A 126,412-nucleotide genomic window follows, 5' to 3' on the forward strand; every position below is an offset into this window, starting at 1 on the left:
ATTCACCTTTAGATGTGTGGTTGGGGTGTGGGGCACAAATAACTGCCCCTGTTCCCCTTCCACAGAGTATTGCTCAGTCTAAGGAAATTACAAACTAAGCCTGTGAATTAACTCTCACACACATTTCCCTGCAGGTACTGTATAGTTGTGCATTTAACAAAGTGGCCCTAGTTCAATATATGTCTTCGACTCCAGTCACAAAACCATGTTCTGGGGTATTTTTTTACATGTCTGATATCATTAAAAAGAAATGCCACTCACTGGGGTTTGCATACAGACCACACACAGACTTTTACAGAGTGAGAGGATCTTTCCTCCAGTAGTTCATTTTATTGGAGAGATGCATCACAGTCAAATACCCCTCCATAAAAGGGCAATATTAAGAACTAATATTGTTAATAATACAAAGCCACAGTGTGCCATTCCATGCAACTCTATTGTTAAACCTGACCTATTATGAAAAATAGATTTTATATTTGAATTAGCAGTGGAACTCTATGCATGTCTAGTCAGAAGTCAACCCAGGGAGTTGGAATCAGACTAGACACCAAGTAAATATGGAGAATCGGTGAAATTAGAGAAACAAAGTTGATGAATGGACCATTTCACCAAACCATTTCTCTGAACATTACTGGGTCATTTGTACAGTTCTTGGGTTGAATCACTGTTTCCCCCAAGCCTTATGTCGGGGCTGTTGAATATGTGCTGGTTCTATAGTAGCCAACATTGTACATTTGTGGGTGTATTGATTCATACTTTACTAATTAATGTGGATTTGGAGTCAAGTGAAGAAAAACAATATGTACTATTACAAAATAATGCCAGATGCAAATTTGAAGAAGAATCCAGAGTTGGGAACCCAGATGTTTGTAAGGATGTCTGTAGAGCTTCCAATGCTTTATGCTTATTGTGTTTCACTTTCTCTTTCACCCAAGCTCCATCACTTTATAAGGAAAATCTCATTCAACAACAGTGTCAGAGAGAGTGTACATTTTGATAAAAATGGAGAATTAATTGCAGATTTCGATGTTACAAACTGGGCCACTTTCCCCAATGCATCTTTTATGAGAGTTAAAGTTGGAAGACTGGCTCCTCTGGCTCCTCTGGGCAAAGAGTTAACTATTCATGATGACCAAATAGTGTGGCATAGAAGCTTTAACCAGGTGACATAATGCTGCAGATGCTTGAACATATGTAATAACTGGAAATAGTTCCATTTTTGTGAGTTCAGATTCCTGTCTCCCAACAGGTGCTGTACAGACCTGAATAGCATGCATTTTCAAACTACAATTTCTTTCTTGGTAAAGTAGCTAGGGAAAAATGATGATAATCATCTTTTTATGTTTTTCAACAGGTACTGCCCATTTCAATGTGCAATGACCATTGTTATCCTGGCAACAGCAGGAAAAAGAAAGAGGGCGAGAAATTTTGCTGCTATGACTGTGCTCCATGTCCGGAAGGGTTAATCTCTGGCGACAAGGGTATGAGAAATAATATATACTAAATTTGTGTGTGTGGGGGGGAAGGCTCTGCCCTTGTTGAGAATCTGGATTTTAGAGTTGCTTGATATGCAGAATGAACAACTGAAGCTTCTTGCAGAATGGCAATGAGGAGGTGGTAGTCATTAACCCAACCCCCAAACACCACAACGAGGCTTTTCTTTCAAGTAACAGGGAGAGGTTTATTCAGGAAAGTGTAGTATGTTTTCAGCAAGGGTCTGAGGATACTAGGGGTCATAACCAAGAGTATGAGATTTGGATGGTAGCAACAAAGATGTCCCAACAAGTCTCCACAGCATTCCTGTCTAGATTTAAAAGAGTGAAATGTGGCAAGCTCACTTGCATGACTCTCACTACAAGCAAGAAGACTGTGCTTGGAGGTGGGTGCTTCAGGGAGAAGACTGTAGCTGCTTGTGCAGATGGAGGTGGCACTGAGTCTTGGGTGACAGCACAGTGACCTACCCCCTGGGACAACTGCTCCTCCTCTGTTGATCCACTTACTGAGCTGGTGGCTCCCTCTGTCTCCAGCTGTGGGCCATACTCCAGGAGCAGGGTGGGGATGAAAGCTGGCACCTCTGGTGCCCCATCTCTAACACCCTGATGCCAAGGTCCTCATCCTCCCCCTCAGCTGGCTCCTGCTTACTCATTCCCTCTGTCTCTTCCTCTTCCTCATCTGTCAAACACTGCCACTGCAGCCTGGACTGTAGGCTCACAACACCTACCAGTTCCTGTAGAATGAAATGTATTTAGCAGCATAGCTAAATAGAACACCGGATAACTTTATTTTCTACAGTGAATGGATGGAATCCTCAATCACATCACATACTCCAAGAGACAGGGCTATGCAATTTGAACTTGTAACTGCCAGCCTGCGTGGGACAGAGCCTTCCTCCGTTTAAGGATGTAACATAGGGCCAAACAGCAAAAAACTTCATAAATGCTGGAACTCGTATTGTTAACAAAGAGACTTGTACAATACTCAGACTATGAGAACTGAAAACCACCTTCTTCTTGGCCCCTAAGGAGCTGCCAGATGTAATCCTGATAGTTTTGTGATGGAGCATTTGCTTTTCATGCAGAACGCCCATGATTCAATTTACAGCGTCTTCAAGTACAGCTAAGATAGACTCTCTTTCTGAAACTCTGGAGAACTACCACCACTCAATGGAGACAATAATGAACTAGATCAGCAATGTCCTACAGCTTCTTTTTTTATACTTGCCAAAATGGTGGGAAATGTGATAACATTTTCACCACATGACCAAAAAATATGTTTTTGAGTATAGAATAATACACAACAATGTTCTGAATTATTTATTGATAGAATTAGTGAGAAATCTGACATAACTTTTAATTAAGTAGTGATTAGGTATAAAATCAGTTAGACTACATCTCAACTCCACCTATATTTCGATTTCACCATTTTTACCACAGAAAAGGTTTGCAGAGCCACAATGAACTAAAAATTGTAAACAGTTTTGGAGTAAGAAACCCTATACAGGAATACCCCACATTAACATACGCAATGGGTCCAGAGCGAGTACGTAAACCGAAAATGTACTTAAAATGAAACACTACCTTTTTTCACTGATCGATGCATGTACTGCACTACAATCGTCATATACGGGCATAACTGATGTAAATAACGCATTTATAACTAAAATAAACACAGTAGGCCTTATTTTAACAGTACGTACTGTACACAAGTTTGTAGTTGGAAACTGATCAGGCGGTGGCGTCATGCTGTTAAGTGTCCGTTCTTGCGAAGCGAGCATACATAAACAGAGGAATGGTGCTACTGTAAATATGTCCATACTCGAGAGTGTCCATAAAGTGAAGGTCCGTATAGCGCAGTATTCCTGTATTTAGAACCATAAATTCATTTCATTTAATATGAATCCTCAATGTAACAACTGAATTAGCTTTCAAATCTTGAATGTTTTGAAAGAAGTCTCACAAGCTCTTGAGATAGTTGAGAACTGTAGAAATTAAAGCACATTTTGCAGTGTATAGGACAAAAGGATGAATCTGTGATTGTTAAGGATGGAGGTGGACACTTTTATTACACAAAATAGAATTTTGAAATTTAGTGTGACATGGTGGTATTGGTCAAAAAGCCACAGTTCCAAAATGCAAAAGGGACTGCAGTGTGGATGGGATGTTAGAAATAAGAATAAAAGTGCTGAAATTATAATCAGTAAAATTATCATAATAAACCTCAATTCTGAATGCGGCCCTAGTCTGGAAGCTATGCCCCTCTTAGCAGCAAGAGCAGTTTTCTTTACCATGCTGGAGAAATGGCCTCACAGAAAGTGAGAGAAGAAGGAAATTCACCACTCATTTCCTGTCAGCCATGGTGGCTAAATGTGCTCCCTTCAATGAGGATTTTGTTGCTATTTGAGACAAGGTATTCTCCAGCAATGTGCTCAGATGTATGCCTAAGACCTTTTTTTTTAACCCCAGCATTTTCTGAATGAATATTTAATTATTGCCCACTGATCTTCTTCTGGAGTTGAACACATATTTTAATGATATTATTTCTAGCTTACATTGTATACATATTACTGGTTCTAGAGTATATTCCGTACTAACTTTTAGTTTTCTATACACTGCTCTGATATTTTATAATGCAGTGGTTTATAAATATTTTAAAATAAAATACATACATAAAATATGTGCCTAGCAATGGGACTCCCTATAATTTGATCCTAACCTGATGAATCCAGTAGCAAGAAGTTTGCACATACACCTGTACCATCATAACTGAGGGCGGAGGGATCTAGTGGAGCAATGCCACTCAGGATTCCTTTTACACTTGCCTCTGCCATCTTGGCCTTGCGTGAACCACAATAAACATTTGGGGTGGATATCTGCCTGTCCACAATGACTGCTCAGTACTGATCAGGTTCATTGTCATTTAAATGTTTCATTTTGGGCTTGGTCATAACTCTGGGCTAAGAGGAGACACTAACAATGCTAAGGGTGCACTTTGTTCCCTGGACTCTGATTTCCATGTGCAGCTCTGGTCTGTGTCTTCGCAACCCCTTTTGGAGTCCAATAATAATTTAGGGCTGTACTCCCTTGCCTGGATGGGAAACGTTGCAGCTACAGTGTTCATGGCCTACACAAACTGCCTCTAATTTTAATATCTCTTATTCTATACAGATTGCCCAAATTCGTCCTTAAGGGGAAAGAAGAGGAAATAGGATGTAAATAGCCAAAATGAAATGCTTGCCAGAGCTCTGTCACAGTCCTGATTACCTGGAGCCAGGAAAAAATGAAAGTGGGGGAAGATCCCACCCACATAGGATGGCAATTGCAGGCCTCATTTGATAAGCCCTGCCTACAGGAGTTATTGTAAGGACTAGATGATTTGAGATACCCTTCTCCCAGAGCTTGGAAAAGTTACTTTTTTGAACTACAACTCCCATCAGCCCCAGCCAGCATGGCCAGTGGATTGGGCTTATGGGAGTTGTAGTTCAAAAAAAGTAACTTTTCCAAGCTCTGCCTCCTCCACTGTAGGAAAGGAGGTAAATTCAAAAGTTGCCCAATCAAATGTATGGAGGTATCAAATATATACCCTACCCTACCTGAACAAAACTAATATAATAATAGCTCACACAATCTGTAATCAAAGAATGGACACACCTGCCATTCCTTGGTGAATGAAATATCACTTGAGAATTCGCACTTAACATGATTAGAACTCCCCCCCCCAATGGAGTTGCTGATGTTTACAAACCCATTAATGAAGCTATTTCTGCTGATCACCATACTACTGTTGTTATACCAGAAAGGGGAAGTCTGAGAAAATGGCTTGCCAAAGACCATCTGAAACATTAATGGATGTAATCAGGTCTGAATCAATTTCTTTCTTGCTTACGCGTGACCTTTTTAGGTACTGCTTATCTCAAATCCAGTTAATGTGCATGCCAAAGTCTTGAAATATTTAAATAGCTCTTCCTTATTTTTAGACATGGATGCCTGTGTCAAATGTCCAGAAAATGAATACCCAAACAAAGACCAGAATCAATGCAATCCCAAGATTTTAACTTTCCTATCTTATGAAGAACCTTTAGGAATCATCCTTACTATATTGGCTGTTTCATTAACTTTTATTACAATTTTAGTGCTTGGGACTTTTTTGAAGCACAAGGACACTCCCATAGTCAAAGCTAACAACCGGACACTCACCTACATCCTCCTTATCTCCCTCAGTCTTTGCTTTCTCTCCTCGTTTCTCTTCATTGGATATCCTGGGAAGCCAACCTGTTTTCTCCGACAAACAGCTTTTGGCATTGTTTTTTCTCTGTCCCTTTCCTCTGTATTGGCAAAAACCATCACCGTTGTTCTGGCATTCATGGCCACCAAACCAGGATCCAGGATAAGGAAATGGATGGGGAAAAGATTGACAAATTCTATTATACTTTCTGGCACATTTATTCAAGCTGGCATTTGCATCGTTTGGCTGATTACTTCTCCTCCATTCCCAGATCTGGATGTGCATGCACTGAAAACGGAAATAATAGTGCAATGTAATGAGGGCTCAGTGTTAATGTTCTATTGCGTCTTGAGCTACATGGGCTTTCTGGCCATTGCCAGTTTCACTGTGGCTTTCTTCTCCAGGAAGTTACCTAACAATTTCAATGAAGCCAAATTCATCACTTTCAGCATGTTAGTTTTTTGCAGTGTTTGGGTGACCTTTGTTCCAACCTACCTGAGCACGAAAGGGAAATACATGGTGGCTGTGGAGATCTTCTCTATCTTGTCTTCCAGTGCTGGATTACTGGGTTGCATTTTTTCTCCTAAATGCTACATCATTATTTTGAGGCCTAAGCTGAACAACAAGGAACATTTAATAAGGAGAGAAAAGTAAAGAATGTTTATTTTTATTTATTTATTTAATTAAGCTTATATACCGCCCGACTAGCAACAGCTCTGTGGGCAGTGAACATTAAAAATACAATAAAAATAACACAATACAGTATATCACAATACAAAACTGTACAAAAAACTGTACAGTCTAAAATCAAAATATAATAATTTAGAATTAACAGTAATTAAAATGCCTCAGAGAAGAGAAAGGTTTTAACCTGGCGCCAAAAAGATGATAGTGTTGGCGCCAGGCGCACCTCCTCGGGGAGACCATTCCATAGTTCGGGGGCCACCACTGAGAAGGCCCTAGATCTTGTCACCACTCTCCGGGCTTCCCTATGAGTTGGAACCCGGAGGAGGGCCTTCGTAATAGACCGTAGTGTGCGGGCCGGTTCATATCGGGAGAGGCGTTCCGACAGATATCGTGGTCCCGCGCCGTATAAGGCTTTATAGGTAAGTACCAACACTTTGAATCTGGCCCGGAAGCATATTGGAAGCCAGTGCAAACGGGCTAGCACAGGTGTTATATGCTCAGACTGCTTAGTTCTTGTTATCAGTCTGGCCGCCACATTTTGCACTAGCTGTAGCTTCCGAATCATCTTCAAAGGTAGCCCTACGTAAAGCACATTGCAGTAGTCCAGACGCGAGGTTACCATAGCATGTACCACTGATGTGAGGTCCTCCTTACTCAGATAGGGACGTAGCTGGGCTACCAACCGAAGTTGGTAGAATGCATTCTGGGCCACCGAGGCTACATGAGCCTCAAGTGTGAGGGAAGAGTCTAAGATGACTCCCAGACTACGCACCTGTTCCTTTAGGGGGAGTGTAACCCCATCCAGGACAGGGTATATATCCACCATCCGATCAGAGAAACCATCCACCAACAGCATCTCAGTCTTGTCAGGATTGAGTCTCAGTTTGTTAGTTCTCATCCAATCCATTGTCGCAGCTAGGCAACGATTCAGCACGTCGACTGCCTCACCTGAAGAAGATGTAAAGGAGAAGTAGAGCTGCGTGTCATCAGCATACTGATAACAACGCACTCCAAAACTCCTGATGACCGCCCCCAGCGGCTTCATATAAATGTTGAAAAGCATGGGAGACAGAACCGAACCCTGCAGGACCCCACATTGGAGAACCCACGGTGTCGAGCAATGTTCCCCAAGCACTATCTTCTGGAGACGACCCGCTAAGTAGGAGCGGAACCACTGCCAAGCAGTGCCTCCAACTCCCAACTCTGCAAGCCTCTCCAGAAGGATACCATGATCGATGGTATCAAAAGCCGCTGAGAGGTCAAGGAGAATCAACAGAGTTACACTCCCTCTGTCTCTCTCCCGACATAGGTCATCAAACAGGGCGACCAAGGCAATCTCAGTGCCAAAACCATGCCTGAACCCCGATTGAAATGGATCTAGATAATCGGTTTCATTCAATAGCGCCTGGAGCTGGTCAGCAACCACACGTTCCAGGATCTTGCCCAGGAATGGAACATTGGCTACTGGTCTGTAGCTGCTGAAATCCTCTGGGTCCAAGGAAGGTTTTTTCAGGAGTGGTCTCACTGCCGCCTCTTTCAGACAACCAGGGACCACTCCCTCTCGTAAAGAGGCATTAATCACTTCCTTGGCCCAGCCAACTGTTCCTTCCTTGCTAGTTTTAATTAGCCAAGAGGGGCAAGGATCCAGTACCAAAGTGGTCGCACAAACCTGTCCAAGCACCTTATCCACGTCCTCGAACTGAACCAACTGAAAATCATCCAACAAAACATGACAAGACTGTGCTCTGGACACCTCAGTAGGATTAACTGCTATTAAATAGGAGTCTAAGTCCCGGCGAATGCATGAGATCTTATTCTGGAAGTGTTCAGCAAATTTATTACATCGAGCTACCGATGTATCTGCCGTATCTTGTAGGCCTGGATGGAGTAGGCCACGAACCACTTTAAAAAGCTCCCATGGGCGTGAGAGAGATGACTGAATAGTGGCGGCAAAATGTTGTTTTTTTGCCGCCCTCACCGCTCCTACATAGAGCTTAGTAGAAGCACGAACCAGCTCATAATTGCATTCGTCGGGAGTTCGTCTCCATCTCCGCTCAAGCCGCCTCCTGTCTTGTTTCATCGCTCTCAGCTCCGGAGTATACCAAGGAGCTGTATGAGCTCTACATAGGAGAGGGCGCGCAGGAGCGATCGTGTCAACAGCCCGGGTCATCTCTGTATTCCACAGATCGGCCAGGGCTTCGACAGGAGCGCCAGTCTTATCAGCCGGAAAACCCCCCAGAGCCTTTTGAAAACCTTCAGAATTCATTAATCTCTGGGGGCGGACCAATTTAATAGGTCCCCCACCCTTGCAGAGGGAAAAGGCTACTGAAAGTCTAAACTTCAGCAAGCAATGATCTGTCCATGACAACGGGAGAGATGTAAAACTCCCCACATCCAGATCACTATCCCCATCTCCGGTAGCAAAGACCAGGTCAAGAGTATGCCCCGATGTATGTGTTGGGCCACTAACATATTGAGACAGCCCCATGGTTTTTCGTTTTTGTAAACTTGTTTCTGTATTCTGCTCTAAACAATGCCAATTGGGCAAGAACACAATGAGATCCATAGATACCTCCACTTCCCACATGTCTGTCTTTGGGGGCATTTTGGTTTAAATGTAATTTATGTTTCTTAAATTTGTAAAATAAATCTTTTAACACTTTAATCTTCTTGGTTTTGTATATTTTTATTTCCATACATTTATATCCTGCCTTTCCTTCCAAAGAGATACCAAGCACTTAACAAATATATAATTATAACAACACACAATATAATAATTACAAAAACCAAAAAAAACCACTTAAAATATGAGTAATATAACAGTGCTTGGTTTGGTTTTCCAGCCAAAATAACAAAGCCCACAAAACACACCTAAACTGAATTTATCTCAGTTCAACAGCCCTCTCATACACTCTTCCAACTCCAGTGTTGAATTGCATGTAGAGGGCTCATGCTGCATCATGTCACCCTGTCCATAAGACTGCTTTTTAAAGATTTTGGGGTGACTGGAAGAGGCAGTGGAGGGCACAACTTTTTTTGGCAGAGAAGCAAAATGACAGCACTTGGGTATAAAGTTCAGTTAGTTGCTATATGCTAAAGAACTGCAAAGGAGGAGGATGGCAACAAACCCCAAACTAGTTGTCTTTGCATATTGTTGGCTGAGGTGCCACCTGTCATTTTCCAACCTATCCTCAGCCCTACCAATCCCCAGTGGACATTTCCTACCACAGCCTAATGACCTATGACCCTTGGAAATTCCTATTCTCATCACCTCTGGTATGGTGTCATTCCTATTCAACCATTCCATGGCAAATGAGGAACACTGCCCAGCTGCTAGTTGCAATTCAACCATCTCTTGTAACAGAAGCAGCAAAGCTTTTGTGGTTAAGGAAAGGAGTGATGAGAACCCTCTGACCTCTTAATTGTACCCCATCCTCACCTAAATTTAACAGATTTTGCCAATATAATCCTAATGTTCCTCAAATTGTTCTTCCTTCCATGGGAGAAATATTGCTCCACAAAATACTTAAAACTTTAAAAGTGATTAGATGCCAGTGAAACTAGGACCAAATAATTCCAGTATCCAATCAATATTCTAGCAGCTCTGTTTACTACTAGATGACATTTTTATGGTAGCCACATGGAGTGTTTTTGCAGAAGTAGTTAATGAAACTAAGGTGTGTGCCACTGTAGCTATATTTGTTATCTGTTATGTGAAATTGATTGGTGAACCTGTGTAAGGAACACTTTTTTTCCCTTTCAGCAATTTGTTCATGTTATCATTATATCCCTTCATTGACTGACAGGATGCTTCTGTAACAAGATATACTTCTCATTATGAGGAAAGTAATGTACCAGCAGTTACTGGAAGTTGACCACTTAGTCTCCTTTATGATGGTGCTGGTTGGACACGATCTACTGAAAGGTTGTTCTCCTGTGCAAGACTCAGAATGTATGGAGCTTTTACAAAACAATTTCAGAGTGGTTTGTGCCCTTACTAGAGCTAGGGGAGAAATTTGATTCAGTTTTCATTTAAAGATAAACCTAACAAATGTGTAATGTATCAAATATGAGATGAAATACAACCTTCTTTTACAATTCTTCTCTGAATCTTTGCATTGTCGTTCCCCAGCCAAGTAAAGTGTACAAAAGTTCATAAATTAAAGTGTCAATATAAAAGCATATTTTAGTGAACATAATGTAGAAAAATGTGTTATATCAGGGAAAACTGCTTTGTAAGAATGTTATATTAGGCAAAATTGCATGCAAACATGTATATACTGGAAGAATTGCACTAAAGCTGAGGAAAATGCAAACTTATCTAGCAATGTGGAGAAATGAAGATTGGAAAAATGAGACCGTGAGGGAAAAACCATTCACAGATTTGCCCATCTTTATCTTTTAGTGAGTCTTTGATGCACAATTCATTCCCACTGAAGATTTCATTTTCTCTCTCATCTTTTGCATCAGTTCTCTGTTCCACTTACTGTACATCTGCCCTTATAATTTATAAAAATATTTCATTTCATATTATTATATTGTGGTATACTGTCATGTTTTATTCTTATAGATTTAATGCCTGTAATGACCCCAGACTGAATGTGAGTCTCTTCACAGAAAACAAGTAGAAACTCTGGTCTGATGTGCAAAGCACATGATACTTGGAAGATAAAATTGTGTGAGAGGGGGACAGGCAACAGCCTGAAGCTTGCATGGTTAGATCTTGCCAACAAGGTGCAGGTTAGGCACCAATGCTCTAGATCTTCTCCTTCCCCATAATGTAGCATGCAATGGTTTGTTAATCAGAGCATTTCATCCAAATTTCCTTTTTTTCCAAAGCAAGCTGCTAATCAGTTATGTCCTGCACTAACTCTACTCTATTTTTGCCCATGTTTTTAAGTGATTAAAGTTTCATCTGAGTCATGAAAGCAGGCAAATATGAAAATATGAAAGAAAGAAAGGTTCTTTTTTTCTTCTTCATTAAATACCTAATAACTCTCATTACAGTTCTGTGCCAAAGAACTATCAGCATATAATCACACTTGTGTTTGCTGTGAAAGAAATAAATGAGAATTACCAAATCCTACCAAATATCTCATTGGGTTTCTACATCCTCAACTGCTACTATGTTGCAAGGATGACCTATAAGGCTACCCTGAGCCTGATTTCCACACCACATAGGTTTATTCCCAACTTCAAGTGTGATACTCAGAGCAATCTGATAGCTGTCATTGCAGCACTTGCCTCTGAAATCTCTGCCAATGTGGCTAGTATTTCTGCCACTTACAAGATTCCTCAGGTAAGATGTACAGTTAGTATTGAGAAATACCTATTTTACCACATCCCTGCAGTCCACCTAATAAACTTTTGTATATTTCCTTTCAGCTCACATATGGATCATTTTCTCCAGTGCAAGGTGACAAAACTCTGTTTTCATCCTTGTATCAGATGGTCCCAAATGAATCCCACCAGTACAGAGGGGTTGTCAGATTATTTCACCATTTCAAATGGACATGGATTGGGCTCTTTGCTGTGGATGATGACAACGGGGACAGATTTTTGCAATCGGTGACACCAATGCTTGATCAGAATGGCATCTGTTATGCCTTCATACTAAGAACAGCAAAGTGTACATTTATGGAAGAATTTATGGACATAATATTTAGGCAACTGAAAAAATATTCACTTCTCGAGGACACAAAAGTCAGTACATGTTTTGTATATGGAGAAGATCCATCAATGCCAGTTATGAGAACAATGCTATTTTTTGCAGGATTGTCTGGATTGCCACCTGTGGGTAAAGTGTGGATTGTTACATCCCAATGGGATTTCTGTGCCGTATCAATTCAAAGACTTTGGGATATAGAAAGCTTCCATGGTACCCTGTCCTTCACGGTTCATTCAAAGCAGCCACCTGGATTCCAAGCATTTGTTAAAAGTATAAAACCTTCCTGGGCAAAAAGAGATGGTTTCATTCAGAATTTCTGGGAGCAGGCATTTAGCTGTTGGTTAAAAATTTCCAGTGAGAATGTGGGAAGCAAAACAGCCTGCACTGGTGGAGAGAAGCTGGAGATTCTTCGCAGCCCTGTTTTTGAAATGAGCATGACTGGACACAGCTACAACATCTACAATGCTGTTTATGCTGTTGCACATGCTTTGCATGCCATATGTGAATCCAAATCCAAGAGTAGAAGATTAGTAGAAGGGGGAACTATGGCATTTTGTAATGTGCAGCCATGGCAGGTAATTACACCAGAAAGACAAAAGTGTGTGTTTTTATTATTTTTTTTACAAAGTGATTAATACACAATGGTGAAATGCAGCAACAGGGAAAAAATCATACTGACTACAAAAAAAGGAGAGCAGTAAAGAAAAAGAAAGATCATAATAAAGAAGAATAAAGAAGTAAGAGAGATACAACATAGAATGAGAAATTGGTTGAAATGAAAAATAAGCACTGGTCCTGGTAAAAGCTGTATCACTAATATTTTCCAATTATGCCATAAAGCATACTTAAGTATATCCTTAAACTTTTCTTCAATAGCAGGTGATTAGAACAACATCTAAACAAGTATTTGAACATGCTTATTTTCTTCTACCTATTGATCAGAACTTGGAAGTAATTCGTTACAAGTAACAAATTCCTTGTAATTCATTACTTTTTGAGGAATGAGTGGGTAATTCCTATACATTTTGATTATAATAGAATTAGGAGTAATTTTAATACTTTTGTGGAGTAATTGTAATGTTTCCAGGATTACCTTTGGGCATTACGTGTGTGGGGGGGGGAAGCAGGGGAAGTCTTCTGCTCCTCTGATTTGTGGATGAAAATCACGTGCCTTGAACTGGGCTTCTGTGTAGTGTCGCTCTTCCATTGTTCTATGTGGGTGTTTAGGAGGCGACAAGGGAGGAGGTGGAGAGTGAGATGGGGGTGGAGTGGAGAAAACAATTGTTTTAAAAAATGGACTCTGGTGAAGAAGAATGAAGTCGAGGGAGAAAGGAGCCAGAGGGCAAGAACATGGATAAAGGAGGAGGCAGCAGCAGAATGGAGATAAAGGACTGTGGAGATGAAAGATGACAACATGTGTGTGTATGTGTTTGTGTGTGTGTGTGTGTGTGAATACTGTGTTTGCTCTTGGCATACAAAGTGGCCTCCACCACCCTCTCTGACTACTGTGCTGCATTTGCAGTATTTAAACTTTTTTGCATCTCAGGGGAAAATGTTTGCTTTGGTGAGTGTCCCTTAGTTGGTGGCAGGGCAGGGTCTGGGAGGTGGTTAAGTGAGAGAGATTATGCTTGCTGGCTGAGTAGGAGGGGTTGCACTTGGTTTGACATGCTGAGATCTGAGCTGGGGTCTCTGCCTTTCTCCTCACCTCCCTTATCATCGGAGAGATGACCATTGCTATCTTATGGATAAAAAGAACTATTCTACTACTTCTGTATGTCTGTGTTTATTTTTAATGTTGTTTTAGGCTACTTAGATGTGCAGCAACCAAGGCCAGCACCTTGAAGGCGTTTCTTTTTTTTTAAAGTAACTGAAATGTAATTGTAGTGATTGCTTTTGAGAAAAAGTAATCAGTTACTTTCAGATCAACTGTAATTGTAACTGTAATTTATTACTTTTTAAAAGTAATCTTCCAAGCTCTGCTCTTGATCCACATTCTTTTTGTGTTATGCCCTTTATAAATTGTAGGCCTGAAGTCAAGGACCACACACTCTGTCTGCTGTATTTGGCTGACAAGCAGGATCGTCCCGTCTAAATAAATAATAGTACAAGCAGACCCATCAATATTGGGATAGGGCTGTAAGCCTGCACTGTCCTTTCCCCTCCTCTTAGCATTAGGTTATTGTGGAAAGAAGGAGCACCAGACTTTGAAAGGCCTTGACGCTGGGAGGTTTTCCCAGTCCCTACAGCTGTCAGTAAGCCATGATTTCATCCTTCTTGGATCTTCTTGGAAAGGGAATTTAACATAAATCAGTGGCTTGCCATTATGGTGTTTGCATAGCTTCCTGACACTGTTGCAGTGAAGTGGCCTTGTCAGCATTTTTGGCTTCAGCCTGTTTAGCCTGGGAACTTGAGAGCCATTCCATCTGCTGTCTGGATAGACCTAACACCATAATTTTGGAAACCAAGACATTGGTGCAGCCATTTTCCTTCAGGACCTTGTCCCTCACTGTTACTGCTGCAATCGTGGCTTGAGGACTTCCTCTTGTAGTGCATTTCTTTCCACTAGATTTAGGGCTGAGCCCTAAGAAGGTAACATGTCTCTAATGGGAAAGAGAAGGTATACAACATGCCTTCTTGCAAGTGTGGGAACACACACACCCAGGGCTTGTCTTCTAATGAGAAAGAGGGTCTTCATATGACAGCCATACTAGCCAGACTTGCTGATCTGGAAAATACCATTTTAACCCTGCTGCTAAGAAGCAGAGTGAAGGAGGGAAGTTTTAGATACAGTCTGTATCTAAAAATGCCTGACATGATGCTTTGGCGGTGTTAGAAGCAAGTTCATTTAAACGCCTTCTGGCCATGCTGGCCACTAAGGGAAGGTTAGTCCCCTGAGCCCAGAGCTCAACCTGTGGAGGATATAATGGCACAGCCAGTTCCTTTTGAGTCTCCCACTTCTGTTCAGCACTGGGGGGAGGGTGGAAATGCCATGGAGCACGCATGGGACTTTTGGGTTTGGAGATTAGAACTAGCTCCCCTGACATCTGAAAGGATTTGGGATTAGCAACAACCATCTCTATTGGCAGCCTATAACCACTATCTCATTCGAGGAGGCATTGGCTCCTTAGGATTATCGGAGAAAGAGAAAAAAAGGGGGGAACCCCAAGATGCTGAGAAATGTAGCTGGTAAAAGTATTCCAAATCCGTTTATTACAAGGAAATGAGCCCAACGTGTTTCGGCCACGTCAAGTTGGCCTTTGTCAGGGGCTAAAAGTTAAAACACACAAATATGTATTCAATGATGCCTTCTTATAAATTTTCATCATACAATTCAATAGCCATGGTATGGGGAAATTATAACAACCACAATACTCACATACCGATTACAAGGTATAGCTTTGAAGTTATCTTATAGTTGAATGCTCCAGTTAGTCTTCTTAGCAGTTCTTTGTAATGAGAAATTACCCATGTAACAATTTTGACCGCAAGCATAACTTTATGCCTGCCAAGTTAAACATTAATCCCAACACAGATAAGATTTCCCTGCAGATTTATTTATTTATTTCATTTATATCGCACCCTTCCACCCAGTAGGAGCACAGGGTGGCAAACAAAAGCACTAAAATACTTTAAAACATAATAAAAACAGACTTGCCATCCTTTTTTATATGCTGTCTTCCACCTGCACTCCCCAAGATACTTTAAATACTGTTACATTCCATTTGGAGTGGGGGTATCAGAAATTGGGAGTGCAATCCTATGCATGTCGAACCAGATGTCACTCCGAAGGAGTTGAATCAGATATAATTCTAAGTAAATATGCTGAATTGGTGAAATAAGTCAGAGAGACAAAGCTGATGTTTCAACCATATCACCAAACCATTCTCCTCGAATTGCTGACACCATTTCACAATTCTTTGGTTGAATCTCAGTTTCCTCTCAGCCCTACATTGCGGTCGCTCACCATGGCTGTGGTTATACAGTACAAATTATTGATAAATGTTTGGAGTTTGTGGATGTATTGATTCATACTTCACTCATTACTGTCCATTTGGAGGAAGACAGTAGCTACCATCAGTAGATTGCATCAAATACAATCTTGACAAGAACTACCCAGATCTGGGAACCCAGAACTTTCTAAGGATGGCTGCAGAGTGTTCATTATTTTTATTTGTGTTTTGTCTCATTTTATCTTGAGTCTTGCTTGAGTCACTATTTCTTCCCAGCTTTACACTGTGGTCCCACAAAATGGTTGTGGTTATATAGTACCAATTAAAAACAAATATTTGACCTTTGAGGGTGTGTTGAAAGTTACTGTTCACATCAGGTACTAATCTTGAACAAGAACAATCCACAGTTGGGAACCCAGAGGTTTCTAAGGGTGACTGCAGAGCTTTCAATGCTTCATTCATATTATGTTTCATTTTCTCTTTCACTCAAGCTCCATCACTTTATAAAGAACATCATGTTCAACAACAGTGTCGGAGAGAGTGTACATTTTGATAAAAATGGAGAACTAATTGCACACTTTGATGTTACAAACTGGGTCACTTTCCCCAATGGCTCTTTTATGAGAGTTAAAGTCGGAAGACTGGATCCTCTGGGCAAAGAGTTAACTATTCATGATGACCAAATAGTGTGGCATAGAAGCTTTAACCAGGTGAAATGATGCTATAGATGTTTGAATACATGAAGTAATTTGAAATAGTGACCTTTTTGTGAGTTCAGGTTTCTTTCTGCCTTTAAGTGCTGAATTGTTTTAAGAAGCATTTAATTTGCAAACCACATTTTTTTATTTCTTGGTAAGAAAAAAATGTCGTCTAGTTTCACTTGAAAAATGTCACATTTCCTGGGGACATCTCAGTAAATGACCTCATAAACACATCTAACCCCCACACACACACACCATCTCTGCAACAATTCAGTATATTGCATTCTTTTTGTATGATCAAATCTGATGAGCTATTTCAGGAACTGGTTTTCGAAAACAAAGTGTTTTGGGGCCTCTTTATGAATCATCTTTGTCATCTAACAAAATATTTATGAGTGTTGGTCATGAGGACAAATAAAGAAAAGTGCTTTTGATCTCCCTTTATGCATCTGGACAGGTTCTTCCCCTTTCTGTGTGCAATGACAACTGCCATCCTGGCTACAGCAGGAAAAAGAAAGAGGGAGAGAAATTTTGCTGCTATGATTGTGCCCCATGTCCAGAAGGGATGATCGCCAATCAGAAGGGTAGGAGAAATAACACATACTAAGCTGACCAAGGGTGGGAAGGAGAATCTGGTCTTTTTGAGCACCTGGCACATGGAGTTGGTTGGATGTGCAGAATGAGCCAAGTGAAGCTTTTCACAGCATTGGGAGACAGTAGCCATTGCCTACCAATTTCTGCAGAACAAACTCCAGGTAGCAGCATAACTAAATAGGACAATGTATTTCCTATTATACATTCCTTTCCTACACTGAACTGAAAGCTACCATCTTCTTGGCCACTGTGGAGCTATCACAAATGTAACTGCTTTCTCTTCCCCAATTTTTCTCATATGGCAATATGTGGTGGGTAGAAAAATGTGTTATTGTTGGGTTGTAGTCAACCAAGTTCTATTTAGATTAGACCTATTGAAATTAATGGACTTGGTTGTGTCTATTAACTTCATTGTGCCTGCATTCAACAGGACTAGCATTGAATACCTCCAGTTGTGCTTAATGCATTTAAGGCATATATTTTCTATCATAGGCAGAAGCCTTAGGTACCTTACCTACAGTAAATAATGCATAGAACTAAGCTCTATTGAAGTGCACATTGCAGGAGTTCTGCAGGGCAGTGAACGGAAACTGAGATCAAAAGACAGAGTGACTGTGCTATCTTGATGGTGAATGCTAAATCCTCATGAAACTTGAATAGGGCAAGCTCATATTTTACAATCACAACAATAGGAACTACAGTAGCTGCAGTAGTTCAGTTGATGGACTGTGTGTTGACGCTTTAAAGCATTTCACTAGACCCTGTGTGGAATGTGTGATGGCAAGAGATTGACAGGTGGTTGCCCCTGCCCAGTTGTCAGACTTGGCCCGCAAACCATTGGGGAGGTAAGGATATTGCCCACTGAAGCAATAATTCCTTACCCCTGCTGTAATTTGATGAGGTTTGAAGGGGTTCTTCTTGTAACTCCCCAACTTAATGGAGACATTCTGGAGGTCCAGATAACCACAATCTAACACATTTATTTATTTATTTATTTATTTATTTTGATTTCTATACCGCCCACAGCCAAAAGGCTCTCAGGGCGGTGCACAACATAGAGTAAAATACAATAAAATTACAAAGGTCAGTAAAAAGCATATATATTAAACAGTAAAACAGCCTGGTATAAATTGAAAGCTAAGAATAAATTAAGTTAAAAAATTAACACATACAATCTAACCTGTGGTTTTTGCCTATTCTGCAGCATTTACATAACACAAAACTCAATAGACCCCCTCTTTGTCTTTAAATGTACAACTGCTTACAGCCAAAGAGAGGAAACACTCAATCCTGAATTCCCCACTTCCTTGAACTAGCCTAGAAGCTATGTTCCTCCTAGTAGCTAGCTACCATGTCAGGGGACTGGCATCTTAAAAATGAGACATGAGAACACACTATCTTTTAAAGACAGAGCTGAGGAGTGGGATGGTGGGGATATAATTGCCTTACAATTGTGATGACTTTACTGAAGATTTTATTACTACTTGTGATAAGGTAAGACTCAACAATCTACTTTTTTCTCATGCATTCCTAAGAACTTTTTATTTAGCCAAGTATTTTCTGAATGCTTTTATTGTCTGCTGATTATCTTCTAGTGTTGTGCTGTTATTTTGGATGGATACGTGCCCATCCAGTGCTGCTCAGGCTCATTGTCACCCTGTAGTTTCTACTGGGCCTCAGCCTAGTCCCTGTGCTCTGAGGAGACAGTCACAACACTATGGTGTGATTTCCCTCCTAGGGCTCTGGATTCCATTTGGGTCCCCCACCTGTGTTTGCACAGCCCCTTTTGGAGTTTGATTTGCATGGCTGTACCTATTGGAATATGTGGAAGGGCCAACTAATTTGAGGATACTGTTCTCCACTATAGAAACAGATGGAAACTCAAGAGTTGGCCAACCTAATGATTAGAGATATCAAAAAAATCCCATGCCAGAACAAGCTCACCAAAACCATTATAATATAAGAATGACTCATTCAGTCTTTGAGAATGGATTAGAATGGAAACACCTGTAAATGAGTATTTCTTTTCTTTGGTTCATGAAATTTTAATTCTTTTATTTCTCAATGTGAATAAAAGCTGCCCCTACTGATTTTTACAAATCTTCTACTGGAGCTATTTCTGTTTATAGCAGTATCATTGTCCCCTTATCAGAAGGGCTGACATAATGGCTTGCCAAAGACCACTTAGAGAATTTATGGTTGTATACAGATCTGAACCATTTTACTCACTATGCCTTTCAAATTCAGTTAATACACAAATCAAAGTCTTGAAATATTGAAACAGTTCTTCATTTTCAGACATGGATGCCTGTGTCAAATGTCAAGAAGGTCAGTATCCCAACAAGGACCAAAATCAGTGCATTCCCAAGGTTCTGACCTACCTCTCTTACAAAGAACCTTTAGGAATCATCCTTACCATACTATCTGTTTCCTTCTCTTTGATTGCAACTTTAGTTCTTAGAATCTTTAAGAAGCAGAAGAATACTCCCATAGTCAAAGCCAACAACCAGACCCTTACCTATATCCTCCTTGTCTCCCTCATGTTTTGCTTCCTTTGTTCATTGTTTTTCATTGGACATCCTGGGAAGGTGACCTGCCTCATCTGACAAATGGCTTTTGGTATTGTCTTCTCACTCTCCCTTTCCACGGTGTTGGCAAAAACCATCACAGTGGTTCTAGCATTCATGGCCACCAAACCAGGATCTGGGATGAGGAAATGGGTGGGGAAAAGACTGACAAATTCTCTTGTCCTTTCCGGCTCTTTTATTCAAGTTGGCATTTGTATGGTTTGGCTGATTACTTCTCCCCCATTCCCAGATAAGGACATGAACTCACTGAAAGAGGAAATCATAGTGGAATGCAATGAGGGCTCAGCTTCCATGTTTTATTGTGTCCTGGGCTACATGGGCTTCCTGGCCACTGTCAGTTTCACAGTAGCTTTCTTAGCCAGGAAGTTGCCTGACAGTTTCAATGAAGCCAAATTTATCACTTTCAGCATGTTGGTTTTTTGTAGTGTTTGGTTGACCTTTGTTCCAACATACTTAAGCACCAAAGGAAAATACATGGTGGCTGTGGAGATCTTCTCTATCTTGTCCTCCAGTGCTGGGTTACTTGTTTGCATTTTTTCCCCAAAATGCTACATCATTATTCTGAGGCCTGAGCTGAACACCAAGGAAAATGTAATAAAGAGATTAAAGGTAGAGCATGTCGTCTCCTCTAATAAATGCCAATGCAGGGACACAATGACACCCTTAGACAACTCTAACTTCTAAAGTTCTTTATTTGAAACCATTATGGTTAAAGTGATTTAGAATTGGTTCAAATGTTGTCATGACTGTTGCCTTCATCTGTGAAATAAAGCTCGTGACACTATAATCTTTGCTGAAAAATCTTTCTCAAAAGCCAAAGCATTCTTTGCCATGTAATAGTCATGAAAAGCATCTGAAGGCTGAAATAAAGAGTGAGACCTAAAGGCTGGATTGAGCTATGAGCCACTTTATTCTTTAAACACTAGCACTTGCAGAGAGAAGACTATTAGCATATGAACTGACTATAAACATATTAAGCAAGGCCTGCATCAGATAATGAGGCAACCTCTTCCTGCAGGAAATGTGTTTCACATATAATTATCCTCAGACCACACCCTGACTGGCCATAAAAACTACAGGTGGATAAGTCTCATTGGCCTCAAAACAGTCCCTGTCCTGCTCCTGAGACCCATCGCTCCCAGCAGCAAGCCTGCCCGTCACCCTGAAAGATGCTTAGCTGAATCTCACTGTTCCCCTTCCACCACAGTACTACCCTCATTCTTCAAGAGCAGAATTTTGAGTTCCTACACATAATCACACTCTTTATCAGACCAAGGATCACTAGGATTTCCCCAGAATGTGGCTTTAGGGACTGAATCTTGTCGAACCATAAACACAGCTACAGAAAAGCTTGGTATTGAAACAGAGCCTCCCATTCAAAAAATAAATTACGGGCTCTCCCTTTCCAGGGCTAATATTCATGTCTTTGGGGGGAAACACCTAAACATTATCTGCTTTCTCTCCTATCTCCAGGGTCGCTCTCAGAGAATAGCATTGGGTGATTGTCTTTCAGCCCCCTGGCAGTTGTGATATGGGGTAGCCATCCAGTGGACCTTTTCTGTATTGTTAGTGGTATTTTGACATCAGCTCCAGAAAATGGAGTTTTACACCCTTTGGAGGCCCACTGTGAATTGTTTGCAATACACTTTCAGGGTAAAGTTGCTCACCTCTGTAGCAATCTTGATACCTCATCCACATCTACTGTAATCCCCATGAGGGGTCCAGTGCAATGTCTGCTGCAACTTCTTGGAATTAGTTTCAGTTGATGTGGCCTGATGACGTGGACAAGTTGCTTGCAACAATGCGGCCAGGAACGTGTCCTCTTGACCCTTGCCGTTCTTGATTTATTAAAGCTTACCGAGGGAGTTTGACCAAGTGGATCCAGGGTGTGGTCAACATGTTGTTGTAGGAGGGAGTGGTTACAGCCTCCCTGAAAGAGGCGGTGATCTGACCGCTCCTGAAAAAGCTCACCCTGGACCCATTGGTTTGCGACAACTATCGCCCGGTCACAAATACCCCCCTTTTTAGGGAAGTTGATTGAAACGGTTGTGGCGCAGCAATTGCAAGTACTTTTGGATGAAACAGATTATCTTGACCCATTCCAATCTGGGTTCAGACGTGGTTATGGGACTGAATCAGCCTTGGTCACACTAATGGATGACCTTTATCAGGAGAAGGACAGGGGGAGTGTGACCCTGTTATTCTTATTAGATCTCTCAGTGGCTTTTGATACCATTGACCATGGTATCCTTCTGGGACGACTTGGTGAGATGGGTATTGGAGGAATTGTTTTACAGTGGTTCTGATCCTATCTCCAGGGTCGCTCTCAGAGAATAGCGTTGGGTGATTGTCTTTCAGCCCCCTGGCAGTTGTGATATGGGGTGCCACAGGGTACCATCTTGTCCCCATGCTATTTAACATCTTCATGATGCCCTTGGGAGTGGTCATCTGGAGATTTGGTGCAAGGTGTCAGCAGTATGCTAACAATACCCAGCTCTATTTCTTGTTAACATCTGAATCGGGAGAGGCCGTGCAAGCCCTGGACCGCTGCCTGGACTCAGTGGTGAGCTGGATGAGGGCCAATAAACTGAGTCTGAATCGTAGCAAGACAGAGATGCTGTGGGTTGGTGGTTCCTGAGTTTGGATAATTGGTCAGTTGCCTGCTTTGGATCAGGTCATAATCCCTCTGAAAGAGCGGGTTTGGGGTACTCCTGGATTCATCTTTGTTGCTAGAGGCCCAGGTGACCTCAGTGGCTAGGAGTGCCTTTCCCCAGCTTCGGCTGGTAAGACAGCTGCAGCCGTTTCTGGACTGGGATAGCCTGACCACTGTTGTCCACACACTGGTAACCTCCAGTCTAGATTACTGTAATGCACTCTATGTGGGGCTGCCCTTGAGGTTGGTCTGGAAAGTGCAGCTGGTTCAAAATGTGGCAGCAAGACTGCTCACTGGGGCAGGGTATTGCCAACATGTCACCCCGCTGCTGAAAGAATTGCACTGGCTACCTATTAGCTACCAGGCTAAGTTAAGGGTTCTAGTTTTGGTGTACAAAACCCTACATATCTTTGGACTAGGATACCTGAAAGACTGTCTTACCCCATATAAACTCAGTAGATCATTATGCGCTGCAGGTAAGGGCTTGCTGCAGACATCATCTTATCAGGAGGTCTGTTTTGTAAAACACAGGAGGCAGACTTTTAGTGTAGTGGCACCTACCCTTTGGAATTCCCTCCACTTAAATATTAGACAGGCGCCATCTCTGTTATCTTTTTGGCGCCTGCTGAAGACCTTCCTCTTTCAATAAACCTTTTAAGCAGAGACCTTATTCTAATCTACATCTGTGTTGGAATTGCTTTTTAAGGTTTTTTTAAACCTTTTTTTTAAAGATGTTTTTAAAGATGTTTTGTTTGAATATGTTTTTAGAGATGTTTTTGTTCTATTATATTTTAAAGTCTGTTTTTATGATGTTTTAAAGTGTTTTTAGTGCTTTTGTTTCCCACCCTGGGCTCCTACTGGGAGGAAGGGTGAGATATAAATTTAATATAATAAATAAATAAACAAAACAATTTAAACAGTTAACCAAAACAACGGTGAAAATTTTGTAATTCTAATTCGTAAAGAAGTAAGGTAAGAAAATTCAACCAAGGAAGGTTTTTGTGTGTGTAAATAGTGTTTTGTTGAGATTTCTAGTAAATACAACAACAAACAAGTAAAACAATAATCAAAGTACATTAAACATGTTACTCTACATAAAATAGAAAGAAAGTACATTCAGCAACAGAAGCTTTATATAAAAAATAGAAAGCATATGAGAAAGCAGAATAATAGAATTAAACAGCAGGGTACACATCTCACCAAAAGGAAGTTAATGATGAGGGTGGTCTCCCTTTTGCCCCCTCTTCGATAGTATAACATAAAAAGGGATATCATATTGGAATAGATTTATAGGAGGATGTCTCCCCCCAAGCTTTTTTTTGCTCTTGAATTAATTTTTCATCTAGTGCAAATTGCCAAAGTCTGGTAAACCATTTTTGTATTGATAGACATTCTGCCCCCTTCCAATTTGTGTCTATTTCAAGCCTCGCTGCAAGCAGGAATCTGGATAGGAGAGACATCTGAGTTTTAGAAACAATGGGACCTCTTTTAAGGAAAAGAAGTGTCAAAGCTGGATCCGGGATAATTTTAGCTTTAAGAACTTTACTAGCAATCTGAAAAACATCACTGCAGAATTGTCTGGCTTTATTACAGTCCCACCATAACTGTAGGAAAGAGCCACCCATCGGACATTCCCTCCAGCACAGAGGGGAGAGGAAGGAATTCATATAGTTCAGTTTGACTGGAGTGAGGTGCCACCAATGTATAACTTTCAAAGCATTTTCTTTGATGAGGGCTGAGGTGGCTCTTGAATGTGGGCCTACCCATATATCACTCCATAAAGGCTTCGGGATGACCACTATGTGAGAGTGTCTCCAAGGAACCACCAGTTTGTGAAAGAGTGTTTTAAAATGCTGCAGTTGACATTACAGTGTGACCACTATTCTAGCTCATCTGGTCACTTTATACTTGGGTTTTTCAACCAAAATAACAGCCCACAAAACACACCTTGGATGACAGCAATTGAGCTGATTTAGTTCAATTGCCCCTCTCAGGCACACCCCCAAATCAAGTGCTCAATTGCATGACTCCATGGTGTCACTTTGTCAATACTTTTGCAATTAATCATTGTGGATTGAGGGGTATAACTAAAGAATTGGGGGTGGCTGGAAGGATTGGTGGATACTACAACTTTTTTTTCTGACCATGTAGCAGGTATGACAGCAGCACACAAACATAATGAACAAATCTTAGCAATTATTCTCAACTTCAGTTCAGCTACATAGTGAATGTTAAAGCTATTATTTGATGTGTAAGAATTCTTCATATCAAGGAGGAGGGTGGAGTCAAAACCATAGCTGGTGGATTTGCCTACTATTTACCAAGCCTGTACCAGCCAATTGTCACCCTGTCCTCAACTCTACCAGTCCCAATGGACAAAAGAAAATCATGTTCTGAGGACCAAATATCCCTGGAAACGCCAGTTTCCAGCAACCCTAAGGTAGCATCAGTCTTATTGGCAACTAAGGAATAGTACTGAGTTGCTCACTGGAATTCTGGCATTGCTTGAAGCAGGAGCAGTGAAGCTTTTGCAGTTAAAGTAAACAGTGATGCAGACTTTCTGCCACTCTCCTTAATGGTACCCTTCTCAAGCTAAAATTAATAGATTTTGTCAACACATCCCCCAAAGTTGCTGGATATTTTTTCATAAGAGATATATGGCCGCATAAAATAGTAAGCATCCTAATGTAATCTGATCCTAAGCCATTTAAGACTTAGAAGGTGATCAGAAACTAGTGAAGCTGCTGCAAAGATCAGGTCACATAATTCAATATCTTGCAATATTCAACAGTCTAGCAGCTAGTTTTCCATCAGCTGACTTTCCAAATGCTCTTCCATGGCATGACAATGCTACACAGAATGTGTTGCAGGAGTCTGTTCATGCTGAAACTAAGGTATGTGTCACTGTGGACATATCTGTCTGATGAAATAGAAATTATTTTGACAGAGATATCCTGTGGTCAGAAGTTGCCTACAGCAACTAATTCTTTCCAGGATTTCAGAAGGGGGGGGAGAGAGAGCGCCAAGCTGTTTCATCATGTTATGGCAACACCTCAAAGGCGAACAATGCACTGCAGAGATTATTATCTCCCTAATCATTGTCCAAATTACTGGTTTACTTCCTGAATCCCAATAGATTTCAAGAGCCCACTAGCCAGATCAGCAGTAACAGCTTCTGAAATATGTTATATAACTGCACATGTTCAAAACTGGATCTACAGTTAGGAAGGTGTAGTTCTGATCTTTTCCCCTTTATATTTTAGAGTGTTTCAATACTTGATACTTTCATGATTTTTTTTTAGGGGGCTTAATGATTCTTCCACGATTTAAAACAAAAGGCTCACATGGTGATAATTGATTAATGTCGCCCATAGACCAGCACATGTGTAAATTCTGTACCTCCTCCATTCCTCTATGCTAATTTAACTTTCTACTGCCTAGTTTCTGAGTATAAAAAGCTGCATCTCAGAAAAGAAATAACTCTTTACATTAATGTCTCCCATGCACTTTGGGATGAGTGTTTTGTAATGTTTTTCATATTGACCATTATTCTGCCTCTTCCATTTTTGGCAGAGGTTAAAAAGGGAGGAAATAAGTTATTAAAAAGGGATACTTTTGTGGAGATACCCTAACAGGCTAAGCTTTAAATCTGTGTACCAATAAAGTCATCTGCCATTCAGAAAAGACTGAAATAAAGCTGTTGCTGCCAAATCATTAGAAACATGGGGGTCTCCAACTTGAGGGAAAGTTTTGTCAAGAAGATCATCGTGTCAGTGGTACTGCTGCTTGTAATGCTACCTTATTCAGGATGCAAGATGCATTCTATTAATTGCAGCATATATGATGATCCTATTCCTATACCACACAATTTTTATCAGCCAGGTAACTTCATCATTGGAGAGATCGTTTCTCAGGCATTTGTCTTTCATGACCATCCCTCTTTCATGGAACAGCCCACACAGATTGGTGAACCTATGTAAGGAACACTTTGGGGTTTTTTTCCTTTCTGTAATATTCTGAGTTATAATTATATCCCCTCATGAAGTGACAGGATACTGCAGTAACACTATGTAATTTTCAGTATGAGCAAAGTAGTATACCAGTAGTCGGTGGAGGTTGATAATTATTTTGTCTTCTTTGTGTACTAGTTGGATACAACATGCAGAGAAGTTGTTCTGCTGCACAAGACTCGGTGTAAAGTGCTTTTACAAATCGGTGTTACATTGATTTATACTCTGAGTAGAGCTGGGTGAGATTAGTTTGCAATTAAAGGTAAACTTGTAGTTTATGAAACAGTGAGAATTGAAAAAACCCATCTTTTGCAAGCCACACATTTCTGCATCTTTGCAGTATAGCTCCCCAGCCAAGTAGTGTGTAGAAAAACCATAAACAAGACCAAAATATCAATATAAAAGCATATTTTAATGAAAATAATGTAGACAAATCATTGTATTTGGAGAAACAGTTTTACAAAAAATATATATTATGCAAAATTGCATACAAACATGTATATACTAGAAGAAATTTGCACTAAACTGCTGAGGAAAATGCAAACATCTGAAAATGTGGAGAAATGAATACTGGAAAAATGAAACCTAGAGGGGGAAAAAACCCACAGAGTTGCCCATCTTTATTCCTTAGTGAGTCTTTGATGCACATGTGCTACCCATTAAATATTTTATTCTTCCTCACACTTCTGCTTCAGCTCTTTATTCCATTTAGTTCCATCATTATAATTTATTGAGAATGTTTCACTTCATATTATGTTATACTGTACTGTCATGTTTTATCGTTTTAATCCCAATAAAGTCCCCTGACTGAGTGCATGTCTCTTCACAGAAAACACAGGTAGAAACTTTGGTCTGATGTGGAAAGCACATAATACTTGGTAGATAAACGTGTAGGGGGCAACAGGTAACACCCTGAGGCTTTGCAGGGTTAAATCTTGTCAACAGGATGCAGGTTAGCCACCCATGCTCTAGATCTTTTATTTCTCCATAATGTAGCATGCAATGGTTCCTTAATCAGAGCCTTTTCATACAGGAGGATATATATATTTAGAAATCTTTCAAATTTACTTTTTCCCCCTAAGGTAGCTATTCATACATTATTTTCTGCAGTAAACCTATTCCATTTTTGTACATATGTTTAGTGTTTAAAATTTCACCAAAGTTATGAAAGTATGCAGATGTGGAAGAATGAAAGAAAGAAACGTTCTTTTTTTCTTTCTTCATTAAATAGCTAGTAACTCTCATTACAGTTCTGTGCCAAAGAACTATCAGCATATCCTTGCACCTGTGTTTGCTGTAAAAGAGATCAATGAGAATTCCCAAATCCTTCCAAACATCTCATTGGGTTTCTACATCCTCAACTGCTACTATGTTGCAAGAATGACCTATAAGGCTACCCTGAGCCTGATTTCCACACCACATAGGTTTATTCCCAACTTCAAGTGTGATACCCAGAGCAATTTGATGGCTGTCATTGGAGCACTTGCTTCTGAAATCTCTGCCAATATGGCTAGTATTTTTGCCACGTACAAGATTCCTCAGGTAAGACGTAAGTATTGAGAAATACCTATTTTATAACATTCCTGCAGTCCACAATGAATTTGTATGTATTTCCTTTCAGATCACATATGGATCTTTTTCTCCAGTGCAAGGTGACAAAACTCTGTTTTCATCCTTGTATCAGATGGTCCCAAACGAAGCCCACCAGTACAGAGGGGTTGTCAGATTATTTCACCATTTCAAATGGACATGGATTGGACTCTTTGCTGTGGATGATGACAATGGGGACAGATTTTTGCAATCAGTGATACCAATGCTTGATCAGAATGGCATCTGTTATGCCTTCATACTAAGAACAGCAAAGCGTACATTTATGGAAGAGTTGATGGTGATGGTGTTTAGGCAATTGGAAAAATATTCACTTCTCGAGGACACAAAAGTCAGTACATGTTTCGTATATGGAGAAGATCCATCAATGGCAACTTTGAGAATGTTGTGTTTTTTTGCAGGATTGTCTGGATTGCCACCTGTGGGTAAGGTGTGGATTGTTACATCCCAATGGGATTTCTGTGCCACAACAATTCAAAGGTTTTGGGATATAGAAAGCTTCCATGGTACCCTGTCCTTCACAGTTCATTCAAAGCAGCCACCTGGATTCCAAGCATTTGTTAAAAGTATAAAACCTTCCTGGGCAAAAAGAGATGGTTTCATTCAGAATTTCTGGGAGCAGGCATTCAGCTGTTGGTTAAAAAAATCCAGTGGGGATCTGGGGAGCAAAACAGCCTGCACTGGTGGTGAGAAGCTGGAGATCCTTCGCAGCCCTATTTTTGAAATGAGCATGACTGGACACAGCTACAACATCTACAATGCTGTTTATGCTGTTGCACATGCTTTGCATGCCATATGTGAATCCAAATCCAAAAGTAGAAGATTAGTAGAAGGGGGAAGTATGGCATTTTGTAATGTGCAGCCATGGCAGGTAATTACACCACAAAGGCAAAAGTATATTTTTCGTATCAGACAAATATGACATAAAACATAATTAAGTATGTCCTTAAACGTTTCTTCCACAGACAGTCATCAGAACAACTTGTAACCAAGTAGTTCAACCTAGGTTTGCTTTTTTCCATTGCCCTCCCAATCCAGTTTCCTTTTGTGTTATGTCTTTTATAAATTCTAGGCCTGAAGGCAGGAAATTTCTGCACTGGAGCTGTTTTTGGCTGAACAGCAGGATTTTCCCCTCCTTCTAAATAAATAACAACACAAACCTATCAACATTGTGATAGGGCTGTACCAATTTGACAGTTATTGTTTCTCAGCTTTTTCACCCACCTTGAAATTGAGTGCTGGGTTAAATTAACATTCTGGTGGGAAGAGAATAGGCATATAGGGGACTTTTTTTTCTGATGAAGCACAGCTGCATTACCTTAGCCCAAATGGTATTGAGTGGTGGGGCACATTTGAGGCTAATGAAGAGGGGTGGTAGGACACTCTATGTGTTGGTTGCTGCCACATGCAGTATGGACATATAGGAGGGGAGGAATAGCTGAAGTTATATAACCCTCCACTGCCCTTTCCCCTCCTTTTAGCCTTGTGTTATTGTGGAAAGAAGGAGCACCAGACTTTGAAAGGCCTTGAAGCTGGGAGTTTTTCCCAGTCCCTACAGCTGTCAGTGGACCTTGATTTCATCCTTCCTAATTTTGAGTCATTGTTGGAAATGGACTTTCACATTAATCAGTGGTTTTCCATTGTGGTGTTTGTGTAGCAGTTAGGTGGTCTAGTCAGTATTTTTGGATTCAACCTATTCGGCCTGAGCAACTGAGAGGCTTTCCATCTGCTATCTGGGTAGAAGTAACACCATGATTTTGGAAGCCAAGACATTGGTGCAGCAATGGTACAGGTGACTCTACGGGTGTTGTAGGAACTTTGAGGCTTTTTTAATGCATTATTAAATTTATATTGCACCCTTCTTCCCAAAGGGAGCCCATGCTGGCAAAGAGCCCAGACTTGAAGAGGGAAGGCTTTAAGTCTCTACCTGGCACCCAGTACTTGTTCAATCTCCAGCAGAGTACATAAGGAATTCCATGAATTCAGAGAAGTCATGGGCATCAACAACATTGTGCTACACTGGTGGAGCAACAGATAGAATTTTGTGTGGTTTTAAGGAAATGTGGACTGTCTATCATGACTCTTAAAAGACAAACTGTCTATCATGACTCTTAAAAGGCAAGCTGATAGATCTGGCTTTTTTGGCAGTTTAGGTAGAGTCACCCCTGCTACTGTATATGTTTTGTCATTGGCATGGCTAAATATCAATTCTGGGCTATCATAGCAAAGGCCTTTCAGAGTTTGGCACTTGAGCCTTACCCATTTGGAATGTTTTCATTCCAGATCAAGGCTGAGTCCACAGCTTCTGCCTTGGCACTCCAAGATAAGCATATATGATTGATCAGCGACTGGACATCTGTGCATATTGCCATCACTTTTATGCAGTTATGTTTTTTGAAGGGATATGGAAAGTGTGTGAATACAGCAACGTCTTCCAGGCCAGTTGCTGACTGGTACAAACATGTTCTGAGATGAAGCTGGGGCTCAGCCAATGGATAACTGGGTAGTGCCTCAGCTACTGTGGAATCAAACAGAGGCAACTCCTGACTACCCTATTTCAGACCAGTTTGGTGCAGTAGAAAGTTCATGAGTTGACCATTCACTTGGGAGGGGATGGTGTGGTTTAGTTGAAGGGTAAAATGCTTATTTTAGAGGCCTGTAAAGACATTGAGTTGTTCAGGAACCAATAGCCAGGGGTCACCTTCATGTTGCCATGAACAGTGTGGCATTGTGAAGGGGATCTAATGAGTATCAGGAGGTCCCATAAAAAGTTAATCAGGATCTTGTTTTTCAATATAGGTTTGGGGTTGGATTGATCATACAGACATTAGATACACCAAGGTTGAACTGTACTAGGCACCAGGAGAAGTGCAGTGTCAGATGTTGTTAACAATATGTTTATGACTGTCTTCCATTGGGATCTGGGGGACAGTGGGGGAGGGGGTAAACAGAGGTTTGCCCCTCTCTTGTGGCAATAGGTCCATGGAATTGTGGACAGGTAAGACCATTAAGGTGATCATGAAGACTGACACTCTGGGCTGTGAAATTTATTAACAGGATATGGGTAATCTTTGAGACTAATCTGTTTATTGGCAAGTTATGGGTCGACTTTGGGACTAATTTGTCTCTTGCCTTGAGTGTTGGGACCCTGGGGAGGGGGATGGTAACATGGGGAGCCCTCTCTACTTACCTTTAGAGTTGTGGCTGGGGGAGGGGCATGGAGAATTGCTGCTCCTCTTCAATGGGGTATGATTTCTTCTATGGAAATCACAACTTAGGCCTGCCGAATTAAACATTTTAATCCCCCTCCCCAATTTCCCTGCAAATACAGCTGTGCATTAAATAAAGTAGCCCTAGTTCAACTCAGCCATGTTGTCTTTGACTCCTTATTCTTTCTTTGAGTCACAAAAACCTGCCCTAAGGTGCTTTTTAATTTTGAGAAAATTTTAAATGCCTGACACAATGAAAAACAATAAAACTTCTTTTGCCGCTTACTGGAGTCCACCATCTGTCTACACAGGTATATGCACTTTTAAAGAGCAGGAGGTGCTGTCTTTCAGTAACTATTTTTATAGGACAGATGTGACACAATTAAATACACATCCAAAAAGGGGTATTATTCACAACAAGGATACTTAATAATATAATGCTACAGTGCACCATTCCCTGCAACTCTATTGTTAAATTTGAATATGTACAGTATATATACACACACTGTCTTCCACCACTCCATGCTTTAAATAGTGCAACATGCCATCTGGAGTGTGGGGTGTAAAGGATTGGCAATGTAATCCTGTGTATGTCTAACTAAATGTCACCCCAAAGTGGTGAATCAGACTTAATCCTAAGTAAATATGCTGAATCAGTGAAATAAGTCAGAGAAACAAAGTTGATATGTAACCATTGCACAAAATCGTTTATCATATTACTCACTTAATTTCACAATACTTTGGTTGAATCACAATTCTTTCTCAGCCCTATATTGTGGTCCCTCACCATGGTTGTGGTTATGCAGTACCAATTATTGATAAAAGTTTGAAGGTTGTTGTTGCATTGATTCATACTTCACTCCTACTGTTCATTTGGAGTCAAATAGAGCAACACAATAACTGGCATCAGCAGATCATGTCAGATAGAATCTTGAACAAGAACAGCCCATATTTGGGAACCAAGAAGTTTTAAGGAGAGCTTTCAATGCTTTATTCTTATTGTGGTTAATTTTCTCTTTCACTCAAGCTCCATCACTTTATAAAGAACATAATGTTCAACAACAGTGTCGGAGAGAGTGTACATTTTGATAAAAATGGAGAACTAATTGCAGACTTTGATGTTACAAACTGGGTCACTTTCCCCAATGGCTCTTTTATGAGAGTTAAAGTTGGAAGACTGGCTCCTCTGGCTCCTCTGGGCAAAGAGTTAACTGTTCATGATGACCAAATAGTGTGGCATAGAAGCTTTAACCAGGTGAGATAATGCTGCAGATGCTTGAATAAATGAAATAATTTGAAATAGAAACACTTTTTGTGAGTTCAGGTTTCTTCCTGCCTTTAAGTGCTGAATTGTTTTAAGAAGCATCACATTTCCAAACCACAGTTGCCTTCTTTCTTGATAAAGCAGCTAGGGGAAAAATGATGTTACCTATTTTCATTAAAAAAGTGCCCTGAGTAGATCTCAGTGAACGACCTCAAAAATGCATCTAAAAAAAAAAAGTGATCTCTGCAACAATTCAGTATCTTTCTGAATTAATTTTATCATCTCACAAAATGTTTATAAGTTTTGGTCATGAGAACAAATAAAGAGAAATGATTTTGATCTCCCTTTATGTCTCTGGACAGGTGCTGCCCCTCTCTTTGTGCAATGAATACTGTTACCCTGGCTACAGCAGGAAAAAGAAGGAGGGAGAGAAATTTTGCTGCTATGATTGTGCTCCATGTCCAGAAGGGATGATCTCCAACCAGAAGGGTAGGAGAAATAATATATACTAAGCTGGCCAATGGGCAGGGGATCTGGCCTTCTTAAGCATCTTGTAGTGCTATTTGATGTGCAGAATGAACAAAGTGAAGCATTTTACAGCATGGGGAGACAGTAGTCATTGCCTACCAATTTCTGTGACCAAACTGTACTTAGCAGCATAGCTAAATGGGCATCTGGGCTTCCCATGATAGGTTCTTTTCCTACACTGAACCACCATCTTCTTGACCACTAAGGAGCTACCACAAATGCACCTGCTTCTTCTACCCTAACTTTTTTTAAATATGGCAATGTGTGGTAGGTAGAAAAATCTGGTATTTCTATTTAGAATAGACCCATTGAAAGTAATGAACTCAGCCGTCTATTATTGGGTCTATTTTGAGTAGGACTAGCATTGAATACCACCAGTTGTGCTTAGTGCATTTAAGGCATGTAATCTATGTAAGCCTTAGGCAGCTTACATAGATTGTGCATAGAACTAAACTCTATTGAGGTGCATACTGGAGGAGCCTTAGGGCAGTGGATTGAAAACATGATCAAGAGAGAGAATGACAGTGCTGTCTTAATGGCTAATGCTGAAGTCCCATGAGATTTGAATAGAGCAAGCTCATATTTTAGAAACACAATACCAGGAACGACAGTAGCTACACTGGTTTAGCTGATGGGCTGTGAATTGAAGATTAAAAGCACTGCACAAGGCCCTGTGTGGGATTTTGAAGTCCTGATCATTATCACCTGACACCATTGTGATGTCAGATTATTTGCATGTGGTTGCCTGTGCCAACATGTCAAATATAGCCTGTGAAGAGTTGGGAAGGTATGGATCTTGTCCATTGAACCAATCATTCTCTACCCCTGCTCCAATTTGACAAGGTTTGAGGGGATCTCCTTATAACTCTCCAACTTAATGGAAACATTCTGGATGTCCAGATAATCACAATCTAACACACCATGTAACTTGTGGTTTTTGCCCATTCTGTGGCATTTACACAACACAAAACTCAATAGACCCTCTCTTTGACTTTAATCCCTGAGATGTAAGGACTGGATAACAAAGAGAAAGAATATTTCTTGTTATCTGTGATGGGTCTCTGCATTGTTGATCACTCCTGAGTACTCATTCAATTTCCCAAATCATTGATTAGCACCCATATTATCCAGCTGAAAAACTCTGAAGTGGCTTAACATCTGCCATCAATTTAGGGGAAAAGGAAACCAAGCTTGTTCTAAAAAGATGTATTCCTGCTTAACTTAGCAATATAGTATCTGAACTGATAGTGCCCCAAATTGTTTGCCCTTCTAAGCATGCCTTTTCTGTGAAGCTTCTAAGAAAGAGTCATCCTGCTCACAGTCAAAGAAAGGAAACGCCCAATCCTGAATTTCCCTCTTCCTTGAACTAGCCTGGAATCTATATCCCTCTTAGCAGCTAGAGTGTGTGTCTCTACCATGATGGAGAACTGGCCTCATAAAAACTGGGAGATGGGAGCACACCATCTCTGAAAGACAGAGCTGAGGAGGAGGAGGGAGGGGATATAGGAAATTACCTGCTCTTTTACCTGACAGTTATATCTCTGAAATAAGGCAAGCCTCAACAGTCTTTTTTTTTCAGATGCATGCTTAAGACCTTTTTATTTTTCCAAGTATTTTCTGAATGAATAGTTAAATTATTGCCTGCTGATCATCTTCTAGTATTGTGCTGTTGTTTGGGATATATATGTGATCATCCAATACTGCTCAGGTTATTGTCATCCAGTAGTTTCAGCTGGGCCTCAGCCTGGTCCCTGGGCTCTGAGGAGACAGTCACAACACTATGGATGCACTTCCTTCCCTGGGCTGTAGTTTCCATTCAGATCTGTCTGCATGACCCCTTTTGGAGTTTGATTTGCATGGCCCTTCCTAGTGGAGTATATGGAAGGGCCAGCTAACTCAAGGGATAATGGCTTGCCACCTAAAACATTTATGGTTGTAATCAGATCTGAAACAGTGATTTCCAGGCTTACAATTAACCATTTTACTCACTATGCCGTTAAAATTCAGTTAATACACAGTTCAAAGTTTTGAAATATTGAAACAGTTCTTCTTCATTTTCAGACATGGATACCTGTCTCAAATGTGAACATGATCAGTTTCCCAGCAAGAACCAAAACCAGTGCATTCCTAAGGTGCTGACCTACCTCTCTTACAAAGAACCTTTAGGAATCATCCTTAGCATATTATCTGTTTCCTTGTCTTTGATTGCAACTTTAGTTCTTAGAATCTTTAAGAAGCACAAGAATACTCCCATAGTCAAAGCCAACAACCGGACCCTTACCTATATCCTCCTTGTCTCCCTCATATTTTGCTTCCTTTGTCCATTGTTTTTCATTGGACATCCTGGGAAGGTGACCTGCCTCATCCGACAAATGGCTTTTGGTATTGTCTTCTCACTCTCCCTTTCCACGGTGTTGGCAAAAACCATCACAGTGGTTCTAGCATTCATGGCCACCAAACCAGGATCTGGGATGAGGAAATGGATGGGGAAAAGACTGACAAATTCTCTTGTCCTTTCTGGCTCTTTTATTCAAGTTGGCATTTGTATGGTTTGGCTGATTACTTCTCCCCCGTTCCCAGATAAGGACATGAACTCACTGAAAGAGGAAATCATAGTGGAATGCAATGAGGGCTCAGCTTCCATGTTTTATTGTGTCCTGGGCTACATGGGCTTCCTGGCCACTGTCAGTTTCACAGTAGCTTTCTTAGCCAGGAAGTTGCCTGACAGTTTCAATGAAGCCAAATTTATCACTTTCAGCATGTTGGTTTTTTGTAGTGTTTGGTTGACCTTTGTTCCAACATACTTGAGCACCAAAGGAAAATACGTGGTGGCTGTGGAGATCTTCTCTATCTTGTCCTCCAGTGCTGGGTTACTTGTTTGCATTTTTTCTCCAAAATGCTACATCATTATTCTGAGACCTGAGCTGAACACCAAGGAGCATTTAATAAGGAGACAAAAGTAAATAATGTGTTTGTCTGAGTATTCTGCTCTAATAAATGTCAATTGAGCAGGGACACAATAGTACCCATAGACAACTCTAATTTCTAAAGCTCTTTCTTTGAAACCATTTTAGTTAAAGTGATTTAGAAATGGTTCAAATGTTGTCATGTATATTTCCTTCATCTCTGAAATAAATCTTTTAACTCTTTAAACTTGGCTAAAAACTCTTTCTCAAAAGCAATAGCTTCCTTTGTCATATAATATTCACCAGAATATCTGCATTTTTGACATGAAGGCTGAAATGAATAGTTAGACACAAAGGCTAGTTTGAGCTATGTGACACTTTATTTTTTAAATGCCAGCTCTTGCAGAGAGAAAGCCATCAGTGTGGGAACTGACTATAAACATGTCAGGTAAATCCTTCAGCCAGTAGGGTGTCAACCCCATATTGCAATAAATGGGTACAGGTATACCACCCATCCATTTCCTCTGCCCACACCCTGAGTATAATGGCCTTTCTGCATCTCCCTCCCCCAGGCCACATAATTTTGATACAGGTTAGCCTTAAAGGTGGTCCCTATCCTGTCCCCTGGTCCCATAGCCCTTAGCAGCAAGACCCAGGGCCTGCCCATACCCTAAAGCATGTTTAAAGGTATCACCTTGCTTAACATAACTGCTCCCCTTCCCCCATATGACTGCCAAAGTGACCTAATTAACATTTTAAAAATCGTGAACCTAGACTAACATACTGCCAAACCCAGCAGACACTGTGGGATAGGTGAACAAACTTACCCTTGTACCATTCACTGGAAAAAAAAAGATTACTACTCAGCACAAAAGTGACCAAATTTTCACAGTATGAGCTAGGGAGGGTTGGCAAATGCTGCTGAGAAAAGAGGTGGAAGGAAGGTGGCAGGGTGACATTTAAAAAGGGGAGTAAGCTGACCCATTACTTATGCTGTGTATATAATATGTGCATGTGTTTATGTGGTGCATCAGCACAGAGACTCATCGCTCCCCAGCCACAAAAATACACTACAGCCCACTACCAGATAGATCAGGGCTGCAGAACGGGGCCTGCAGCTGTGTCCACAGGAACTTCCACTTGTGATCCTCCCTTACTGGATTGGAAGAGAAATTGGCTTTGCTAGTGTTAGTACTTAATTTATACTAGGTGTAGTGACAACAAAGTGGAGAGGACCTTTCGGGTAAGTATCCTAAGGCTTCTGGTGAGGGAAATCCAAATGCTTGCCAAAGTAGAAAAATACTTTGTTGGGGGGGGAGTGGGGAACAACACCCCTCCCCCCAATCCAATTCAATGTAATCTATGACCCAGAATACTGAGTGTCTTATTCAGGGGGAGAAGGGGAAAGAGTGGGTAGAAGAAATGGAATGGAGCATTTTCAGTGAAGGCATGGCTGGCTGGAACATTTTGTTTCCAGTTTCACTAATTTTTTATACAGCCACAAGAGTGGCTGTATACTATAGCCAGCGTGCATTTTTCATATTCCGCAATGTTAAATTGAAAATACCCCCATGCCATTCTGATGCTTCCCATAAGCTCATTTCAAAACAAAACCTTACAAACCTTATAGTCCTGAACTCAGAAACACTTGCTTAACAACCTTCTCAATTTTCATGGTGATACACAAAACAGTCAGAGAGAATAGAGAGTTCAAAGTCTAAAGAGAGAGAGAGAAAACCCAGAGCCCTTTTGGACTTTTTTCTTTGAGTTCTCATCATCTGTTGAGATATTGTACTGCCCTACACATTTGTCAAAATGCAAACACAATTTGGGTTGGTCTTTCACAGTCCAATCCACTTGCTGTATAGCTTGGAAGAATTTTGCCTATTAGTGAATATATAACTGAATGTCTTGGGCATCCATGTTGACCAAAAGGCATTGTAAGAAATAATGCAAATAAATAAACTATTGAAAGACTTTCTAGTATATCACTGAATAAACACATTGGGCAGGGCCTCTTCAATGTGGAATTGAAAACATCATCTTGGAATGACAATTAAAAAGAATTTGTGTGTTTTTAGCGGGGAATCTCCCTGATATCTTGTTCCAGCTTCATATGCATAGTATGTTTTGTATGGAAGATGAGCATTCACCAATTTAAAACTCCTAATGATTGCTTCCATATAGCTGTTGAATAGCATTGGGGATAAATTAGTGTCCTGTGGTACCCCATAATATACTGTAACTTCCAGGGCCCAAAAAGAACTCTCACACTGATACTCTCTGGACTCTTTCCCATAGGTAAGAATGAAACCATTGCCCCAAATTCCCATTCTAGAGAGCCAGTCCAGGAGGATACCATTGTCAATGGGACCTTCTTGGTGGTTCTACTGCCCTCACAAGCTTGGGGGTGGCCTGGGAGAAGGGCATTCTCTGTGGGACCCCTCAGTTGTGGAATTCCCTTCCCACAGAGGGGTGCCTGGCATCTTCATTGTACAGTTTTCAGTGAATGCTAATGATGCACCTGTTTATCCTGGCTTTTGACACCTGAAATGTATGTTTTCAGGATCCACCCTATTATTGTGATTCTAATTTGTTTTAATTATTATAATATGAAAATTTAAAATTATTGTAACAGGCCATGGAACCTGCTGGTGAAGGGTAGGTAATTTATTATTATTATTATTATTATTATTAAGATCAAGAAGCAGAGTTAAGGTCACACTCCCCTTGCTCATCCCTATAGACATATAAAGCTGTCTTGATCAGCAACCTTTTGCATTGTGGGGGAGGGGGAATCAAGTTTTAATATTTGGGAGGTCTTGTGTGTATGATGTTTTCTGGGGGAAGATGGTAAAAGAGATTCTTCCTAGTGTCATTTTGTTCCTAAACCTGCCATATCTCAGTTTGGAATGAGGGCTTAGCTGGAGTATAGGGATGTCTGGAAGGGGTGGGAGAGGCAACATGATTTTTTCCATCAGAGAATCAACTATGTCAGCAGTGCTTAAGTATTCTTAGTATAATTTTAAGGAGGAAGATGAATGCTTCACCTACCATTAGCCACCAATAGATAAACTTGTCAATTTTGGTTTCTCCCAGTTTCTCACTTTCCCTCCATTCTTATATTCAGTTCACCAGAGGGGTTTGGCCAATGCAAGATGGAAAGGTTGTGTGAAACTTTTGCTCTAGTCCAAGCCTCCAGGAAAACCGCTAATGTTGCTGACCTAATTATGACTTTCAGCTAAAAGAATAACCATGGGAGCAATAAATGTCTGTGAGTTTGCCAAGACTGAATTAGCAGATTAGGGGCCTTTCAAAGTCCTCAGTCAAGGGACAAAATGGCACCTGCACCACTGAAATCCTTTGAGGCTCAGTCAGAGTTTTCATTAAATTTGAAAACTGATATTGCAGTGCAACTTGAATCTCTCAGGGCAATGCTTAAGGAACATGGAAATAGCATATGGTTCCATTAGAGGGAAGATGACAAACAAATGGAAAGGACGGGAAAGGATGTTGTGGCTGCGATAGCTTCAGCAGCAACAGATCTAAGCATTCCAGATCTAAACTGCTGAAGTAGGTACATAAGGACAATTTAATAATGAAAGACCACATCAAGGAATTTGGAAATTCACTGGGGCAACAGAATCTTCAGCTGAAGGATTTTAGGGAGGGAGCAATACTGATGATCTCAGTATCTGGTTCCCATTTTCCCCCCCACAGACCCCAAGAAAATTGCTGATGGTGTTGGTGGACCACTTAATGACTGTTCTGCCTGTTGTAGCAATTGTAATGGACTGTTCTTGATGCTGATTGATCTTTAATTGTGTTTGTATTGTTTTTTAATTCAAATTGTAATACAATAAAATACAAAATGAGAAATAAAAGAAGCAATAGAAATATAATTAAAATCAATGCAAATATTTAATGTAGACAGGCCATGGACCACCTGAAAGAAGCTCAGAGACCACTGGTGGTCAATGGACCAGAGTCTGGGAACCTCTGATCTAACTGGATTTATAGTTGACTGGTTTAAATAGTTGCTGCCTACCCAGGATCTCTCTGACCATGTTTTGAGTTTGTTCATTAGGCTATCACCATCAGAGCCCATGAAAATGCTCCCCTTAGAGACATTATCATAAATACTAAGAAGACACAACTACTGTGCTTTATTCTTGATTTATAGGACAGTGTTTTGTGCACAAACATCCAAATCACGGGCTATGAAAAGCAGAATTGATTGACCAACTATTCCTGGTTATTCCATGTCTGCCTTCTGCCTTTCTGTGTGAGGCTTTCTTGTTAATATTATTAAATGACTTGTGGAAGACATAGCAACTGTCACCATGCTCTGGAAGAGTTGCTCCCTGTGCCTGCAATGCCATTGTACCTGATAATCAGCTGCTTGATAAAATTTGTTTCAAAGGTAGCTAGAATGATGGATGTCATCTCTAATACCAGGGTCTTGGATTAGTTTGTGCTTCGAGAAGATGTCCCTTTGGGAGTTGGCATTAGGTGGCCAGAACAGTGTTCTGGTGAACACCGATTATAGCTAATACCATTCACAAATACAGGCTAGAGATGTACTGTACATTGTTGACAATACAGAAGAGAAAGTTGACAAGGTTTTGCAAAACAGAGCATTGGTCCTCTGAGACCACACAGCTATGGTGACATATATTTGCTGCTCCAAATATACAAATCCTGTCCTGTATTTGAATATGTTTCCCAGCTTTTTGTACTGTCAATGTGTGGTGTGCTTTTGAGAAATATTCTATAGTAAAGGCTAAACAGCTGAAAGCTATACTTTATGGATGAAGGGAATAGTTATGACATATCTGAACCATTCCTAAACCAGTTTAACAGTAATAGCTTTTAAAAGAAGGTTTAGGAACTTGTGTTGCTGAAAGATGTACTTATGCCCATGCTCAATTGACATACCTGGAGAACTCTGTATTAACCCATTATATGTGGGCAATTGTACATTCCTTATTTTATCTCCTTATTAAATGCTCCTTGCTGTTCAGCTCAGGCCTCAGAATAAGGATGTAGCATTTGGGGAGGAAAATAGAACCCAGTAACCCACCACCGGAAGATAAGATGGAGAAGATCTCCACAGCCACTACATATTTTCCCTTGGAGCTCAGATATGTTGGAACAAAGGACAACCAAACACTACAAAAGATCAGCATGCTGAAAGTGATAAATTTGGCTTCATTGAAACTGTCAGGTAACTTCCGGGCAAAGAAAGCCACAGTGAAGCTCACAATGGCCAGGAAGCCCATGTAGCCCAGGACACAATAAAACATGGAAGCTGAGCCCTCATTGCATTCCACTATGATTTCCTCTTTCAGTGAGTTCATGTCCTTATCTGGGAACGGGGGAGAAGTAATCAGCCAAACCATACAAATGCCAACTTGAATAAAAGAGCCGGAAAGGACAAGAGAATTTGTCAGTCTTTTCCCCACCCATTTCCTCATCCCAGATCCTGGTTTGGTGGCCATGAATGCTAGAACCACTGTGATGGTTTTTGCCAACACCGTGGAAAGGACCACAGAAAACACAATGCCAAAAGTCATTTGTTGAAGAATGCAGGTCACTTTCCCAGGCTGTCCAATGAAAAGCAAGGAGCAGAGAAAGCAAAGAAGGAGGAAGATGAGGAGGACGTAGGTGAGGGTCTGATTGTTGGCTTTGACTATAGGAGTCTCCTTGTGGTTCTTAAATATTCCAAGTACTAAAGTTGCAATGAAAGACAAAGAAATAGTCAATATGGTAAGGATTATTCCTAAAGGTTCTTTGTAAGAGAGGTAGCTTAGAAGTCGGGGAATGCATTGATTTTGGTCCCTGTTGGCATAGTGGTCTTCTGGACATTTCATACAGGCATCCATGTCTGAAAAAAAGTATGTCTGCTTAAGTATTTCAAAATTTCAAACATCATGCAATACAGAGAATCTCAAAAGGGTAGCATGGGGCAGCAATATTGTTGGCTCTACCTCAGGTAGCAGAATGTGTTTTACTGACTCTGAAAAACAGTAATAAAAGTCTGGCTAAACAGGATTTTTCCTTCAGGTGTCAACCTACAGTCCTTTACCTATCCTACCTTTCTGATCAGATATCATCCCTTCTGGACATGGATCACAATCATAGCAACAAAATCTCTCCCCCTCCTTCTTTTTCCTGCTATAGCCAGGATAGCAATAGTCATTGCACACAGAAAGGGGCAGCACCTGTCCAGAAATATGAAAAGGAGATTCACATTAAGAAAATGGCTGTAGGGGAGTGGCTGTTGACATGGAATGGTGACATCCTTGAGCTTAACATGTACTCCATGTATGGAGCAGGCTTCTAGCCTTTCCTTGAATGGTTATTTGGTAGCGAGGCATTGCAAGTGTGATGAATTACTGGTACACATATCATAAATGTTGAACAGCAAGATGCTTTGTTTCTCTCCTGCCCAGAACATGAAACATTTCAACTTAATTTATTTGGTTTTCCAGCCTTACACATCAAATCTAGAGCTTAGAAAATTTACTTGTTTGAACTACAACTCCCATCAGCCCCAGCCAGCATGGCCACTGGATTGGGCTGATGGGAGTTGTAGTTCAAAAAAGTAACTTTTCCAAGCTCTGATAATCCATACAGGGTTCTCAAGACAATGTAAATATTTAGAAGACAGTGTTCCTCCTGAGAGGAGACTGAGTCCTCTTTGTTTGCAGAAATCTAAAACCTCATAAGATAATAGAGACATGACACTCCTTTACCAGACTTATAGTTAAAAACTCAGATTGTTTCAAAAGCTATAAATTGATTCATAGAAGCAAACTGTGTGATAACAAAGACTGTTTGTTTAGGTTTTGGATTGTAGGGATGTTAATGTGAAGATTACCTCTTGGATCTCAACTTTATATTCCTGTATAGTGAAGGAACTATGGTTATTGTTACTGTTTAATACCATGCTACCCAGCACAATTCAGTGTCTGAAGGGCTTCAAAACACAGAACTCCACAAAACGGAACATTCCTCAATAATAATTTCATGTATTTCAGAACTTGCAGCTGTGTGTCACCTGGTTAAAACTTCTGTGCCACTCAATTTGGTCATCATTAAGGGCCAACTCTTTGCCTGGAGGAGCCTGAGGGTCCAGCCTTCCAACTTTTACTCTAACAAAAGAGTTGTTTGGGAAAGTCACCCAGTTTGTAACATCAAACCCTGCTAATAATTCTTGATTTTTATCAAACCTCACAGTGTCTCCAACACTGTTGTTGAAGAAGATCTTCCTTAGAAAGTGATGGAACTAGGATGAAGAAAAAAAATGATACAAAGAGAGAACAAGGGCTAAAATTTCTATAGTGATTTAAGAAAGCACTGGCTAATCTAAAACTGAATTATTCTTGTTCTACAGTGTATATAGCCTTGATGAAAGGGAAGCCAATACTTCCATTTCACTCCAAGTGCAGATGTTTATTATTATTATTATTATTATTATTATTTATTAAATTTATATACCGCCCGACTAGCAATAGCTCTCTGGGCGGTGAACATAAAACAGCATAAAAATACAATAAATAACAAAACAATACTAAAATACAAGCAATAATCCAACACAATAAACATTTTTAAAATTAAATCAATGTAACTTAAAATGCTTCAGAGAATAGGAAGGTTTTAACCTGGCGCCGGAAGGAGAGCAGAGTCGGCGCCAGGCGTACTTCCTCAGGGAGACTGTTCCATAGTTCGGGGGCCACCACTGAGAAGGCCCTAGATCTTGTCATCACCCTCCGGGCCTCCCTGTGAGTTGGAACCCGGAGGAGGGCCTTCGTAGCAGAACGTAGTGCATGGGCCGGTTCATATCGGAAGAGGCGTTCCGCAAGGTATCGTGGTCCCACACCGTATAAGGCTTTATAGGTTAATACCAACACTTTGAATCTAGCCCGGAAACATATTGGCAACCAGTGCAAGCTGGCCAGAACAGGTGTTATATGCTCGGACCGCTTGGTCCTTGTCAGCAATCTGGCCGCCGCATTTTGCACTAGTTGTAGCTTCCGAACTGTCTTCAAAGGTAGCCCTATGTAAAGCGCATTACAGTAATCCAAACATGAGGTTACCAGAGCATGTACCACTGATGTAAGGTCCTCTTTACTCAAATAGGGACGTAGCTGGGCTACCAACCGAAGTTGGTAAAACACATTCCTAACCACCGAGGCTACTTGAGCCTCAAGTGAGAGGGAAGAGTCTAAAAAGACTCCCAGACTACGAACCCGGTCCTTTAGGGGGAGTGTAACCCCGTCCAGGACAGGGTATATATCCACCATCCGATCAGAGAACCCGTCCACCAACAGCATCTCAGTCTTGTCTGGATTGAGCTTCAGTTTGTTAACTCTCATCCAGTCCATTGTCGAGGCCAGGCAACGGTTCAGCAAATCGACAGCCTCACCTGAAGAAGATGAAAAGGAGAAGTAGAGCTGCGTGTCATCAGCATACTGATGACAACGCACTCCAAAACTCCTGATGACCTCTCCCAACGGCTTCATGTAGATATTAAAAAGCTGGGGGGACAAAACTGACCCCTGTGGGACCCCATATTGGAGAGCCCGCGGTGTTGAGCAATGTTCCCCAAGCACTACCTTCTGGAGACGACCCGCCAAGTAGGAGCGGAACCACTGCCAAGCAGTACCTCCAACTCCCAACTCCGCGAGCCTCTCCAGAAGGATACCATGGTCGATGGTATCAAAAGCCGCTGAGAGATCAAGGAGAATCAACAGAGTTACACTCCCTCTGTCTCTTTCCCGACATAGGTCATCGTACAGGGCGACCAAGGCTGTCTCAGTGCCAAAACCGGGCCTAAAACCCGATTGAAATGGATCTAGATAATCAGTTTCATCCAATAGCGCCTGGAGCTGGCCAGCAACCACCCGTTCCAAGACCTTGCCCAGGAATGGAACATTCGCCACTGGCCTGTAGCTGTTAAAATTGTCTGGGTCCAAGGAAGGCTTTTTCAGGAGTGGTCTCACCACTGCCTCTTTCAGACAGCCCGGGACCACTCCCTCTCGTAAAGAGGCATTTATCACTTCCTTGGCCCAGCTACCTGTTCCATTCCTACTAGTTTTTATCAGCCAGGAGGGGCAAGGATCCAGTACCGAAGTGGTTGCACGTACCTGTCCAAGCACCTTGTCCACGTCCTCGAGTTGAACCAACTGAAGCTCATCCAACAAAACAGGACAAGACTGTGCTCCGGACATCTCACTAGGATCTACTGCTATAACTTGAGAGCCTAGGTCCCGGCGGATACATGAGATCTTATTCTGGAAGTGATCGGCAAACTGATTACAGCGGGCCTCCGATGATTCCACCGTGTCCGGAGGGTTTGAATGGAGAAGCCCCCGGACAACTCGAAAGAGCTCCGCTGGGCGGCAAAGAGATGATTTAATAGTGGCAGCAAAATGATGTTTTTTAGCTGCCTTCACTGCTCCTACATAGAGCTTAGTCGAAGCACTAACCAGCGCATAATTGTATCCGTCGGGAGTTCATCTCCATTTCCGCTCAAGCCTCCTCCTCTCTTGCTTCATCGCTCTCAGCTCCGGAGTATACCATGGAGCTGTATGAGCTCTACACAGGAGAGGGCGTGCAGGAGCGATCGTGTTTACAGCCCGGGTCATCTCCGTATTCCACAGAGCGACCAGGGCTTCAGCAGGAGCGCCAGTCCTATCAGCCGGAAAATCCCCCAGAGCCCTTTGAAAACCTTCAGGATCCATTAGTCTCCGGGGGCGGACCATTTTAATAAGTCCCCCACCCTTGCAGAGGGAACAGGTTACTGAAAGTCTAAACTTCAGCAAGCAGTGGTCTGTCCATGACAAAGGGAGTGTTGTAAAACTCCCCACATCCAGATCACTTTCCCCATGCTCAGTAGCAAAAACAAGGTCTAGAGTGTGCCCCGATACATGTGTTGGACCACTAACATATTGAGACAGCCCCATGGCTGTCATGGAAGCCATGAAGTCCTGAGCCGCGCCAGACAAAGTGGTCTCGGCATGAATGTTGAAATCCCCCAGTACTATCAGTCTGGGGACCTCAACAATATATCCGAGACCACTTCCGCCAGGTCAGTTAGGGAAGCCATTGGGCAGCAAGGTGGGCGGTACACCAAAAGGATTCCCAGCCTGTCCCTCTGGCCCAACACAAGGTGCAAACACTCCAGGCCAGTAACTGAATGAACATGGTGCTTGGTGAGTGAGATGGAACTCTTATAGACGACAGCAACCCCACGTCCCCGACCCTCAGATCTACCATGATGCTGAACCAAGTACCCCGGTGGGCAGAGCTGAGAGAGACCAACTCCTCCCTGCTCACCCACCCAGGTCTCGGTTATACATGCCAGATCGGCTGCCTCATCCACAATCAAATCGTGGACAAGGGAGGTTTTATTATATACCGATCTGGCATTTAATAACAGCAACTGGAGATCTGAGAGTTGGCTGATAGGACTACCAACGACCTTGCAGGTGTGGGAAGGACCGGAACAAGGCACAGCCACAACATGTCTGGACCGCGTTCCCCTTACCTGGCACGTCCTCCTCACAGCGCCATACCTTCCTTTGCCCGTCACTACGGCAATTGGGGCCCCCTCAAGTCTCCCCACCTGATGGATAAAACTCTCTCCGAAGCACATAATACAACTAAAATATACAACAATTAAACGTATAAAAACAGCTATATATACAGCCATATATACAGCATATAAACATACACACTCACTCAGACATACATTCATATAATCAGGCACCCATTCATCTCAAATTGCATCAACACACCAACAAAAAAAGTAAAAAAAAGAAAAGAAAAAGAAAGCAGCAGCGCAGCAGCAGCAGCAGCAGCAGCGCAGCAGCAGCAGCCTCTCCTTCCCTTGGGGCGATGCTTTCCTTCTCCTGCAGGGCCTGAGTCTCCCAGGCCACCTCAGCCAGCCGGCTTATGTATCCCTCCAAAGAGGGACAGGTGGTAAGAATCAGTCCTGGCTGGCTGGGTACCTGGGGCCTGGTCCTCCCAGGCAGAAGTCCCTCAGGGAAGGGTGGTGGAGATGGTGGTCCCACAGTAGCAGCAGCAGCACAGCAGCAGCAGCACAGCAGCAGCAGGCGATGTTTTGATGGAATAGGCTTCTCCACTGCACCTGAAGGCAGCAGATTCGTTTCAATGCCCAACAAAGGCAAATAGCCAGGTGAGCTCAATTGAAAGAACTCCCCTGCCCCCATCTCCTTGCATGGGATCTCTTTGTCAGCCCCCTCACTCTGAATAATGCTTGGATGAGCCCTGCCTCTGATTTGGTTACTTTATTTTGCTCACTTATAATTCTCCTTTTCAGTTCCATATGGGTGAGAAATTATGTTAAAATAAAACCTTCCCTATTTTATTCATTAGGATGACACTTTGTAATCAAAATGTTCACAAAACCTAAATGAGGACTATATTTTGGGAAAATGAATGATATGCTTCTCTGTTTTACAAAATAGAATTGTGTCATCTAGGTGTATATATTTTTCATGGCTGCATATTCCAATATGCCAGCCTCCCTCCTAGCATGAATACTTTCCCAACTGAATTGGTGACTACTATTTTGGGAGAAATACATTTTTACAGATGTAGGGAGCAAGAATTATTCTACCTGTACATCATATGCTAGCCCACTTTTAAAAAAAGAAAAAAGTTTTGAAATGTAATACCGTCCATGGCTGTACAATCTGAAATTTCAGTCTCTCTCCTAGCAGTCTGTGTTTGGAGCTGGATATGTGCATGGCATGCAATGCATGTGCCACAGCATAAACTGCATTGTAGACATTGTAGCTATGACCAATCATGTTTATTTCAAAAAAAGTACGAGGAAGGCTTTCCAGCTTCTCCTCTCTAGTGCAGAATTTCTTGCTGTCCACATTCAGACTAGAAAATTTCAAGGAACAGCTGAATGCCTGCTCCCAAAAAAGTTGAATGAATCCATCTCTGTTTGCCCAGGAAGGTTTTACGGTGTCTATAAAATTTTGGAATCCAAGTGGCTGATTCGAGTGTACTGTGAAAGATATCGCACCATGGAAATTCTGGATGTCCCACAGTCTTTGAACAGAGAGTGATTCAAACTCCCATTGGGATGTTGCAATCCACACTTTACCAACAGGTGGTAATGAGAATAATGGTGCATAAAACAGCAACATTCTCAAATTCTGCCAGGATGGAGGTTCACCATTTACAAAACATGCATTGACTTTTCTGTCCATAAGAACTGGATAATCTTCTAAGTGCCTTAAAAGGAAGTTCAAATACTCATCCACATATGTCCGTTTGGGTGTTCTAAGTATGAATGCATAGCAGATGTTATTCTGGGTAAGCAATGGCACCATGACCTGCAAAAACCTGTCCCCATAGTCATCATCCACGGCCAAGAGCCCAATCCATGTCCACCCAAAATGATGTAGTAACTGGACAACCCCTCTGTATTGATAATCTTCATTGGGGACCATCTGGTACAAAAATGGAAATACAGTTCTGTCACCATGTGCTGGGGAAAATGATCCATAAGTGAGCTGAAATAAAATGTAGTACTATTAGTCAAATAGAATAATATCAAATGTTAAATTATGTTCCATTAAGTTCCAATAACTTAAAGAAAATAGCCTACCTGTGGAATGTTGTAGATTGAAACAATGTTGGCTATAATGGAAGAAGTTTCAGTAACATATCCTCCAATGAGAGCAATTAATTTCTTATGAGAGTCACAGGTGAAGTTGGGGACAAACCTATACTGTGTGCAAAGCAAGTTCAAGGTGGCTTTATAAGTCATCATTGCAATGTAATAGCCATTGAGAATGTGGAAGCCCAGTGTAATGTTTGGCAAGAGTTTAGGAATCTCGTTGATCTCTTTTACAGCAAATGCCAAGGCCAGGACATGCTGGTACATCTTTGGCACGGAACTGCAATGAGAAATGCCAGTTTTACAAATAAATAAGAACATTAATTGTACTTGTTGTCATCTTACCTCTGTCTACTCTTAAGGTTGAGGTACAGCATAAAACCACACATACTTAAATTAGGATTAATATATATTATTAGCTCCTCCTGGACCAAATGCAAGAGAAAATTTATATTTTAAAAAATAGAAAACATCTAAGATACATGCATGCACAAACCAAGGCAGAGCTCTGTATGGTCAACGTCTTTGCAATCTGTGCTCAGTAAACTGTGTTTTGCACCCATTAAATCATTATTTATGAAAACAGAGATTATACAGTCCAAAACAGAGAGGGCATTTGTATAGGATATGCCACTTGCCTTTTTAAAATTCTAAACTATAAAGCAGCTGTTTGACTAAAGCATCCATCATCCCTAGGAATTAGCTGTGCTGACTGTTGTTAATGAGTGCTATGACAACAATACCTGGGAATTCAGGAAATGTGCAGTGATACTCTCTTTCTGTTTGGAAGTGTGGCTATTTGTTGTGATATTGTCTCTCACTGAAAATGTTTGCACCAATATATAATACAATGAAGCAATAACAAGCAAGTGTGGACTGGCTTTGTCTACTGAACTTGCAGCTCGACAAATATGATGGAAAATGACTTTCCATGGGTGAATGTGACAATCATGATAATTAGATCTGTCTGTCTGTCTGTCTGTCATGCTTTGGATCTGATATGCAGATTTTAGGGAGTCAGGATCCAGGTGGGCCTACCTCTTTGGTATGCTTTCAGTATTGTGTGCTTGTGTAAAATGTGGTAAGTGTAAAATGTGGTAATCAAAAAAGGTATACTCCGAGGATAAAAATGTAAATAGTATAAAACTGATAGTACTCATATAATATTAAATGCAATAATTTTCCAGCCTGAAACAGATGTGAATGGATGGCAGAGATAAGCCAAAAGTGAGAGGGTATGAAATTTTGGAAGAAAACAAAGTTATGTTACCATTGAGTCCACCATATATTTGTTGTGTATTGTGATCAACATCATTTAAAGGAAGGACAAATAAAAATAACTGACAACCCCCATATCTCCTGGAATGCTTCTCTTCTCATACTGAAAATGAAATATTGGTATTTTAAGAAGCTGTTGCTTTAATATTCCGCACCCGATTTTTACATTTCTATCAGAGAGAGAGAAAAAAGCAAGAGTTCCTCACACAGATTCATAAATCACTGACTGTGTGGGTTCTTCTAAGAAAGTGGGGGTGTTGTGAAAGAAGAAGACTTGAGAGGCAATTGCACCGATGATAAAGTTGCCTGGCTGATAAAACTGATGCGGTAAAGGAAGTGGATCATTGTAAATAGTGCAGTTAATAGAATGGCTCTTGCATGCAACACCGAGCAATAGTATAAGCAGCAATATTGCTGCGATCCCCATTCTATTGTCAAATTTTGCTTCCAGCTTCAGATTCTCCTGTGTATTTCCTCTGGGTCCTCACTTCTTACATACAGTTTAAATATGGTACTTTCTGATCCCAGCCTGCATTTTTAGATTGGGGAAAAAATGTTTGACAGTTACGTAGTTGCAGATATAAATGACTTTACACATGCTACCATCACTGTTAGAATGCCAAAGACTGCCACCCCGATTAGCTTGTTGCCATCTACAGCAGCTGTTCTTCACCTTTCTTGGGTCACAAACCCCTTTGAGAATCTGATGAATGAATGAATAAATGAATAAATGCAATTGCTTCTATTGCATTGCAGATTGATTTTCTTTTGTGCCCGGTTCAAGGACCCCCTGAAGCCCATGGACCACAGGATAAGAGCCTCTGATCTACAGCATTATCTGACTAGCATCAGATGCGTTTCAGCATTATATGAATTATATGTGGTGCTGTTGTCACACTGACATAATGCTTGCTCCATAAAGATTTGTCTGTATCAGTGTCCCTGTCTTAGTTACAGCTAATAATGTTTAATTTTGTGGCAACGTCTCAGCTGGTATCTCTGAATAACGTAAACACTCTGGGTCCTTACTTTCTCCGCTAATTTTTTTAAGGCATTTTCTCATCAAATCTTATGAAGCTTTCATGCAGTCTAAGTCCAGTGTTTCTCATCTCAGGGTAGATCAGGTGTTTACTTATCCTTAATAACAGTTGTGGATATTAATAACTTTACTCTCACATGCAACCCCACCCCAACTTTGAGAATTCTGCCTGTCTCTGTTTCTCTGTCTGGGGGTGGGAGGCTACACCGAAGGAAGCAATGTACTGGCAGCTATGAATTACACTGCAAAATATTTATCCAAAAAGAAATGTTATATTAGCAGTTCCTCCTTGCCCCCTCTCCCTCCCACTGTCCTCTCTGTGCATAAGTCAATGCCCCTTTTATTAGGAATGTTTTTCCACTTCTCAGACTAAGAAACCAAAAGGCAACAGTGACCAGGAGCTGGGGGGAGAGAGAAATATTTCTAAATACAGAGATTGTATAGCACTTAACTGGAGAAAAGATACTAAAATATAATGGAGGAATGATGTATGAAAAGCTGACAAACACTTGCCTATTGCTGGGTATTGTTTGTGGAGTTTATATGACGTTTTACAAACATGGTTATTATTGATATTGTTGCACGCCTTGGAAATGCTTTGAGGAGCAGCAAGAAAGAAAACAAGTAATTTTGAGAGTGACAGGGGAGATAATCACATCCCCCAGTGCCTTAGTCTTGGCAGCCTTCAGCCATAGGGCATTGACTGCATTTGAAAAAATATGTATATGTTTGTGTGATGTACTGCAGTATAATGATAGATTGTAGGAAGGGGCCCATAAGACAATTGCATTCAACCCCCTGCTCAATGCAGGAATCCAAATTAAAGCATACCCGACAGGTGGCTGTCTAGCTGCCTCTTGAGTGTCTCCAGTTTTGGAGAGCCCACCATCTCCCTCAGTATTTGATTCCATTGTTGTAGTGCTCTAACAGTTAGGAAGTTTTTCCTGATGTTCAGTCAAATTCTGGCTTCCTGTAACCTGAGTACATTATTCCATGTCCCACACTCTGGAATGATCAGGAAGAAATCCTGGCCCTCCTCTTCCTCTATATGGCAACCTTTCAAGTACTTGAAGAGTGCTATCATATCTCCTCTCAGTCTTCTCTTCTCAATGCCCATTTCTTTCAGTCTCTCCTCATAGAGTTTTGTTTCCAGTCCCCTGATTATCCTTGTTGCCCTCTCTGAACCTGTTTCAATTTGTTTGCATCCTTCTTAAAGTGTGGTTTCCAGAACTGGAAGCAATACTGAAGACAAGGCCTAACCAGTGCCTAATAGAGGGAAAGTAGCATGTTATGCAACTTTGAAAATATTTGTTAATGCAGCCTAAAATAGCATTGGCCTTTTTTGCAGCCACATTGCACTGCTAGCTCATATTCAGCTTGTGATCAGCAACAATTCCAAGATCCTTCTCACATGTAGTATTGCTAAGCCAAGTATCCCCCATCTTATAACTGTCCATTTGATTTATTTTTCCTAGGTGTAGAACTTTGCGCTTATCCCTGTTAAATTCCATTCTGTTGTTTCCAGCCCAATGCTCCAGCCTATCAGGATCCCTTTGAATATTGTTTCTGTCTTCCACGGTATTAGCTGTCCCTCCCAATTTTGTATCATTTGCAGATTTGATAAGCATTCCATGCACCTTCTTATCCAAGTCATTAATAAAAATGTTGAAGAGCACTGGGCCAAGGACCGAGCCCTGCAGTACCCCACTTTTACATCCCCCCCGTTTGAGAAGGAACCGTTGATAAGCACTCTTTGAGTATGATTATGTAGCCAACTGTGGATCCACCTGATAGTTGTTCTATCCAGCTCACATTTAGCTAGCTTGCTAATCAGAATATCATTGGACACTTTGTCAAAAGCTTTGCTGAAGTCCAGATATGTTATGTCCACATCATTCCCACAGTCCACCAGAGAGGTTACCCAATCAAAAAAAGGCAGGATTTGTTCTTGACAAATCCATGTTGGCTTCTAGTAATCACTGCATTGTTTTTAAGGTGCTTAGAGATTGAATGCTTGGAGATAATCTGCTCCATAATTTTCCCAGGGATTGATGTCAGACTGTCTGGTCTGTAGTACCCAGGTTCCTCCTGTTTGCCTTTTTTTGAAGATAGGGATAACATTAGTCCTCCCCCTGTCATCCAGCACTTCACCCATCCTCCATGATTTCACATAGATAATAGACAGTGTCTCCAAGAGTTCTGCAGCCAGTTCCTTCATTACTCTAGGAGCTCTGAAGATTTAAAGTCATTCAAACTTGCAATCTGTAATCCTGCCTCTTCAATTTGTACTTCACGTTTGCCAGGAGATCATAGACCCTCTTTTGGGAGAAGACTGAGTCAAAGTAGGAATTAAACACCTCTGCCTTTTCCTTTTTATCTGTTATCATTTTGTTATCCTCACTGAGTAGCTGAATTACCATAATTTATTTACAAGGATTCTAAGAGGAAAACATCAAATCTAGAGATCAGTTCATTGAAAAGGTTATTCAGGGTGACCTTGAAGATGCAGGAAATAGATGAGATGAGACTATCCTGGGTATTTTGTTGGTATTAAGGTGATTACAGGTCCTCTACACAAGTCCTCTACACTGACACCACATTTGAAGTTATGACAAAATAGTGGTTGGGAACTCTGCTCCCTTGCTTATCCCATTTACAGTTGAGGAACTTGCCGGGCAGCATGGACAGATGGCAGCCAGCCTTTGCAAAGATCTCTGTGAGATCAAAAAAAAAAAAAATTGGACGGGTGAGCCACCCCATGCTCAGGGAAATAGCAGTTTCTAAGAAACTGACAGAATAATTATTAGCAAACTAATGAGAGAACCCATTACATGTCTTAAACTGAGTCCCTCTGTGTATGAAATAGAGCTTTCTGAAGACACAGAGGGACACCCATTGTGAAAGTACCTCCACCAATCCAGTCCAGTAGGGAAGGAGACAGTCTTTCAAATATTTGGAGCCTAAATCTTTTAGGGCTTTGAACACTTGTGTGCCCTCCTTGAATTGGGCCCAGAAATAAGCTGGCAACCAATGCAGCTGATTAACAAGGGTTATATAACAAGGGTTATATGAGATCTAAATGAAACCCCAGCCAATAATCTGGCTGCTGCATTTTGGACCAGTTGAAATTTCCAAGTCATCTACAGTGGCAGCCGCATATATCTATTGCAATAATCCCGTTTGCAGGTCACCAGAGTTAGAGTACTGTGACAAAGCTATCTCTGTCTAAAGGTCAACTTTCACAGATGGGAAGGGCCTCCCACCAAGTGCTTTTTTTCTGATGGCACTCACTGGTACTGAGTACCATCACCTCTTTTTTTTCTTGCCCATGACAGCAATGGGCTGCCACCCATGACATTTTTAGCAAGACATGAGTACCAGTACCTTATTTTTTTTTTGCCAAAAAAGACACTGTTTTCACCTATCAGTCACCTGCTATCTCCACGATCTCAAGTGACCTGTTTGAAATTAAACTATTGCAGGCAAAGGAACAACACTTTGCAGGTACTGACAATCAGCTGATGGTAAATGCTTGCAAAGCTCTGTACCTTTTACAGCCTTACCAGGAGACACCAGGGGTTGAAACTGGGACATTCTGCATGCGAAGTACATACTCCAATACTACTGTGCTCTACCACTGAGTCATGGGCCTTAATATCACCTAAGAAGGAGAATTAAATAATTGTCTAGGCATCTGGAAACTGTAATACTTTCGTTTGGTAATAATATTTATCCAGAAGCAATTTTGAGAAGGTATATGGAAAATGTTTCTGACTGAAAGAATGGTTCAGTTTTTTGCTGAAAGAAATCATGACATATTTACTATATAAGAAACTTAAATAGCAGAGATTCAACAGCTACCAGATTTTTAAAAACATTTACAACTAATGTTCACATTGATGTAAACTTGAGCACAACAAAATTATAAATCATAGCCCATAGACTGTAGGCAAACCCCTAAAATACCATCTATGGATTCCTTCAAGTCACTCAAACTGTGGAACAGTGGATCAGGGAATCCAGCACCAGATAGTAAACCAAAAATTACCAAAGATTAAGTAACTGTGAGTTAGCATTCCCTTTTTGATGAGTAACTTGAAGTTAGTATTTGTTCTACAACTTTAGAACATAATAAACACAGGTAATACTAGAAGCAAGTTGTTACTGTTTCCCCCCCCCCCCCAAAAGCAAGCTACAGGCAAAAGGCTCAGTGGTAGTGCATTTGATTTGCATGCAGAAGGTCCCACGTTCAATCCCTGGCATATCTGAAACTTGTAGAGATGCTCCTAGTCAGTGTAGACAGGTCTGGGCTAGATGGACCCTTGTTCTGTCTATATTCCCTATGTTCCTAAGCTGCCACACATTCACAAAATCTCCTATGTCTCCACATGGTTCAACATGATTCCCCTTCTTTATGGCAATGGCAATGGCCACAGATATCATCACTACCGCACTACTGCACGGCTACTGCGCATATACAAAAGAGAAAGTCATCATTTGACTTTTTAACTCAATTTATTACAAGGTGAAGGAGTGTAGGTCCCAGGTTATGGTCTGAACCAGCACCCTGCTGAAGCTAAGCAGGGTGAGGTCTGGTCAGTGCCTGGGTGGGAGACTGCCTGGGAACAATATGTAAACTGCCTGGGTTTCTATCATGAAAAGAAAGGTGAGGTGTAAATGTAATAAATAAATAAATAAAAATAGTTATAAGAAGTTTGTAGATTTATGTCAAAGACTGGTCATTATCTCCTGCTGATGGAAAAACTAGCACTGGGCATGGATATTTCCTCTTGGCAACTCAACTATTTCAGACATAGCTGTTGTGAAGCTGATGCGATAACATGGAATTGGAGAGGAAAGTGAAATGAATCTGCTGTTAAATATGGGCAAGCTTCCTGCTTGCTAGGTTTCCGACAATTCCTCACTGCTGCTTTCATCAAATGGCCGAAGGCCTTCCTCCCCACTCACAGGCCATCAGCTCCAACTGCCCTGTAAAGAAGAGAAGAAACAGCAGAGTGGAACTTCCATCTCCACTCACTGCAGCTTTCAAGAAGGTGAAGGCCCCACCCTGTAAGGTTAATAGCATATGGATGTATTAGTCACTTCCAGGAATGTTGGGGCACTAGATTATTTTTCAGGGACCACAAAGGCCTTTTTTTTTAGTCTTTCGCTTTTTAGAGCTTCCTTCTAACTGCTTTCCTTAGCAGCAATCAACACCCCCCTCCCATGCAAGTACTGTGTTCTCTTTTTAAGTTGCTTTGGGGTATGTGGTGTTAGAGGTGTGTGGAATGTGAGGAGGACTGTCAGATCTAACATGTGCGTAACTGCATGCCAATTTTTCCTTTCTCCATATAATGTAATCATTTAAGGCTTCTCTATATAATTGTTTGAAATGGAAATAGACTGCCTTCAAGTCGATCCTGACTTATGGCTACCCAATGAATAGGGTTTTCATGGTAAGCGATATTCAGAGAGGGTTTACCATTGCCTCCCAGTCAGAGCTTGGAAAAGTTACTTTTATAAACTACAACTCCCATCAGCCCCAGCCAACATGGCCACTGGATTGGGCTGATGGGAGTTGTAGTTCAAAAAAGTAACTTTTCCAAGCTCTGCCTCTGAGGCTAGTCCTCCCCAGCTGGCTAGGGCTTGCTCAGCTTGCCACAGCTGCACAAGCCAGCCCCTTTCTTGTCTACAACTGGCAACTGGACCCCTTGGGACTATGCAGCTTGCCCACGGCTGCACAGGTGGTAGGGCACGTAACCCCTGAGCCACTCACTATGGGGTGATCTTTAGCTGGCCCTTCACACCAGGAGACACAAGTGGGGATTTGAATTCACAGACTCTGGACTCCCAGCCAGGCTCTCCTCCCCACTGTGCTATACCAGCTATATTAATTGTATATTTTTGGGGGGGTAGGCAAATGGAGACTCCTAAGCTAAATGTGGCCCACTGGAATGTGATATTTGGCTCCTCACTTGATAATCTATAAGGAATATAGGTATGAATAAAGTAGCATTTTTTGTAACAGACCCTGAAAGTGTGTCATATGAAGGCTTACTTCCCATGGAATGATAAAACTCTGTCTAGGTTTTTGGCAAATTAGTTCTCACACTGAAACTCAAATAGCTAAGCTTACTGGTCAATCTAGCCCAGCATCCTGTTCTCACAGTGGCCAAGCAGATGCCCATGGGAAGCCTGCAAGCAGGACTTTTACCTGTTTTAGTCCCTTCCCTTCCATCTATGTTCTCCTTTTAGTTTTAGTTAGATTGTATGTTTTTGTGGTAGGACACTTTTTTATTTTTAAAAACATTTTCTGTATTGATGGCGCTATATAAATAAACATCACCATCATCATCATCAGCAACAACAACAGGCCTTCCCCCTCCTGTCCAACAACTGGTGTCTAGAAGCATACTGCCTCCAATCATGGAGACACTTTGGAACAATTGCTTTTTGTACATGTTTGGAGTGGGCCCATGGTTAGATTCTGTCCTTGACTCCTTTACTAAATGAGCAATGACTTTTTGGAAATATTCTGTAGCAAACATTAACCAGTTGAAAGCTTCATTTTACAGATGAAAGGGATACTCAAGACAAGTTCAAATCAGTTTAACAATAATAACTTTAAAAGGGAACTTTGGAAGCTGGTGTTGTTGAAAGATGTAATTGTGTCCAGGGAATTATGTATTAATACAGAATATAGACACAGTTTCTTATTCTTAGTTTTATCTTCTTATTAAATGGTCCTTATTGTTCAAGTCTGGCCTCAGAATAATTATGTAGCATTTCGGGAAGAAAATAGAACACAATAATCCAGCACCAGAGCATAGGATGGAAAAGATCTCAACAGCTACCATGTATTTTCCTTTAGTGCTCAGGTATGTTGGAACAAAGGACAACCAGACACTACAAAATATCAACATGCTGAAAGTGATAAATTTGGCTTCATTGAAACTGTCAGGTAGCTTCCGGGCAAAGAACGCCACAGTGAAGCTCACAATGGCCAGGAAGCCCATGTAGCCCAGGACACAATAAAACATGGAAGCTGAGCCCTCATTGCATTCCACTATGATTTCCTCTTTCAGTGAGTTCATGTCCTTATCTGGGAACGGGGGAGAAGTAATCAGCCAAACCATACAAATGCCAACTTGAATAAAAGAGCCGGAAAGGACAAGAGAATTTGTCAGTCTTTTCCCCACCCATTTCCTCATCCCAGATCCTGGTTTGGTGGCCATGAATGCTAGAACCACTGTGATGGTTTTTGCCAACACCGTGGAAAGGGAGAGTGAGAAGACAATACCAAAAGCCATTTGTCGGATGAGGCAGGTCACCTTCCCAGGATGTCCAATGAAAAACAATGGACAAAGGAAGCAATACATGAGGGAGACAAGGAGGATATAGGTAAGGGTCCGGTTGTTGGCTTTGACTATGGGAGTGTCCTGGTACTTCCTAAAGGTTCCAAGTATTAAAACTGTGGTCACAGAGAAGAAGATTGTCAACACAGTTAAGATTATTCCCAAAGGTTCTTTGTAAGAGAGATAGCTTAGAATTTGGGGAATGCATTGATTATTGTCCTTGTTGGGATACTGGTCTTCTGGACATTTCATACAGAAATCCATGTCTGGGGGGAAAAAGAATGACTTGGTTAAATATTTGAAGACTTCAAATACCATATAATAGAAAGGGATCTCAAAATCTGAAACTGTTGAAGAAAAAGCTAGTCCAGTATAGGGTTTGGTGAACACAATCCTGATTTCCAACAACATTTAGTAGAGATGATCTTTCCCTAATTGTTTTCCTATTTTCCAATGACGTTTCTGCTTATTTTGAGATACTACTACTGCGGTGGCGGCTGTGGCTGCTTCTACTACTCCCAGTACTACTACTACTACTACTACTACTACTACTACTACTAAATATCTATGGTTTTCAAAAACTGATCTCTACTCTGTTAGCTTTTTTAATCTAATAGTTCAATGGTGAATAGTGAGGAATAGAGGAAGAAGGATGAAGGTAAAGTTAAACTGGGAAGCATGTTTATTCAGTTAATTTACACTTAGAAACTTGTGACTAAAGATTGTACCAAAGGCCTTACATGAAATATTTACTTTACAGGGAGATCTGGAGGAAAAGAGAGAGGTGGCATTACTTTGGTAGTTGGATATTGTGAGAGAACAAATGTGGCATTGAACAAAATGATGCAGTCAATTCTTTCTCCTAAAGGAATGTTCTTGTTCAGTATCCCATCCAGAAACTACCTCCTGGCAGGGGACTGCAATCTCTGTTTTGTTTTCTAAGTGCCACTGATTTTGCTTAGTCCTCATTGGGACAGACATTTTGGATATCTTTATTGCTATCTATATCTATACATAACTTCTGTTAACATTAGTGTCCCCACAGGTGATTTGATACCTCACTTGATTCTTACTATCCCCTTTTTGGCTCACCAGATGAGTTCAGTATTATAATGTTATGAGCATGGGGGTTGGAATGGATGATCCCTGTGAGTCCTCTTCCAACCTCTGATTTGGAGACTTGCACCTGGGGGTAAAGAAACTGGCTCTGAATCTCCTTTGTTAATCAAATAGAGTGGCCAGGTAAAATGATGGGACTATTGGTTGCCCAGCAACTGGTAAATGGGCCAGGAAGACCCTTTTGTCATTGAAACTCTTCTGGAGAGCCTCCCCCTCCCCCACTCCTGGCAGCTAGCAGAAGTTGTGCTTGGAGTTTTGAGTTGTGTCTAGAGAATGGCTGGGGCTGGAGGCAGGCAGAAAGACTAGCTCTCTGCACCATGGCATTTGGGGTGCCTCCTGCAACCCAGATGGAAAAGCTGGGTATTAGACTGCTGATGCATTGAACCCCTCCATCCTTGAGCTCAGGTTGGAATGTGTGTAAATAAATAAACCATATTTCATAAAGACACTGCAGTCTCCACTGACCTTCTTCCCCAAAGGAAACCAAACCCTGGAGGAGCGCAGGGACCCCAGAAATCTCAATGCTCAGAGATTGGGGGAGGCACGCAACAATAATGATTTATGCCACTTCTTTGTTGTAATTATTCCACAAAAAGTCAAGTAGAGGAGGGTTTCAGGAGTTTTGGGGCAAGATAAATGAGAGATTTGTGATTGGACAAATTTAGTTAGGGCTGTCAGAAGCTTATCTAAACTAATTTCCATCTGGCTTCATGTCCTTGTTTGGCACTGAAATGGCCTCACCCCCAGTTGAGATCTTTTATTAGGAAAGAGACAGGCGTGTGTGATCCTGCTGATTCTCCTTGATCTCTCATAGCAGCTGTTGATACCATTGGCCATTGTATTCTCCTGGAGTAGATTTGTGGCTTATGAGTTGGAAGCATGGTCTTACAGTGGTTCCACTCCTACCTGTAGTGTTGATACCAAACAGTAGCACTGGGAGAGTGCTGCTCAGCTCTATGACTCTTGAGATATGGTTCTGCAGGGTTCCAAACTATTTCCCAAGCTATTTAATAACCATATGAAGCCATTGGGAGTGACCAACTGAGAACTTTGGATCAGGGTGTAATCAATATGCAGTTGATCCTGAGCTCTGTCTCATCGTGCCATCTGAACCAGGTGCTGTGTGGTACTGGACTGATGTCTGAAGGAAGTAATTGGATGGATGAGGGCCATTAAATTCTTACAAGATGGAGCTACTGCTGTCTGGTTGTTCTTGTGTTTGGGAATTGGGAAATCAGCCTGTTCTGGATGGAGTCCTCCCCCTAAAGGAGCAGGTGCAGGAGCAGGTACATACTGTAACTTGGAGATACTCTTGGATCCAGCAGTGCCATTGAGGGTCAAGTAGCTTCAGAGGGCACAATTTCTTATATCCAACTACACATTGCCTCAGGTGGCATGTTGGATAGGAATTGCATTCCACTACCTACTCACAATGCCACTATTGTTGATCCACATAGGAGTGCCACTGCCAATGTGATGCTGCAGCAAAGCAGTGGGCAACATTCCTATATGGCACTCTGGCTGCACCAGGTCACCATAACCAGAGTGAAGTGGCTCTGGAGAACAGCTGTGACACTGCCACTTTGCCATGCAAATATTGTTTGAAATATAACTGCAGTAAGCTGCTAGCTTTCAAAATTCAATTGTTTAGAACCTATGAAATAGGTAGCTTTATTTATCTATTTCAAATATATACACAAAGGAAAGGGATGAACTTAGCACTGCAAAGCAACAGTGGCAAATGAATTCTTTGGTGCCACCTTCACCACAATAGCTCACTCTGTAAAGATCCTACATTCCACAGGGTACTTCATCAGAGTGAGGTATGGCCACTTGGAAGGCCCTGGAGAGCTACAGCACACCTGCATTGTTACTCCTGATGAAGTAGCAGGGAAAAAAAAGGGGGGTCTCATTCTCTCTGTGTGTGATGGGTGTAGCATGGGGCAGCAACATTGCTGACTCTGACTCAGGCAGCAGGATAGCTTGCACTGGCCCTGAAGAACAGTAATAAAAGGCAAGCTAAGCTGGATTTTTCCCTGTGCTCTGGGCTTCCTACAATGTGTTACTTATTCTACCTTTCTGATTGGAGATCATCCCTTCTGGACACGGAGCACAATCATAGCAGCAAAATTTCTCTCCCTCCTTCTTTTTCCTGCTGTAGCCAGGATAGCAGTTGTCGTTGCACACAGAAAGTGGCAGGACCTGTCCAGAAACATGGGGAAAAAGATGGGCATTAAAAATGTTTTCAGGGAAGCGGTTATTGAAATGGAACGAGCTTACCATGTTTATCACTTCCACAAGTGCTTAATTGTGTGTGTGCGTGCATGCGTGTGTGTGTGTGTGTGTGTGACAGAGAGAGAGAGAGAGAAATTACTGGCTCATTAATGCTGAGAAGAAAAAGCCTTGTCCATGAAATATTAGTTTCAGTTCAGTTTGTTTGGTCTACAGTCCTTAAACATCAAAATCTATATAAGGTTCTCAAGACAATGTAAATCTTTAGATGGCAAAGCTTGAGGGGGCCTGAGTCCTCTTTGTTTGAAAAAACCAAGAATCTCATGGAATAATAGATTCTTCTATCTTACCAAATTACAGTGAGAATGGACTCAGATTGCTTAAAAAGCTGCAAATTGATGTACAGAAGCAAGCCTCATGATAAAAAAAAAGAAATTTTAGATGGTAGCTTTAAGCTTGACATAAATTCATGAGGTCAAAAATTGAGTGCAGTCTTTGTGTAATGGAGATATTCATGTGAAGACCACCTCTCAGATCTCAACATTATTCTCCACCATACTGAAGAAACTATGTTGGAGAAGGAGAAGTGAGCAGAGGACAGAGAAGGAACTTTGAATGGAGGGGTGTTCTGTTTCTTATCCTTGGGAGCCCCTAGGAAACTCACCAAACCAAATCTACTGTATCCTGGAACTGGGTGTGTTCAGTGCAGCAGACTGCTGAATGGGACGCAGCTGAGGGCCGCTTGAGGAAGCTCTATCCAACATGATGCCTGTTCATAATAACAAGCCTAGAATGAGAGAGTAGGGTGATATCAGCAGTTTCCAGGAACTTTCTTTGGTGTGAAATTTTGAGGGGCGAGCTGTGTTTGGGCCCTGGGTAAGAGCCAGGGTGGATGCATGGAGTCCTGTATAGGTGTATTAGAAGGAGAGGGGAGGTGTGTTAGAAGGAGAAGGAATTGATATCAGTTTATGCTTATTAGCAATTTGTATTAATGTAACAGTTGTAAATGTAGCATGTAATTTTGTAGCATGTGTTATTTAAGTTGACTGTTGTTTTCATTCTCTGTAAACCGCTTACAGTATGTATACATATATATGTGTGTGTATCGAGTGGTATTGAAATAAGCTAAATAAATAAATAAATAAATGCCATGCTACCCGACATGATACAGTACCTGAATGGCCCCACAACAGCGAACTCAAGAAAATGGAACATTCCTCAGTAAATTTGAAATATTTGGGAACTTGCAGCTGTGTCCCACCTGGTTAAAGCTTCTGTGCCACACAATTTGGTCATCATTAAGGGCCAACTCTTTGCCTGGAGGAGCCTGAGGTTCCAGCCTTCCAACTTTCACTCTAACAAAAGAGTTGTTTGGGAAAGTCACCCAGTTTGTAACATCAAATCCTGCTATTAATTCTCGATTTTCATCAAACTTCACAGTGTCTCCAGCACTGTTGTTGAAAATAACACTTCTTAGGAAGTGATGGAACTAAGGTGAAAAAGAAAATGAAACAAAGGAGAACAGGGGTTAAAATCTCTACAGTGAGCTTAATGAAAGGATTGTCTAACGTGATTATTCTTATGCCAGTTTATGCATGCAGTACATGGCAGATCCAAAATATTTTGCAGTCTGTGATGGAGAAGATGGTGCTTCCTTTCCATTCCAAATGCAGAAGTTTACTTCAACAGTGGTGATGGGACAGGTTTCTCCACTGCACCTAAAGGCAGCAGGTGGTTTCGGTGGTGCAAGGGAGGCTGAGGGACACAGCTCTGTGCTCTAAGGGGCAAATAGCTAAAAGATCTCAGGAATAAGTATGTGGGGAGGAAGGATGCCACTGCTGCTTGTATCACCCTCATCTTCCAGCATGGGATGCCTTAGGTATCCTTGTTTCTTTGTGCAATGTAAGGCCAGTCCTGTCCCTAATACAGGTATCTTATGTTGCTCATTAGTCCCAAATGGGTGGCATATTATATTAAAATATAACCTAGACTATTTTTTTCATTAGGATGACAATTATTAAGCAAAGCTATTCACAAAAATTGAATTAGGATTCTATCTAGTGGAAATGGATGATATGCTTCCCTGCTTTGAAAGACAAAGTTGTGTGATCAAGTTGTAACTATTTTTCATGGCTACATAATCCAAAATTCTAACGTCTTTCCTTGAACCAATACTTTTACCAACTGACTACCATTTTGGTAGAATTGTTTACTAAAGACTAAGGAAGCAGTATTTATTTAACTTTTGCATCACATGCAAACCCATTTTTTTTAAAAAAAATGTATTGATATGTAATTACCAGCCATGGCTGTATAATCTGAAATTTTAGTCTCTCTCCTTCTAGCAGTCTGCGGTGTCTGGAGCTGGATGTGTGTATGGCATGTAATGCATGTGCCACAGCATAAACAGCATTGCAGACATTATAGCTATGACCAATCATGTTCCTTTCAAACAAAGTATGAGGAAGGTTTTCCAAATTCTCTTCGCCAGTGCATAATGTCTTGCTCTTCACACTGGAAATTTTCAAGGAACAGTTGAATGCCTGCTCCCAGAAATTTTGAATGAAACCATCGTTGTTTGTCCAGGAAGGTTTTACGGTGTCTATAAAATTTTGGAATCCAAGTGGCTGATTCGAGTGTACTGTGAAAGATATCGCACCATGGAAATTCTGGATGTCCCACAGTCTTTGAACAGAGAGTGATTCAAAATCCCATTGGGATGTTGCAATCCACACTTTACCAACAGGTGGTAATGAGAATAATGGTGCATAAAACAGCAACATCCTCAAATTATGCCAGGATGGAGGTTCACCATTTACAAAACATGCATTGACTTTTCTGTCCATAAGAACTGGATAATCATCTAAGTGCCTTAAAAGGAAGTTCAAATACTCATCCACATAAGTCCGTTTGGGTGTTCTAAGTATGAATGCATAGCAGATGTTATTCTGGGTAAGCAATGGTATGATGACCTGCAAAAACCTGTCCCCAAAGTCATCATCCACGGCCAAAAGCCCAACCCACGTCCATCCAAAATGATGAAGTAACTGGACAACCCCCCTGTATTGATAATCTTCATTGGGGATCATCTGGTACAAAAATGGAAATGCAGTTCTGTCACCATGTGCTGGGGAAAATGATCCATATGTGAGCTGAAATAAAATATAGTGCTATTAGTCAGATAAAATAATATCAAATGTAAAATTGTGTGCCCTGGAATTTCCATATCCTCATTCCAATGGCCTACCTGTGGAATCTTGTAAATGCCAACAGTGTTGGCCATAATGGCAGATACTTCAGTCACCAATCCTCCAATGACAGTAATTATTTTTTTCTGAGAATCACAGATGAAGTTGGGGACAAACCTATGTTGTGTGCAAAGCAGGTTCAGGGTGGCCTTATAGGTCATCTTTGCAATGTAGTAGCCATTGATTATGTGGAAACCCAAAGTGATGTTTGGCAAGAATTTGGTGTCCTCATTGATCTGTTTCACAGCAAATGCTAGGGCGAGAATGTGCTGGTACATCTTTGGCATTGCACTGCAATGAGAGATGCCAAGTTAACAAACTAAGAGAATATGTATTTTTACCTGTAAGGTTGTGGTGCAGATTAAAACTACAAAAGATCATAGAGTGCTGTTAGTGGATAAGTCGGAGTGTTATCATCTGAGCCAAACACAAAAGAAAAATAAAGGGGGGAGAATACTTCTGATAAAAGTAGAATACTTTTAAGATATAATCCTGTCCTAAATCTTTGCACTCTTTGTGGCCATTGCTTTGCTCAGTAAACTGCATTCTGCACCCTCTTGAACCATTATTAATGAAAGCAGAAATTATGCAATTCACAACAGGTAATTTGTATGGGATGTTCCACTTGTTTTTTCTCAAAGTCAAAGATGCTAAGCAGCTGTCCTCCCTGTGGTTCTCCAGATGTTGTTAGACTACAACTCTCATTATCCTTGAGCATTGGCCATGCTTGCTGAGGGTGATGGGTGTTGTAGTGCACAACACCTGAGAATCCAAGATGGCGGATGGCTTCTCTAAAGAGACAAAAAATGTAAAGTGAGAGTCTCTTTCTGTTTCATAGTGTTGTTATTTCACACTATGTACACTTGTTGCTATCACTGAAACTGATGGCACCAATCAATAAATATAGAATAAAATGAAGCAACATAAAGCTAGTGCAAACTGGTTGTGTTAACTGAACTCAGAGCTCTATTAATGTGAAGGAAAATAATATTCCATATCAGAAAGTGAAAATCAGAATTATTAATCAGTATATATAATGCCATGAAACTGATATACAGTATAGATTACATATTCATTAGTGTAACAACTAAAGTATTATAAGAGTTCACTTGAAATCATAAGAATGAACAGTAAGTGGCTAAAACTTGAATTTGCAAATACATATAGTTGTTATGGAGTCAAGATCCTGATCCCATCCCCCCAAAAAAAAATTTTGGTGTGCTTTTGGAAACAAACCCAGTTTTGTAGTTGTGTAATATGTGAAAAGGCCTTGAATCAGAAATGAACAATTACTAGCATGAAAATTTACACAATATAAAACTGATAGAATCCATAAAATATAATATAAATGAAATATATATTTTTTTCAAATCTGAAATGTAAACCAGAGAGATGAGGCAAAAATGAGAGGGAATGAAATGTTGGAAGAAAAATTATGTTCTGATTTATTGCACCAATTATTTGCTCTGTGCAAATCCCATATTTTTATTTATTGCAACAGGGTACAATCATAATGTAATATGCTCAACCACATCATTTACAGGTTGGGCAAACAAAATAATTGGCAACTTCCCAATGTCTCTTGGAATGCTCCTCTTTTTCCACTGAAAAGTAAATCTTGTTACTTAAAAAATTGTTGCTTTAATGTTCTGTACCCAATTCTTATATTTGTATCGGGGAGGGGGAGAGAGAGAGAGAGAGAGAGAGAGAGAGAGAGAGAGGTCCTTACACAGGTTCATCAATCAATGACTGTGTGGGTTCTTCTATGAAAGTGGGGCTGTTGTGAAAGAAGACGACTTGAGAGGCAATTGCACCAATGATAAAGTTGCCTGGCTGATAAAACTGGTGTGGTAAAGGAAGTGGATCATTGTAAATAGTGCAGTTAATAGAATGATTCTTGCATGCAACACAGAACAATAGTATAAGCAGTAATGTTGCTGCCATTCCCATTCTACTGTCGAATTTTGCTACTATCTTCAGATTCTGCTGTTTATTTTCTCTGAGTCCTCACTTTCTTCTCACAGTTGACATGTGGTATATTCGGATCCCAGTCTGCATTTGTAGTTTGAACAACCATTGTGCAGTTGCAGATATCAATGACTTTGCACCTGCTACCATCTCAGTTAGAATGTCAAGAACTGCATCCAGATTAAAAATCTATTTTCATCTACAGTATTATCTAACTAGCATCAGGTTTGATTCAGCCTTATACGAATGGTATGTGGTGCTGTTGTCAAACTGACATAAAGCTTGCCCCATAAAGATGTCTCTCCACCAGTACCCTTGTCTTAGTTAAGTTAAAAATGTTTAATATTGTTGCAACTTCTCTGTCAGTGCCTCTGAATAATCTAAATCCTCTGGGCCCTCATTTCCTCCTCTCTTTATAAACTGGGCATTTTCTTATCTAGTCTAAGTAAATTCTCAATCTAACTCCACTCAGGTTAAATAAGGTATTTACTTATCTGATCCTTAACAACAGCTATGTATTTCAATAACTTTGCCTTCACATACAATAAATAAATAAATGAACTTTGAGAATTTTATCTGTCTCTGCTCCTCTCTCTGGACAAAAGAAGCCTATGTTGAGGGGAGCAAGGTAATGGCAAATATGAATTGGCTATTTTTCCAAAAGGGATGTTACAGTAGCAGTTTATCCTTCTCCCCTCACCTTCCTACCCTCCTCTCTGTGCTTAAGTCAATACTGCTTTTATTAGATACTTTTAAATTTTATTTCTCAGGCTAAGAATCCCAGAAGCAATGATGACCAGGGTGGTGCTGGGAGGGTTTTTTTCAGTGCAGAGATTATGGGCAATTAACTGGAGGAAAGATATTTTAAAATATATTGGGAAGCTGGCAAATAAATAATATATGAAAGCTGAAAAAGGCATGCCTCTTGTTAGATCCAATTCTGAAATGCTTGCAGAGTTAAATAACATCTTTCAAATGTGCTTCTTGTTGATCTTGGAAATGCATTGAGGGACAGGAAGAAAGAAAACAAATTATTGTGAGAATGGCAGGGGAGATAGTCACATCCCCCAGTGTCTTAGTCTTGGCAGCTTTCAGCCACGGGAGATTGACTGCATATAGAAACTGTGTGTGTTGTGCGTGTGTGCATAATATAATTTATTTGTATTGCTGATTGTTTTCTATTGCTTTTAAATGTATTTATTTTGCTGTAAACTGCCCTGATGTTTTGCAGGAAGGCAAAATATAAATACTTTTATTTAAAAAATGACTTTCCCCTTTTGAAATATGAACTAATTCAAAGGGATTTTGTTTTTCAATCCAGGTTTATTTCTCAGACAGATTAGAGACCAGAGTTTCCTTCACATTGGCTATAAACTGGCTTTATCTGCTCTTGTCTGGTGGAGGCTGGTACCTGCTCAACTGGCAATTTTAAATTGGTTTTATTTATTATATATATGTGTGTGTGATGGAGAATTTATATATATCCACACATATAAAACATATTAAGAAGGTATATGTTTTAGAATCACAAGGAACTAAGCAATAGGCCACAGGCCTATTATATTGAAATATATTCAGGGAACCCTAAAAATCTTAGCATTAAATTCAGGCCTGTGAGCAAAACTTGGATAGCAGGCAATTCACCCTACTGTGAACTCCTGCGTTTGCCAGAAACAGGTCGGTGTGTGATTGACAATTATTAATTAGTGTATTGTTTAAAGCCATTGGCATATAATCTGTGACTGATATATTATAAGACATAGTTGGCAATTACATTCTTTGTTTTAGTATTTTATAGAGCCAGAGCTCTGACTACTGGAGAAAGTTTATAACGTTAGCAAAGCAGGAATGAAATAAACTTTAAGCTTTAATATTGATTTCTAAAATAACCCAGTGAGTTAAACTGTAATTTTAATAAGTAGAATACAACTTTGTAAGTGGGTATTAATGGTGAAAAGGGTATTGTGGAGTGGTTTGCCTTTTCCATTCCTCTAAGGCTGAGAGACAGTGGCTGGTTCAGATTTACCCAGTGACTTGTTTTAAATGTATGGTCTCCAGACACAGTACAGCACCTTAATCATAGCCCTTCCTCTATAGTTACTTATTTTTACAGTTAGGTATGGGATTTCTAAGAAAATATAAGAAATAAGAACCCTTATTAAAACTGTGGTGCTCATGGAATTTCAGCCACCCTAAGCTGAGTGAGCCAAACCCAACCTGGCATCATTAAGGAACATGTTAGCCTGTCCAATCAAGAACAATGGATGTACTGGGTTTGCTTGAAGGCACATTCACAATAGAAACTGGTTTCAACTGGCCTGGAAAAGTCATGGAGGACAGCAGAACAATAGTGATATTAATAAGTCAGACAGAATATTGAAATAAGAAGTATATTACCTAATGCTTTCTGATTGGTTTAGAAAGATTTCAGAGAGGAGGAACTGTGATGTTATGTGGGAAGGAACTTGTGGGATTGGTGATCTAATGTCATATGCTGTAACTGTACTGTATAAAAGAGCTTGCACACAGTGCCTCATTGCAGTCCTCTCCAGACTCTCTGGGAGGCTGACCCCGCATATGCTTGTAAAGGATAAAGGCCTACCTTTTTGCTACAAGCCTGTGTCTTCAAATTTCTTCAAGGACCCCCAGTAAAAGATCCCATAGGAGAAAATTCTCCATCATGTGTGTGTGTGCGTGTCCTTCATTCACCCTGATTTGCTTGTGGGGTGTTTATTTGTCTTCCCATTTGTCATATATTCGTTCCACACTTTTGAATGTGTTTCTCCACCATTTCCAAAACATGAGAAGTCTGATTCTTTCTCTTTTTTTGGAAGCGGAATTGTTGTACAAAGTGGCACAGCCCTTTCAACTACTTTAATTGCACAACCCTGAAGTTCTTATGCACGTTTGTATGCCTTCCACAAAATAGTAGGGCACCCTTAAATGAAAAAGAGAAGAGTTCATTGTCACTCCAAATTTCAGTATGACACTTCATACCTCACTCCAAGTTTCAGTATGACATCAGTCAGTGGTAGGGATGGGTGGATCTGTCAAGTGTGGTTTCACTCAGCTTCTTGTTTTTGCCAGTCTTAAATTCAGCTCTCCACATTGCCACATCAGTTTGTGATTTTTTTAAAAAGCAGCCCTTGTGAAAATCCATCAACATTTTACTGTTGATTTCCCTTTATATATAGAATGCTTGCATACAATTTTCCATAATATGATACATTTTGTATGCTATTTTCATTAATACATGCATTTTTATGCACACTTTACCCTACTATACTGTATGCATTTTTATTCACATTACTTGGCTGGAGAACTGCACTGGAAAATTCCAGTGTGAGTTTTGAAGGATGGCTGTGTGTGGGTTTGTATATTGTTTTAAAACGTGTGGATGTGTAGGTTTGCATTTATAAAATCTGTAACCTGTTAACTGCTTAGGGCAAGTGAAACCATGTGTGGGAAATCCATCAACCTCTCTCAGGCTCCTATGCCTATCATGCCTGGGTGAGCCTACCCTGCAAGGAGTCAAGCTAGCCATGCTTCCAGCTATTTCCCCCTGCCACACTCCTTCAATTGAGGAGGGAGGTATTCCTGATTCACACCCCTCAAAGCCCCACAACTCTAGGTGAGTGACACAGGTTGACATCAAAAGCGACCCATACCATGTCCCACAAGGTCTCACAACCCTGTGCACAAGTCTCTGAGATCACTATTCACCTGCAGCGTACCTCGGGGTACTCACAACTTGTACTCACCTCTTCTCTTTCCCTCACACACCTACCATACAAAGGCTCAGCTTAGTCCTTCTTCCCCCACCTGGCCAAAGTATTATCTCTCAGTCCCCTATGCAGATCCTCTAAGAACATGTCAATCTCTAAATCAGACAAATGCACTTCATCATCCCTAGACAGTTCTTCTCTATAATGCTTGATCTCTGGAATTACTCCATCACCCTATCTTTGCAATGCAATCCTGAGCTCTCTATTGACCTTCCTGCCTGCCTTATCCAGTGCCCTAGGATTCCCATCACCCCTCCAAACCAGTCTAGGTAAAATGTTTGACCATAAAATAACAGCCCCAGGCCCTCTGTGCCAGATCAATTTCAAATCCCCCAAAGCCTGTAAGATTAGTGCCTTTCTCTTCAACAGACCAAGGTCATTGGCCCCTTCATGTAGAATCAGTATTTGTGGCATTAATCTGACCTCACCCTGATTAAAGAGAAGAGGCAACAGCCTATCCCAAGTTAACGCCTTCTAGCCCAATCACTGGACCACAGCCATCTGGCTACATTCCAACTGGGTCCACAGCATAGAGCATGTTGCTCTATGACTGGGCCAAAATATGCTGTAGCTGGTGATGAGGACTCAAATGTATTCACCTCCATCCCAGCAAAGAAAGAACAATATTGTAAACACTGCCCCATGTCACTTCTCCCCCTTCCCACCCTTTAAGGGCCAAATGTATGCCTTATAAGCATCTGACTTCCATCTGCCAAAAGTCTGAATGCCACTCCTGGGCATACCTGCCGGTGCGGCCATCGATGCCACCCCAATCCAAAATGAGTCTATGCCAAATTCTTTGGGACTCACCCCAAGCCCCTCAAGGGCTTTCTTATTGATTGTCCAAAACTGATATTTGGTCAGTGGTTCATCCACATGACAGAACAGATACCCCATGGAACCTCCCCTGTACCCCATATATTCTTTCAGAGCCCTAACTGGCATATGTACTCCTCTGTAGATGGTCCCAAAACCACCGCTGATCCTCTTCATCTCTGGTCTATCTTGGACGTTCAAACCTGAAGTTGTACCCCTAGCCCTATATACAAAATATCCTTGAACTGCAGTGCCATTGCCAAAGGTCAGCCTTACAGCCAGCTTCCAACTCTCTTATTCTAAGTGCTCCAAAAATGCCATCATTGCCGCAGCATGGAATAAAGCAACCTCATATGGAGTATTGCAAATCACTTTCCACTGTTGCTTCATACCCCTAACTAGAGTTGACAATAAGTAAGTCCTCTTGTCCTAAAGGACTCTCCCTCAGACATTCCTCCATCAACTTCTGGATATGGAAGTCCATGGAGACATCCTCAACCCCTCTCATCTTAGCTATGAAAGCCAAATCTGCCGTCTTATCTCTTATGGTGCTAACAGACAACCCCCAGGCCCTCAAGTGTACACAGTACTCCATCAACTGCTCCACTTTAATGGGCCATCCCTAGGACCCCCCTTGTATGTTCTGAACTCTACAAATTCCCATATGCCACTCAAATACTGGGTGCAATGGCTAACCCCATGGCTATCTCAGCTTCACTCCTCCATTCTCCCACAGCTCCACTGATATTGGATCTGGATGTTCCTGAGCCCAGAAAACTAACTTCCCAAACCTGCCCATCTGAAGACATGTCAAAGCATCAGCAATGCCATTATCTAAACTAGGCACATCGTGTGTCCTAAAAAGAATATTAAAATGCAGACACTGCACTGTGAATGCCCTAACCAAAGCCATAACCCTGGGGTTTTGGGATAATTGTGAATAAATCACCTGGACTGTGACCTGATTATAACACCAAAAGTGCACTACTCTATTTCCAGGACCTGTGGCCACAATGTATACGGCCACCATAATCAGGAAGAATTCTAAATATGTAAGGTCCCAAGTCAGCCACTCCTGGTGTCACACTGCAGGCCACTATGCAGCACATCACCCATCCCTTAATATGACTCCAAAGCCACTTGCATGCACCTGTTCTGAGGCCACCTGCAATTCAGCTTCTAACATGTCCTCTCTCCAAAATAAAATCCCACTGAAATGATGCAAGAATTCCAACCACACCCTGAGGTCCAGACGGATCTCAGCTGTCACCCTCAGCCTATGATGTGGTGCCCGCAAGCACCTCATGGTGTCACAAAGGCACCTGATAAATACCCTGCCCAGGACCAGTACCTGACATGCAAAATTGAGTGATCCCGCTAACTCCTGTCGCTCCTTCAGTGTCCTAGCTGACCGTACCTATGGAAACTTGTGATGCAATGTTAGCAACTTATCCCCAGGCAAACAGGAACACTGGACAACCAAATCTAACTCAATGACCCAAAAGGTCAAAACAGAGCTAGGCCCCTCAGTCTTTTCAGAGGCTGATGGCACCACAACTCTTCATCCATCTCGCTGAATTCCTGTATCAAGCACATCCATCTACCTGACCCCTTGTTTCCGACAAACAGGAAATCATCTAAATATTCAACCTCCTCTTTTGAGCTGGTCCACCCCCTCACAGCCGACTCTACAAATGAACTATCTCACTCAAATGCAGCACAAGAAAAAAAAAGCAACCCATTGGGAGGGCCCAATATATATAATACTGCCCTTCATAATAGAAACCCAATAATTCAAAAAGCTATGGATGAACTGGAAGGCGGAAAGCCGACTTTATATCACTGTTCCTCATCAGTGCCCCCTTGCCACACCTGCACACTGTTATGAGGTATCAAATATTGGGAATTTTTAATCTTTGATTCATCTCAGTGAACCAGAGTTTGAAAAGGCCTGCAACAGCAAAGATTCCTGGGAAACAGCCCCTCTGTGACCTCTGAGTACATATCTTGCAATGCCTGAAGGTATAGACTTCCTGACTCATGGAAATTTGGGATTTGTCACCCAGTAAGAATAGGCGCTCCTTTCAAACAAAGGAAATGTTTATGATAATCTAGGCCATCACGAGGAAACAGAATAGCTCCTTTCAAACTAGGAGGTGTTGTGCATTTCTAAGCCTTTGGAGAAGACAGGATAAACTCCTGTCAAACAAAGAAACAAAGATCACACCTATCATCTGGGAACTTATCAGGAAATGAGTGGGTTCCCACCTTCCTGATCACATTTACTTTGGGTTTACTTTGGGGTCAGTTTAGTTAGGAAAAGGTATAAAACATGACAAGTGAGAAGGGGAGTTCAGTTCATCTTCTGGGTGGCTGCGACAAATGCTTTTCTTATCAACGCACACTAGCATCTTTGGGACAATTTCAGAGCTATGGATTTGGCTGAGAACTTTCAGATCTGGTGATGGTTACAAAGGGTGGAGCTTTTGCTTGCAGCAACTCTCCAGGAAAGGTATATGCAACTATCTGGGCCTTTTTCTTTCCTTTTTTCTTTCTTTCTGTGTGGGTGAGCTTAATGTGAAAGTGTTTATAGGGCTAGTCTCTTTGCTTTAGTCTATCCAGTGTTGCTGAATGAATGAATGAATGAATGAATGAATAATAGTTAGAAAACTACTCATTGTTAACTGCAATTGTAAACTGCAATATTTTTCCTTGTTCCTTCTCTTAATAAAACCACTCTTTATTTTACTTGCAGTGTATGTGTTATTGAGTTAAGGGTAAAATTATACATGTTCTGGGGGTGACGTGCGGGTAACTCCAGCAAAAGATCCTGCTGCTCTCTTTTGGGGAATTTGGATTTCTAGTGAGCTCTGCTCATGAGGAAGTTCAAGGTCCCTTCGTAATAACACAACCTTCACTGTGCTGTCTAAGGATGTGTAATAAACTGAAATGTGGTCATTTACAGAGTCCCCTTTGGGATAAGAAAGGTGATGCACTAGCCTAAACTGCCCAGGTTCCTTCTTTTGAACCACAAATAGAGGGGATGTATGCAGCGTTGGCAAGGGGGAGGGGATGAAAAAAGACCCAGGACTCTGCCTGCCTGCACCTCCCTGCCTATCTTCTCCCTAATCACCTCTTCCATTCCCTCAACTGATTTCAAATTACTACTAAACATGAGACCCTTGGCCCCTGATATGGAATCCTAAACCCATTCCTAAAACCATCTAACAAATAATGCCTATCCTCCAACTTAGGATAGCTCTGCAACAACTTATCCAAAATTGGTAAATTAATGGGGCTGAGGCCCCTTATTTTGAGGCGGGCCAGTAGCTCTTGGTTTTCTCCCTTGGCTGTCCTTGGAAGGTCTGAAGTTCCACCCAGTAAATGAAGCATGCCCCCCTCACAAATGAAATCAGCATGGGTTCCTGCCACAACGCCCATGGGAGCTGTACTCCCAACAGAGCAAACAGGGTTGAACCAGCTGCCCCGTGCTCCCATGGGCTGCACTAGTGGCCTGTAACTTCAACCCCAAATGGCCATTATCTAACTGATCCCCAGATACTGCCTTTGCCCCAGAAAGGAATTGTCCGGACAGGACAACTCTGGCTCCTGTCTATCCCATCTCATGTTTGGGTCAAAAGCCATCTGCATCCTGAAGACTTCATCATAAGCCAGCCAGGCTCCACCCATTAATTCATTATATGCTCTAAATGCAGTGTCAATGTACTTCATGAGTACCCCCCCCAATTGTGCTGTTTTTCTAAAACTACCCCCCTATATGTCAGGAAACCCACCAACCAATTAGACAAGTTCCTAACAATCTTTTATTATTATTCCTTTCCTTCTTCTCCCCTCTTTTATTTTTGTATACTTGCTCCAATTCTCTAAAGAGAATTGAGTGTGGCTATTACCTTCCCCCTCTCTTTCTAGAACCAGCTATTGAGCTTGGAAAAGTTACTTTTTTGAACTACAACTCCCATCAGCCCAATCCAGTGGCCATGCTGGCTGGGGCTGATGGGAGTTGTAGTTCAAAAAAGTAACTTTTCCAAGCTCAGCCCTCTGAGAAGATTCTAGCAGACCAGTGTGATGTTCCTATATTAATGTATATATGGTAAGTGTTGTTGTTTTATAAGATACATGGTAAGTGGAGTGAAAGAGGAGGGGGAGTGAATGGGCAGTAGAATGCGAGATGATTGGCTGAGTGTTTAAAATGGCTGAATGTATAAAAGGAAGAGTGAGAGTGGAATCTGGAGGGGAGAAGAGAAAGAGGTGGATGTTGATAGGTGGATGTGGTGTGAATTTGAGAGAGTTGTTTGCCAGGAGAGCGTGAAGAAGGAGGGAGGTGGAGTTCAGATTAGTATTGAGTAAAACCATGTGCTTATGTGCCTTAAGAAGAAATCTTGTTAATCTTGTTAGCTTTGTTATCTGTAATAAATACTTAATTTGGTTTACCAAAGGCCTGATCCTTGGCTGGGGTTTCACAGACCAGAAGGGAGGGTAATGTAATGACCAAGGCTGAAGGGGAACTGTAACAAATGGTGGCAGCGGTGAAGAGAATAATAATACCAGTATTCAGAGTCTCTGGGAATACTAGTATTGGGACGTTACTGGTGGTTGCCTAGCAGGGGGATCTGTTGAGATCTGTGCTAGAGCGGGGAGAGAAACCATAAGAGAGAGCGGTCCGGACTGGTGGAGTCCCTGGTGGTGCCTAGAGACAGGCAGTAACCACGAGCAGGTAGGAACCTGACAGGGAGAGCCAGGGAAGGACGCATCACACGTGGTGGCAGCAGCGGTGGGATACGAACAACAGAGAATCCAGATACAGTGATGTGAAACAGAAATAACAAAACAAGATTTCTTGTGAGAGTGACTGGCAAAGAGTGTGTGGCAAAGAGTGAGTGAACTCAAACACCGTGGCTGAATACATAAAAATGAAAAGAGAGGAGCTGGTGGAGAAGTGCATAACATTCAATTTACCTCACGAGGGTAAAGGGGTAGATGAATTGAGGGTAGCACTTATAGGATTTGCTACTGCCCAGCAAAAACAACCTGTCAGAGAAGAGACCCCAGAAGGATACTTAAGCAATCCCGCTTATATAGAGTACCTGAGAGAGAAGTTGAGGAGGGAGGCTGATGAGAAAGATAAGCAGCGGGTCTTTGAGGCTGAGGAAAAAGATAAACAGCGAGAGTTGGAAGCTGAGAGATTGAGGATGGAAGCTGATGGGAAGGAAAAACAGAGGGAGTTGGAATTTGAGAGAATGAGAGTGGATGCAGAATTACAGGCAGAAAAGTTAAAATTTGAAAGAGAGAAGTTTCATTCTGATGAGACAAAGAAAGACAGAGATGGAGCAAAAATAAAAATTACTCCAAAGGACTTTGCTGTCTATGAGCCTGGTCAAGATCCTCAAATTTACCTCAGCACCTTTGAAAAAGCAGCTCAGTTGTGGGGGCTACCTGAAGATAAATACATGCAGTATTTATCAAACCTGATTAAAGGGGAATTGGCTGAGGTATACCAATATTTCCCCTCAGACAGGCCTGTCACCTATGCTGAATTCAAAGAAGCAGTGTTTAAAAGATTCAGACTGGGGCCTGATTATTTTAGAAAGCTTTTCAGAAACTGCCAGATACAGACAGGGAGGTCTTTTGTGGAACTGGGAGCAAAGTTGATGGATATATTTGGAAAGTGGATGAGTAGTGCCAAAGCTCAGTCAGTGGAAGAGGTGAAAAGCCTCATGATACTGGATCAATTATACCATCAGTTACCACCAGAAATAAGGCTCCTGGTCAAAGACCGTTCCCCTACATCTGTGCAGGAAGCCGCAGAGATGGCGGATCACTTCGCCTGCAATAGAACTGGCTGGGTGGGGAAAACATCAAGAAAGTGTAAACCCAGACCATATAATGCTGGCAGAAGGGATGTGGTACCACAGAGAGTGAGTCCTCCATTAAAATCTGAAGGGCACAGGACACCCCAGAGTGGATCTGTGTACCCTAAAAGTGAGGAGAAATTATGCTACAAATGTGGTAGACCGGGGCACCTACGTTTTCAATGTGAGGTTGCCAACCCCATTAGTAATCCTGCTCAGACAAGGGCAGTGAAAACAGAGCCCAAGGCTTTAGAAACAGCGAAAAAGGTTCAGTTTTGCCAGATAAACTGGACAGAAGTAACAGACCTTGATTCAAGTCTGAGAGAGGAAGTGAGTGTACAAGGGGCAAATTATTGGGCATTGCTTGATACTGGTGCCGCTCAGACGTTACTGAGGCCAGATTTAATAAAATCTGAGGTAATATTACCTCAGGAAACTGTGACTATCCAAGGAGTGAGGGGTCAACCAGAAAGTTTGCCTGTGGCCCTGGTGGATATGACTTGGAGAGGCCGAGAGGGCCAATATAAAGTAGGCATTAATGCCCAGCAACAAGAACCAGTAATACTGGGAAGGGATGTAATGGGCGCCCAAGGAAAGATCTATGTAGTGACCAGACAGCAACTTGGCAGAGAAAAAGAAGCCATATTAAGGGGGGCTGAAACAAACAGGGTGGAATCTGTTAACCAGCCTCAGGTCACCATAGCAACCACTAGCAGGCCTGCTGAAGGAGACAAATTGTATCAAGTGGTCTCTGGGGAAGAAGCAGATCAATTCAGGGAAGAGCTGCATAAAGATATAAGTTTGAAGCAGATAAAGGAACAAGCCCTGACCCAACAGATTCCTTTCACTGACAAACTGAGGAATCAAGTTGTGTGTGAGAATGGGATTTTATATAGACTGTGGTTGCCTGCTGAGAGAAAGGATGAATGTGTTGCGTTCCGCGTGTGTAGGTGAGACGTGGTATGAATCCAAGAACCAGTGAAGCAATTGATAGTACCTAGCAAATACAGAACCAGATTGCTAGAGGTAGCCCACGATGTCCCATGTGCAGGACATCTGGGAATAAAAAAGACCAAGAGGAGATTGGCAGCACATTATTATTGGCCAAATATCTCCAAGGATGTAAAACAACATTGTCTATCTTGTGGAATATGCCAAAAGGTGGGAAAGAGTGGAGTAAAGACCAAGGCACCCTTAAAGCCCCTTCCTATAATTGGACAACACTTTTATAGAGTGCGAATAGATTTAGTGGGCCCTTTTTCCAAACCCACAAGGCATGGCAAGAAATATCTAGTGGTGGTGGTGGATTTTGCCACCAGGTACCCAGACGCAGAAGCACTGAGATCTGTAGAAGCCCCTGTAGTGGCAGAGGCCTTATTAAAAATCTTTATGAGGCTGGGTTTCCCTCATGAAGTGCTGACAGATCATGGCAGTGTATTCATGGGAGAAGTGATGCAATGTATGTGGAAATGTTGTGGTCTAAAACATCTAAAGACCACTACTTACCATCCCGCCACTAATGGGCTAACTGAGAGATTCAACGGAGTTTTGAAGGGCATTATAAGAAGCTATGTTCAAGATCACCCACAAGACTGGGATGAACGTTTGGGATGCTTCTTATTTGCATACAGAGAAGTCCCTCAGGAGTCAACAGGCTTCTCACCCTTTGAACTAATGTTTACTAGAAAAGTGAGGGGACCTTTGGAACTGCTAAAAAATTCATGGGAAGGAACTCTGGGAGAGTACAAAACTTCTGTAGTAGATTTTGTATTGGAATTCCGCAATAAATTAACATCAATGATGGAAGTAGTGAAAGAGAATTTGAGTCATGCACAGGAGAAGCAAAGTTACTGGTATGACAGAACAGCCAGAGAACGTGTGTATGATGTGGGAGATATGGTTATGGCGTTCATACCCAGGAAACATGACAAATTACAGGCTAACTGGGAAGGACCATATACCATCAGAGAAAGGCTTGACACAGTGACATATGTAATCACCACAGACCAATTAAACAAAAGCAAAGTGGTTCATGTAAATATGTTAAAGCCTTACCATACCAGGGATGCAAAGATGTTGCAAGTTACCTTATTCCCTGAGGGAAGTGGGCCTGAACTTCCAGATTTGGTACAGGAAAGCAAAGACAAAGGAGGGGTAGATCAAGTGGAATGGTCAGAGGAGGTAGAGGAGGAAGTAAAAGAAGAGATTCTGAGAGTTTTGAAAACCTATAGGAATCTCTTTAGCAACAAACCTGGCCAAACCAGTATAGTTATACATTCCATTGATACTGGGGATCATGCCCCAATCAGATCTGTTCCGTACCGTGTGAATGAGAAAGTTTTGAATGAGATCAAAAAGGAGGTGGAAGATATGCTGGAATTAGAAGTGATCAGGGAATCCATCAGTCCCTGGGCCTCAAGTATTGTCCTGGTTCTGAAAAAAGATGGAACGACAAGGTTTTGCATTGATTATCGGCTAATCAATAAAATTACTGTCCCAGATGCGTATCCTATGCCTAGGGTAGACGCAATGTTAGAGTTATTGGGAGCAGCAACCATTATCTCTACACTAGATCTCTGTAAAGGATTTTGGCAAATGGAACTAGACGAGCAATCCAGAGCCAAAACTGCCTTCAGTACACCAGATGGGTTATATGAGTTTGTGACCTTACCCATGGGACTAAGGAACTCACCAAGTTCATTTCAGAGGCTAATCAATACTGTGTTGCGAGGCATGTCAGATTTTGCAGCGGCCTATATCGATGACGTAGCCATTTTTAGCAAGTCGGTGCCCGAGCATGTCCAACACCTGACAACAGTATTGGAGGCCTTAAGAAAAGCAGGCCTCACAATAAAAGCTAAGAAATGCCAGTTTGGACTAAAGGAAGTAATCTATTTAGGACATAAGGTGGGGAGTGGGAAAATCACCCCCTTATGGAGCAAGGTGGAGGCAATACAAGCGTGGCCGATCCCCTTAACCAAAAAACAAGTAAGGGCATTTCTGGGTGTGGCTGGATTTTATAGGAAGTTTGTGAGAAATTTTGGGGAAATAGCAACCCCCTTGCATGAATTAACAAAGAAGAAGTGTTCTGAGCATGTGGTATGGACGGATGAATGTCAGAAGGCTTTTGATCTACTGAAGCAAGCCTTGTGCCAAGGACCCATATTAATAGCACCAGACTATGAGAAACCATTCATCGTGGCTACAGATGCGTCGGACCTCGCGCTGGGAGTCGTCTTGCTACAGGAGAGAGAAGGCACCAGACATCCAGTGGCGTACCTGACTTGCAAGCTGACGCCGAGGGAGAAAAACTATTTGTCAGTCCAGAAGGAGTGCCTAGCGGTCGTGTGGGGACTGAACAAGTTGCGCCCATACGTGTGGGGACGAAGATTCACAGTGACTACGGATCATCGGGCCTTGTTATGGTTGCAGACTATGAAAAACCATAACACTATGCTGCAGAGGTGGTCCTGGGCCTTACAGGACTATCAAGTGGACTTCCAGTTCATCAAAGGCAAGGACAATGTACTGGCCGATGGACTTTCCAGGCAAGTGGCTGGGACTGCAGTGACGTGACCAGATAGAGGAACAAAGAAAGACATTTTCCCCATAGAGACTTTTATTTGTTAACGCGACGTATAAATCCTGGAACAGGAATAATACTCTGCTGTTGTTTAAGGGGGGGAAATGTGATGTTCCTATATTAATGTATATATGGTAAGTGTTGTTGTTTTATAAGATACATGGTAAGTGGAGTGAAAGAGGAGGGGGAGTGAATGGGCAGTAGAATGCGAGATGATTGGCTGAGTGTTTAAAATGGCTGAATGTATAAAAGGAAGAGTGAGAGTGGAATCTGGAGGGGAGAAGAGAAAGAGGTGGATGTTGATAGGTGGATGTGGTGTGAATTTGAGAGAGTTGTTTGCCAGGAGAGCGTGAAGAAGGAGGGAGGTGGAGTTCGGATTAGTATTGAGTAAAACCATATGCTTATGTGCCTTAAGAAGAAATCTTGTTAATCTTGTTAGCTTTGTTATCTGTAATAAATACTTAATTTGGTTTACCAAAGGCCTGATCCTTGGCTGGGGTTTCACAGACCAGAAGGGAGGGTAAGGTAATGACCAAGGCTGAAGGGGAACTGTAACAAATGGTGGCAGCGGTGAAGAGAATAACAATACCAGTATTCAGAGTCTCTGGGAATACTAGTATTGGGACGTTACTGGTGGTTGCCTAGCAGGGGGATCTGTTGAGATCTGTGCTAGAGCGGGGAGAGAAACCATAAGAGAGAGCGGTCTGGACTGGTGGAGTCCCTGGTGGTGCCTAGAGACAGGCAGTAACCACAAGCAGGTAGGAACCTGACAGGGAGAGCCAGGGAAGGACGCATCACAACCTCAACTCAAGGAGAGGAAGTTGCACCAGAGGAGATGAGAAGGCCAGTAAACTCTCTGTTATTCACATGCTTGCTTTGATTGTTTTTAGGTATGTGTTGGGAGCAAATTATTAATTAGGGGTCAAAGTTGATTTGTGGGAATGGTTACATATTGTTTTAGTGGGATTAATATAGACTTTAATAGTAAAGTAAGAATTTTGTGATATTGTAAAATATGTATCTGCCTATATTTAACAATACTTAAATATATACTTGAATTACTTGAATTATATACTTGAATTATGTATGAAAAGGAAAGATTCTAGCGGACAAGTCCAACTCAAGAAGAGAAAAGTGCTCCAGAGGAGATGGGAAAGCCAGCAAACTCTATGTTATTCACAGGCCTGCTTTGACTGTTTTTAGGATCCAAGCAACAAAGAAAGATTTTAGTTCCTGCACAAGAAAGTAGCAGCAAACATAAAAGGAATGTGAGGTCATTGTTTGTTTTTTGTTGCATCCTGTTAATTGCTGAAATAAAGAGAAATTTTAATTTCTTTACTGCTATGATGCAATAGCAACCAGATTGTTAAGAGTATTATTATTTATCTGTTCTGATAACACATGAGAACTAATTTTTACTTAATGTGCATTTAATTTTGATCCTTGTTTCTTTTCCTTGTCACTGCTACTATGGTTGGGAAACACACTGTCAGAAAAGACTGAACCCACCCATTTCTATTTAATATAGAGATATTTGTGGGTTACATTTGCAAAGTAGCTTATTGGTCCTTAGAGGCCACACAGCTGTGATCATAGTGACATACACATTATACTCCAAATATTCAAATCCTGTACAAGGAAAATTGGATCCTAGAACTTGAAATAAATTAGGCAAACATGTAGCTACATGCTCTTTTTTTTTCTTTTGGGATCCCCCCAGTAGGGATGTGTGAAAATTTTGATTTAGTTTGCATTTCAAGCAGAATTTATCAAATTCACACTTTCTGAAACAATATGAGAACCGAAACACAGCCATCCTTCAAAATTTGCATTTATTAGAATTTTGGGATGCAGTTCACCAACTAAACAATATTTACAAAAATGCATATATTAGGGGAAAGTGTGCATAAAATGGTGGAGAATTTTCAAGAGGATTTTTTTTAAAAAAAATTTCAAATTGCTGCAGAAATGTAAAGAACTGAATTTAAAATTAGAAAAGTGAGTAACCGAGAGAACCAAAAATGACAGATCTTCCCATCCTTACACCCCACCCACCTCTTGTGCTCTTTTTTCCCCCTACTAGATAAATATCGGGAGAGGCATGCTTCCAGGGGCATTCTGTGAAGAGTAAGCACTGAATGGAGCCTACTTTTAACTGCTTCCCATGGCAGACACCTACAGCTACCTAGCCCACTGCCTGCAAGCACAATCTTTTTAATGGGTTTATGTGTGTATGTGTGTGTGAAAGGGGAATTGCCAGATCTACAGTATTCAGTGTATGAAAATGACTTCTCTTTATCCATAGAATATTATCTATGATTCCCCTATGTAATTTTTAGATGAAGGAAAATGGGTTCTCCTGGGCTAAATTGGACCCACTGAAAGGTTGCATCTGGCTCCCCATTTAACAACAAATAAAGAAGTCAGGTATGGAGAAAGTAGCATTTGTTGTAACAAACCTGAAAGAGTACCACATTAAGTCTCACTCCTCACTGGGGTAGTGAACCTATGTCTAGGTTTGTAGCACTTCTGTCTACATATTGGAGTTCAAACAGCTGATGCTCCTTTCTTCTTGCAAAATATTGCATACATATAAAACAGAAATCATGGAGATAAGTTCAGCTTTAATCTGACTCCTCCACCACACCCTGAGATCCACTTTTTCTCTGACACTCCAAAGTAGTGTTTTGGATTCAAACTGGAACCTGAAATATTTTGGGCAATGTGCCTATTCAGAGAAAAATTACCAGGTCCTTCATGCATTTCAATACATATTGGTTGCACAGCATTTACTTATAAACTGTAAAAACAAGTCATAGACCTGAAGCAGAAATATTGCAGTGTGGAGGAATGAAGTGATCCTGTTCAGGCTCTAGTCATCCAGCTGTGCCTTCTTCCAGGATGTTCCATTCCATCTCTCTTGCCCTCCATGACTTTTGCAGGGGAAAATATTTTCAACAAAATAGTGGCAAGATTCAATACAGTACAAAGTCTAAACAAAACACACACAATATTTCTCCCAATATAGCAGGGGAAGGTCACACGTTCAACAACCGTCCACTTGCATAGCTAATGGGATACAGCAGTACATTCAGACAGGCTTCCATATTCACAATCTTGTACTCATTACAGCTTCAATCAATCTTAACCTTACCTCTTTAATTTAATATATGAGTTGGTGGTTCTCATTTAATTTGGGTGAATATCCCAGTGTGGAACAATTGCTTTTTGTTCATGACTGGAGTTGGCTCAGGGTCAGATTCTATTATAGATTTCTTGAATGAATGGCCAACACCTGAAGTATGATCTTAAGAAATATTCCATAGCAATATTTAACAGGTTGAAAGCATACATTTTCTTAGAAAGAGAACATTCATGACAAATTTTAAACCATTTCTAAATCAAGATACGGTAATATCTTTTAAATGCTGTATTGATATGCCCAGTGAACTATGTATTAATGCATAATACAAATACAATGTACTATTCTCTTCTCTTTATATGTTCCTTGTCGTTGAACTCAGGCCTCAAAATAATTATGTAGCATTTGGGGAAGAAAATAGAACCCAGTAAGCCAGCACTGGAGGACAAAATTGAGAAGATCTCCACAGCCACCATGTATTTTCCCTTGGAACTCAGATATGTTGGAACAAAGGACAACCAAACGCTACAAAAAATCAGCATGCTGAACGTGATAAATTTGGCTTCATTGAAACTGTCAGGTAGCTTCCGGGCAAAGAAAGCCACAGTGAAGCTGACAGTGGCCAGGAAGCCCATGTAGCTCAGCACACAGTAGAACATGAAAGGTGAGCCCTCATTACACTGCAGTATGATTTCCCCATTCACAGAGTGCGTATCTGTAGCTGGGAATGGAGGAGACGTAATCAGCCAAACTATACAAATACTTGCTTGACTAAATGAACCAGAAAGGACAACTGAATTTGCCAGTCTTTTCCCCAACCACTTTCTCATCCCAGAACCTGGTTTGGTTGCCATGAATGCCAGAACCACAGTGATGGTTTTTGCCAACACAGTGGAAAGGGACATAGAGAAAACAATGCCAAAAGCCATTTGTCGGAGAAGACATGTTACCTTCCCTGGCTGCCCAATGAAAAGTAATGAACAAAGGAAGCAAAGTAGCAGGGAGATGAGGAGGATGTAGGTGAGGGTCCGGTTGTTTGCCTTTACAATGGGAGTGTCCTGGTGCTTCCAAAAGGTTCCAAGTATGAAAGCTGTAATCAGAGAGAAAGTAATAACAAACATAGTAAAAGTGAATCCTAAAGGTTCTTGGTAAGAGAGATAGCTTTTAACTCGGGGAATGCATTGCTTTTGGTCCTTGTTGGGATACTGATCTTCTGGACATTTGAAACAGGTATCCATATCTGAAAAAGAAGGAAGGTATATTTGAATATCTCAGTTGACTTGTGGATAAACTGAATTTGAACTCAGATCTGGCTACATGGATTAACATTCCATGTGGCCTTTGGTAAACAATTAGCTCAGCTAATTGGAAAAAAATTGAAATGGACTGCCTCCAAGTCGATCCCGACTTACGGCGACCCTATGAATAGGGTTTTCATGGGAAGCAGTATTCAGAGGGGGTTTACCATTGCCTTCTTCTGAGGCTAGTCTGCCCCAGCTGGTTGGACCTGCTCAGCTTGGCACAGCTGCACAAGCCAGCCCCTTCCTTGTCTGTAACTGCCAGCTGGGGGGCAACTGGGTTCCTTGGGTCTATGCAGCTTGCCCACAGCTGCACAGGTGGCAGGGCACATAACCCCCAAGCCACTCACTGTGGGGGTGATCTTTAACTGGCCCTTGACACCCAGGAGACACAAGCAGGGATTTGAACTCACATACTCTGGACTCCCAGCCAGGCTCTCCTCCCCACTGTGCTATACCAGCTGTGATCTTAGTGGGATATAATAATGCTAAAAGGAGAAACAGCACCAATCTGTTTGTATATTGCAGTTGTCTTATATGTGGAAATCAGGAAATGCAACATTTGCAGGTTTATATTCATGCTGAACAAAATTTCCTCAGATGAAAACCTTTGACTAAGATGTGGGAGGTGGAAGCAAAACAAAAGCTGCATCCCTGTCATTTTTGGACATGGAAGCATGGAATGAAGATTATGAAACTCACCAATGCCACTCAGACCTGGTGGCTGCCATCTTGCTTTGCTAAAATATTCCAAGATTGACACAACATAATGATGGTCTTTCTGCAGAAGCAAACACTTGTGCAAATTTAGCCTCCAAACTGGATAACATTCACCCCAACTTTCATGGTCTGAGGATGGGATGACAATCGTTGAAAGTTTTATGTTGCTCAGCAACAGTTTCTGTTATGATTTTCTCCCTCACATGTTTTGCTGCTTCTTTGTTGTGTTATTAAATGATATTCCTGATCAGCTTTACACGGATGTTCAAAGGCCAGTCTGGGAAACTTTTAATCAGGGAATAATCTGCCAGGGGGCTGCATACAGGTGTGTGTGTGTGATGGATTTGGTGAGACTGCTTTTCCCTCTCTTTCTCTCTCTGCCCCCTCCCCTCTCTGACATGCAGGCTTCTGCAAAATTGATATATCACTTGAGCCAGATGTATGAACTGATTCATTACAGACAACCTTTCTACCACCACCGTCCTTGGATGGCTTCATCAGTTTTGACTTTTCTTCCTTTCCACTTTTGCCACTCTTCTCTCCGTTCAGTCTCCATCCACCTGCATGGCATTTAGGCTGAAGGCCACAGTATTCACTCTCTTGTTTTAAGGATTTGGACTAGTGCATGCATCACTTTGAAAACTCAAAACCTATTGTAAAAATGACTGCTATGATTATTATGTATGTCATAATAATCTCATTTGATGGGGGTTAGGAACATAGGAAACTGCCTTATACTGGGTCATACCTGAACATGATGGAAATTGAACCTGGGACTTCCTCCATGCAAAGCAGATATTATACCACAGAGATACAGTCCTTCCCAATTAGGTTAGAATAAAGTGTTCTATGATACACAATAAATAGCGGGTGATACCACAGAACCATAGCATCATAGGATTGTAGAGCTGGAAGGGGCCTATAAGGCCATCAAGTCTTCATACAGGAATCCAAATTAAAGCATACCCAATAGGTGGCTGTCCAGCTGCCTCTTGAAGGCCTCCAGTGTTGGAGAGCCCACCACCTCTCTACGTAAATGGTTCTATTGTCATCTTGCTCTAGCAGTTAGGAAGGTTTTCCTGATATTCAGTTAAATATGGCTTCATAAAACTTGAACCTATTATTCTATGTCCTGCACTCTGGCATGATCAAGAAGAAATCTTGGCCACAACCTTTCATGTACTTGAATAATGCGATCATATCTCCCCTCAGTCTTCTCTTCTCAAGGCTAAACATGCACCGGTCTTTCACATTCTCCTCATAGGGCTTTGTTTCTAGTCCCCTGATCATCCTCGTTGCCCTCCTCTGAACCCATTCCAGTCTGAATCCTTCTTAAAGTGTGGTGTCCAGAACAGATGAAGTACTCAAGATGAGGCCTAACCAGTGCCAAATAGAGGGGAACCAGTACTTCACATGATTTGGAAACTATACTTCTATTAATGCAGCCTACCAAAGTGTCACCACCCCATTTTTAAAAAAAAGAAATTCTCTTACAGTCCTTGGAACTCTAGAGTAATATTATCTTAGTAGCCAACACTTAATGTAGATATTTAATCAATGAATAGTCTTGAAGGGCAGCTTTATGTGGAAGAGATTGCAGTAGTTATGTTGGTATTTTAAAAACATCTAAGTTCAGTTTCTATGTCTAATCATTTAAACAAATTATTATAGTATTTTTTGTGGGGGGAGGCATCTTGCCACAAATCATTATTTCAAAATGAGTGGGAATATCAAGAAAAATATCTTCTTTGAGACCAGAGAAATCTGTGTTTTGATGAATGAGAAATGATTCTATTCTCTCCATATGACAGATTACATGAAGCATCTTTGCATCAGGAGACTGGAAATAAAAAGGGAAGACACAAGGTATGGGATATAACTAGGGCCATGTTATGAACAGCAGCTTTTAGAACCTATACACTACATTGGGAAAACTATGTGCAGGATATATTTTTATTTATTATTAGATTTATATCCTGCCCCTCCTCCCAGTAGGAGCCCAGGGCAGCAAACAAAAGCACCAAAAACACTTTAAAACATCATAAAAAACAGACTTTGAAATATATTTTGAAATATATTTTAAAGTATTTTTAAAAAGCTTTAAAACATTTTTTTTAAAAAAGAAAAAGTTTAAGATCATATTAAAAAGCAATTCTAACACAGATGCAGATTGGGATAAGGTCTCTACTTAAAAGGTTTGTTGAAAGAGGAAGGATTTCAGTAGGCACCATAAAGATAACAGAGATGGTGCCTGTCTAATATTTAAGGTGAGGGAATTCAACATGGTTGGTGCCACTACACTAAAGTCCATTTCCTATGTTCTGCAGAATGGACCTCCTGATAAGATGGTATCTGCAGGAGACCCTCATTTGCAAGAGACCCTCACCTGCAGAGCACAGTACTCAACTGGGTATATAAGGGATAAGACGGTCCTTCAGGTATCCTGGTCCTCAGCTGTATAGGGCTTTGTACACCAAATCCAGAACTTTGAACTTAGCCTTGTAGCTGATAGGCAATCAGTGCAATTCTTGCAGCAGCAGGGTGACACTGCCCGAGTGAGCAGTCTTGCCACCACAGTTTGCACCAGCTGTAGGTTCCAGACCAACCTCAATGGTAGCCCCACATAGAGCACATTACAGTAATCCAGCCTGGAGGTTTCCAGTGCATGGACAACAGTGGTCAGGCTATCCAAGTCCAGAAATGACCACAGCTGTCTTACCAGCCAAAGCTGGTAAAAGGCACTCCTAGCCACTGAGGTCACCTGGGTCTCTAGTGACAAAGATGGATCCAGAAGCACCTCCAGACTATGGACCTACTCTTTCAGAGGGAGTATGACCCCTTCCAAAGCAGGCAATTGACCAATTATCTAAACTCAGGAACCACCAATGCATAGTGTCTCCATCTTGCTAGGATTCAGACTCAGTTTACTGGCCCTCATCCAGCCCACCACCGAGTCGAGGCAATGGTCCAAGGTGTGCACAGCCTCTCCCGATTCAGATGTTATAGAGAAATAGATCTGGGTTTCATCAGGGTACTGCTGACCCCTCACCCCAAATCTCCTGATGACTGCTCCCATGGGCTTGATATAGATGTTAAACAGCATGAGGGACAAGATAATAATCTGTGGCACCACATAGCACAACTGCTAGGGGGGCCAAAAGCAATCATGCAGTGCTATTCTCTGACAATGACCCTAGAGATAGGATCAGAACCACTGTAAAACAGTGCTTCCAATACCCATCTCACCAAGTTGGCTCAGGAGGATACCATGATCCATGGTATCAAAAGCCGCTGAAAGATCAAGTAAGAATAACAGGGTCACAGTTTCCCTGTCCTTCCCCCAATAAAGGTCATCCATCAGGATGGCCAAGTCTGATTCAGTCCCATAACCAGGTCTGAACTCAGAATGGAATAGGTCAAGATAATCTGTTTCATCCAAGAGTACTTGCAATTGCTGCGTCACAACCCTCTCAATCACCTTACCTAAAAAGGGATTTTTGTGACTGGACAGTAGTTGTCATAAAACAATGGGCTTTTTCAGGAGAGGCTGAGCCTCTTTCAGGGCGGCTGGAACCACTCCCTCCTGCAATGATGTGTTGACCACACCCTGGATCCACTTGGTCAAACCCCCTCGACAAGTTTTAATAAGCCAAGAAAGGCAAGGATCAAGAGGACACTTTGCTGCTCATATCACTACAAGCACCTTGTCCATATCATAAAGCCTCATCAACTGAAACCATTCCCAAGAAGTTGCAGCAGACATTGCAGCAGATATATTCAAAACCTCAATCAGGCTCCTAAGCCTGCCGTGATTTGGTGAGGCTACCCTGCAGGGATGACAGGTGACTTTAATAATGCCTCATTCCTCCTGCCATACCCCTTCAGGTGAGGAGGGAGGTCTTCCTGATGCACATCCCCTTTCAGCCACACAACTCCAAGTGAGTAACATGGGTTAATCTCAAAAGTGATCCATACTCTGCCTCATGGGATGCAGAGACCTGTGTGAAGGTCTCTGGAATCATGATTCACCTGAACATTGCCTCAGGGTCCCCATCTTTTGTACCAACTCTTCCCTTTCTTGCACACACCTGCCAAGAGACCAAATTAAAGCAATCAACCTAGCTATCTGGCTTCCACTACTAACTGCACCTATGAACACTGCAATGCCCCTCCAACCAAATTCCCCTCCTACCAAGCAATCACAGGAGAGGACAAATTTTCCAACTCTGCTGCAACTATGGTGACTGTGATGATCCTGTATTAGTGTAAATAGGGTAAGTGCTGTTTGTTTAGAAGATACATGGTAAGTGGAGTGAAAGAGGAGGGGGAGTGAATGGGCAGTAGAATGCTGGATGATTGGCTGAATGTTTAAAATGGCTGACAGTATAAAAGGAAGAATGTCAGGTAAATCTGGGTGGATGTGGGGTGGATGTGGGGTGGATGTGGGGTGGACGTTGGTGGGTTTGAGAGAGTTGTTTGTCAGGAGAGCGTGGAGAAGGAGGGGGGTGGAGTTCGGATTAGTATTAGATAAAACCATATGCTTATGTGCCTTATGAAGAAATCTTGTTATCTGTGTTATTTAATAACTACTTAATTTGGTTTACCAAAGGCCTGATCCTTGGCTGGGGTTTCACAGACCAGAAGGGAGGGTAAGGTAAAAACCAAGGCTGAAGAGTGGCAAATGGTGGCAGCGGGTGAAGGGAAGAATATAACACCACAAGTATTCAGAGCAAATCAGAATTATAAGCAGTCTGAGTAAATCAAAGGGATTGGGACAGCTTAAGCACGCAGTCACAGAGGTAACCTAATTGAGGGAGACTCAGGCAGAGTCTCTAGGAATACTGGTTATAGGATGTGACTGGTGGTGCTGCCTAGCAGGGGGATCTGTTGAGATCTATACTAGAGCGGAGAGGGAAACCATAAAAAAGGACAGTCCGGACTGGTGGAGTCCCTGGTGGTGCCTAGAGACAAGCAGTAACCACGAGCAGGTAGAAACCTGACAGGGAGAGCCAGGGAAGGACACCTCACAGTGACCACCTTAGCTCACACTGCATCCAGGGAGCATGGACTGAGCATTGTGACTTGAAAAGGAGGAGGGAAGCAGACAGAGACATTTTATCCTCTGCATGCTCTTCCCCAGCCAAGGACCATGCTGGAAATAGGTATGGAGAAGAATTCTGCCCAAATTAGATTTGCGACTGGATTTTTTCAAAATCCACCTGTCTGTTCTCTTTGAGGACCAATGCTGAAGGCATTGGATTTCTGCTTTATTTTCTGACACTGGGTTTCTTTAAGATAGTGTATCATTAAAGAGTTAATGCTATGAAGTTTAACAGGAAATCCTACAGCATCTCACTCACATTTAGAAGACGCTGTAGGATTGCCTGTTAATTTCACTAGGATTAATCCCTCCTTTAAAAAAAATTTAAAAGGGGAGGAGAAGCCGCAAGTCATGAGAGAAGCTGCATGCACAATGGCCTTGCAGGGCCTCTCTACAGCCTTCTCAGAGGAGAACAAGGGAAGCCAGATCTCCCATGGAGGGGAATCTGCCTCCACAGTCCATACTACAGCATTCTCCGCCCTTTCCAGTGTAGTGGGTAGGGGAGGAATTGGGATTTAGGATGCCTTCACCACCGGAGGGAGCCCAGCAGAATCAGCATTAAGGCAGGAACATGAGGGAGGGGAAGACATGGGGTCCCAACCCTCCATTTCCCCGCAAGTTTAGAATGCATAACTTCCGGTTCCTGGTTCTGTATCGAAGTGGGAAAAACCAGAAGTTTGTGGTAAAAAAGCAAATTTTGATAGAATGCAAGCAGATAGGGGCCAGCTAGCAGATCACAACCTTAGCTGGAAGTGACTTCTTACCCCATTTCCCCCCCACACACAAAAGTATTCCTGCCTGGACTCCTTTTGGAGCCTGACTGCGGGAACGGCATTATGCTAGTTTTGCTGAATATGCTCTGTTATGAGGTGTCCTTCATATCTCTGTACATTAGAATGGTTAACTTTTTTAATTCTCTTTAGCTCTTCTTTTAACAACAATATGCTCTGCAAAAATTGCCAGGTGGGGATCTTAATCTCCACATACTGAAAAAAACATTCACTTGGTCATTCCTCATATTAAATAACTGTAAAAGGCTGCTGCTTAACACCAGGTCAGATTTGTTTTCTGTCCGGTTTGCCACTTTAGTGTACATTATTTCTCCTACCCTTCTGGTTAGAGATCATCCCTTCTGGACATGGAGCACAATCATAGCAACAAAATTTCTTCCCCTCCTTCTTTTTCCTGCTGTAACCAGGATAGCAGTTGTCATTGCACACAGAAATGGGCAATACCTGTACAGAAATGGTACCAGTGAGATTAGATTCAAGAACATTACATTTGTCCTCAACCCCAAAACTTGTAAATATTTTCTCACAGGTGAGAAACCTGCTTCATAAAGAAGACTATGATGGCTTTGTTTCCAGAAACCCGTTCATGAAATTATCGGTATACTGTGACATTTTATCAGACGTATTTCAGTAGTGGTTGTAATGTTCCATGTAGCTGCATAAATAATGGTTGTGGATTTATTTCAATGTTTATGGTAAGTGATGTTTAATAGGTTAAGTATGGTAAATGGTGAGAGTTGGGACAGGGGAATGCAAGTATGGAATGCTGGTGTATGCTGGCAAGAACAGATGAAAGTTCAGGAAATGGTCAAAACAGAGAGCTCTAAGACCCCAAAAATAATTCCCAGAGATTTCCAGCCTTAGTTTTCTGGAGAAAATCCTGAGATATATTTATCCTCTTTTGAGAAAAAAAACCCCACAAATTTGGGAAATACCAAGGGAGGATTTTATGAAATTTATCTAAACTTTGGTGACAGCAGAACTTGTGGAGATTTACTACAGTTTTTCCTCAAAGCAGCCTATAACCTATGGCCAATTTAAGGAAGCTGTGAATAAGAGATTCAGGCTGGGGCCAGACCATTTCAGGAAACAATTTTGCTCATGTCATTTACAAGCTGACAAGTCCTAAGTAGATCTTGGTGCCAGACGAAGAGATTTATTTGACAAACAGGTGTGCATTGCTAATATGAAAACAAAGGAAGGTATAAGGGATTTGGTGATACTGGATCAATTCATTTACCAACTCCCCTCAGAAATCTGGTTAAAAGTGAGGGATAGAGAACCTCAGAATGTTCAGGAGGCTGCTGAGTTGTGAGACCATATGGCCTTGAAGAGAAGAGGAGGGTCAGGCAAACTATTCAGGGACAACTTTTACAAGCTAACTGAACACAGAGAATACAATACAGGGCTGAAAAGGGAACAGCCAAAGCCTAAGGAACACAGTTCATCAACTAAAATCAGTGTGAATGTGGGCCAGTACAGCCTGTGTTTTACAGACAGTTCACTACTGCACAGTGAGACTTGAGAAAGCCAATGACTTTGATGCCAGCCTGAGGGAGGTCTAGTAAATGGTACTAAGTACTGGCCTGTCTTGGAAACTGGGGCAGAGCTTACTCTGGTTTGAAAAGATGTTATTCCCACCTCAGATTTTTCCCACCTCATATTCCCAATGAGACCTTCATAATTAAAGGAGTCAGGGGGGTCCAAATGAGATCCCACTGGCTATAGTGAAATTTCTTGGAGAGGCAAGGAGGGAGTTTTTAAGGTTGGAATTAATTCTAATCAGGATGAGCCTATGATCTTAGGCAGAAATATTATAGGAGCAGGAGAAAAGATACACACAGTCACCAGGAAACAAAATACCAAAACTGCTCAGATGGAAACAGAAGCACAGAGCCTGGATGGCCTTGTACCCCATATTGTGAGGCTGAGCATGTTAGTCTGAATAAGCAAATTGTTACTGCTGTTACGGATGAGGGAGCTATCTCTGGGGAGGGAGAAGCAGAATCCAATATGACAGCACTCCTAGAACAAGGATTATGTGAAACCCCAGATTTTAAGCAGGTGGTGGACAGTGACACCAGCTTAAAAACAATCAGGGAGCAGGCCTTAAGTAGGAAAGCTGTATTTTGCCTGTTGAGCTTATGTTTGGGAGGAGTTTGAGAGGACTTCTACAACTACTAAAATAGTCTTAGGAAGGTCTTTTAGCTGAACAGAAAACATCAGTGGTCAATTATGTTTTGGGGTTCAGGGCCAAACAAGAAGGTATGATGCAGTTAGTACAACAAAACCTGTGCAAAGCTGAAAAATAGCAAAGCACATGGTATGATAGGAACACACAAGAGAGGTCATAAGAAGTAGGAGAGCTGATGATGGCCTATACATTATATCTACGAAACATAACAAGATACAGGCTAGTTGGGAGGGTCCATTTACCATTAGAGAGAGGTTGGACACTCATGCACTAGCTGTAGGAAACCAGAGGAAATATAAAATTGTACACTTTAATATGCTGAAGACTTATAAAAGTAGGGAACATAAGGTACTTCAATTGAATGTATTTCCTGAAGAGAGTGACCAAGACTCACCCGACATTGCAGGAGAGCAAACAGAAGGAGAACCTTCTCAATAAATTAATATGGCCAAGAAGAGTGAATGAGAATGTGAAGAGTGAAATAATGAAAGCACTGACAAAATATGCCCACCTTTTTAGTAACAAGCCTGATAGAACCAGTGTCAATAAACACTATATAAATACTGGGATTCATCCTCCCATCCAATCATGTCCAAACCATGTGAATGGCAGTGTGTCTGAGTCCATAAGGTGGGAAGTCAAAGAAATGCTAGAACTGGGTGTCATACAGGAATTTATTAGTCTATGGTCTTCTAGGGTGGTCCTAGTCCTTTTGAAGAATGGAACCATTTTCTTTTGCCTAGATTTCAGACTCATCCACTAAGTGACTTTCCCAGATGCCTATCCTATGCCCAGAACTGATGACTTGCTGGCGCTATTAGTGTCAGCCCATTTTATCTGTATTTTAGATTTGTGCAAGGGAGTTTGGCAAATGGAGTTGGAGAAGGAATCAAAATGTGGAAGAGCTTTTAGTACACTGGACAGGTTGTTTGAGTCCACAGTTCTGTTTGGCTTAAGGAACTCACCAGCTTTGTTTCAAAGGCTAACTAATTGTAGGCTTGGCAATGTGCTAGATTGATGATGTGTCCATTTTCAGCAAAACTCTGTCAGACCATTTGCAACATTTGTCCATGGTGTTAGGTGCTATTGACAAGGATGGATTCACTATAAAGGCAAAGAAATGCCAGTTTAGTTTGCCTGAAGTTATATATTTAGGACACAAAGTGGGCAGTGGGCATTATCACCTTTGTGGAGTAAGGTGGAAATTATCCAGAATGGTCCCTTCCTAAGAATAAAAGAAAAGTTGGTGCATTCTTTGGGATGGCTGGGTACTACAGGAGCTTTATAGACAGATGTGGTGACATAGCTGCCCCTTTACAGAGGACCAACTGGTCTGCAGAGGTTTCAAATAAGGCCGCCTAGCTGCCCCTTTACATGACCTCATCAAGAAGAAAAGGCCTGATAAAATAATTTGGAGCAACAAGTGTCAGGATGCTTTTGACAAGCTGAAACAAGCCCTGTGTCAGAGCCCAATATTAATAGCTCCAAATTATGATTTAAACCGACAATGTCACAATATTTGGGGATGGAAATTCACAGTGCTTATGGACCATCAAGCGCAACTGTGGTTAGAGACATTGAAGAACACAAACACCTTGGTTCGGAGATGGTTGTGGAGCTTGCAGGAATTGCGAGTAGAATTCCAGCATATTAAAGGCAAAGACAACCTCATTACAGATGGCTTATCAAGATTTGGCACAGAGACTGTATGCCCAGAACCTCCAGACTGATGTAGTCCCAAAGAGAGATGCAAACTCTCAATGGATGCTGTGTATCCTTCTTGGGCACAAAAAGTATACTGCACTTTTGTATTTGTGGCAGGGGAGATGTGATATTCCGTGTTGCTGTGTAAATAATTGTGGGTTTCTTTCAATGTCTATGGTGAGTGAGGTTTAGTAGGTTAAGTATGGTAACTGGTGACAGTTGAGAGGGGGAAAAGAGAGTATGGAGTGTTGGTGTATCCTGTGCATGGTTGGCTGGGTGAATGTGGGGGTGACTGGTTTATATTTGAAGGGTTTCACAGTTTACATTTAGTTAGGGATAGGGAATTGACTTGGACAGAGAGGGCTGGAGGGTATGTGGATGTGAGTGGGTCATAGAGATTTATATAGGGAGTTTCATATTGACTGATAAAGTTAGTACTGTTGGAACTCTATAAATAAGGAACGTATCTAGAAACCACATGCTTGAGTACTGGAAACAAAAATATTCTTGCTTAAGAAATACCAATTAAATAAATAAACTTGTTTATAAACTCACCTGGTTCTTGACCAGCTACGAAGGGGCCCATAAGAGGGTGGATCATAAACAGGTATGAGGTGAAAGGTGTACATGATGGCAGTGAAAAATACCTCTGAAATACACTAACCAGGGAAGGAAGCTAACCCATAGCTGTGCCCTTAGGGAAAGCACAAAACGTGGCACAGGGGAATGAGGCTTGCCTGGAAGCCTGGTGGATATAGCAACAGCTGGGGTAGTTGAACAGCCTTGATATACATATAATGTGTACTCATGAAGTATGGTTAATGTGTCATCTTCCTACCTCATCTGCTATTGTTGGCAAGGTGAGGTGAAGTGGGGAGGCATGACAGTGGTCTCCTAAGAGTTACAGTTAGTTAAGAATGATAATTTGTAAAGATGAATTGATAAGGTCAAATGTTTTGTGAGATACCATGTTTTCTGGGACACAATGGAGAGAAGTTGGATCACAACTTCCCTTCCTTTTCTTAACCAAAAATATAGTTTGAAAATGCAATGCTACCCAGAACAATTCAGCACCTGAAAGCAGACAGAACTCTGAATTGGCAAACATGGAACCATTTCCAGTCATTTCCATACATTCAAGCACCTGAAGTTTCATCTCACCTGATTAAAGCTTCGATGCCACACAATCTGGTCATCATTAATAGTTAATTCATTGCCCAGAGGAGCTTGAGGATCCAATCTTCCAACTTTGACTCTAACAAATGAGCCATTTGGGAAAGTAATCCAATTTATCACATCAAAACCTGCAATTAATTCTCCATTTTTATCAAAATATACACTCTCTCCAGCACTGTTGTTGAACAAAATGTTCTTCAGAAAGCAATGGAGCTTGGGTGAAAGAGAAAATGAATCATGGTTAGAGTATAATATTGAAGACTGTGCAATCATCTTTATAATGTACTGGATTCCCTAAATCTGTAGTGGTCTTGTTTCAGATTGTCTCTGGGATAATTTTATGATGTTAGCTATTCTATTCCTCTAGTTGACTCTAATTGGAATAGTAAAAAGTGAAGTATGAATAAACCCCCACAAACACCTATCATCAGCTGATACTACATAACCATGTACATTCCTAAAACTGAATGGCTGTCATGTAGGCTTGAAGAGAAAAAGTGATTCAGCAAAAAACATTAATGAAATTGCTCCAGTTCAAGTAGAAGTTTCATGAAGTGACCCATCTCCCAACTTGAGTCTCTACTTCATGTTAGTATTTCTTCAGCATATTTATATAGAAGTGTCACGCAATTAAATGAGGTATACTTCTAATCAGACATACAGAGATCTTATTGATTAATCCCCCTCTCAAAAAAAAACACCTTGACATAGTATGGTCTTTGAACCATTGGGTCTACTTTAAAACAAAGCATCTCTGTTTGTTTGTTTGTTTTGCAAGAAATTATTATTGGGGAAATATTATTTAGAAAAGAAAATAAATCAATATTTCATATTTCCTAGAATCAATGTACTTTTATGTGAGGATGATTTAATTATATTGCAACATTCCTAACCTGCTGAAGGAATGATCTGCCCACTCTCTAAACATGTGGTATTTTCTGTAGATATTCAACACTTGTCTAATATAATGGAGGTCCCCAGTGTGTAGCTAGGGAAGCATCCATTTTTTATGGACAGAAGTATTTTGACTTCTCCAAAACTCAAATTACACAAAATTCAAAAATCACAGGGACCTCATAAAAGGGGAAAACAAAATGGTGGTCATTCCAATTCTCTTCCACTAAAAAGAAAGTCATCTCACCTCTCTCACAAAATAGTCACAACAAAACAGACAAATTCAGGTTGGGTAAAATAGATGAGAAAGAGTACTAATCACTTTAGTACAGCCCTACTGCAATATCAATGGAATTGTTGTTTGACATAGAAGCCTGCAGTGAAAAATAGATCAATGTCTTTGAGAAGTAATTACCTGCCATGGCTGTGCATAGCGAAAGCTCACCCTTCCTCTTTCTACTGATCTTCTGTGTTTGGATGCAGAGATGTATGCGGCATGCAAAACATGTGCCACAGCATATACAGCATTGTAGATATTGTAGCTGTGGCCAGTCATGCTCATTTCAAAGAAAGTACGAGGAAGGCTCTCCAACTTCTCCTTGCCGGTGGAGATTTTCTTGCTTTCCACATTCCCATTGGAAATTTTTAAAGAACAGCTGAATGCCTGCTCCCAGAAATTCTGAATGAAACCATCTCTCTTTGCCCAGGAAGGTTTTATGCTGTCAGTGAATGTTTTGAATCCAGGTGGCTGCTCTGAATGAACTGTGAAGGATAGTGCACCATGGAAGATTTGTATATCCCAAAGTCTTTGAATTGATACTGAATGGAAATCCCATTGTGATGTAATAATCCACACTTTGTCCACAAGTGGCAATGCAAGGAATGTTGCATAAAACAGCATCATTCTTAAAACTTGAAGTGATGGATTTTCTCCATACACAAAACATGCATTTGTTTTTTCATCCATTAGAAGTTGATATTTCTCCAACTGTCTTATAACTATGTCTATCAACTCTTCCATATACGTCCGCTTTGCTGTTCTAAATATGTAGGAATAACAGATTCCATTCTGGGCAAGCATGGGCACCACTGATTGTAAAAATCTGTCCCCATTGTCATCATCCACGGCAAAGAGCCCAATCCATGTCCATCTGAAATGATGAAGTAATCTGACAACCCCCCTATACTGATGTTCTTCATTTGGGACCATTTGGTACAAGGAAGAAAATAGAGTTTTGTCATCCTGAACTGAGGAAAATGATCCATAGGTGAGCTGAAAAGATATATATAAGACTGTTGGTGAGAGCTGTGCTTAAGCCACCTATCACCAATCCAGGGTCTCATACTTGTCACTCCAAACGGTGTATCACCTGTGTGTACCTCAGGGAGACAGCTACTTATACAAGCACTAGGACAAGCAGGACATATTACGTCAAACAGAACATCACCTGCAGATCCTGCAATATAATTTACATCATTGAATGCAAAAGACCAGGATGTCATATCCAATATGTAGGAAAAACCAAAACTGACCTACGTACAAACTTCAGGAACCACAAGTCAGCAATCTTGACAAAAGAAGTGGAGCAACTAATTGCAAAGCATTTTAACATCGAGGGTCACAGCCTGTTGGACTTTTCTATAACAGAGATAGAGAGGCCAGCAGATCCAGCAGCATTGACTAAAAGGGAGAACTTTTGGATATACTCTCTGGACACATTGGCACCACATGGCCTGAACCTGGAGGACAGTACCACCACTACTTAGCTTCTGCAAATGAAGCCCCTCTGAACATTCCATCCTCAAAGCTCTATAACTGCCACCTTGGTAACAGCAATTGTATGTTAGCAGCTGATGAAGGCGGAAGCAGATATATATATATATATATATATATCAGGAATTACAGGAATATTAAAATATGAGCTTTTGCTTGTGTCTTACCTGTGGAAATTTATAGTTGGCAGCAATGGTGGCTACATTGGCAGAAGTTTCAGAGACAAGTCCTCCAATGACAGCTATCAGATTGCTTCGGGAATCACACCGGAAGTTGGGAACAAACCTCTGTGGTGTAGAAAGTAGGTTCAAGGTGGCCTTATAAGTCATTCTTGCAACATAGTAACTGTTGAGAATGTAGAATCCTAAGGACATGTTTGGTAGGATTTGGGAGTTCTCATTTATCTCTTTTACAGCAAAAACCAAGGCCAAAATATGCTGGTAGTTCTGAGAGTTGCTGGCTATTAACTGAACAAAATAGCGGTGGTAGTTGTTTTGCAGATCATTGTGATATAAGTTACTGGTGATTTAATCAATCAAACAAGAATGAATTGTATTTATTATCACACATCTTTGCCTACCTTTATGATTACATTAGAACTTCAAACAATTCAAAAATAGAAAAAAGAAATAATGGCTCAATGAATGCTTTTGGAGAAAGTAAATACAGAATTATACAGCCACTATAATATAGCTATTATAGAGGTATTGATAGCACCCTGACTTGAGATTGCTCATAAGTGGCAAACACTCAAAGGGCCCTCTTTGAATACATGGTATAGCAGTGTTTGGTCTACAGCTGAGAATCTTACATCACAAAGACGGATAGCACAAGGCTGAGCATGTAAAAGTAAATTTGATATTACCTGGTACCCCTTTATTAAATTTGTTAATACCTCTGATCGCATGCATAACCCTCCAACCTCTGGCCAACTACAGAGATTATACAGCCATGAGAGTTGCGGTATACTATAGCCAGCACAGATTTTTCACATTAAGTAATATTAAATTGAAAATACCCCCATGCCATATTGCTACTTTGCATAAGCTCATTTCAAAACAAAACCTTACAAAACTTATAGTCCTGAACTCAGAAACACTTGCTTAATGACCCTCTAAATTTTCATGGCGATACACAAAACAGTCAGAGATAATAGAGAGTTCATAGTGTCAAAAGAGAGGGGGGGAATCCAGACCCCTTTTGGACTTTTTCTGTCAGAGTTCTCTTAATTTGTTGAAATTAATTAAAAATCACCCATGTTCATAAAGTAACTGTAATCCTTTTACTGACCTTGCCCTTTACTCTGACCCTTATCTTCTGCAATTTAAACATTTTTTAAAAAATGCCTTGCCGATTTTTAATTAATTTAAGAAATTTAGAATTGATCTCAATGATAAGCCAGGGCATGTTCAGTAAGAACCAACTGTCAATGTTATAAAAGCCAGACTCATAGATGCTTGGCTTGCCTAATCAGGGAGCCACACCCACACCAGACCTTTATTTCACTTTAGACAGTCATGGCCTCCCCAAAAGAATCCTGAGAAGTGCAGTTTGTGAAGGGTGCTAAGAGGAGACTCCTTCCTTACAGAGCTCTGGTGGCCAGAGTGGTTTAACAGTCAACCTCTCTGACTGAAGCTCTCTGAGGGGAACAGGGCATCTCCTAGCAACTCTCAGCACCCTTCACTAGCTACACTTCCCAGGATTATTTGGGAAAAGCCATGACTGTCTAAATTGAAATAAGGGTCTGGTGTGGATGTGGCCAGGGGCAGCTTTGGTTTAAATTTGGGTGGGAGGCTACAGGTGCCTGCTGTAGAATAAAAAGGTGGGGGGAACCTTGAAAAGCAATAAGACTGTCCACAATGTTTTCCTTTTGGGAAAGAAAGGGGCTCTGCCCAGTGCCCACCCACCCAATCTCCCCCTCCCCTTACCCAGGTCAGTTTCAACTATCCTAAGCATGATTGCACAGGAGTAAATCCCATTGAACTCAAAAAGCATGCAAATGACAAAACCTGCTTTCCCCTCCTCCTCCTCTCTATCCCCTCCCTCTTGCTCCTTCCCACACCCTTCCATTGACCGTCCTTTTTCCTCCCCCTTCCCTGCCGTCCTTCCAACCATTGTTCCAGAACTCTTGACAATCATCCAGGTGCTTTTTGGCAAATGATGTTCTATGGACAGATGAGTCAAAGATGGAACTTTTTGGGCAACATGGGCCCTGTTATGTGTGGCAAAAACCAAACACTGCATTCCACATGAAAGACCTCATGCCAATGGTCAAGCATGGTGATGGCAGTGTCATGGTTTGGGGATGCTTTGCTGCATCAGGACCTGGATGACTTGCCATCATTGAAGGAACCATGAATTCTGCTTTGTATCAGAGAATGCTACCAGAGAATATCAGGCCATCCATCTGTCAGCTGAAGCTGAAGGGCGGCTGGGTCATTCAGTAAGACAATGATCCAAAACACACAAGCAAGTCTACATCAGAATGGTTGAGGAACAAGAAATTCAAAGTTTTGGAATGGCCTAGTCGAAGTCCAGACCTAAACTCCATTGAGATGTTGTGGCAGGACCTGAAAGACACAGTTCATGCTCGAAAACCCACAAATGTCTCTGAATTAAAGCAGTTCTGCATGGAAGAGTGGGCTGAAATTCCACCAAAGAGCTGTGATAGACTGATCAAGAACTACAAGAAGCATTTGGTTGCAGTCATTGCTGCTAAAGGTGATGTAACCAGGTTTTGAGTCTAAGGGGGCAATTTTTCACATGGGGCATTGGGTGTTGCTCAACTTTCTTTAATAAATAAATGAAATAAGTATTAAAATTTTATGTTATTTCCTAACTCAAGTTCCCTTTTCCCTAATATTAGGTTTGGCTCAAGATCTGATAACAATCAGTGCCAAAAATATGCAACCACGCAGAAAATCAGACAGGGCAAATACTTTTTCACGGAACTGTACATTTGTGAGTTTTGGTGCAGGGATAGTGAATAATTGTGACTTGCTCTATAATTAAAAGTGCTATCTGTGAGAAACTTACAGATAGAACTGTATGCACCCTAAGGAGGGTTGTCTGGCCCATTTGGATATAATAAGAGGAGAGATCAACTGCCGGTTCCCCCTTCACTTTTGCACATTTGGCTTACTGCAGATCTCCTTTGCTAGAGTTAAATAAAGTTGTGGCTCTAATTATCCAGTCACCTGTGTCTTGCCTCCCTCTTCCAGATGTGGGCATAAGTTGTAGCTCTTAGACTTTTAAAAATTAAAGTGTAAATGGACAGGAAATGTCATTGCAGTCTATATCCCTTATTCAACCCAAAGTATGTTTTGTACATACGTTTACAAATGTTTTGTAAACCAGTTAGAGATTTTTACATTCAACCAATGTATAAATGTTATTAAATAAATAAATATTCACTAATAGGCAAAAAACCTTGTGGTTTAAAAATGTACCTATAGCCCACAGATATTTCTATCAAACTTTAAAAATCAGGGAAATTGTGCAGCTATAGTGAATGCACCAGGGGAGCAGGAGACCTGAACTCCTCTCTGAGATATTGGACTGCCCTACAAAGTTGTCAAAATGGCAACACAATTTGGGTTGGTCTTTCACAGTCGAATCCACTTGCTGTGCAGCTTGGAAGAATTTGGTAACATGTGCCTCTGAGCATATGGTGAGTGGTGGCAACACCTGCCATCTCCAAAGATGGAGAATTATATTTTTGTATGTTTGTTGGTGTTCTTCTTACTTTGCTTCTTTCCTGTGTTAACTAATGTTTCTACAGAGAATCTAAACTAGAAAATTTTATTTCCCTCATTATTCATCCTAGAAATCTGTGTCAAATTCATTTTCATTAATTTCAAAGTCTTTTTATTGGTCAATGTCATATGATGGTGAAGACAGCCTTTTGTGTTTCAAATTGGAGGTTATGTTCTATTTCTATTTTGGGTACATTAACAGTTGAATCTGAAACTGTAACACAGGAAAGAAGCAAAGTAAAAAGAACACCAACAAATATACAAAAATATAATTCTCCATCTTTGGAGATGGCAGGTGTTGCCACCACTCACCATATGCTCAGAGGCACATGTTACCAAATTCTTCCAAGCTACACAGCAAGTGGATTGGACTGTGAAAGACCAACCCAAATTGTGTTTGCATTTTGACAACTTTGTAGGGCAGTACAATATCTCAGAGAGGAGTTCAGGTCTCCTGCTCCCCTGGTGCATTCACTATAGCCGTCCAATTTCCCTGCTTTTTAAAGTTTGGTAGAAATATCTGTGGGCTATAGGTACATTCTTAAACCTCAAGGTTTTTTGCATATTAGTGAATAATATAGTATACAGCCACTCTCATAGCTGTATAATGCTTAATGACAATGCACTATGTATGCATATCAACATATACTTTCAATGAGATACTGTAGCAGTAGATTGAATTAACAAGGAACAGACATTCAAATGAAGGCAGTCTAAGTAAGCATGAGTTACTTCAGCTATTATTATTAGAAATAAATTAAGGTGGTGGAAATACTTTTGCTGTAAAGCATTCCATTTAGGGAGACATTTGCAAATGAAGAGTAAACACAGTCATGATACATTTAAACAATGATTCAATTCAACTACATTTGAAAGCTCATTCATACATCAAGATCTGAAGTTGTACCAGTGGAAAAATGGAAATGGACTGCCTTCAAGTCAATCCTGACGTATGGCACTGTATGAATAGGGTTTTCATGGTAAGCGGTATTCAAAGGCAGTGACTGGCCCAAGGTCACCCAGTGAACTTCATGGCTGTGTGGAGATTCGAACCCTAGTCTCCCAGGTCATAGTCCAGCACAGTAAGATATTGTTATTGTTAGCTTACCATCAGAAATGTGAATAAGATGTCAGGGCAAGCTCGTGTTTTGAAATCTGTGTATATATATTTGGCTCCCTACAGATTGTGGTTTGCATAACAAACCACAGTGTGTATACATGTAACATATGAAAAGACCCTCAATCAATCATGGGTAATTAATGGGGTGAAAATGGAAAAAAACCAAGAATACATGGCAATATTGACAAACATAAGAAATGAAAAATGTTTTTTTTTTTAAATGTAGGAATGGTTTTGAATGGAAGAGAGAGCTGAAGCAATAGTGAGAGGAATTTGTTGCCCAGGAATGGTGCATCAAAAATGCACTATTAGCATAATCCATCATGAGGTGTTGCTGTAGAAACCCCTTAATTCCCATTCATTTCAATTAATTTTCTGCAGTTGGAACTTCTCAATTGATTCTGTCAAACAGGCAACAACATAAAGAAGAGGAAAACAAGCTAACTAGCCCTAATCACCAAATACATGAGGGCCCTAGTGGGGACAGATGTGATAGCAATATTCCCCTCATCCTTGTTTCCATTGTCCTCTATCTCAAGGAGGGTGACCCTGTGCAATGGGGAACCTTCTGCATTCATGAAGGCTCTTCATGCATTTTAGAAATGCATTATACTGAATATTCAATGTTTGAATATTCAATGTTTGAATATTACTTTTCTCACACTGAAAAATATATGCTATTACTAAAAAACCCTTTGCTTTATGATCTTGTCATACTTAGATAATATAACCAGAAGAAGAAGAAATGGGTTCCTTACACAGGTTCTCCAATCAACGTCTGTGTGGGTTGTTGCATGAAAGAGGGACTGTCATGAAAGACAAACACCTGGGAAACAATCTCTCCTATGATAAGGTCACCTGGTTGGTAAAATTGGTGAAGTATAGGAAGAGGGTCATCATATATGCTGCAGTTCATAGAATGTGTCTTGTATACAGTATAAGGAAGAAGTAAAAACAGCAGCAACACTGCTACAGTGATCCTGATGAAAAGTCCCTTCAAGATACAAGTGTCCATGTTTTCTCTTTGAAGTGTTAGCTGGCTAGCAGCAGTTTTGTTTCAGTCTTTCACGAATGACAGTTGAGTTTGATGTCACATATAGCTTGGCCTATAGAAGTCTTTCTGTGCCAGTGTCCCTTTCAAACAGTTGTATTATGTCTGAATTCTCATTGTCTCTTTCAAAGATGAATGGGAAGAAGTTGGACCCAATGCAATTTTCTTTAAAACTCCTGAAGGTAGCTGCACAGCTGCTCATTAATCTGGTTTGAGAGTGAAAATAAATGGAATTTGTAAATAATATCACATGCGGTCAAAAAAGGTCCTACGATACCAAAGGAGACAGAAGAATTGACAATAGGAAAAGCGCTTTAAAACCTTTACCGAGAAGAACACCCACAGATTTTACCGTAAGGCAGATTCCCTGCCTTCCCCCTATGTACTGATGGCAGTTTTTCACCGTATGAAATTTGTTGATCTTGCAAGTTGTCTCTGGATATTCCCTGAGCAACTGGAGGAAAATGCATTATGTTGACAATGGTGTGGGAGATAATCACCTCCCAAGTGTCTTGGCCTTTGTGATTGTGTCACTCATGAGAAAATAGCCTGGAGAATTATTTTCTTTTATGAAATTGTGTAGTAATTATTATCCTTCTGATGAAAGGAGCACATAAGCAACCAAGGACAGAAGGTTTCCACTACTCAGACATTGTCAACAATAAGTCACATAGAAAATGACCATAAGATGATAAGATTGTAATGCAATTCTCTAGCCCCGTCCCATTTGTAACATATGAATGTGAAAGAGTAATTCCAAATTGATGTTTTGTGGTGATGGTGGTGTGTAAATTCATGTTCAAATCCACTTTGCTGAGCAAAGTTTACATTGACTTAAGTAATGTGAATTAATTATTTTTTGAAGAAACTATGGGATAAGGTGCATAGATTCTACTTCTATACTCTACATGTATTATATACAAAAGGGTATGCCATGATGTTCCTTGCCCTTTTCTGCCCAGTAGGTGAAGTCATGTTGAGCTATCCTCTCCTCATCTAGCTTTGCCCCTCTCTATTCCATAAAATCCACCACCCAAAATAAACCCAACTGATATGGAAAGAGTGATATCTGGCATTGACAGCATTTACATTTTTCATTTGCCATGTACTGTATTTCTTCATTAAATAAGCACAGGGCCACGTGTTTATTCACATATTATCTCAGTAGCATTGCAGTGACTTGATGTGGAGTTGTGGAAAGACCGTAGAGCAGTTAATCCAGCTTCTCATCAGATGACCTTTGGCCAAGTAGCATCGATGGAGGCTTTTAAAAGATATGAGTGAGCCAAATGAGAATTACATCTGCAACGCATCTAGGGATGGCTTTTTTTTTCTGATTCACCTCTTTCTAATTAATCTTGACAAAAAGAGAGATGCCCCCGCCAGGTTATACTAAAAATGCAGATAACTCTCACATATCATATGCATTCTTATACTTAAAATATTATACACTTATTTACTCCAGCTTTCTTAAAGTAAACAAATATAAATAATAACGCAGATGTAATAAGTAAATAGTAGTGCAAAACAGTATAATGATTCCCTGTTGCAGCTGGTGAGCTGAGGCTGGAATTGTAATGGCTTTTATAAGGCCAACCATTGAAACAAAATGTTATCTTTAGAACAATATTTTGGTGGAAATTGGTAGCAAAAGAGGAGCAAACCTTTCTTTGGGGAGAAATACCATTCTAATCAGAACTTTGGGGGTGACGGTAGGAAAACCATCAAGTTTTCCTTCATTTTTGAACAATTTTGCCACTGCCACAAGAGGCTGTCATAATGTAGCATCATACAAGAGTATTGTGGGAGAAATGTAATAATACCTCCCACTAGCCTGTGTAGAAATGACATTAACCAAACAGGAACACCCCTTTCATAAATTTATCAAGGTGCGGATAGAACAATCATAGGCTTCCTCTTCAGATCAGTTGTTTCCCTTTGTCCTCATGGTTGGAAAGCAGATGGTGATGATCAAATGATATTCAGTGCTTGCAAAGCCAAGTGCCCATGCAAGCACCACATGATCACTAGTACTTTCAAAGCCCTGGGCCTTTGCAAGTGATGATTTATTTATTTATTTATTTATTTTGTTGCATTTATATACCGCCCATAGCAAGTAGCTCTCAGGGCTGTAAACATAATAGGATAAAATACATACATCATAATAGTAAAATCACAAAACATATAAGACACAATGAAAACAAAATACAATTAAACAAAATATAAGATGATAAAAGGATTAGTATTACAAGATTAAAAAGATAAAAAGATTAAAATGATTAAAATGCCTGGGAGCATAAGAAGGTCTTTACCTGGCGCCGGAAAGATAATAATGTAGGTGCCAGGTGTACCTCTTCGGGGAGGCTATTCTACAACTCGGGGGCCACCACAGAAAAGGCCCTAGATCTAGTAACCACCCTCCGGGCTTCACAATGGGTTGGTACCTGGAGGAGGGCCTTAGATGCTGAACGAAGTGAGCGGGTAGGTTCATAGTGGAAGAGGCATTCCACCAGGTATTGCGGTCCCACGCCATGTAAAGCTTTATAGGTCATAACCAGCACCTTGAATCTCGACCGGAAGCAAATAGGTAGCCAGTGCAGGTGAGCCAGAACAGGAGTTATGTGCGAAGACCGACTGGTCCTCGTCAATAGTCTAGCTGCCGCATTCTGCACTAGCTGAAGCTTCCGAACTGTCTTCAAGGGCAGCCCTATGTAGACCGCATTACAGTAATCCAATCTCGAAGTTACCAGAGCATGAACAACTGAGGCGAGGTCGTCACCATCCAGATAGGGGCTTAGTTGGGCTACCAAACGGAGATGGTAAAACGCATTCCATGCCACCGAGGCCACTTGAGCCTCAAGAGACAAGGAAGGGTCAAAAAGGACCCCCAAACTACGAACCTGTTCTTTCAGGGGGAGTGTAACCCCATCCAGAACAGGATGCACATCCACCATCTGAGCGGGGAAGGCGTTCACCAACAGTGTCTCAGTCTTGTCTGGATTGAGTCTCAGTTTATTAGCTCTCATCCAGTCCATTATCGTGGTCAGGCAATGGTTCAGCACATCAACAGACTCACCTGAAGAAGATGAAAAGGAGAAATAGAGTTGCGTGTCATCAGCATACTGATGACAACGCACTCCAAAACTCCTGATGACCGCACCCAGAGGCTTCATGTAGATGTTAAAAAGCATGGGGGACAAAACCGACCCCTGAGGGACTCCACAATGGAGAGTCCAGGGTGTCGAGTAATGTTCCCCAAACACTACCTTCTGGCGACGATCCGCGAAGTAGGAGCGGAACCACTGCCAAGCAGTACCCCCAACTCCCAACTCCGCGAGTCTCCCCAGAAGGATACCATGGTCGATGGTATCAAACGCCGCTGAGAGATCAAGGAGAATCAACAAAGTCACACTCCCCCTGTCCCTCTCCCGACAAAGGTCATCATACAGGGCGACCAAGGCTGTTTCAGTGCCGAAACTGGGCCTAAAACCGGATTGAAACGGATCCAGATAATCGGTTTCATCCAAGAGCACCTGGAGCTGGTTAGCAACCACCCGCTCCAAAACCTTGCCCAAAAAGGGGACATTCGCCACCGGTCTGTAGTTGTTCAAATTATCTGGGTCCAGGGAAGGTTTCTTTAAAAGAGGTCTCACTATTGCCTCCTTGAGGCTACTAGGGACTACTCCCTCTCTCAAGGAGGCATTAACCACTTCCTTGGCCCAGCCGGTGGTTCCAGCCCTGCTAGCTTTCACTAGCCAAGATGGGCAAGGATCCAGAACAGACGTGGTTGCCCGGACCATTCCAAGCACCTTGTCCACTTCCTCGAGCTGCACCAACTGAAACTCATCCAATAATAAAGGACAAGGCCGTGCTCCGGACACTTCACTGGATTCATCTGTCACAACGTCGGAGTCTAAGTCCCTACGGATGCAAGCAATCTTATTTTGAAAGTGTCCAGCAATTTTGTTGCAGCGGGCTTCAGATGTTTCTATAATATCGTGAGGGCCAGAGTGTAAAAGCCCCCACACAACTTTAAAAAGCTCCGCTAGGCGGCATAAGGATGACCTAATAGAGGCAGCGAAATAAAGTTTTTTCGCTGTCCTTACCACTTTCATATACAACTTATTGGTGGCACTTACCAAAGCATGGTTACATTCGTTGGGAGTTCACCTCCATCTGCACTCCAGCCTCCTCCTCTCTTGTTTCACCACTCTCAGCTCCGGGGTATACCACGGAGCTGTATGAGCTCTACATCAGAGGGGGGGGCACAGGAGCAATCGTGTCAATAGCCTGAGTCATCTCCGTATTCCACAGTGCAACCAGGGCCTCAACAGGAGCACCAGTCTTATCAGCCGGAAAATCTCCCAGGGCCCTCTGAAAACCAAGAGGATCCATCAGACTCCGGGAGCGGACCAACCTAATAGGTCCTCCACCATTGCAGAGGGGAAGAGCTACTGTAAGTCTAAATCTCAACAAGCGGTGATCTGTCCATGACAATGGGGTAGATGAAAAACATCCCACCTCCAGATCACCATCTCCATGACCAGTGGCGAAGATCAAATCAAGAGTGTGTCCCAACACATGCGTTGGGCCAGTAGAAAATTGAGACAGCCCCATTGTTGTCATGGAGGCAATGAAGTCCTGAGCTGCACCAGATAAGACAGCCTCGGCGTGGACATTGAAATCCCCCAGTACCAAAAGTCTAGGGGATATCAATAGTACCTCCGAGACTAACTCCGTCAGCTCAGCTAAGGAAGCTGTTGGGCAGCAAGGTGGACGGTACACCAACAGTATTCCTAGTCTGTCTCCCTGGCCCAATACAAGGTGGAGACACTCCAGACCAGTCGCTGCCTGGACAGGGTGCTGTGTGAGAGGGAAAGTACTCCTATAGACCACAGCAACTCCCCCTCCCCGGCCCTCAGATCTACCACAGTGCTGAACCGCATACCCAGGTGGGCAAAGCTGGGAAAGAGCAACTCCTCCCTGATCAGCCACCCAGGTCTCGGTTATACATGCCAGATCGGCACCCTCCCCCAGAATTAAATCATGGACAAGGGAGGTTTTATTATGTATCAACCTGGCATTCAAGAGCAGCACGTGGAGATCTGAGAGCTGGCTGATAGGACAACCAGCAATCCTGTGGGTAAGAGGAGAACCGGAACAAGGCACAGACACAACTTGTCTGGGACGAGTTCCCCTTACCTGGCCAGTTCTCCTCCTAACACCATACCTCCCATTACCCGCCCCCGAGAGTCCCCCCATGAAGGATGGAATCCTTTCTCCCAGGCACATAATAAAAATACACAAATACACATACACAAAACAATCATACAAATAATTCACACCACACTAATCCACACACACAGAACACACAGAACAACAACCACACAAATACAATTAATAAAGAAAGAAAGAAAAAGAAAGAAAGAAAGAAAGAAAGAAAAAGAAAGAAAGAAAGAAAGAAAGAAAGAAAGAAAGAAAGAAAGAAAGAAAGAAAGAAAGAAAGAAAAAAGCAGCAGCAGCGGCAGCCTCTCCTTCCCTTGGGTGATGGTCTCTTCCTCCTGCAGGCACTGGGTCTCCCAGGCCACCTCAGCCAGCCGGCTTATGTATCCCTCCAAAGAGGGACAGGTTGTGAGAATCAGTCCTAGCTGGCTGGGTACCTGGGGCCTGGTCCTGCCAGGCAGAAGTCCCACAGGGAAGGGTGGTGGAGGTGGTGGTCCCACAGCAGCAGCAGCACAGCAGCAGCGGCCTCTCCTTCCCTTGGGCGATGGTCTCTTCCTCCTGCAGGCACTGGATCAGCTGATCAGCTGTGGTCAGGTGTGGGGCGTATAAGTATGGTTTCTGGAAAACAGCCTCATGGGCCAAATTGAGACCTGTGCCAGTTCTAATTAGGCCTACAAGGTGGAGGTCCCCTACCCCTGTTTCCCTGAGATTTTAGAATTGATCTAGATCTTGTGGTAAAGGTGTGGTAACCAGACACCTATAGTATTTAATGCATGGTACCTAGTGATGAACTTAGGTGGCAGGGCAAGTAGAAGTAAGGACTCTCCAGTCTCTGCCTTCAGAGGAGCACTGCTGGGGGTGCGATCTACATTGCAGCAGAGGCCCAAGATCTGTCTGCAGCACTAGTGAAAGGTTCTGAAATAGGGTGTTTGGGGAACATTATGAGGGCAGGATATTTAACTATGACATTCGAAGCACCATAGATTCCCAGGGGGCTGATCCTCAGCTGTGCCAAACCTTGAGTTAGAGTAGTGTGGCTACCCCACAGGGAGTCAAGTTAGGCTTAAGTTCAGCTTCCCCCCTGCCACACCTGTTAGGGTGAGGAGGGAGATCTTCCTGATTCACACCCTCAAAGCCTCAAAACTCTGAAAGACATAAGTTAAGCGCAATAGTGATCCATACCATGCCTCCAGACCTAACATTCCTAAGAGCAAGTCTCTGGATTCACTCTTCACCTGAAAGTGTCTCAGGATACCCACCATTCCTATACACCTCCTCCCTTTCCCGCACACACCTGCCACAGAAGAATGCCAAACCTCTACTTACTCTTCCACCCCATTCTATTAACAGAGCTCTCACTCCCCTATGCAGATTGGAAAGGAAAATAGTATTTCCCTCATCCGATAGATGCACTCGATCAACCCTGTACAACTCCTGTCTACACTTCAATATATCGGGTTGATTTATTATCCCATCCCCATTCTGCTGCAGCCCTATGCACATTTCCCTATTAACCTTCTTCCCTGCTAAGTTTAACTGTTTGAGGCTCTCCAGGCCCCTCCAACAAGGCTGCTTCGTAGTGTGTCACACAGGATTTCCCACTGTGAGCTCATACTCTTCAATAAAGAAAGAGAATTAGGTTCCCACCTATCAGGCTGGACTGGACACTCTCTTAGCCACCCCTGTAACAACTTTTTAATACAAAAATCTGCCATGACATCTTCTTCCCCATTAATCTTTCATAGGAAAGTAAGGCCTGCTATCTTACCTCACAAGGTCCCCACTGACAACCATTTGCCTCTCAGGTGGACACAATATTCCATCATCTGATCAATCGGTATGGGCCACATTTGAGCCCAAACCTTCGCCACTCTGACCTGCTCTGTGATAAGAATCCTGGATGCTAGGTGAAATGGACAGTTTCATGGCTCTCTCCACCTCTACTGTCCAAGCTCCCATAATGCTGATGGCATATGTTCCAGATCTGAAGTCCATTCCCAGAACCTGCCCATCTGATTACATGGCAGTACATCAGCTATACTGTTATCCAAACAAGGGAGAGGACACACAAGAAACAAGATTGTGAAACAAGATAATGCACCATAAATGCCTTGACAAATTTCATGATCCTGGGATTTTTTGATGTCAAGGAATCAATAACCTAGTCTGAAGCCTGATGATCATACCAAAAATGTGCTACTTTGTTAACCAAACCATCACACCATAAATGCACTGCAACCACAACTGGAAAGAATCCCAAGAATTCCCAAAAGTTTCAATCCCTAGTCACACCATTCCTTTGCCATTCAGATCCATTGAAATCCACATGCTCTAGCAGCATCTGAGCAAATCTGCCGCTCAGTCTCCAGCAACAAGTCTAGCTCAATGCCTAAGAAAGTAAGAACTACACTGGGCCCCTCCATCTTCTCCAGAGCAAATGGAACCCAGTTCCTCTGTCATTGCACTACATTCCGCATCAACCAGCAACACTGTCCTAATCTCTGTGGGCCTACAAAAAGGAAATAATCCAAATAACAGACAGACTCCTGAAAACCTGTTCACTACCCACTCCAAAAATGAATTAAAGCACTCAAAAGCCACACAAGAAATGGAAGAATGCATCAGAAGTGCTGTACTCACATAATAGTGCCCTTAATTTAAAAAAAAGTGCAAGAGATCAACATCTCTAAGGTGTAAAGTGAGGAGGGGAAAGGCTGACATAATGCTGACCTTCCTCATCAGAATCCCTCTACCACAGCCACACACCACTCCCACTACAGAATCAAAAAGTATGTAATGGGCCAAGCACAGGACCTCTGGGACAAGTAGTGTACCAACCAGAATTAGCCTGGCTTCTTCTTAGGCATCACAAAAAGTGGGGAAGTGCACAATGTTAGCAGAGTGACTGAAAAGAAAGGAGCAAGCACCAAATCTTGCTTCACTTCCTTACCTATCTTTTCCCTAATTACCTTTTCCATGCCCTCCACAGTCTTCAAATTTGTCCAAAAGTCCTAGATCCTTGGGCCCTGGTATGGAATCCTAAAATCATTCTAGAAACCCTCCAGTGGATACAATGTACCTAACCTGTCAGAATATTCAGCCAACAGCCCTTGCAACACGCACAGTTTAAGGGGTGTTTGGCCACTTACCTTGATTTGTTCCAGGAGGCCCAATTTCCCCCCTTTTCTGCCCTTAGGTGACCTGAATGAGTGGGCTCTGGGACAGCCTGAAAATGGATGTCAGCCTCCACAGACTGAACACTCATGCCAAAAATGGCACAGGTTCCTGCCACGCCAACTTCTGGAACTGTATCTCTTCACAATACATGGGGTTGAACCACCTGGACCTTGCTGCTATGGGCGGCCCAAACCCACTGCTGTCTAGACACCAGATGACCACTGCTGGTCTTCTCTCCTACCACCACCTGGGCCCCCGACATGACCTGCTGCAAATTTCAACCTGCTGACGATCCCACCTCCTGCCAAGCCCACATATTATCCAGATATTCTTGGATTCAATGCTTGAAGAAGTAGTACTTGTAGCCAATAAATATTTATTTATTGCATATTTGGAAGCCCAATTCACATTGGTAGCCAAGAAGCTGCGGGCTCACCATATTATGAATGACGATGTATTATAAAAAAATTAATTGTAACAACTGAGTGCCCAATTTTTAACGGGCTGTTTTTAACAGTTTTGATGAGCTTTATAAAAAAAATTTTTATTTCAATGAGAGTTCTTATTTAATTTGTGTGAATATCCCAGTGTGGAACAATTACATTTTGTACATGACTAGAGTTGGCTCTGGCTCAGATTCTATTATACATTTCTTGAGAAAATGACCAACACTCACTATGATTTTAAGAAATATTCCATAGCAATGTTTAACAGATTGAAAGGTTACTTTTTCTTAGGAAGAGCGTACTTATGACAACTTTAAACTATTTCTAAATCAAGATAATATCTTTCGGAATGAGCTTTAGCAATTGGTGTTGTTGAAAGATGTAATTATATCCCTGCTGAATTGATACGCCCAGTGAACTATGTTTTAATGCACAATACAGATACAATTCCACATTTTAAAAAAACCTTTTCTTTTCTTATTATATGTTCCTTGTTGTTGAACTCAGGCCTCAGAATAATTATGTAGCATTTAGGGAAGAAAATAGAACCCAGTAAGCCAGCACTGGAGGACAAAATTGAGAAGATCTCCACAGCCACCATGTATTTTCCCTTGGAACTCAGATATGTTGGAACAAAGGACAACCAAACGCTACAAAAGATCAGCATGCTGAACGTGATAAATTTGGCTTCATTGAAACTGTCAGGTAGCTTCCGGGCAAAGAAAGCCACAGTGAAGCTGACAGTGGCCAGGAAGCCCATGTAGCTCAGCACACAGTAAAACATGAAAGGTGAGCCCTCATTACATTCCAGTATGATTTCCCCATTCACAGAGTGCGTATCTGTAGCTGGGAATGGAGGAGACGTAATCAGCCAAACTATACAAATACTTGCTTGACTAAATGAACCAGAAAGGACAACTGAATTTGCCAGTCTTTTCCTCAACCACTTTCTCATCCCAGAACCTGGTTTGGTTGCCATGAATGCCAGAACCACAGTGATGGTTTTTGCCAACACAGTGGAAAGGGACATAGAGAAAACAATGCCAAAAGCCATTTGTCGGAGAAGACATGTTACCTTCCCTGGCTGCCCAATGAAAAGTAATGAACAAAGAAAGCAAAGTAGCAGGGAGATGAGGAGGATGTAGGTGAGGGTCCGGTTGTTTGCTTTAACAATCGGAGTGTCCTGGTGCTTCCAAAAGGTTCCAAGTATGAAAGCTGTAATCAGAGAGAAAGTAATAACAAACATAGTGAAAGTGAATCCTAAAGGTTCTTGGTAAGAGAGATAGCTTATAACTCAGGGAATGCATTGCTTTTGGTCCTTGTTGGGATACTGATCTTCTGGACATTTGAAACAGGTATCCATATCTGAAGAAGATGGAAGGTATGTTTGAATATCTCAATTTACTTGGTGATTGTGTTTGAGCAGATTGGTGTCACATATAATCTAAGAATGACCTGATTCAGATCTGACTACACCCATTAATATTCTATGTAGTGTTTGGCAAAGCATTGGCTCGGCCTTAGTCCCACTCATCCCCACTGGTGGGATATAATAATGCTAAAAGGAGAAACAGCACCAATGCGTTTGTATATTGCAATTGTTTTATTTGTGGAAATCAGAAAATGCAGCATTTGCAGGCTTATATTTATCCTGAGCAAAATTTCCTCAAATGAAAACTTTTGACTAACATGTGGGAGGGGGAAGCAAAACAAAGGCTTCATCCCTGCCATTTTTTGGACATGGAAGCATGGGATGAAGAGTGATTATGGAACTCACCATTGCCACTCAGACCTGGCGGCTACCATCTTACTTTGCTAAAATATTCCAAGATTGACCCAACATACTGATGGTCTTTCTGTAGAAGCAAAGATTTGTGTGAATTTAGTCTCTGAACTGGACAACATTCACTCCCACTTTCATGGCTTGAGGATGGGATGACAATTGGGGAAGATGTAATGTTGCTTAGCAACACTTTCTGTTAAGCTTTTCTCCGTCGCATCTGTTTTGCTCCTTCTGTGTTGTGTTATTAAATGATAATCCTGATCAACTTTACAAGGATACCCAAAGGCCAGTCTGGGAAACCATTAATCAGAGAATAATCTGTTAAGGGGCTGCATGCGGGTGTGTGTTGGATTTGGTGACACTGCTTTTCCCTCTCTCTCTTTCTCTCTCTGCCCCCCTCCCTACAGTCTTTCCCAATTAGGTTAGAATAAAGTGAAGTTATACGATGCACAATAAATAGTGGTTGATACCGAAGTGTCACCACTCCATTTTATTTTTTAAAAAAGAAACTCTCTACAAACTTAGAGGCAGTCCTTGGAACTCTAGAGTAATAAATTAATATCACACACTTAACATATTTAATCAATGAATAGTCTTGAAGGGCAACTGTATTTAGAAGAAATCACAACAGGCTGGGATCTTAAAAAGATCTAACTTCAGTTGCTATGTCCAATCATGTAAGCAAATTATTATATTATTTTTGTCTGTTGGGGGAGGGGAGGCATCTTGCCACATATTGTTATTTCAAAATTAGCGGTAATTTAAAAAGAAAATTCTGCTTTGAGACCAGAGAAACCTGCATTTTGATGAATGAGAGATGTTTCCATTCTCTCCAGATCACAGATCACATGAAGCATCTTTGAATCAGGATCCCGAAAATAAAGAGGTAAGACAAAAGGTATGGGATATAGCTAGGGCCACTTTATGAGCTACAACTTTAAGAACTTATACATTACATAGGGAAAACCATGTGTGGGATATATTCAAACCCTCTATCATGCTCCGAAGCCTGCTGTGATTTGGTGAGCCTACTCTGCAGGGCTGAAAGGTGGCTTTAATAACACCTCATTCCTCTTGCCACACCTCTTCAGGTGAGGAAGGAGCTCTTCCTGAGCCACAACTCTTTTGAGCCACAGAACTCCAATTGAGTAACATGAGTTAATCTCAAAAGTTATTCATACCCTGCCTCACAGGATGCAGAGACCTGTGTGAAGGAATCATGATTCACTTGAAAATTGCCTCAAAATCTTTTGTACCAACTCTTCCCTTTCCTGCACACACTTGCCCAGTGACCAAATTAATCGACCTAGCTATCTGGCTCCCACTACTAACTTGCACCTACTCAGCACTGCAATGCCCCTCCTACCAAATTCCCCTCCTACCAACCAATCACAGGAGAGGACAAATTTTCCTACTCAGCCCCAACTATGGTGACCAGATTATCTCACACTGCATACAGGGAAGGTGGACCAGGTGTCGAGACTTGAAAAAAATGAGGGAAGCAGTCAAAAGCATTATATCTTCTGCATGCTCTTCCCCAGCCCTGGCAAATGCACAAGGACCACAATGGAAATGGCTTCTTGCCCCACTTGCCACTCCTCCCACAAATGTGTTCCTGCCTGAAATCATTTTGGAGCCTGACTGGGGGAATGGTATTATGTTTCTTTTGCTGAATATGCTCTGTAACGGGATATCCTTCATATCTCTGTGCATTAGGGTTGTTACCGGCAAGACTTGCCCCCTTGCCAATGAATGCATATGGTCGAAGGTTCTTGCTTTCTCCCTTCCTCTGGTTCTACATAGAGTCCTTGTATGTTGAATGTTAGGTCACCTAAGCTCACAGGTTATCAACAGCAGTCATCTAGAGTAGAGGAGAATAGACCCCACTCAAGAATTCTTGTGTCTTGGGAGGTAGCAGATATCACCTATGTGGAAGTCAGACTTCAGACAACAGAACAGTCTTTATAATATATGCTGTTTATTCATATCTTGCACGCTACAAAATGCATTCCAGGTGGCCTTAGCCATCATTGCAGGAAGAGAAAACATAAAAGTCCCAGGTATGGTCTGAAGGCACATGAGGCCAACAGCCTACTAAAGCTAAGCAGGGTCAGGTCTGGTCAGTGCCTGGATGGGAGACCACCTGGGAACCATATGTAAGCCGCCTTGGGTTTCTATCATGAAAAGAAAGGCAGGATATAAATGTAATAAATAAATAAATATCAGCATAAAAGAAATTGCTGGATATCCATTTAGCATCAAACTATAAGACTCTGAAGGCACATCATAGTTAAAACAAGTTACAATAGCTGAAGGACTGAGTTAAACACTAAGTAATTTCAGAGATTCAAAGTTCAGATTATATAGGTATATACAGTATATCATACATCACTCATCAGATGTCATGGATGCAATAGATAGATGGTTCTCTCCTGCTTTCTTTGACCTACCACTCTAGCAGAACTGAGGGGCCCTGAGTGCTATAGAACCTGCCTTTTTATACTCCTACTTTGCAAAGGGAAGACATGTTCCCATGGTCTTATTTGCTATTTGCTACTTCTCATCAGGTTCTCATCAGATGCTCCAGGTAAATCTTTCTTTCTCAACTAGTATGCTTAACCCAGAGCTTGGAAAAGTTCCTTTTTTAAACTACAACTCCCATCAGCCCCAGTCAGCTTGGCCACTGGATTGGGCTGATGGGAGTTGTAGTTCAAAAAAGTAACTTTTCCAAGCTCTGGTTAACCTCACAATATAAGGATTTCCTCTTACTTCATATTGACAATTTACATGACACATTGGCTGTCTGCTCAGACCTATTATATTGTACCATACTCAACTTCATGAGAAAATGCTTTGTCTGTTCCAGTTGTTTCTCAGCAGAATTACGACTGTAGTCAGGAGACAGGGAAAAGGGTGGGCAGTTTCAAACTAATCTCATTTTACTGTTTGGCTCTTATGCATACAGCAGACTTTTTACACTATTTCAATAATTCTTAAGCATCTTCTAAGCAAAACTAAGCATATGTAAATGATTGTATCACATTATATGCATATTTTAAGCCATTATATGGACTGTCTTATTACAGGATGGTCAACTTTTTAAATTCCCCTCTTTAGCTCTCCCTTTCATAACAAATACATCTGTAGAAATTAACAGGTAATGATGTTAATCTCCACATGTTGCAAAAATATGCACTTGGTCATTCTACATATTAAATAACAATAAAAGGCAGCTGCTTACACCAGATCAGACTTTATTTCTGTTCAGTTTGCCACCTTAGTATACATAATTTTTCCTACCCTTTTGGTTAGAGATCATCCCTTCTGGACACGGAGCACAATCATAGCAGCAAAATTTCTCCCCCTCCTTCTTTTTCCTGCTGTAACCAGGATAGCAGTTGTCATTGCACACAGAAATGGGCAATACCTGTACAGAAATGGTACCAGTGAGATTAGATTCAAGAACATTACATTTGTCCCCATACCCCAAAACTTGTAAATATTTTCTCTCAGGTGAGAAACCTGCTTCATAAAGAAGACTATGATGGCTTTGTTTCCAGAAACCCGTTCATGAAATTATTGATATACTGTGACATTTTATCAGACGTATTTCAGAAGTGGTTGTAATGTTCCATGTAGCTGCATAAATAATGGTTGTGGGTTTATTTCCATGTTTATGGTAAGTGATGTTTAATAGGTTAAGTATGGTAAATGGTGAGAGTTGGGACTGGGGAATGGGAGTATGGAATGCTGGTGTATGCTGGCAAGAACAGATGAAAGTTCAGGAAATGGTCAAAACAGAGAGCTCTAAGACCCCAAAAATAATTCCCAGAGATTCCCACCCTTAGTTTTCTTGAGAAAATCCTGAGATATATTTATCCTCGTTTGAGGAAAAAAAACCCACAAATTTGGGAAATACCAAGGGAGGATTTTATGAAATTTATCTAAACTTTGGTAACAGCATTATTTGTAGAGATTTACCACAGTTTTTCCTCAAAGCAGCCTATAACCTATGGCCAATTTAAGGAAGCTGTGAATAAGAGATTCAGGCTGGGGCCAGACCATTTCAGGAAACAATTTTGCTCATGTCATTTACAAGCTGGCAAGTCCTAAGTAGATCTCGGTGCCAGATGAAGAGATTTATTTGACAAACAGGTGTGCAGTGCTAATATGAAAACTAAGGAAGGTATAAGGGATTTGGTGATACTGGATCAATTCATTTACCAACTCCCCTCAGAAATCTGGTTAAAAGTGAGGGATAGAGAACCTCAGAATGTTCAGGAGGCTGCTGAGTTGTGAGACCGTATGGCCTTGAACAGAGGAGGAGGGTCAGTCAGACTATTCAGGGAGATCTGTAACAAGATAACTGAACACAGGGAATACAATATGGGCTGAAAAGGGAATATTCAAAGTCTAAGCAACACAGATTGCAAACTAAAACCAGTGTGAATGTGGGTCAGTTCAAGTCTGTGTTTAATAGGGATGACCAATGGGTTTGCTATAAATGTGGAAAGTCTGGACACATACAGTATGCTTGTCCAGAGACCTGAAGGACCTCAGGACTCACCCTTGTGGCAGGTGGCCGGTGTGCTGGTGCTGCCGGAGGGGCTCGACGCCATCAACGCCTGCAACCCCCTCACCAATGTCAGAGTCCCGGCCACTGCCGCCGCCATCACAGGTATGCCGTGGCTTGCCCTCATCCAGTAAGGCGGCGGCTGCACCTTCTGTGAGAAGACCAACGCGGCTGCCAAGTGGGAGGCCACCGCCATCATTTACAACTACGGCGGCGGGATGGGGAACAACATCCAGGCCATGACCCACCCTGCTTCTGAGGGACTGGCTGGTGCTGGGGAAAGCTTACTCGTATTTTGCCATCAAAAAAGCTGATTAGAAGTTTAATTGAAGGTGTCGGACTTGCAAGTATAGAAGGAAAGAGAGAGAACAAACCCACAGCTTTGTTGAGGGTAGCCTGAGATGTTTCTGCCTCTCCAGGTGCCTGCACCACATTGTATTTTCAATGCAAGTTTTGTAATCACGTTTTTTTAATAACGTTATTTGTTATTTAATTTTGTAAATTGTATTGTTTTATGGATGTATTCCTGTATTTGTGTTTTTCTTGTAAGCCGCCTTGAGGGCCTTTTGGCCATAAGGCATGGTGTATATACCTGGGTGTGTGTATGTACAACTATAGAATCAACTTCAGAGTCCTCACAGACCATCTTCTGCCTTCGGGACAGACTCCGGGTTGCTGGATAGAGGCTATGCAGGCTCTTACTCAGCCATGCTGAAAGTGGCCCAAATGTTATTGCTGCTGGTCAGATTCATCTTCATAAGATCTTCATGGTGGATAGCTCACAGTACATACAGCTACTTCAAAAATATATCCATGTATGACTTAGTTATGATTCTAATTTTCTACACTGTCTACGTCTTCAGAATTTGCCAAATGCTGGCCTGCATCAATGGGCCACTTGCAGTCCCTTCTTGGGAACTTCTGAATTGGCAGGATTCCCATGACTCCAGACTGCACCAGGGCATTTGAAATGTGATGGACTCTGCAATCTGCACTTGTAGCTGGAGCAGATGCATTGTGTTGGCTGAGCTGCTTGACTGCTATGGTGATCCAATTTAGCTATCAGTTTGTAATATGATTTATACTACATCAACAAAAATTGTTGATTTTTGTCTTATATGAATTTATTGTTGGCTTTTGTAAACTTGCTTCTCTCCACACCCCCACCACTTTGTATTTGTAAGTGCTGCCCTTAACCAAGATGGCGGCTGAGTTTTCCTAAGGGGCTGAAGCCTCTGCCATCACCTTGCCTGATGGGATGCATGTTTGCTATGCACGCACATCTCTGCAATCCAGCTGCGAATTGCGGAAGGGGAGCGCCAGAGCCCAGGGCAGGCTTGTGCCCAAGGGCCCTGGCATGTCTGGGGGCGACTCTGCGATAATGACACAACATTAGGAATGGATGGAAATTCACAGTACTGATGGACTGTCAACACTGCTGTGGTTAGAAATGATGAAGAACACAAACACCATGCTTCAGAGATGGTTGGGGAGCTTACAGGAGTGCCGAGTAGAGTTCCAGCACATTAGGGGCAAGGACAATATCACTACAGGTCAAGATTTGGCACAGAGACTGTATTCCCAGAACCTCCAGACTGATGTAGTATGGACTCTCTTCCCAAAGAGAGATGTGAACTCTCAGTGGACACAGTGTATCCTTCTTGGACACAACAAGTATACTGCACTTGTGTATTGGTGGGGAGATGTAAAGCTTTGATGCAACACAATCTGGTCATCATTAATAGCTAATTCATTGCCCAGAGGAGCCTGAGGATCCAATCTTCCAACTTTGACTCTAACAAATGAGCCATTTGGGAAAGTAACCCAATTTATCAGATCAAAATCTGCAATTAAATCTCCATTTTTATCAAAATATACACTCTCTCCAGCACTGTTGTTGAACAAAATGTTCTTCAGAAAGCAATGGAGCTTGGGTGAAAGAGAAAATGAAACATGGTGAGTCTATAGTATTGGAAATTTTGCAGTCTTCTTTACAACATACTAGGTTTGCTAAATCTGGAGTGGTCTTCATTCAATGAAATGAGGCATATTTCTGATCAGACATGCAGAGGATTTCATGGTTAATCCCCCCCTCAAAAAAAAAAAAAGACCTCTTGACATAGGATGGCCTTTGAACTATTGGGTCTACTTTCAAATAAAGCATCTCTGTTTTGCAACCAATTATTATTGGGAAGATATTATTTAGAAAGGAAAATAAAGCAATATTTGAAAAATATTTCCTACAATCAATGTTCTCTTATCTGAGGATGATTTAATTATATTGTAACATTCCTAACCTGTTGAAGGAATGATCTGCCCACTCTCTAAATGTGTGCTATTATCTGTAGATATTCAACACTTGTCTAATATAATGGTGGTCCCCAGTGTGTAGCTAAGGAAGCTTCCATCTTTTATGGACAGAAACATTTTGAATTCTCCAAAACTCAAATTATGCAAAATTCAAAAATCAGAGGGACCTCATAACTGCGGAAAACAAAATGGTGGTCATCCTAATTCTCTTCCACTAAAAAGAAAGTCATCTCACTGCTCCTACAAAATAGCCACAACGAAGTGGACAAATTCAAGTTGGGTAAAATAGATGAGAAAGAGTACTAATCACTTTAGTACAGCCCTACTGCAATATCAGTGGATATGTTTGACATAGAAGCCTGCGGTGAAAAATAGATCAATGTCTTTGAGAAGTAATTACCTGCCATGGCTGTGCATAGCGAAAGCTCACCCTTCCTCTTTCTACTGATCTTCTGTTTGGATGCAGAGATGTATGTGGCATGCAAAACATGTGCCACAACGTATACAGCATTGTAGATATTGTAGCTGTGGCCAGTCATGCTCAATTCAAAGAAAGTACGAGGAAGGCTCTCCAACTTCTCCTTACCAGTGCAGATTTCCTTGCTTTCCACATTCCCATTGGAAATTTTTAAAGAACAGCTGAATGCCTGCTCCCAGAAATTCTGAATGAAGCCATCTCTCTTTGCCCAGGAAGGTTTTATGCTGTCAGTGAATGTTTTGAATCCAGGTGGCTGCTCTGAATGAACTGTGAAGGATAGTGCACCATGGAAGATTTGTATATCCCAAAGTCTTTGAATTGATACTGAATAGAAATCCCATTGTGATGTAATAATCCACACTTTACCCACAGGTGGCAATGCAAAGACTGTTGCATAAAACAGCATCGATCTTAAAACTTGAAGTGATGGATTTTCTCCATATACAAAACAGACATTTGTCTTTTCATCCATTAGAAGTTGATATTTCTCAAGCTGACTCATAACTATGTCTATAAACTCTTCCACATAATTCCGCTTTGCTGTTCTAAATATGTAGGAATAACAGATGCTATTCTGGGCAAGCATTGGCACCACTGATTGCAAGAATCTGTCCCCATTGTCATCATCCACGGCAAAAAGCCCAATCCATGTCCATCTGAAATGACGAAGTAATCGGACAACTCCCCTGTACTGATGGTCTTCATTTGGGACCATCTAGTACAAGGAAGAAAATAGAGTTTTGTCATCCTGAACTGAGGAAAATGATCCATAGGTGAGCTAAAAAGAAATACATAACATTAGACTAATTACAGGAATTATACAGCTGCAAGAGCGGCTGTATACTATAGCCAACATGGATTTTTCACATTATGCCATGTTAAATTGAAGATACCCCCATGCAATTCTGCTGCTTCCCATAAGCTCATTTCCAAACAAAATCTTACAAAAGAAATGCTTGCTTAACAACCCTCTAAATTTCCATGGCAATACATAAAAGCAAATCTAGAGTTCAATGTGTAAAACAAGAGAAAAGAATCCAGACCCCTGTTGGACTTTTTTTTCTGTCAGTCTTTTAATTATTAATTAAAAATCAGCCATGTTCACATCGTACCTGTAATCCTATTAGTGACCCTACTCCATACTCTGACCTTCATCTTCTGTAATTTAAAAGTTTAAAAATGCATGATTTTTAACTAATTTAATAACTTTAGCATTGAAATTTATGATAGTGCACGCATGCTGAGTAAGAACCAGTTCTAAAAAGCCAGACTAACAGCTGTTTGGCTTGGCTAATCAGAAGGCCACACCACGCCAGACATTGATTCCACTTTAAACAGTCCTGGCTTTCCCCAAAGAATCTTGGGAAGTGTAGTTTGTGAAAGGTGCTGAGAGTTAGAAGACTTCTATTCCCCTATCAGAGCTCCAGTGGCCAGAGTGGTTTAACAGTGAGTCCTTTTTCTGGGGATTGTAGCTCTGTGAGGGGAATAGTGCATCTACCAATTGGACTGGACTGTGAAAGACCAAGACAAATTATATTCACATTTTTACAAATTTGTAGGGCAGTACAGTATCTGAGATGGGAGGTCAGGTCTCCTGCTCCCCTGGTGCATTCGCTATAGCTGCCCAATTTCCCTGCCTTTTAAAGTTTGATAGAATAAATATCTGTTCTTAAACTGCAAGGTTTTTTTTTCCTAATAACAAATATGAAAATATGAGCTTGTGCTTATGTCGTACTTGTGGACTTTTGTAGTTGGCAGCAATGATGGCCACATTGGCAGAAGTTTCAGAGACAAGTCCTCCAATGACAGCTGTCAGAATCTGGGAATCACACCGGAAGTTGGGAACAAACCTCTGTTGTGAGGAAAGCAGGTTCAAGGTGGCCTTATAGGTCATTCTTGCAACATAGTAGTTGTTGAGAATGTAGAATCCTAAGGAGATATTTGGTAGGATTTGAGAGTTCTCATTTATCTCTTTTACAGCAAAAGCCAAGGCCAAAATATGCTGGTAGTTCTTAGGCACGGAACTGCAATGAGAGTTGCTGGCTATTAACTGAGCAAAGTAGTGCTGGTAGTTGTTTTGCAGCTCATTATGATATAAATTACTGGCTATTTAATCAATGAAACAAGAATGAATTGTATTTATTATCACACCTCTACCTTTATGATTACAGCAGAACTTAAAACAATGCAAAAACAGGAAAAGGAAATAATGTATCAACATATGCTTTTGGAGGCAGTAAAAAAAGAATGATAAAATCTATATTCTGCTGCTAAAATGATTAAAATAAAAATGAGTTGGCAATATTGCTGTATGAAATAAACAGCTTCCTGCATGCACTGGAATAATTGTGGTTTATTCAGGGTTTATCTGGGCTGGGGGGCTGGGTATGGGGCAGCTTTGCACCCACTCTTTAAACCTAGCAAGACATGAGGGAGTGTGTGCATTTCATCTTTGCCTATGACACAAGGGACAGCCAGCAGGTAAAAAGTGGTCCTGTCTCTGTTTACTTTCCTGTTATTTTCAGCATGGCCCCCCACCCTTCTGCCCTGTACGTTCTAGTATACATAATGGTGCTTGTTATGGGTCTGAACAGCAAAGTTTTGCTCAATATCCAGATTAGCAGGGGATGCTGAAGATTTCTACCTACTCTATAC

The 126,412-nt window shown here is 41.5% G+C and overlaps 5 protein-coding genes and 2 pseudogenes across 5 annotated transcripts; 3 read left to right on the forward strand and 4 right to left on the reverse strand.

The window, feature by feature from the left end:
* The first annotated feature begins 800 nt into the window (after nt 1-800).
* On the forward strand, nt 801-6,375 carry LOC133367616 (vomeronasal type-2 receptor 26-like). The gene is made up of 3 exons (XM_061591712.1): nt 801-1,163; nt 1,355-1,481; nt 5,474-6,375. The coding sequence occupies exons 1-3, from the start codon at nt 801-803 to the stop codon at nt 6,373-6,375; spliced, it is 1,392 nt and encodes a 463-aa protein (XP_061447696.1).
* Nucleotides 6,376-10,735: 4,360 nt separating this feature from the next.
* Nucleotides 10,736-20,593, forward strand: LOC133367617 (vomeronasal type-2 receptor 26-like; annotated as a pseudogene).
* Nucleotides 20,594-26,284: 5,691 nt separating this feature from the next.
* On the forward strand, nt 26,285-36,144 carry LOC133367618 (vomeronasal type-2 receptor 26-like). The gene is made up of 6 exons (XM_061591714.1): nt 26,285-26,444; nt 27,804-28,114; nt 28,194-29,051; nt 32,417-32,644; nt 33,016-33,142; nt 35,243-36,144. The coding sequence occupies exons 1-6, from the start codon at nt 26,285-26,287 to the stop codon at nt 36,142-36,144; spliced, it is 2,586 nt and encodes an 861-aa protein (XP_061447698.1).
* A 4,934-nt stretch (nt 36,145-41,078) lies between these two features.
* Nucleotides 41,079-49,021, reverse strand: LOC133367619 (vomeronasal type-2 receptor 26-like). The gene is made up of 5 exons (XM_061591715.1): nt 48,743-49,021; nt 47,796-48,647; nt 43,151-43,378; nt 42,185-42,311; nt 41,079-41,974 (listed from the first exon to the last, which is right to left on the reverse strand). The coding sequence occupies exons 1-5, from the start codon at nt 49,019-49,021 to the stop codon at nt 41,079-41,081; spliced, it is 2,382 nt and encodes a 793-aa protein (XP_061447699.1).
* An 8,775-nt stretch (nt 49,022-57,796) lies between these two features.
* Nucleotides 57,797-65,303, reverse strand: LOC133367620 (vomeronasal type-2 receptor 26-like). Its single transcript, XM_061591716.1, has 5 exons — nt 65,025-65,303; nt 64,078-64,929; nt 63,039-63,266; nt 61,621-61,747; nt 57,797-58,692 (listed from the first exon to the last, which is right to left on the reverse strand). Exons 1-5 carry the CDS (start codon nt 65,301-65,303, stop codon nt 57,797-57,799), a joined length of 2,382 nt encoding a protein of 793 aa, XP_061447700.1.
* A 19,227-nt stretch (nt 65,304-84,530) lies between these two features.
* Nucleotides 84,531-100,748, reverse strand: LOC133367621 (vomeronasal type-2 receptor 26-like). The gene is made up of 6 exons (XM_061591717.1): nt 100,707-100,748; nt 100,009-100,308; nt 98,483-99,340; nt 97,159-97,386; nt 92,417-92,543; nt 84,531-85,429 (listed from the first exon to the last, which is right to left on the reverse strand). Exons 1-6 carry the CDS (start codon nt 100,746-100,748, stop codon nt 84,531-84,533), a joined length of 2,454 nt encoding a protein of 817 aa, XP_061447701.1.
* Nucleotides 100,749-115,031: 14,283 nt separating this feature from the next.
* Nucleotides 115,032-123,969, reverse strand: LOC133367622 (vomeronasal type-2 receptor 26-like; annotated as a pseudogene).
* Nucleotides 123,970-126,412: the final 2,443 nt, after the last annotated feature.

The sequence above is a fragment of the Rhineura floridana genome, chromosome 11, assembly GCF_030035675.1.
Source record: "Rhineura floridana isolate rRhiFlo1 chromosome 11, rRhiFlo1.hap2, whole genome shotgun sequence".
NCBI lineage: Eukaryota > Metazoa > Chordata > Lepidosauria > Squamata > Rhineuridae > Rhineura > Rhineura floridana.

What these genes read in the sequence shown, in the direction of transcription:
- LOC133367619 (XM_061591715.1), bottom strand. Translation starts at nt 49,021, where the DNA reads ATGTACCAGCATGTCCTGGCCTTGGCATTTGCTGTAAAAGAGATCAAC. An exon ending in AGATTGTACAGCCATGGACG is followed by an intron (nt 43,379 to 47,795) that starts GTATTACATTTC and finishes TCTTCATCCTAG; the next exon opens with TTCCATCACTTTCTAAGGAA. An exon ending in GGCACAGAAGTTTTAACCAG is followed by an intron (nt 42,312 to 43,150) that starts GTGACACACAGC and finishes ATTTCTGGACAG; the next exon opens with GTGCTGCCCCTTTCTGTGTG.
- LOC133367618 (XM_061591714.1), top strand. Translation starts at nt 26,285, where the DNA reads ATGGGGGTCTCCAACTTGAGGGAAAGTTTTGTCAAGAAGATCATCGTG. An exon ending in ACACAATTTTTATCAGCCAG is followed by an intron (nt 26,445 to 27,803) that starts GTAACTTCATCA and finishes TTCATTAAATAG; the next exon opens with CTAGTAACTCTCATTACAGT. An exon ending in GTAATGTGCAGCCATGGCAG is followed by an intron (nt 29,052 to 32,416) that starts GTAATTACACCA and finishes CTTTCACTCAAG; the next exon opens with CTCCATCACTTTATAAAGAA.
- LOC133367616 (XM_061591712.1), top strand. Translation starts at nt 801, where the DNA reads ATGTACTATTACAAAATAATGCCAGATGCAAATTTGAAGAAGAATCCA. An exon ending in GGCATAGAAGCTTTAACCAG is followed by an intron (nt 1,164 to 1,354) that starts GTGACATAATGC and finishes GTTTTTCAACAG; the next exon opens with GTACTGCCCATTTCAATGTG. An exon ending in GTTAATCTCTGGCGACAAGG is followed by an intron (nt 1,482 to 5,473) that starts GTATGAGAAATA and finishes CCTTATTTTTAG; the next exon opens with ACATGGATGCCTGTGTCAAA.
- LOC133367621 (XM_061591717.1), bottom strand. Translation starts at nt 100,748, where the DNA reads ATGCGATCAGAGGTATTAACAAATTTAATAAAGGGGTACCAG. An exon ending in ATTTAATAAAGGGGTACCAG is followed by an intron (nt 100,309 to 100,706) that starts GTAATATCAAAT and finishes TATTTTGTTCAG; the next exon opens with TTAATAGCCAGCAACTCTCA. An exon ending in GCTATGCACAGCCATGGCAG is followed by an intron (nt 97,387 to 98,482) that starts GTAATTACTTCT and finishes CTTTCACCCAAG; the next exon opens with CTCCATTGCTTTCTGAAGAA.
- LOC133367620 (XM_061591716.1), bottom strand. Translation starts at nt 65,303, where the DNA reads ATGTACCAGCACATTCTCGCCCTAGCATTTGCTGTGAAACAGATCAAT. An exon ending in GCATTTACAAGATTCCACAG is followed by an intron (nt 64,930 to 65,024) that starts GTAGGCCATTGG and finishes ATTTTATTTCAG; the next exon opens with CTCACATATGGATCATTTTC. An exon ending in GGCACAGAAGCTTTAACCAG is followed by an intron (nt 61,748 to 63,038) that starts GTGGGACACAGC and finishes GTTTCTGGACAG; the next exon opens with GTCCTGCCACTTTCTGTGTG.